The sequence below is a fragment of the Ailuropoda melanoleuca genome, chromosome 11 (assembly GCF_002007445.2).
Source record: "Ailuropoda melanoleuca isolate Jingjing chromosome 11, ASM200744v2, whole genome shotgun sequence".
NCBI lineage: Eukaryota > Metazoa > Chordata > Mammalia > Carnivora > Ursidae > Ailuropoda > Ailuropoda melanoleuca.
The window spans coordinates 28,566,792-28,681,007 of NC_048228.1; the positions used below are offsets into that span (position 1 = coordinate 28,566,792).

The 114,216-nt window shown below is 36.6% G+C and overlaps 1 long non-coding RNA gene across 2 annotated transcripts; it reads right to left on the minus strand.

Annotated features, from left to right (window-relative positions):
- Positions 1-25,784: 25,784 nt before the first annotated feature.
- Positions 25,785-109,068, minus strand: LOC109489194. 2 transcript variants are annotated; one of them, XR_002142151.1, is made up of 3 exons: positions 108,935-109,068; positions 69,492-69,595; positions 25,785-25,809 (listed from the first exon to the last, which is right to left on the minus strand). It is a non-coding gene; the product is annotated as an uncharacterized LOC109489194 (long non-coding RNA). The 2 variants fall into 2 exon arrangements; XR_002142150.1 differs by lacking the exon at positions 108,935-109,068 and adding an exon at positions 104,590-104,644.
- Positions 109,069-114,216: the final 5,148 nt, after the last annotated feature.

The following is a 114,216-nucleotide window of genomic DNA, read 5'->3' on the forward strand; positions in this document are numbered from 1 at the left end:
GGGGGGTAATCAGAAGGGGGAATGAAACATGAGAGACTATGGACTATGAGAAACAAACTGAAGACTTCAGAGGGGAGGGGGTGGGGGAATGGGATAGACTGGTGATGGGTAGTAAGGAGGGCACGTATTGCATGGTGCACTGGGTGTTATACGCAACTAATGAAGCATCGAACTTTGCATCGGAATCCGGGGATGTACTGTATGGTGACTAACATAATATAATAATAAAATAAATAAATAAATGAATAAAATAAAAATAACACATAGGTAAAAGAAGAATCACAAAAGTAATTAGAAAATATTTCATATGGGCACCTGGGTGTTTCAGTCGTTGAGCCAGGTCTGCCTTCAGCTGGGGCGTGATCCTGGCATTATGGGATCGAGTCCCGCATCAGGATCCTCTGCTGGGATCCTGCTTCTTCCTCTCCCACTCCCGCTGCTTGTTCCCTCTCTCACTGGCTGTCTCTCTCTCCGTCAAATAAATAAATAAAATCTTAAAAAAAAAATAGAAATTAACAATGGCTGAAATTCAATAATTCAAGCATCTATTTCAAGAAGCAAGAATAGCAAATTAAATCCAAAGAATATATAAAGCATAAAATAATAATGATAAGAACAGAAATCAATTAAAGCAAAAACCAAAAAGTACAAAAGAAAAACTTCCCAATAGAAACATTAGTTCTTTCAAAAAGTTAATTAAATTGATAAATTCCTGCATAACTGATGAAGAAAAAATTAGTAAACATAATGATCAATTTCAGGAATTTAAAAAAAGTATTATTAGAGATTCTATCAATATTTATATGACAATAAAAATATATTAATGAAAAACACTTCTTGGGGCGCCTGGGTGGCACAGCGGTTAAGCGTCTGCCTTCAGCTCAGGGCGTGATCCCGGCGTCATGGGATCGAGCCCCACATCAGGCTCCTCCACTGGGAGCTTGCTTCTTCCTCTCCCACTCCCCCTGCTTGTGTTCCCTCCCTCGCTGGCTGTCTCTATCTCTGTCAAATAAATAAATAAAATCTTTTAAAAAAAGAAAAAAGAAAAAGAAAAACACTTCTTTGCCAAGAAATATAATCAGGTAGATAAAATGAACGAATTCTTTGGAAAATGTTGGCACATACCCTCAGATACAATACCAGGTGATAGAGTTCAGAACATAAGGGAAGACCACCCACAATAGGAAAAAAAGCTTCTGAGCAAGGAGGAAAAGTAAGAGTAATAAGCAAATCTATAAATAACTTCGCAGGTGAGGGAGTGAAGTTGAGTTTTCCTAATGTCTCCTGTTTCCTCTGTGAGAGGGAAGGCCAGATAATGTTAAAGGAAGTGAGAAGGAGAAACCTTGACATAAGTTACAAACGTTTAGAAAGACAATGGATGGTGACAGACCTAGGGACAAAGCACTAGATGGCTTTCTGGAAAATATGGGAAAATATATATGTACATGCACACACACACAAATGAAACCTTTAACTGAGCATAGCATTTGTCCAAAACTCCCAATTTCAGTAATTACTCTTAGAAAATAAACAGAATTATCTGCAGTATTTTAATACATTTCAAAGATTTTAATACTTATGGAAAAACCCAAATGCCACAATAGATTACTATTTACTGACATAGGAAGGTATTTGGGATTGCCACGGAAAAAGGCATACTAAAAAGAGTTTAAAGTTATATATACTGTCTGATAAGATATGGAGTTATGTATACAACATCACAAAAAGTATGACAGGAAAAAAGACACACATCAAAACTGCTCTCAGGGCTTACGAAAGGCATTCAGAGTTTTCTCGTCTTAGCTTTTCGGTATTTTCCAAATTTTCTGATTTGAGAAAACATTACTTCAGTAATTAAGGATAAATGTTATTTTGATTGAATAATTTAGGTAGAGGTTAAGATCTGCTCAAAGAAAGACATGGCACCAATTTTAAACATAATGGTATTTTTCAAAGGAGCATTTTTTCCTTTTGAAACTTTAGAGGGCTGACTCACCCTCTGATCATATGGAAAAATAAATAAAAAAGGAAATGCATTTGTGAAAAAAAACCTGTATTTTGTTAAGTGTCATTTAGGGCTTCTGCAACATCCCAAATAGTAATTTACCAACGGCTGCATAGTGACCTAAAATAATTAAGGAAACTATTGCTTTTGTATTTGATGTGACTCTGTAAGATGTCTGAATAACTGAATGAATGTGCCCATTTTGAATTTGATGTTTGGGGTTGTAAAGACAGTGTTTTTAAAAAAAGAGCTAACTCATTGGAAATGTCTCAATCAAAATAATGCTTCCTCTGAATTTCGTAGGAGAAATGCAAATGTTTATTATAGCGCTTTCTGAAAAGTTCTGTTCAATAAGCTTTTGAAAAGTAACTACGATTGCGAACAATAGTCAACATTTTTCTACTACCCATATTAGGACTGAAGATTTCTTCATTTTTTGTTGTTGATCTTACTGTTCTTAAAAATTCCAACCACATGGAGCCTGAATGAAAGCTCTGAGACGGTGAGCTGTTGCTTGGTTCAAAGGTGCATCCTGAGTGCCTAGACCCATAGGTTACCAGAAGAAGGGTTAAGTAAATGTTGAATGAATGAAGTAGTCTCAGGCATATAGCGATTAGTATGTGCTAAGTTCTCTCTCTCTCTCAGCATACTTCCCACAACGTTTTACTTTAGTTTTCAGTTTTATGTTTGCTCCAAATTTAATATACCTTCTCCAATGTTACTGAGAAGTCTTGATAAGAAAATAAATTAATAATAATGCTACACAATTGTTGTTTAAAAGTTCTAAGCCATTGAAGAAACTGGTAGATGGTTTGTATTGACAAAATTGGGTAAGATATTTTACATTTTAAGTGCTAGTGAACACAATTTGAATCGAATTTGTATATAATGTCTTGTTAAAATATTTTTACAAGTGCTCAGGGCTTGGATAATCATATTCATTTTCACTGGAAAAGTACACAAACAAGTTAGGGAAATAAATTTTTTAAAATGCTTCATTATCCCTTAATTTAATTCTTATTTCTAGCTCTAAACATGGACCAGCCTCTTATCTTTAAATAAAAATCTTTAACATTAAGAAAAAGCTTCTGTGAAAAGTCAGTGTGAACCATTTAACTGCTGTTAACTCTCAGTATGCAGGACATGCACATATCTGGGAGAATTGTGAATTTCATTGTACTTATTTTCCTTTTGCAGGGTATATGATAACATCTTAATGTATTTTCTATTGAAAACTAACTTCAAATAAAATAAGAGGAATTTTCTGTCTGAATATATAATGCATGAATGACTTTTTAAAAGAGATACATAAATAATAGATCAGCTCTCAGATATTGCTGCCATGTATTATTAATTAAAAATAAAGATCAGATCTACATTGAAAAATACATCATGGTATCTCACTGTAATGTGTCTTAACAGTGGGGATTAAATTTTATGGGCAATGAAGTGGTCTTTTATCCCATTTATGATGGCTCAAGGCCTTTGATTATTCCATTTCTTTCAGTATTACACATACTTCTCTAAAGACTGGTCTCAAAACTTAGGTTTTTTCTGGTAATATTAAACTCACTCTTTCTGGTAATACTCCTGGATTAAATCTCACCCAAATTTTTCTACTACATGCTCGTTAATACAGTTACCTAGTTCCATTTTACTTCTGGAGATAGGCAATGTTTATACTATGATTATTGTTGCCTCCATTACCCCGAGTCTAATAGTATGTGATGCTCCCTTGACATCTTCAGACTAAGCAGAAATAAACTCTTATATTTGGCACATCTGAAAAATTCTGGAATATTCTAAGTAGCTCTATAAACGCTAAGGGGTTACCAAAGGAAAGTAAGCAAAACCAGTAGAAGTCAGACTTACAAAGCACTGATTATAATACTAACAAGTTTTAATGAGCCTCCAAGACTCAAACGCCTTCCCTTATTCTAGTAAGCTCTGACAAGCTCTCTATCCCCAACCTCTTGGTAGGACTTCACAAGACCAAATCTATCTTGCTCATGGTTGTATCCTCAGTTGTTATTGTCTATTTCTTTTTGATGTCTCATGAGGTTAGGCTTAAATTCTGCAGACTGACTTACAATTTATTGCTGCACATTTTAATTGCCTGCAATTTCCCATTTGACATATGGTATGCAAATTTCTCTGGAAAGAAAAACCTGACAATAATCTTATGTCTTATTTGCTTACCAAATTAATGAGAAGCAATAATATTTGGCTTCAGATCAAGATTTATATTTGATATCGCACAAATAACTGGATTGCCAAATCAGACTTATATGGATCAGAGATCCTACTTGGTGTCTATACATCCAAACTAGGGTCTTTTCTTGCCTCCCTTTTCCCCTCATCATATAACATTAGATGCATTAATAGTAGTTAACTTTGTATCACAGTACTGAGTTACAAGATACTGAGAAGAAGGAATATCACCCAAGGACTTTACGTCCTTTTTTGGGGAAAAAGTGTGTTTTTGATTGTATGCAGAATAGTTGTATCATGTTAGGCAGGAATATGATTTTGTTACTCTCTATATTTGAAGATTTTATTGGTTTAAGGATATACGTATGACTGCCAAGTTGACAAGAGGTGGGCTTTGATAGTATTATGTCAATTTAGGTAGGCTATAGAGCGCCCAGTTATTTAATCAAATACTAATATAGATAATGCTGTGTAGGTAGCCTACAGATGTGGTCATCTATGATCAATTGACTTTTTTAAAAATTATGTTTTTTTAAAGATTTTATTTTTATTTATTTGAGAGAGAGCGAGAGCAAGAGATATCACAGAGGGAGAAGAAGAGGGAGAAGCAGACTCCCTGATGAGCAGAGAGCCCAATGAGGGGCTTGATCCCAGGTCCCTGAGATCATGACCAGAGCCAAAGGCAGATGCTTAACCAACTAAGCCATCCAGCCACCACTCAGTTGACCTTAAGTAAAGGAAATTACCCTCAACAATGTGCATGGGCCTCATCCAATTAGTTGAGAGTCTACTCTTTACAGGCAAAAACAGATTTTCCAGAGAAAAAAATTCTACCTCAAGACTGCTGCATCAACCTCTACTCAAGAGTTTTAACTGTGGGTGTGCCCTACAGACTCCAGAGTTGCCAGCTTCCATAATTGTATGAGCCAAGTCCTTGCAATAAATCAGCTTCCCTCTGCGTCTGTCTCTGTCTCTCTCTGCATACATACATATACACATGTGAAATTTACTGAAAACCATAGTTAGTGGTCACAGCACACTTTGTCACTAGAAATGAAAGCCTTCTGCCTACAAGAAGATGCAAAAAAGCAATATCCTTGAACTGTTGTGAACTCCAGGATCACTTACTAGTCCATTTGCATCCATACATGAGCAGGGCCACAGAAACTCTAAAAAAAATGTGTTTCCTCTGCCAGAAGTTTCAGAGAATCTCTCCTTGCACAAACCTGTGTTTGCCACTTGCTCCAATTCTCTTATGTCAGTTACAAACTCAGCTATTCATTTCTCTTCTTGACTCTATGCCTAACTTGGACATGGATTTTTGTTTCAGTTCTCTTTAGTTGCACACGCTGTAGGTACAGATTAATCCCATTATGTCTTAGAATTCAGCCACACGAAATAGGTGCTCCTTCTTCATGGAGGCTTTTCTTTGAAGTGTCCAGAGAATATTCCTTCCCCCCACAAGTCAGTGTCTTCTTCCTATGTCCTTTAGCAAACAACACCACCCAAAATATAATAGGACAATAAATAACATTGTAATTTAGAAAATTTTTACAATAAGCACATTAAATTATATATTTCTTAATTTTGAAAATTTTGAAACCGTTAAGTATGTATTTGAAATAAAGAGTAAAATGGAATACCTGACTAGTGGAGCTAAAAACTGTCTACGATCTCCTTTTGAGAATAAGATTAGAAGTTAAGTACATGAATTGCATTGTATTTTAATGGTGGAGATACCTAAGCAAGTTGTGATACAGTAGCAGAAGACCAATAATGAAGATCTACACCTAGTGATATTACAGCCTAGTGGACTCCACTTCGGGATAGCGGCAAGAAAACTGCAGACATAGGGAATGCCATGTTTGGAAGTATATGCTCATTAGGTGATTGATCAGAGTAAGATGAGGTATGTGGAACAGAACATTAAGTTTAGAATTGGATTGTGAGGAAACTCAACTGCTACAAAAAATTTAGACTTTACCCTGCAGTTAAGATGAAGTCATGGAAAGTTTAAGTGCAGGGATGTGATATAATAAAAATATGTGGTTTAGAAAGATAATATAAGGTTAGAAGAGGGCAAGAACTAATAGGAAGTCATTGCAACAGTTAAGATAAAAGATGGTCAACCAGTATCCACCCAGTTCCCCAAACCAGAAACCTGAGTCATCCTCAACTTCTCCCTTCCTCTCATGGAAACAACCACCAAGTTCTGTCAAATGAACCACTTAAACAGAAATAGAATTCATTCTTTCTTTTTTTATCCCCACTACCACATCACTGAAATATGGTGAAAGTCAGGTTCATTTTTTGTCTGAGAATCCTGAGCATGTTGGAAAACTGAGATGCTGGCTAATTTTGAATCCCCTTTCCCCCTGGGTGGATCCTGGTATTCTCTCATGCCTGTAGACTGAATCCAGAGTGATCTGAAGGCCTTAACCTGTGCTTCAGCAATAGTTGGGAAAGGAGTTGCAGAATGGCAAGAAATAACAATGAGAAGAGAAGGTGTTTGCAGAATCCTGGTGGAATTGATGTGTGACTTTCTAAGCAGTCATGGAGGCAGTGACAAATGGAATATGTGACAAAGAGAAGTCTCAGGCGGTGTCTGGAAAGATAAGGCCAAATTTTGAAAGTAATAGTCTCCAAGCAGGTTATTAAGGTCGAGAATCATGCAAGAGGGGAATAAGTTAGAGAACTTGATCCATACATCAGGGTTATTACTTGAGGGTGTGATCACAGAATTAAGGTAGGCACTCTACTCTATTAAAGTTGAATTGGAGGGTAAAGTCATAACAAGAAACAGTAAAATTGCCCCAGAGAAAAAAAGCAACAGAATTTCCCACATTTAAGAAAACATCTTAATATGAGACCAATTTAATGAACAGCATATGTAGACTTTAGGAAAATAGATACATTTTATATTTTCTAGAAAGCAAGAACTGATAAATGGAAAGTAATTTGCAGTTTTTGTCATCTGATATGCATAAAAACTCACCAAGATTATACTGATTTAATATGTTATCCTCTTAATAAATATAAATAATACTTTGACACTCTCAAAGTTTTTCATTTATGATGCCTAATCCCTACTGTTAATTTTCCCCCATAATTTTTTATATTTCTCAACTATGTATTTTGCTACTATGAGGTATTATCAGGAATCTGGCCTTTCCAGTTGGGAAATATTTCAATATTTCAATATTCAGTAATTTTGACTGGCATCATTGTCACCCAAAGTCTCCAACAGTTTCATTTATCAAAATCAGACAGCTTATTTTTCTGTTATAATTCTTACTTTCAACTCTGCTTTCTCCCATTAAATCTTTTGCTTGCTTTTCTCCAAAAATGTAATTCTTAAGAACAAGTGAATAATGAGAAGAAAAGCATCCAAGAAGGGACACCGGCAAGAAATAGCCAGATCTGTACCTGTAAGTTCAATGACCAAAACAAAAGGAAAGTTTCAGAATTTAAGCAAACATAGACTAGCGCAGAATATACGAAGTCGGAAGCATCCATGTAATCTATAACGTGAGGTCCTAACAGAAAAGGAGAAAGCAAGGAGGAAAATCAGACTTCAGAAAGAACAGTTAGGAAACAGGAAGCAAAAGAAGAGTAAATCCAAGCTGAGGCCACCAGATATCAGGAGGAAGGCACTAAGTCTGAATGGAAAAAAGCAAAAAAATCATGGGGATAAGACTTCAGTGAAGGTCCTGTACTTTCTCTGAGGAGTTAACAACTCAGACTTTATAGATAAGAGTTGATAAGTGGTTACACATGGTTGGAAAAGACAATAATATGATAAGAAAAAGAAAATACTGAAAAAAATGGATAGACTTGGGCTTCATAACATTTATTTGTTTCTGGAAAAAGGTTAGCAAAGAAGAGAGAGAAAGTTGAGACTAAGGCTCTTAAGAATCTAGAAATCTAACATTTCCCAAGTGATTAAAATTAGATAGATATTATTTTGCTTAGTTTTCTCAGACACCTTGATTATCAGTTTTTTGTACATCCTTTTTGTTATCTAGGCTATCTGAAAATGTTATCTGACTGAACCTTGAAAGATGACTCTTAGTGAAGGCATGTGGAATACAAAATTCAATTTTTTTTTCCATTTTTTCTCCAGTGACAATTTTTTGCTTGTTTGTTTCAGGTATAGAATGTAGTGATTCATCACTTACATATAACACCCAGTGTTCATCACAAGTGCCTCCTTAATACCCATCACCCATCTAGCCCATCCCCTGCCCACTTCCCCTCCAGCAATCCTCAGTCTCTTCCCTATAGTTAAGAGTCTCTTATGGTTTGCTTCCCTGTCTTTTTTCCCTTCCCCTCTGTTCATTTGTTATGTTCCTTAAACTCCACATGTGAATGAAATCATATGGTATTTGTCTTTCTCTGGTTGACTTATTTTGCTTAGCATAATACTCTCTAGTGCCATTCATGTCATTCTGAATGGAAAGATTTCATTTTTTTGATGGCTGAGTAATATTCCATTGTGTATATACACCACATCTTCTTTATCCATTCATCAGTCAATGGACACTTGGGCTCTTTCTATAATTTGGTTATTGTAGATAATGCTGCTATAAACATCAGGGTGCACGTGCCCCTCAATTCAGTACTTTTGTATCCTCTGGGTAAATACCTAGTAGTGCAATTGCTGGGTCATAGGGTAGTTCTATTTTTAACTTTTTGAGGAAACTCCATACTGTTTTCCAGAGTGATTGTACAAGTTTGGGATTTATTCCTGGGGTGCAGGGCTGATTCAATATTTGCAAATCAATCAACATGATACACCACATTAATAAAAGAAAGGACAAGAATCATATGATCCTCTCAATAGGCACAGAAAAAGCATTTGACAAAATACAGCATCCATTCTTGATAAAAACCCTCAACAAAGTAGGGATAGACGGAACATACCTCAACATCATAAAGGCCATATATGAAAGACCCACAGCTAATATCATTCTCAATGGGGAAAAACTGTTCCCTACAGTCAGGAACAAGACAAGGATATCCACTCTCACCATTACTATTTAACATAGTACTGGAAGTCGTAGCCTCAGCAGTCAGACAACAAAGAGAAATAAAAGGCATCAAAATTGGCAAGGAAAAAGTCAAACTTTCACTATTTGCAGATGACAGTACTCTGTATAGAAAACCCAAAAAACCCCACCAAAAGATTGTTAGAACTAGTACACAAATTCAGCAAAGTTGCAGGATATAAAGTCAGCATACAGAAATCTGTTGCATTTCTATACACCAATAACGAAGTAGCAGAAAAAGAAATCAAGGAATTGATCCCATTTACAATTGCACCGAAAACTATAAGATACCTAGGAATAAACCTAACCAAAGAGGTAAAAGATCTGTACTCTGAAAACTACAGAAAACTGATGAAAGAAATTAGAGAGGACACAAAGAAATGGAAAAGCATTCCATCCTCATGGATTGGAAGAACAAACATTATTAAGATGTCTATACTACCCAAAGCAATCTACACATTTAATACAAGCCCTATCAAAATACCACCAGCATTTCTCACAGAGCTAGAACAAACAGTCTTAAAATTTAACCAAAATGGAACCATAAGAGACCCTGAATAGCCAAAGCAATCCTGAAAAAGAAAACAAAACTGGAGGCACCATAATTCCGGACTTCAAGCTGTATTACAAAGCTGTAATCATCAAGACAGTATAGTACTGGCACAAAAATAGACACACAGATCAATGGAACATAATAGAAAACCCAGAAATGAACCCACAACTATATGGTCAAATAATCCTCAACAAAGCAAGAAAGAATATCCAATGGGAAAAAGACAGTCTCTTCAACAAATGGTGTTGAGAAAATTGGACAGCCACATGTAGAAGGAAGAAACTGGACAACTTTCTTACACCATACACAAAAATAAATTCAAAATGGATGAAAGACCTAAATGGGTGACAGGAATCCATAGGAATCCTAGAGGAGAACATAGGCAGCAACCTCTGTGACCACAGATGTGTATTAGACACGTCGCTGGATGTAAGGGAAACAAAAGCAAAAATTAACTACTGGGACTTTGTCAAGATAAAAAGGTTTTGCACAGCAAAGGAGACAGTCACAAAAGTAAAAGGCAACCAATGGAATGGTAGCAGATATTTGCAAATGTCATATCTGATAAAGGGTTAAGATCCAAAATCTATAAAGAACTTATCAAACTCAACACCCAAAAAACAAATAATGTAGTTAAGAAATGGGCAGAAGACATGAATAGAAGTTTTCCCAAACAAGATATCCAGATGGCTAATGGACACATGAAAAGATGCTCACATCATTCATCATCAGGGTAATACAAATCAAAACCATCAGGAGAGGGGCGCCTGGGTGGCGCAGTCATTAAGCGTTTGCCTTCAGCTCAGGGTGTGGTCCCAGCATTCTGGGATTGAGCCCCACATCGGGGCTCCTCAGCTGGGAGCCTGCTTCTTCCTTTCTCAATCCCCCTGCTTGTGTTCTCTCTCTCGCTGGCTGTCATTCTCTCTGTCAAATAAATAAATAAAATCTTTAAAAAAAACAAAAACAAAACATGAGGAGATACACCACCTCACACCTGTCAGAATGGCTAATATTAACACCGCAAGAAACAACAGGTGTTGAGGAGGATGTGGAGAAAGGGGAACCCTCTTGCACTGAAAAGTGAAATTTCTTATGCTCAACAAAACATTGAATATAGAATATTTAATAAGGTCAGTTCAGCTTAAGATAAGGAATTATGGTTTTAAAAAACTGCCTTCATTTATTCTACTACTAAATTAATAATCTAGTTATTTGGGAACACTCAATATACTTTCTAAAAGTAAAGTTGTTGATATACCTCTTTTTAGTATGGCAACATGAACTACAAGTTATTGATAAACATAAATCATGGTAGTCCAGAGTTTTCTGGAAAATGAGCAGAAATAAGAAGATATCTTAGTTACTATCCAGAGCCAAAGAGGGTGGGAGAACTAATTGCTTGTGAAGTTAGAATAATTACTTCTTGGGAAATGTAAACATTGGCTCCCAAGAGTTGTCCTTGTCACATTCCCACATCAGGAAGTACATGAGATTTCAAAATTAACAGGCCTCAGTGAAGTGCCCGTTGTTACCTATTCTGCATAGTATACCAGATCAATATTACGTCTCCAACACCCACTTGGGAAATCAGATTATGATTTAAGAACAGGCAACGTAACACCATGTAATCTTTACTAAAGCCATCTCTTCAGCATTTGTATAACTTCTATTAACAGCATTTCAGTATTTTCAATTATTATTTAGTGCTTTCTATGATCTTGAGAACTTAAAAAGCCACATGCCATCTGTATTTTTGAAGAATTGAAAACCAGTACATAATTTCTGTCTCTGAATAGGCCTGTATAAGACAGAGGTACACAGTCTCAGGGTAAAGATACGCTGCTGACTACCCAAAGCTCTGCTAATAGGGAAAGTCAAATGAAGAGAATAAACTATTAATAGTTTTCAAAAAGGTATAATCATGGGCAAAAATGTCAAGTAATCTTTAATATGGGCAACATTTACGATAATTTATTTGAGGAGCATAGAAAAGAACCAAGGTCTCCAGAGCACCTTCTAAGAGCTAAACACTTTGTATATATTGTCATTTGGTCCTTCTAAAGGCCTAGGATAAAGACACTGTTAATGAAATGAAGAGGCAGAGAAGGTCAGGTTCAAAGATGCTACCTCATTCAAGATTATTTGGATAGAAAGTAGTAAAGCTGGACCTTAAGCCCAGGTATATGTAACTCCAATGCCAATGTGGTTCTCATCACATTATTACTTCCCACTAAAGAAAAACGTCACATTATAAAATGAGGTGCTCCTAGCCAATATATTTGAGAAAGGGGATTTGGTAGTCCTTGTCAATTATTTCTAACATTTTCTTAGATATCAGATTAATTCTATGCTTATTTCCATTATAACATTTCCCCTATTTTGTGTTATTTTATCTTTCATTTGTTACCTCCACAAGATTGACCGTTCTTTCAATGTAGAGACCGTGTCTTGTATCTCTCTAACCATAAGATACTGTGCAGTCATTCATTCACAACATCTACAGAGAACCCACTATTTGTCAGGAATTATATCAGCACACGGTCTTTAAGAAAAAGCAAGAAATTACTTTCCTATGGGGCAGTATACATGAAGTACTCTCAGAATATTTCGGGAGGAATGAATCCTCAAGGTGCAATTATTTTCGCATCTATTTATTGGATTTCTAAGTGCTCCATTTCAAGAAAGGAAAGATGAACACCAAAAACTGGCATCAGAAGACCTAGCACCTAGTTATGATTTTGTCATTTGTACCTTGAATACATCAATTAACACCTTCAAACCTTGCTTTCTTGTCTTCTGTAAGTCAAAGATGCAATTAGCAAAGCAAAGATTTTACCATTCCTAAAATACAAAGAACTACTGTAACCAACCAGGGAAATAAATGCTGTCCTGTAGGGGAGCAATTAAAAGTTCTATCTAACCAAATGTTCAGATTTCTTTACAACATTTACTGTTCTCAGGTCCAGACTCATAATGGTGGAGTATGGAGGAGAGAAACACAATGAAGATTAACTGCAGTGGAGGCTGGGAATTATGGCCTAGCTGTGTGTGGAAGAGAAAAGGGAAAAAAGATTCTGGTGTTAAATAGCATCTCTGCTACAATAACCATTAAAGATAAACAAAAAGATGAAAAAAGTGGTGTCTAACTTCCTTGTGTTTCGTTCCTTTTTTGTTTTTTGTTTTGAGCTCACAGTTATTTGTTATCTGTGGAAATCCCTAGAGTTGAAATTGGAGGTACCTCCTCCAAGATGATTTGACTTCTCTTATTGACTGCTGGCCTGGAACTACTTTTCTTTCCAGGCAGATCCCAGCTCAGTGGAGTCTCAGGTGAGTCCCTCACCTTGCTATCTTTTGTGCTTAACCTGATACCCACATTTGCTCTTACTGTCTGTTCCATTAAAGCAAAATGCAAATATCAGGGCTCCCTGGCCCAAGAGCTCCTTAAGTATGCCCTAATGGGACACAAATCCTCATTGTGGAAGTGGATGCAGCTCTCATTGCCTTATACCAGAGCTTCTGAGCCCCAGGAATGTTGACATTTTAGACTAGTTAATTCTTTGTTGTTGAGGGACATCCTATGTATTGTATGCTGTTTAACAGCATTCTAAGCCTCCATGTATTGGATGTTAGTAGAAACACCCTCTTCCAGATGTCACAACCTAAAATGCCTCCAGATGTTGTCAAATGTCCCCTGGGGCAAAAATCTCTTGCAGTTAAGAACCAATCAGGATTGGTTGGTTCTTTTTACCAATCACTAAAGAGGTAAATCAGGTATCTAAACATTTGTTCTGATTTTGTGCTTACTAGGCCATCTACTGAGGCACTCTTGAAGAGTGGGTAACACCAGATTGCCTCAGCTCACAATCCGACTGTACCAGCTATGGCCATAGTCAACTTTCCTGACTTCTCTGTGTTTCAGCTTCCTTATTTCTAAGACAATGAAAATGATACTATCTACTTTACAGGATTGTTGAGAAGATCAGATGACAACTTTTATAAAACATATTAATCAGCACCTGGCACATATTTTATCAATAATTTTAATTAATTATTAATTATTTTTATTATTATTAATTTCACTTATACTCTCTAAATGATCTATTCCACCAAGTCTGCTTGATGATTGTGTTTCTTTTTTATTAATTAATACATTGACATTCAGCTTTCTATTTGAGTCTTCTGTAACTCTGATAGGTGTAAGCCAGAAGCCCTGAATTTAGTCAACTGTCTGACACTTGCATCGTTGAGTTCTCCAAGCTGAGAGAAAACTCTATATTGCCACAAATTAATTAAAGAAAATATACAGAGGGATGTCTCTGAGTAGCCATTCTTTCAAACTTACCTGATGACAACTCTATCTCACTACCTGCCTTCTTGCCTTTTCAACAAGTTGTTGCTTAATTAAATATGTTATACTAATTACAATAAAAATATCCCATTCCCCTCCCCTACCATGTAATCATGTGGGCATGTGCATACCAATTCTCCTTCCTTGTGAAATGAGACTGTGGAGTTAAATTTCCCTTATAGTACTAATTAACCATAAATGTAAATATTCACTAGTGATTTTCTTAACAGGTTACCTAGTCTTCTGTAGAGAACAGGGGGCTCTGGGAATTGGGAAATGACAAAGATCGGCTTTGACTGGGTGGGAAATGAGTCTGCATGAGGCTTTGCAAGGGAAACAATGGAAAACATGGCATTAGGAACATGAGGAAACTGTCCTAGAGATAAACTGGTGATTCACAGCTTTGCACAGGGCTACCTCTGTTCTTAGACATCTCAGCTGTTTCATAACCAGGCAGGTTAGAGAAAGAGAAGAGCCCATGTTACTGACATCATACCTTACTGACTGTTGGAGTTTGAAGAAATCACTTTTCCTGGGAGACAGGTGAGAGCTAAGCTTTCATTTTCTAAAGGAGCGTGTCATGTCTGAGTCACCTCCTGAAATGACAGCTCGGTTTTACAGACAATGCTGCATCAATGCTCCTCCCTCCGTCCTGTGAATAGTGCCTGGACTTTGACAGCCCCACCACTCTGCAGAGGTTCAGAACAAGAAGGGGGGGGTTGATACTTTCCATTCCCATTGTTGTTCTGCCACCACTCAACACACTCCCACCCCATATGCTCTGATGTCTGCAGCCCAGATTGTGTCACTTCACCCACGGCCCCGGTTACTTGGCTGCAGTGTACTCTTTTTTTTTTTTTTTTTTAAATATTTTATTTATTTATTTGACAGAGATAGAGACAGCTAGCGAGAGAGGGAACACAAGCAGGGGGAGTGGGAGAGGAAGAAGCAGGCTCATAGCAGAGGAGCCTGATGGGGCTCGAACCCATAACGCCGGGATCACGCCCTGAGCCGAAGGCAGACGCTTAACCGCTGTGCCACCCAGGCGCCCCACTGCAGTGTACTCTTAATAGCAAGCTGCCTCAAAACTCTTCATGGAACAAGGGAGCAAGTAAACGAACAACATTACTGTGAAGAGAAATTTTCCTCTACAACTGTGATGCATTCTTTCTTTGAGTAACAAGAATTACGCGGGGTGACTCTAGCCTTGGGAGACAAGGGACATTTAAAAATGTGAATAAGAAATACAGAAATTGTTGGAAATGCTGATTAAATCTGGGCATTGTTAAGTTGGGTAAAGTTAGCTTTAAAAATATCTATCTTCTACATATACCCCACCTTCAGCCAAGTATGGAAACAATCATGAGCCTGTTCTGATGGGTGCTGTAAAACTGATTTTAGTTCTTGGACTGGCAGGCCTTGTTTGATCTGGGATTAAAGTGGCACTTAAATGAGCTGATCTTTTCAATTTTTAAACATACATATCTCTTAACTTGTTTCCTACAAACTATTTTAAAATAAAAACTTGGCTTTAAGTTTCTGAAATTCAATGTTAAACTCATTTGTTGAGAATAATAGATTTTGCTTTTATATCTAAATGTAAGTGGGAGGGGGCGCCTGGGTGGCACAGCAGTTAAGCTTCTGCCTTCGGCTCAGGGCGTGATCCTGGCGTTATGGGATCGAGCCCCACATCAGGCTCCTCTGCTATGAGCCTGCCTCTTCCTCTCCCACTCCCCCTGCTTGTGTTCTGTTTCTCGCTGGCTGTCTCTATCTCTGTCGAATAAATAAATAAAATCTTTAAAAAAAAAAATAAAATAAATAAATAAATAAATGTAAGTGGGAGGTATAAATTTCCATGGATGCTTACCACTTTACAAATTCAATGTATTCATTACTACTGTTAGTCTGTATATATGGAAATCTTTCCCCCTTTTGATTCTGAAGGGACCGCAAAAGGAGCTGAAGTGTCCAGAGAGGACTTACTCTCAAATACCTTTAATATGTAGTTATGCTCTCCTGCATTTACAACATATTTAGTCATTGGAGAAAGTAATGTAGTCTACGTTGCTCTCAAATGGAAAAGAGATTGTTTTATAAATCCTTAGCACATTCTGGCACATAGTATATGCTCAATGAATGTCTGATCAATAATTCATTGAACACTTGAAGTTTCTTCCTTATTAAATTCTTCTTCATTTTATTTAGAAAGAAAAGCCATGATTCCAACCTCTGACAAACTAAGTTCAGAACACAGTAGTAAACCCAAATAGAAAAATCTTAGTAATCAACAAATAAATAAAATTTAAGTTACTTATATTACAATTATTATTTATTACCATAAATAAAATTTGTTTTATAATTATGAAAGAGTCTCCTTTGGCTGCCTAATAATGTCAATTCTCTCAATACTGTTTCCTATGATGGTGCCCCTGAACTCTCTATATAATTTGGCTGTGGAAAATAAGTTACAATCTTTATGTCCTGAAAGCACAGTTAAACCAGTGACTTACTTTTCACTAGGGACGAATTCTATCTGTATAACTGAGGATGTCAGGGCAGCAGGTTCAGGGTCCTGATGGAGGAGCTATCCCTGAACTGTAGCAAGATTAGGAAGTAGGACAGTGGAGTTATGGCTTTTGTCTAATACTACATACAACTCTGATTAACTGATGCTGACCTTAACCTCAAGTAAGACTAAAAAAGTCCTAAAATTGATCATAACCCATAAAAAGCCCATATTCACTGATAAACTCTTACAGAGAGAGAAATCCAAGTTTTAACATTAAACATGTCTTGGCAAGATCCAAATACTTCTAGTTTGGGGATTTAATAAAAACTGTCCCTAATACTTTGCTGTCACTAATTTTAAAGAAAAACTAAAAAAATTTTATAATCTCCCTTTCTCTTCTTTGTTCAAAATTATCCTTCTTTCCTGAAAAAACAAAGCTTTCATTTACTGTTTATTATCAGTTCTTTACAGATCCATGAATGCTTCAGTATGCCAGATTCAAAAACTTTTAAGTTTATGAGAATTTTCAAAAAGTATCCAATATCTTGCTTTTTTCAGGCTCTGCATTTCCAATTTCCCTCCAGGAAGTATAAGACATAGAGTTAGTCTGTTGTTTTTGTTATTTAGAATGCAGTTGGCTTCAAATAACAAAAGACCCAATAAATACTTGAACATACAAACATAAACATAACAAGAAATCCACAGGTAAAGCAATTGCAGGATTCATTAATGTAATAACGACACCATATCATCATTTGACCTCTCTGCTCTGCCATCTTGAAATCAATATCTAATTCCTTTATTGCAAAAAGGCTGCAGCAATCTGAGGTATCAGGTCCTTGCACAATAATTTCTCAAGACCAGAAGAAAAGATATGTATTTTCCTTTAGTCCCTTTTTAAAAGCAAAGAATTCCCCCACCCAAGCCTCGCAACAAATTTCTCTTTACATTTCACTGGGCAGAACTGCACTCTGTTCACTTCCCTACTCCTAAAGCATCACCGGAAAGGAGAAAAGGGTTTCGGTGGCATTGTCGTGATCTTTAGACCTAATCTAGATCCACCACCTCGAAGACCGGTCTTTATCCCAGCCTCCTCTCAAGGACACAGGCTTACAATAGATGAACAAACTTGGGATTCTGTGTGCAAACAAGATAGGGTCCAAAGGAACGAGGGTTGAAGTTTTCTGTACAATGCGGGAGTTGGAAAATGAGAAGATACCCATCAGCACATACTTTACATCTAGCAGAGCACTTTCCACAACAATTAAGATGCTTCAATGGAAATGTGACCAATTTTGGTCCTGGAGTTAAGAATCTAAAGTTTGGACTGTTTGAATGAATTGAACATTATAAGCTTGTAAGAAACCTGGGTTTTATACTATGAACTCCCATGTCCCTATCATCTTTTTAAAAATCTGGCTTTCAAGGAGAGTTTTCCTGTTTCTTCCGGCAGTTCAGTGATAGACATATAATACCTTAGTTGAGCTCCAAATGTCACTAAAAATACCAGGGTCTCTTTCCCAAAGCCCTATTTGAAAAGGTTTCTGTCATTTAAAACAAAAACATAAACAAAAACTTGAGTGTGATTCCATTTAAAACAAAAATCAGTAGTAGTTGCTTAAGGCTTTATGAATTTTAAGGTACATTATCATAAATTTCTCTCCCTCTCAAAAGGGAAAAAGCAAAAACAGCTACAATCTTATCATAGGGAGATAGGAGTACAGCCAATTAATTAAGCAATAAAAACAGACTTGGAGTCATAGTAACACAGAGCGTGAATCTGGTGTGTAAAATGGTAGAGTCCAGAGGCCATAGATATTGATAGGCTCAGAACTCCAAGCTCAAAATCAAGGTAATTTTGTAAATTCTTGATTTCCAGTAAGAGTTCCCCAAACTATGCAACTGATACAAGAAAAAAAAATGAATAAACAATGAAGAAAAGCTTTTTTCCCCCTTAGAACTGATTTAGGACCATTTTAAATACTGGAACCTACTGAGTGTTGATGTATGTTAACCTCTGCTTACTGTCAAGGCATGGATCTGCCTGACTGGACCTGAAGTGTAACTGATTACAAATAACCCTTAGTAATGAATGGCCATCTAGGTTCCAATAAGTAATATGTTTCTCAGTGGGAAGATCACATAGAAAAGATCTCCAGAGCAATAAAAATTTCTCACAGGATAAAACAGGGTGTGTTCTGTTCTCTTTTTTAAAAAATTCTTCTTTAATTATCACTTTAAGATGATCCAGGTATATACATAAACCAGGAAAAATTTTAAAAATGTAAGTAGGCAATGATGTCCTATTAGTACTAAATAGGAGCAGCTAGAATATTCACCAACTGGGCATGCTCATTTATTGTAGTTAGCATGAATACCCAGCAATCAATTATTCTAAAAGTAAAACTATTTTTGTAGGTATTCCTACAGATTCCCTGATCCAAAACTTATATAATGCTTACTAAGGGCTACACACAGGTCATGCAGTGTCCATATATTTACTCATTTTATTTTCACAAGTTTCCAAGGTTGGCACTATTATTCTGTATCTCAAATGAAGGACTGGGGTATAGGGTAATTAAATTGGCCAAGGTCAAAATGTTAGTAGATGACAGCCAGGAAAATTCCATAACCATGTTTTCTCATTTAATTATCTTAATGTTTGTTTGTTTCACAAATAGTTTATCTTGATGCATACTCCAAAACATAGTTCAAATCTAGATATAGGAATGTTTTATAGAAATTATTTTTTTCTGGGGCGCCTGGGTGGCACAGCAGTTAGGCATCTGCCTTCTGCTTAGGACATGATCCCGGTGTTATGGGATCGGGCCCCACATCAGGCTCCTCCGCTGGGAGCCTGCTTCTTCCTCTCCCACTCCCTCTGCTTGTGTTCCCTCTCTAGCTGGCTGTTTCTATCTCTGTCAAATAAATAAATAAAATCTTAAAAAAAAAGAAATTATTTTTTTTAGTTGAATGCATCATAATAACGTTTTACCATATTATCAAGCTAAAAACATTTTAGCAACTTTGTTTTCAGAGTAGCCTCGACATTACAAAACTTCTGCCAGTATAAAAATAACTATTTTAAAAGTTTATTGCTGAAGAGCACCTGGGTGGCTCAGTCGGCTAAGCATCTGCCTTCAGCTCAGATCCTCCTGGGATGGAGCCCCACATCAGGTTTCCTGCTTAGCAGGGAGTCAGCTTCCCCAACTCCCTCTCCCCTTGCTCCTCCCTTTGCCCTTTCCCCTGCTTCTCCTTCTCCCTCTGCCCCTCCCCCTTGAGCGCTCGTTCTCTCTCTCACTCTCGCTTTCTCTCAAATAAATAAATAAAATCTTTTAAAAAATTTATTGCTGAATAAGCAAAGAACAAATAGATGTATTCAGAGGCCACAATCAAAGTGAAGATTTCTGTTTCTGCTATGACAGAGATGCTGCACTGGACTGACTCTCTCACAGATAACAGTTACAAACTCTGAAATGTATGATATATATACATAGGTACATACATATATAAATACTTTTCTTGTGTGGGTACATCAGTACGTGTGGTGTGGGGTAGCTAGAACAAAAGCAGAGACCCATAGCTTTACCATCTCAAGAAGTCAGAGGATGGGATTCAATGTTGCATTAGTTAATGGAAAGTGAGAGGAAAGGCTGGAAATGAATAAGGCACAGAAGAGAAAGACCCACCCTTTTCATATATACTTCAGCAAAATCTTTGGTTGACACCTGAAATATACTTAGGGGAGACAGAGAGAATCCAGGAAATAACTGGATACTGAAAGAACAGAGTAGAAATTTCTTCTGCTACCCTCTCCAGGAGAGACACAGTTTGGAATTTTAAGATATTTATCTGCTAGAACAAAATAAATACTCTTCAGAGAAAGGTAGCAAAATCTAGCATCTATATAGCATATCATCCTCAATTTCTAGAATGCAAGTTAAAAAATTGTCAGTAGCGTTGTGAATAAAATAAGAAAATAAGATGCACGATTAAAGTAAAAACAGTCATTAAAAACAACCTATGGATTATCCGGGTGTTGGAATTAGCAGCCATTGTATGTTCAAGGAAATATTCCCATAATAAAAAGAACACATGAAGAATATCAGCAAAAAATAGCAATCATAAAAAAGAGCTAAATGAAAATCAGAGAACTAAAAAATACAACATTGAAATAAGAAATGTAATGGATGACTTATTGGCAGATTGAAGATGGCATAATAGATCATCAGAAGAATGATCAGTAGAAAATATCCAATCTAAATAATTGAGAGAAAAATAATCAAAGCAAACTTAACAGACACTCAGTGCCACACAGGTAATACCAAGTGGTCTAATATATGTTTACCTGGAATCCCATCTAAGGGGATCAATGTTTTAATTGTCATTTGAAGAGATAAGCCACACTACCTGAAAATCACTTCTTAGAATGCCACATGTATAACTTACCTTAAATAAAATAACTGTCATTCTGGAATGGTGCGGATACCTTTTGATAATAATATATGGAAAAGACGAAATAATCATCTCTCTTCTTTGAACCAGATAAAATGGTCTTCCATGCACGTACAGTATTGTCAAGCTGTCTACATGCCCTTAAAAGGATGCTATTGCAGCCTTCAGATTGATTACTTCAAAAGGTTTATAAGAATGAACTGTGACTGACGCTTTGTATCAAATCCATGATGACAGACACAAACACCTGATGTCTGTGGGTTTCTGTGTGTGTGTGGAGACGTATAAATATAGAAATAGATGTAAGTATAGATGGATATGTAGACATGGAGTTAGAGATGTGGGTGTGCACATACGTATGCATATACACGCACAGAGTCTTTAAACTGCCATGTTATGCTGCGTATCTCCAGCATGGTACTTGTCTCATAGTCAGTGCTCAAACGTTTTAAATGAGCAGAACAAGCAACACAGAATAGCTTCTCATTTGTGTTTTCCAAGGATTACAATCAAAACTCCCTGCTCTTTTTATTTGTTTAAAATTTCTTTGCGAGAGAAACAGTGTTCAAGATGACTTTCATGAGGTCACAAGCCCTTCACTCTCTCAGGTGTCCTAAACATATCCCTATGTTAAGTTAGTTAACTAGACTGTAATTGCTTCTTTTGCCCCTGTATTTCTCAGTACCCTTCAGCAAATAAGAAGACTTAACAGCCTTGCCCTCTCCTTTCTAGCCACAGAAGTATGTTTACTGAGCTACTCCTTGGATAAAGCAAGAAACCTAGTTAGAAACAGTTTATAAAGCTGTTGTCACTGCATCTTTTTTAAGGATGTACCATTGAGGATGCTGTTTATTACTTCGAACAATGTACCCTTTTGAAGAAGCTCAGGAGAAGTCTTTGCCAGCTCTCTGTACCAAGAACAGATATTCAGAATGGACCCTTGGCAATGTGTTGTGCAACTAACAAGGTCTTCCTTTGCAGAGTTCCAGAAAGTTAGAGCAAATTCAAGGCCTACATTTAAGTTATGTATAGTGCCTTATACTTTTCATTGTAGTCTTATGTTGGCTTCTTTCTTTCTCCATTTTGTTGTTGCTGTTGTTTTCTAATCTCTTTCACTTCAGTTCCACGGTGTGCTCTTTGTCATATCTTATGCATCAGTAAAGTATAACCTTGTTTTGGAAGAAAGTTGGTAATAAATAAATATTCCCTTATTTTAATTTTATTTTAATTAATGTTGCTGATAGCCACCCAGTTTGTAGGACGGATGATATATACTATCCTATTTTACCCACTAAATTACTGCTCTACGTGTAGGTATAATATATTTTATAGTGAAGAAACTGAGTGTCAGACACGTAAAATAGTTTGCCTTTGGACCAGAAGTGTATCCCTGGTGAACAGACTCTTGAGGTCCAGTGCTCTTGTCACTAAATCCACAGCTGCCTTTGGAATTCAGATTCATTTTCCCTTTGCGTAATAAATCAGGCTTACTACAGGAATACTGTACTTACATTTGGAAGATCTTGTAGATCATGGACAATTTAGCAATCGTTTCTCTGGCACCTTAGGTGCAGTGAACACCCCCTCGTGCTTGACCAAGTAATGTAGCTAAAATAATATTTAATCTACTTTTTAGTTTTCAATATGCCTACTCTTCCATATTTTCTTTACATCGCCTTGAATACAGTCAAGCAGGTGTCATCCCACCAGTAGCCCCTATGTCAAAAGGAGGGTAACTATAAATATCTACGTTTACTCTATATTGACTGTCCCTGTATCACTGGTCTACAAAGTAACAACTCATAAGGAACTCACTAATGTAGTGAATTTGGAACTTAGCCACTCTTTTAATCACTAATCCTGTCATGTCTTTATTCATTTATGCCTCTTCTGCAGATGAGAAGTAGAAAATAGGGACTATCTCTAGTTCCATAAATGATGGCATTACTGAACATGATTCATATTTAACACAAACAGCAAGTGGTCACTGTTACTATTTTAAATCAAATGATTTCCTTTTGTACACTTGCTGATTTGCCCTTGTTACATGTACTTTGTGTAGAGTATTAAATCTTTGTAAATAATGTGAAACTGAAAAACGAACTTAATCTTTAAACAATCTCTGCAAAATCTGGACGTTTTAAGGTGGACATATTGCTTTTTGTTCATGCAAGACCATCAAGTGTGAAGGGAGAATTTATGTCAAATTAAACTAAGGAACAGCCAACTAGGTATTTTAAAGACTCCATTCAAATGCTAAAATAGGTTCTGAAGGAAGTTCCAAAAGAAGAGTTCCCAGAATGCTTTGAGCTGTAGCAGCATCTCAGGAATAAATTTGTAATTTCCTTTGCCTTCAACAGGCACAGTACTCATTGGATCATACCAGTTCTGTATGTGTGTTGGAATCACACTATTTCATTTTTCTGCACTAATTTTCTAAACCCCATTAGATAATAAGCTGCTTTACAGCAAAGACTGCATCATTGGGCACTTTATTCTCTGTGTCTGACACACAGTAGGCATTCATAAAATGTTTATATGTTGAGTAAATGAATGAATGCCCAAACTTCTTTTCAAAGCATACTTCTTTTGGGGACTTTTTTTTTTTTTTAGAGCTGTTTTAAGTACATGGTAATATTAAGAGAAAGGTACAGAGATTTCCTAAAATCACCTGTCCCCATACATGCATAGCCTCCCCCATTATCAACAACCCCCATGAGAGGGGAACATTTGTTACAATTGATGAATGTATATTGACACATCAAAATCACCCCAAGTCCATAGTTAAACATTAGGGTTCAATTTGGGTATCGTACATTCTGTGGGTTTGGACAGATGTAAATGACATGTATCTATCATTATGGTATCATGCAGAGCATTCTCCTGCTGTAAAAGTCCTTTGAGATTTGCCTCTCTAGCCCTCTCCCAACTTCTGGCAATCACTGATCTTTCTACAGTCTTTACTGTTTTGCCTTTTCTGGAATGTCACCTAGTTGGAATCATACAGTATGTAGTCTTTTCAGATCGACTTCCTTCATTTATTAGCATGCATTTAAGTTTCCTCCAGGTCTTTTCCTGACTTAATAGATCACTTCTTGTCAGCAATGAATAACAGTCCATTGCCTGGTTGTACCACAGTTTATTTATCCATTAACCTACTGAAGGACAACTTGGTTACTTCTAAGTTTTGGCAATCATGAGTAAAGCTCCTCTAAACATCCATGTGTAAGTTTTTGTGTGGATATAAGTTTTCAACTCCTTTGGGTAAATGCCAAGAAAGAGCAGTTGTCAGATTATCTGTTAAGGGTATGCTCAGTTTTGTAAGAATTTGCCAAACTGTCTTCCAAAGTGGCTGTACTGTTTTGCATTCCTGCCAACAATGAGAGTTCCTGTGGCTCCACATCCTCTCCAGCATTTTGTGTTGTAAGTGTTTAGGATTTTGGCCCATCTAATAGGTGTGCAGTAGTATCTCATTGTTGTTTTAATTTGCATTTCTCTGATGACATATGATGTGTGGCATCTTTTCATATGCTTATTTGCCTCCTGTATATCTTCTTTGGTGAGGTGTCCATTTGAGCCTTTTGCCTACTTTTTAGTTGGGTTGTCTGTTTTCTTATTGTTGAGTTTTAAATATTCTTAGTATATTTTGGACAATAGTCCTTTATCCGATGTGTGTATTACAAATAATTTTTCCAGCCTGTGGCTTGTCTCATTCTCTTGACATTGTCTTTTGCAGAGCAAAACTTTTTAATTTTAATGAAGTCCAGCTTATCAATTATTTTTTTTCATGGATCATGCCTTGATGTGTGTATCTAAGAAGTCATTGTCACACCTAAAGTCATCTAAATTTTCTCCTATGTTATTATCTAGGAATTTCATAGTTTTATGTTTTACATTTAGGTCTGTGATCCATTTTGAGCTAATTTTTATGAAGGAGGTCAGGTCTATGTCTAGATTCACTTGTTCAGTTGCTCCAGTACATTTGTTAACACCTTATGCTGTTTTAAAACTAAACCCTTGTACCATATAAAAATTAAATTCCAGAGAAATTAAAATCTAAACTAAAAAATGAAACTAAAAATTTTTTGAATAAAATAATTTGTGAGTAGAGGTGACCTTCCTAAACAAAACAGGGATATCCGGATGCCATGAATATTAGGGAAAAAATAAAGAGATTTGATTGTTAATCACATGAAAGTACCTGTGAATAACACAAAGAATGTTAAGGAACAATGGAAAATCTATGGTAATTTTATTTTACAAAAGATGGAAAATGGTTGATGTTTGTACTTTATAGTGTGCTTCTACAAGAAGAAATCAGAAATTCAAGAAGGAGAAGGAGAAAAAATAAGAGTAGGAGCAGAAAAAAAGAATATATGGTCCGCCAGAGTAGTAATCAGAAAAATGCAAATATCAGTAAGAATTAGACATCTTCTATTTATCAGATTGACAAGTGATAAAAAGTTTTATAACATCAAGTTCTGGAAAGGTGTAGGCCTAGTAATATAGGATTTGTGAAAATGCAAATTGATACAATCTTTTGAAATATAATTTAAATTAACATTTAATTAACATTGAAAATTCATGTGTCTCTGACTAAGCAGTTCTACCCTTTATAAATCTATCTTCATCAGTTGTAGATCCATGCTCAAGGGTGTTTATCCAGTTTGTTTTGTGCATCTGTGGGAGAACAATGAAATAAATTATGCTGCAACTGCAATATTGAAATGCTGTGGAGTCATTAAAAAGAATTGAGTAGATATGTTGGTGCTAAGCTAGACAGATGATCATAATAGATAAGCAAATCAACAAGGTAAATAGCAAAGTTGTAGGTTTTCATTTTCATAAATATATTTATATATCAGAGTATACACAATGCATTGGCATATATTTATGCAAATATGGAGAAAATAGAATGTTACACCCAAAACCCTTATAGCAATTACCTACTAGTAATTGACTAGCACTGGACAGTGGGGGATGGAGGAGGTTTCTAGCCTTTTATTTCTTAATTTGTTAAAATATTATAAGATTAAAGGGTGGTTTTCCCATTATGTTTGTGGAGAGATGCCACTAATATTCAAATATAAAAATTTTCTGAAAAGAAAGTACAAAGAGTTTTTGAGATAGACATTTGAATAAAAATGTAACATGCTAGTGGAAAAGAGAAAATGACAGCTTTGGAAGTAGTGGTGATAAAAACAAATGCTGCACAGGTCCAAAACCTATCATCCAGAATCCTCCAGGCCAGATATATTTTAGAACTCAGATTTTTTTCAGATTTATAAAGGTATGGGGCACCTGGGTGGCTCAGTCAGTTAAGCATCTGACCCTTGATTCTGGCTCAGGTCATGATCTCAGGGTTCTGAGATTGAGTGTGTTGGGCTCCATGTTCAGCAGGTTGTCTGCTTAAGATTCTCTCTCTCCCTCTGCTCCCCACCCCAGTCTCTCCCTAAAAAAAAAAAAAAAATAGTAAGTCAATAAATAAAATAAAGGGAATAGGGAGTGTTTACCTATTAGAAAGGGGAACAAAGAGGGGACTGGGGGGAGAAGAGGACAGGAAAGGACAGGAGGAATGAACAGTGAAGAAAAGAAAGTGGAGTGAATGGGGAGGAGGAGAAGGAGGATTTGACACAAAGAAGAACCCTTGTGTGTGATGCCGCCATCACACTTTTTTTACTAAGAAAGTAAATCGTGGCCCTGAACTGTGAGAGTTCTCATAAATGTTGACTAATCTGGTAGAACCTTGCAGCATGAACTAGAAATACCAGTAACTGCGGTTAGGCACAACCACTAGAATGTCTGTAGTGATGGACACAGGCAATTACCAGAAACTAAGGTGGAAGCACTGGAAGTTGAGAGAAAATTGTGACTTTGCAGACTTTCATCATATGCTTCAAGACATTACAGTATCAAAGTGATATTGCCATGTTCCATTACAATTCTGATTTATGATGAAGCTAATAATATTTTCTGGTCTTGCAATGGCTTTATCTCAAAATTACATAGCAGTTTCTCATCTTTATTTAGCCTCTGAGCTGAGGACAGCTTGGCAGAAATTTGCCCAGGAGGCTCCTGTGCAACCCACTCGCACCTACGCATCCCAGCGAATGCCACTCACAGATGGTCAATTTCCCCCACAAATGTGATTATGTCAATCATCAGTGAATTAAGCCCAGAGATTTTTCTTATGAAACCTTTGTCCTGAAGTGACTTGCTCAAGAACACACTGTAAGTGTGAGATCTGTTGACTGAAACTTTTGCTCTTGGCTTGGCAGAGACCTTCCACCAAATAAGGACATTTTTTTTTAAATCCTAAATAAGAATATGAGCAAAGGGAAAAGCTCTCTAACATAGCTCACTGAGTTCCAAAAGTGTTCCATTTTTGGCTTCTATTCCCTTTTTGAATATTTTACTTTGGCCTGGCATGTCATCTTACTGTTAAAGAGGTCTCCTTTGAGTCAACAATAGATAAGTAAGTTGATTCTATGAGGATATTACTCACTGAGAAGTCGCTGGCTACAGACCTGGAAGATTACTGCATATGGAGACAGGTACTCACTGTACATTAGTGAAACAGCTTGAACTAGGAGCTACACACATAAATCCTACACAAACCAAGACAAGAGAGAAAAGAAACAACTGACACTTCATTAAAAAGGGTCCCAACTCAGCTTTTGGCTTAGGATTGCTTTGAGAGGTGAGTTGGTATCTAACAGTGTCTTAGAATAGGATTACAGACAGATTAAACAATTCAAATGGAGGAAGTGGCAATGCAGACAACACTTCATCTATTACTCATTTTTATAGTCTAAGTATTTCCAGATTCCTAGAACATTCTGTGTTTTTTTTAATCTGCATTGCAGAAAAACTGAAAAACCATCACAAGAGTGCAGTTACAAATAAAGTTTGCATTCTACCCTAGTATTATTTGGTAGTTTAAACCAGTATTTAAGAACTGGTTTTACAGTTTGGTACTTTCATTTCATTTCAAGTTATTGAATAAACCAATGTATTGCCGTAAATAAGAGATGACTAGACAGAAGCCATTATGCTTTAGATGTGCCTTGAGACAACTCTCATCATTCAGGCTCCTGCCTTTTTAGTTCCACAGAGGGTCTTATAAACCTACTCCTACTTGACATGCTTGCTTTCAAAATCTTATAAAGGTTGAAGTAGTGAAATAATAACCACTTTGCCAAGAATTTAAATTGTGCTGTAATTTGGACTGAAGGCTCAAGGCCTTCTTTCCCTCTCGTCAAGTTTTCCCTATGTCTTTGTTAGAAAATGTCACCACAATATGCCATATGCAAGGCATCGTAACAAAGGGACCTTGACGGTCTTCATAAGGAGATAATTAGTAACAACTCTGGTTGCAAGTTGCAAAGCCAACTTGAGCTTGCTTTAGTTAAAAAGAAAGCGGAACTTGTAACAATACAGAAAGATCTCATGAAAACTTATTACAGAAATGCCTGGAAATGTGAACAGGAAAGCCATCACACACTGTAGTTTTTGTCTCTGTGGTTCTCTTAATATCTTTGTCCTTTCTTCTCTGTAGATCTTTTTTCTGGCTTCTCATTCCATGTGACAGAGGATTATCAAGTCACAGTTCCCAAGATTATTACATTTCTAAAAGCAATATTGAGCTAGATTCTGTTAGAATAAAATAAAAATATATAGGGTAGAATTTCACCGGTCTAGCTTGAGTCAGGTACTACCCCTCATCCAAGCAGCTATGGTCAGAGAGGCATTACTATCAGAAACCTTCCACTATGGACAGGAAGTGAGGGAGGGGTGGCTTAAGAACATCAAAAAATATAAACTCTGGGGTATGTTTACTAAAGCATCCTCGTTAGATTCTCCACAGGCAAACACATGCTTCTTCCCACACATGCAGTTCCAATGATGCCTTCATATAATGCAGGCAGACTACTAAGATGGTCCCCAATGATTCCTACCTCCTGATATCCGTGTTCTTCTCCTTTAGTCTTGGGTGAATCTGTTGACTGGCTTTTATTATTTTTTTTTTTAAGATTTATTTATTTACTTCAGAGAGAGAGAGAGAGTGAGAGGGGCTCAGTTTCAGGACCCATGATCATGACCTGAGCTGAAACAAAAAGTTAGATGCTTCACTGACTGAGCCACCCAGGTGAACCTAATGACTGGCTTTTAATCAACAGAATATGGCAAAGGGGTGATATGTCACTTCTGTGATTAGATTACAGAAGATTCTGACATCTGTATCGGCAGAAAATTCTCTTTATTGCCTTTTTGATTTGCATGACTTGATGAAGCAAGCTGCCGTATTGCGGAGGCACATGGGGCAAAAAAAAAATGAGGATAACTTTGACCAGTAGCCAGCAAGGAACAGCGGACTTCAGTCCCCTGACCCATGAGAAACTGAATCCTGCCAACATCACGTGGACCTGGAAGCAGATTCTTCTCCAGTCAAGCTTTGAGATGACCGCAGCTCTGGCATGACCTTGATACAACCTGTGAGAGATCCTGAGGCAGAGGACCCAGCTAAGCTGGGCCCAGATTCCTCGTTCACAGAAGTTATGAGATAATGAATGTGTGTTGTTTTAAGTTGCTAAGCTTGCGGGCAACTTGGTATGCAGTGATAACTAATGCATTAACATGATCTGTTTATCCTGTCTACAACTGCAAATGTACTTACTCACCTCCAACCATACAAAATGACCATCAAAAGTCATGACCTGATTCTTAATCCGGAGGCAGTACCTTTGAGCTATTTTGCTCCCAGTTGATACTCTCTGGATGTCATCCATTCTTCCTCTGATTTAATTTTTACTTAGTCCAAGATGACTTCTCTTTAAATGATAAACATAAATTGATTTAACAAACATTTATTGAGAACCTATTACTTGTCAAGCATTGTTTTAAGTACCTGGGGTATATCCGTGAATAAAAACATACAAATATCTTTGCTGTTATAGATTTATACCCTGGCATAGGGAGATGGAGAAAAAAAACCAGACATAATAAATAGGCATTTCATTAAGTCTGAGATGGAAATTTTTTCACATTTTAACATCACATTAGGGTACATCTAACAACTGATAGAATGTCATAGTTCAATTGGCAGATTCTCTTCTTTTTCAGTTGTGCATAAAATAATGCTCCATCTTAAATTGTTGATTCTTAGATTTGCTTAAACACTGTAACATACAGCATTATATATGCAATGTATATTACAGTGTATTAAAAAGTATATTAGAAAATATATACAGTGTGTTATAAAGAATAAATAGTTTGAAAAAAAGTTGAGTAAGGTAAGAGGAAGTCAAGCCTGGGTATGGCAGTTGGTAATATTAAAGAGGTGCCTTCTTAAAGAGGTGTCATTTAAGCAGTCTTGAAGTTGTGAGGGAAGTAGCTAAGCAGATACCTGAGGAATAGCATTGCAGCCAGAGAGAACAGCTAGAGGAGAAGCCCTAAGGCAGAAACATGCCAGGCAATTTCAAGAGTGGCCCATTGGCCTGTGTGGCCTGTACATACCTGGCGAGAGAGAGAGAGAGAGAGAGGGAGGAAGGCAATGAACTAATGGGAGTTTGCTCAGGTGGGGCTTTTGAAATAGATATGAAGCCTGTGGCTTTTACTCTGGATAAATCACCAAAGAATTTCAGATGAGTGAAGATCTGGTTTAAGTTTTAAGAGTCACCCTGGCTACTGTGTTGAGATGAAGTTACACTCAAGCAAAGGTTCCGCTATTATTTTATCATTTGCATTTAACACTAAAAATATTGTAAGATGAGTTCCTCTTCCTTTTGGTTCATCTCACTCCAGTGTTCGTGTGAAATTTAAAAAAAAAAGTTGTTTACTCTTCATGCTTGATATAACCAGACCTGTTTTTACTTTAATTACGTATATTTTGTTGCAAAGGAATGAAAGATATGGAGAGTTTGTCTTTTTATGCTTTCATTGAAGATTTATTGGATGTGAAGATAAAAACCCTGTACACTTTCTTTCCTTAGCATATTTTATCGTGAATAAAAAATTATGTAACATATTTATATAGTATGAATTGTATACTGTTAACAGAATACTCCTTGACGGTGCACCATCCATCTACTGTATTACCTGTCAATATTTCCATAGGAAAGCATAAAATCTAATGAGCTCTTTCTTGTTAGACTCTCATCTTCATCCCTCTTCCCTCACTCCTCTTGATTCTTGCAATTGATCTTATGGTAGCTGTATGCTGAACGCTTGCCGAACAATCTCCTAAATCCAGATTCACATTTCCACTGCCCATCAAAAATCTCCACCAGTAAGTTTCACAGACACTACAAACATACTGTACTCACAACTAAATTTAGCACCTTCCACTCACAAACTTCCCCTACCCTTATCATCTGTTGCGTTAAACTCTTTTCTCTCCCTCATCCCAATTCAGCAGTTCACTTAAAACATCCTAGTAATGATCATTATGAGTTATTTAGCTGCTATTTTATATACATATAAAATATGCCCATAAATATAATGTTATAAATATATTACTATATTTATACTTCTGTCCATAACCATTGTTATTACATAGGTTAGGCCATCAATTTTCCTTAGGTAGACAAATTTAAGAACTCTCCCAAAGAGATCTAAGCTTGATTACAAGCTCTTCTTACTATTTATTTTTAAAAACAGAACAAAGGAATCCTTTGCCTGGTACTCCATCTGCAAAACAGATAAAATATCAACTTTGCAGAGATTTATTGAAAGCAACTTTCACTGTGTTTTGCATCTAGTAAGAGTCAATAATAATTGCTATAGAATTATGTGTATATATATTTAATTTTTGCTATAGTAATATTTTTACTAATTATATTTTAAATAAAAGTAGATTTGAAACCACAGTTTTTGGATGGCAGAAGTAGGAATATTTTATTATTAACTTAATAAAATGAACTTGTATCACTTTTTTAGTAAAAAAAAGTAATCTTTAAAACCAATTAAATCAATCAAAAGTGCTTGCTTCCGCTTTTACTAAATATAAGTTGTTAGTCACAAGAGAAAGAACAGGCCACTAGTAAAATATTTGCTTCTTGAGGTGATCATTACATTAAGCTTTCTCTTTTTAAAATTCACCACATTAATTTTTGTCATCTTCTGAAAATATCACTATCAACAGGTCCAAAATGGTCAGCTACTTGGTAAAATATTAAATAATGTGTAAATTATTAAATAGTGATTTCCTATCATTCAAGATTTTCTCTGGAATTGTACTGGGCACTAAAGCTGTTGTGAGGAATAGTGGCTTCTCAAGATGTTTGTTGTAAATAAGTTAAGGAAACATAGAATGCCCTAGAGAGGACTAGCACAGGGTCATGGCTAAAAGTTCAGATTCCTGGGGTGCCTGTGTGGCTCAGTCAGCCAGGCGTCTACCTTTCAACCCAGGTCATGATTCCAGGGTCCTGGCATCAAGCCCTCATTGGGATCCCTGCTCCACGGGGAGCCTGTTTCTCCCTCTTCCTCCGCCTCCCTCTCCCTGCACCTGCTGTTCCCCCTGCTTGTGCTCTCTCTCTGTCAAATAAATAAATACAATCTTTAAAATATATATATAAAAATAAAAATAAAAGTTCAGATTCCTGACTCTCTAGGTTCAAAATCACAGTTTACCATTACCAGGAGGGTGACTCTAGACGAGTTAATCAATCCCTACTTGTGCATATGTAAAATGGGGATAATGCTACCTGATGATAGGGCTGTTGTGAATATTAAATAAACTGACAATAAATGTTAAATATTTTGTCACATTCGGGAGAAACACAGAGGACACCTGCATGTTAGACTGTGAATTCCTGCAGTAAAAAGAATATGTTCAAAGTGTTCACCTCAGCATCGCCCGAAGTGTTTCATCACTCTCTTTAACAATACCTTTAAACATGCCTAGTAATTCATGTTCCATGGATTAAAATGTAAAAGTTGTTGTGTAAAAAGGATAAGATTTGGAGTCTAGAAAGACTGAACATCCTAGCAGGACTACTTGTACCTTTCAACACGTTGAGCTTTCGTTACATGTTGATTCTTACGGACTACAATAATAACTCACAAAAATGCTGTAAGTTTTCAACAGTGAAATATGTACAACGTTCAGCACAGAGCCTGCTGCGTAGTACCAGCTAACGTTGTTTTCCTTCCATCTTTCTTGTTGCCCTTCACTCCCCAGGAAGTATTCTAAGAGGAACCATAGCAAACTTGCAAGAATGGAGTAAAAAGGATCCAAACATTTCATAAATTAGTCTACCTTCAAAGGTCCCTTCCAACCCTGACCTACTGTGAGCCTATGATTCTAATTTCAGAAGTAAGTAGGTGGGAAAGAGTGGTCCACAGGTCCTCACACCTAAATCTGAGCCTGTGCTACAGTTTTTGTGCAAACCTAAGCATGTCATAGATTTTGATAATCACTAATTCCTATCTTGCTGATCTCATCTTGTACTCTACTAATCTTGAGGGGAGAGAGATCAAGGGTTCTGCTTCTTGTCCTCAGGGTAGTCATGGTTAGGGGTCAAGGGCACTTTGTTGACCATATGCTACTACAGATATAAGCAATCCTATAGAGGAAAAATATTTGTTGCCAACTCTTTGAATGCTCTCCTTCCAGAGCAGTAGAGTCCCACGATCTTGCAAGAAATTAACACTTGAGACAAGTCTTAGCAACTCTTTCCCAGCTCCTTGTACTTCTTCGGGCTTCTCTCTTGCTGCTGATTTCATCTTTCTAGGCCAGCTTTTCCTCACAGTCGGCATGTGAAGAGCCAAGATTGAGAATGAGCTCAAGAGAGATAGAAAGAAGTCCCTTTGAAAAAATTTGGTTTTACCTGAAAAACATCTCTATCAAGCAAAGAGAAGTTTCCATATGGTTGAGCCTAGCCTTTCAGGAAACTAAACTGGGGTTTGGAGTAATGTCCTATCTAGTGATAGAGTATTAAATGTTACTCTTGTCTTGTTTCATCTTGTGCATATATATTTTTTGACTTTGGTACTGCACACTGCTGTGTGTGGTTAGTCAAAGATAGGGACCTGATACTCAGGTCATCTGTGTCTTAGGACCTGCCCGTCTCTCTAGTTTCCAATAGACTTTTACTGAGAAAAAGGAGTTCCAAGAATATGTAACAATGTTTACTAATGACAATGTATGGCTTTATTGAGAAGTGTGCTGTACTGCTTCCTCAGTTCAGGAAATTAAAATCAGAAATACAAAAATGAAGGAAATGATTATCAAATTTCAGAATTCTTTGGTTTAATTCTAGTGCTAGATTTGCATTTTCCTAAAACTGTTTGGATGCCAGCTCTTCAGTAAAGTATCTGAATAACACAAGGCTTTAGAGAACAGATGCAAAAGAGATTAGACTTTGCCTTAAAACAACTTGCCCTTTGCATTTGGGGATTGTAAAGGGTTTAGGATTAATTTGTGGTATTGGCCCATATAATACCCATTTGGTTTCTCCTGAGATTTATTTCCATTTACTCTGCTCTAGTGCAATCCTTACTATTTCAATAAATGGTTAATCTTATCTCTATTAGGGTGAGCCCTGTTTGAAGCACACTGTAGTCCATCTGCCAACAGTAATGCTTAAATAATGCAAAACTGGCTTTTGTCATTACAAAGCCCTCCCATGGACCGATTAATTTCAGAATTGTATTTTATGGGTTCTCTCTATTCTATACTTGTACAGACTCATTTTGATAACTCATGGTCTGGATTCTCATTGCAAATTTAGTGGAATTATTTCAGATATCCAAATTCATATGTACAACAATGGAATACTAAACAAAATAGGCACTACTTGATCATTATTTTATAACCACAGTACCGAAAATTTCAACTAAGGAAAAGGAATAATTAAGGGGGAATAAGTAACTATGCCCCATGAATATCATGTCTTGAAAATAAGCAAAAATGTAGAGTTTCTAGTTGTAATAAAATCACACTACATCTAAGTTAATAGACCACATTTTCATTAATTTGGCTTCTTTGCTCTGCCCCAGGAAGCCAACCTTGAAACTGTGACTTAATGCCACCGATCCTCATATCCTTCCTCTGTAAAACAAGGCATTGACTCAAATGACCCCAAGGTCCCTTTCAGCCTGTAAGTGCAATTCTGAATGCACGTGTTCTGCTATATCATAGTTAGATACAAAGTATAAAGAGTTATTATAAACAGTTATAATTAATATAATTAATATTTCTTTTGTATAACTGCTCTAGATTACAGGTTTTTTCTTTTATGTTTACTTTTCTAGCATCTGCAATTACTGTCAACATCAACATCAATAATACATCATCATTATTACCATCCTCACACTGATATTCTCTTACGGTGAAAAGTGAGATCGTGGCCATAATGAAATATCTCCACCTCCTGCCAGTTTGCCCACTGGTCCCACCTAGGACTGATCCTAGGCCATTGCACTCCTGCTCAGGATCCTCTGACCAAGAACCCGCTTTTTCTGGCTAGCTTTAACTCATGTTCCATGCCTCACTTCAAGTCAGCTCCCACGGCAGTCTGAACCTAGCCCTCTTGTACAACACGCTGTAAATGCCTGTTTAGGTCTCTGTCCCCATTATACTGTCAATTTCATGAGGGTGAAGACAAACTTCTTTTTTTGTCTTTATACCTGCCAGTGCTCAGTGCAGTGCCTGGAGCAAGATTCTAGTGAGTAAGTGCTGCTAGATGCCTGGCAGAGAAAGATGGACAGAAGGGAGTGGGTGCATATCACGGTATAGGGAGGTAAAAAGAGAACAGAAGGGCAAGGCTGGTTAAAGCACTGATAGATTGGATGCTCAGATATATTCTGGGGTATCTATCAGCTCTGGGAAATAGGTCATATACAACCACATCTTGGGGTTATCATTCCCTGAGAAGTGGTGGGGGGTTAAGAGTGGGGAGGGACTTAGAGAACAGTACTAACTTCTGTGTAGCTTTAAAGAAAACTAAAGCAAAAGTAGTTAGAAGCTGTCTTTTCCCACAAACTCCCCAAATATTTAGATCCTCAAATTTCAGAAAAGTGAGGGAGGGAGGGGGAGAACTGTTTATCTGGGTTCTGTTTGCTAGCCTCTGAAAAACATTTCAGAAGTGATAGCTTTTTAAAATGGAGACAAACCATTTTTTCATAATCTCACTGATATGCTAATGGGCTTGAAAGAATCTAATACAGAATCAAGTACAAAGCAGCAGTGGAAATGGAATTTTTCTGAAACTGAAAAGCAAAAGCTTAAATTAAGGCAAATACCCTAGAGTAGTGTGTGAATGGGTGTGAATGTATAACAACCAAAGTGTGAATATTCTTATTTTATTAGGGGGAAAGGTAGGCAGCAGGTGATCTAAAGGGGGTGAATGGATGCGCCACAAATGAGTCAAAACAGGAATAAAATGGACAAACAGCAACTTTTTTGCAGTTTTAACAAGGGCCTGCTGGTTTATCTCAATATGCATCTGTGCAAAAACAAATAAAAGCTGTGAGCAGAAATACCATGCCCCCTCTCCCCGCTGAGCATGCAAACCTATTAACAGGAATGAAAGAGGGTGGGAAGTGTGATGAGAATGCCAGAATGGGACTTCCGCCTTGCAAGTAGCCACCTGCCTGTACTGAACAGCTACTCATGCTTACTGATAACTGAAGAAGTCTGATTTCATTTGATTTTAACCTTATCTGCCTCTGGCTATTTGAGGCAGAAATATTAAAAATCTGGGCTGCTAAAGGCTGAAAATAGTGGTTTGTTTCATAAGAAGGAACGCCAATCAACAAATATCTATTCTTTTCATGTGTGAGATATATCTTCTTAAAATTTCTCAAGTATTCCCCTGAGGAATTTGACAGAAAAAGCATTATCATCTGGTCAGTTAACTGAATTAACTGAAAATCAACATGGTGAATTTTAAATGAATGTGTATAGTATGTAAATATAACGATACAAATGTAAAACTGCATAGCATTTTCATAATTGTATAACATTTCCTGAAATAGAGTAACAACGAGCATGAATTTATGGGGAAGGATAATCTGCTCACATGCAAAAGAATGGACTAGCCTTATGAAGAAAAATGTGGTCAGATAGTCCATGTTGAAAATGAAACTTAAATAATATCTCAAAGGTTAAATCTTTACAGGCTCGCTCAAAAATTCTGTGATAAATCTAGGTCCTCCAGATCGTATTCCAAATATTTCACCAGCAAGCGTCTCAGCCTACCACTGGGTATTTCATAAACTCTGGGTATTCAGAGTTGATGTTCAGGGCAGTTACTGCTTTCCTCAACTTCTTTCTGAAACCGATGCCCAGTTTTCTGACGGAAAAAGATAGGGAGACAAAAAAAAAATCTAGAAGCAATTCTTCAAAATCTAGCCCATAATGGACTCCCTGTGCTAAATAAAACTGAGATACAGTGGAAGTGGTTTCCTTGGCAACAATAGCTACAAAAGTAATTTTCAAACTTGGAAAGCTCTTTGTGCATTTTTTACTGTAAATATTCAAGTGGTGCAAGTAACAAAATCAAGAGTAAATGATAAGGGAAATAAGGGATGATTCAGCCCCTAAATGTGGACAGTTTGGTTAAAACAGAGCAAACTGGGAGTAGGATAACAGGTTATGTGTTATAAAAAGCTGAAATGGAAAAGAAATGAATTATTTAGCTTGGTTCAAGGGAATAAAGGTACATATGAAATTCAGAAAAGAAAATTTCATCTGTCAGGAGAAATATCCCAAAGAAAAAAAGAAATGAGTTAGTACTTTGGTTACATATTCCAGAATAGCCTCTGAAAAGAAGTCAGCCAAAACTCTGTCCTCCAGGATATTGGACAAGTGAATCACTACAAAACATTAAAGGCAATATTAGAGCAAGCCATACTATTCCCAAAAGAGTGTGAAGATTTACTCTCTTCTAGACTCTAACTGGTATGACTATTTGGCTCATGTGATCTGTGATAATTTTTTTTTTAACAGAAAAGACAAAAAATGTAACTGTAACCTAATCCATAGGATTTCTCTAAAGAGAAAGCCAATAATAATGAGCTGGTTTTTAATTTTAAAAAACAAAATGAGCAGGCTTCTGAAAACCCTTCAAACAGGGCACATTTTCTGAGCTTGCAAAAGTGGTGAAGAGTCTAACTACTGTCCCAGGAGTGTTCTCTGTTAGAGCCTACAGAGCTCTAGTAGCCTATTAGAAAACATGACGAAGGCAGATGTGCTTTAAGGCTGACAATTGCAAGTTAAGCATTTTGACAAATCTTCAGCATCTCTGAGAACATATTAAGAACAGGAACACTTGTTCCATTGGGAGGGTCTCCATTTACACTAATGCTTGGCTCAGCAGTAAAGCCAGGGGTCCCAAGGCAGAGTCTCTATATGCTCTCAGGGGAGGAGGATGAGTCTGTTCTTATGCACCTTTAGCTCAATTGTCTCTCACTTTCCACTAAATACAAAAATACAATTTCTGATAACAGAAGAACCATCAACTATAGATTAAATTACAGTAATAGCTTACATGTGTCAAGTGTTTTCAGTGTATTATTGTCAATCTTCTCAACGATGTTATTTGCCCAGTTTTACCAATCAGGAAACTGACTGCAGCTCAAGAAATTTTGTTTCTCTCTCTCTCTCTGTTGTCTCTCTCTCTCTTTCTCTCTAAATGGTGGGGTTTGCTTGCCTCAATAGTAAAGGCCTAAACCAGGATTCAAACTCAACTAGGCATACCTCCAGTGCTCTATTTTACTCGGCTACTCTTTCTAAAGTTATTTCCAGGTATTCAAGGCCTTACACAATTTGATGGATATTTATACTCTTTTTTTGTTTGTTTGCTTAAAGATTAATTTATTTATTTGTGAGAGAGCGTGAGTGGGGGGAGGTGCAGAGGGGGGTAGAGAAAGAGAGAGAGAGAAACAGACTTTCTGTGGAGCATAGAGTCCAAGCGTGCTGGAACCCAGGACCCTGAGATCATGACCAGAGCCGAAATCAGGAGTCGGATGCTTAACACACTGAGCCACCCAGGTGCCCCATTACTCTTTTCTTATCACTCTCTATTATATGCCCTACCTTAAAGATGAAATGACCTCTTACGGCTCTACATATATTTTTTGTACTTTCCTATATTTATCTTTGCACATACTAACCATCCCCAACCCATTTCCCTATGTCAAATCTTAATTGGTTTTTAAAATCTCATTCAAGTAGTTCTAATCCATATTGTCATTCCTCATTTCTTATCAAGAAACATCCTTTAAAAAAGAAAAGAAACATATTTTCCTTTGCTGTCCTTTCAAAGGACATAATATTCATAATATTTCTTCTTGTTTAAATAACATTTATCCCTCTTAATCTGGTTTAAGCTATCCGTAGCTCTCTTATCTCCGTTATCAGTGTCTATTTTGTGGTGGTCTCCATGTCTGATTTAATTTACTTTCCTATCAAGTATCTCATACATAGGTACTGATGAAAATACTTCTGTTGAATGGGTTAATGAATCAATAAGCCCCAAACGATCCACTGAGAAGTCATTCTCAGGTCCTCCTCCTCAGCATCATTCAGAGGTGGCATGTATGATACGAACTCCTTGAGGAGTATATGAAAAATACACCCCATTGATGGTTACATATGGTTTTAGGGAACATTTACTAAGAATTCCAAAGTACTAATTTTTTTCTCCCCCATTTTTCACACACTCCTTTCCTTTGAAATAGCACAGCATCTTAGGATGGTCAAGAAGTTGGAAACTGTCAGAAACAGTGACATCTTGTGGTCCAGTGAAGGGGTTGATCTGGAAGGCAGATGGAAAGATATTCCAGATGGCAGAGGACCCTCTCATCTTGAAATTCCCCTAACTGAAAGTTAAGTAAACATGAAAGGAATTAAAGTAATAATAGGTTAATTATATAATAATAGATAATATTTACTGACTTCATGCTCTATACTAGACACTGTTTAAATAACTTTGCACGTCTCAATGCATTAATTTTCACAAAATGCTCTAAGTTAGTTACTATTGCTATTATAATTTGCAGGTGAGAAAACTGAGATCCCAAAATGAGTGAGTAATTGGAGGAGTGGTGATTTGTGTCCAGGCAGTCTGACTCCCAATCACTCTTTTATTCTACATTTGCTGTAACTTTAAGTGAAGACACAGCATTGTAATATTGGTTCAGCATTAAATCACTAATTGTATAAAACCAGGACGCAAAAGTACACATTGCTCTGGTTATTCTAGAATGATCTAGATCCCCATCTAGAATGTACTTCACTGATCTTTAGTTGTAAGCACTCTAAAATACCTAGAATTAGACAATTGTCCTACATTCAGGATCTAGAAAGATAGTATTTGTTGACTCAGCCAAAAGGAAACCATTCTTCTAGATTATTGTTTAATAGGTTTCTTTGATGGTATTATTTGGAATTTCTCACTGGGAAATCTTCAGAAGATAATACTATGTTAGAGCTGAAAAGAGCTTAAGAATATACATAAATAAATAAATATATATATTTATTTATTTTTCATTCAGCCTCTTTATTCTACAGATTAGGCAACTGAGAAACGGAGTAACTTGCAACAATATATACTTTTAATTAGGCTGTGTTTCCTCTGGGGGTGCGTTGTTAGATAATACATCTAAATTTTAAATGGGATTTTATTGTCCATTTTTATTCGTTTGACAAACATTCCCTAAAAACTTACTATATGCTGGATGCTGTACTAGTTTCTAGAGATGCAATAATAAAATACAATCTCTGCACTAAAGAGTGCTTACAGGCTAGTGGGAGAGACAGACTACTATCTTAGTAATCACAATACAGTATGGTGAGGGGGCAACAGGCACTCTAGATGCTATAATAACAGAACGACATCATTCAGAGTTTGAGTGAAGCAGGAAAGGCTTTCTAGAGAAAATAATATCTGAGCTAAAACCTGAAGGATAAGAAGGAATCAACCAAATGAAAGATACAATAGGGAAAGGAAATGGCATTCCAGGGAGAGGAAAAAAGGATGTACAAAGCTCTGAGCTCAACTGAGAATGGGACACCTTGAGGGAGCTTCAGGTAGTTTAGTGGAGTCAGACTGTAGTAATCAAGCAGAAAGTGGTAGGAGATGGATATGGAGTCAAACTGTGAAAAACTCACTGTGACAATAGATTAAAAGGCTCTTTACTGGAGCAAAGGAGACCAATTAGGAGACTATGATATCCTGAAATGTCAGTGACCCAGAGGTTGAAGCAAAGTAGACAGATTCCAGAAATATTTAGAAGATAGAATTGCAGTCCAATTATTGACTAATTATGGAGTAGAGTCAATGGATGCCCAGTTTTTGGCGTGGGTAACTGGCAGGCATTGACATTCACTGAGCTAGGGAAAACAGAAGTCGTGATTAGTAGTGATTGCATTCAAGTTCTGAAGATCAGTAAGATCCTGACCTAGAATGAGTCGAGAAGAACCAATAAGTAGACCAATAAGTAGAGAAGATATTGCTTATCACCTATCACTCAGGAAGAGCCCCAAAGAATACGAATTTTTCAAGGAATGGTAATAGGAGAGGAGCTATAGGGGAGACAGAGTATCCAAAAAGGAATGAAAACCCTCCTTAAGCTTGTACCAGAAACCAAGAATGACAGCATTTCTAGAAGGGAAAAGACAACAATGGGGCACCCAGGTGGCTCAGTTGGTTGAGAATCTGATTCCTGGTTTCAGCTCAGGTCATGAGCTCAGGGTCCTGGGATCAAGCCTTGCATTGGGCATGGAGCCTGCTTAAGATTCTCTCACTCCCTCTCCTTCTGCCCTTCCCCCACCCCCACTCACATGTGCAGGTACTCTCTCTCAAACTAGTAATAATAATAAAGACAACAAAAACAACAACATAATAATACCAATAGCAAATGTCAGGTGAAAACTAACTGCATATTTGCAGCTCATACTAGCTCTACGAAATCAGTATGAAATCATTATTATTTCCATGATACAGATGAGGGTAATAATGGTACCTAAATCATAGAATTGTGAGTTTATATTGCAAATGCTTCAATTCCTATAAGAATAGTTCCAGTAGAATGATTAGAGATAGAAGACAAATTGCAGCGGATTGAGAAGTGTAAGGGAGATGAGCAGTCAGTTAAAGCAGGAGATGGGAGATGCATTCAGTGAAGTTTAGGATATGGGAACAGAGGTTTACCTGAAAGGGAAATTCAGGAAGGGATACTGAAGCTTAATCAACTTTACCGATACTCGTCCCATCTACTCTCCTATACAACTTAACTTTCTATACCTAATGCTATTCCTCTTAAATCTCTAGCCTGAGACTGTCTTAACACTTTGACATTCAACAGACTAGTTGACTGGACCAGTTCTCAATTCTCAAAAAGATAAGTTAATTTTGGTTGGCCTATGGAGGAAACAAACAATGTTGTTTCAGTTAAAGTGCCAGAGTGAAAAACCCTGAAGGTCCAAAGTACACCTAAATGTATTCCAGGGTAGATAAACTAAAAAGAGACTGGTCATAAACTGTATCAGTCCTTCAGAGCTCTTGTGATTGACCTTGTCCTCTACCAAATACATATAATACCAGGTTCTGTGAAAATTAAATAAAAATAAGAAATAGAGAAAATGCAAAGTGGGTAGTAAATTGCTCATTGGGCTTGCCTTTTCAATTCTTTTGGAACAGTATCCTAATCAAACAATAAAATAATTGGGTCTTTTGCTATTTTCAGTTTATCCTAGCAACATAGGCCAATTCTTATTTTCATAACAACAAAAAATGAACATTTATGTAGTAATTTCTAACTTCTAAAGTTCTGACATATATTATTTTACTTAAAATAATTGTATGACTTCTAAATATATAAAGAAAGAAAATAAAGTTCAGAAAGGGCTAAATTAAACAGCTTCTGACTCCAACCCTCTTTTCCATTTGCTATTAATTGCAAAAGAATAGCTGATTAAAATGAGGTGTCCTTTTTCAGGGAGAATATGTCTTTTCACTGCCATATGTATTTGTCAACCAGGACGAGGTTTAAATGAATATAAGGTTAAAAGTGGTACAGAAGTACAGATAATGTCTTTGAATATTAGCCCTTGAAAGCCATGGAAATGAATCATAGAAAACAGTGCAAAAAAAAAAAAAGTGGGAGGATAAAAAAATAATATCCAAAATAGCAAAACCTTATTCCATGGAAATTGAGACTGAGTGAGTCTATTTTTAAACAATGAGCCTCCTACTTATGAGCCTTAGGAACTTCATAATCAGTGTGAAAGTCTGGAAATTTATTCCATGGTGAATTTATCAAAAATTTTGAAAAAAAATGAATACCCATGTTGGTAAATTACATATATGAACAATCAATATGATATTAATAACTAAAATAAAGAAGTCAATAAGTTAGTTGCATACTTAATATGCATATAACCCCCATTTTGAATTTGATCCCTGTGACACCCACAGGGTGAAGATCGTTAGTCCCCTTCTGCAGATAAGGTAACTGAGGTTCCTAACAGATGCCCTCCAGCAACTGCTGTTATCGTATGAGTAAGATTTTTAAAACAGGTCTTCTCACTACCCATTCTACCGCCCAAAACTGTCTCCAAACATACAAAATGAAATGAAAAATTCAACATGCATATGGAGAACATTAATAAACTTCAAAACACCAGGTAAAGTTTGTTAACAGGTAAAGGATTTGGCTATGTACACTGAAAACTCAGCAGCCTCTTCTTCACTGGGAAACCACCGTCTGCACACTCTGAGTCAATTACAGGCTTGCTGATTTGTATCATGGACGTTTATTATGGTTAATAGGTTGACAGAAAATATTTAAGATGATTGACAAAAAAAGTCACATTATAACTACTATATATTCACTACTTCAATTTAGAAAAAAACAAACAAAATGAAAAGCTGCTATTGAAATGTGAACCGGAGATACTGATATGCAACTGAAGCAATATATATAGATACATGAAATAAAGCAAACTGAAAGTAAACGCTAGAATTTCCAACAGAAGAAGAGAGGGAGACCAAGAACAAGCATGGCTCATGTGTGTAGCCTGCATAACTTGGGCATTTATGCATGCCTCAGAGTGAGTGAAGAGCTGATGGATAAAACTGATGTTAGCTTAATCACCATATAATCCAGGAGAGATGCAGAAGGATCCTTGACTCTCTCACTAGGGAAAGGACCAGCCAGGTGTGCTCCTGTGCTAGTGATTTCATAGCTGCCTTTTCTCCTCTTGATAGGATGAGATCAGAGAAAAAGAAAGCCCACCATTGCAGAAAGAAGCGACAACAACTTTACTGGGATTAAAGTAGGACACCTGTTTTTACCTGCCCTAGGACTGACTGTGAGTCTGTTTTGGGCATGTGAGCTCAAGCCCTCCCAGTGAGCATGTGTACAGAGTATGTCCTGGGTGAATACATGTGGCATATTCTGTGGACTTCCATGCAGTTCCAGATATCTTGCTTCTGGACCTTCCTAGCTGTTGTTTCTTTTACCTGGAACAAACTTTCATCTTCCTTCTTTCCCTCTCCTCATACCCAGTGTCTTCACCTGGTTGATTTACCACTTCGATCTCAGTTTGCACATCATTGAACACCCAAGGCTGGGTTAGATCATTCACTTTTTGAGCCCACAGTGCTCTGTACTTGTAGCATGCATCACACTATATCACTGCACTTTGATTGTCTATTGCCTTCATTCTCTGAGAAAATGTTATTTGAGCACCTGTGACATAAAAGGGATTGTTTTCTTACATAGGGAGGATATCAGGATGAGCAAAGGGGAAACATGGTGAGGAACAGAAAATAATCCACATATATACAATTCAAGAATGTGTGAAATGCTATTAATGGAATGTATAGGGCATAATGAACCATTAGAAATGGTTTCCCTTGGTGCTTAGATTTGATGGACGAAAGGGAGTTTATTAGATACAAGAATAAAAGAGGTGTAAAGAAAGCCTCACAGGTCTAGATGTAAAAGTATCAGTGGTATGTAGAGATAGCACAAAGAGAAAGAGAAGCACCTCAAAAGGCTCTGAGATAGGACAGAATATAGTATCTGGAACCTGAAAGAACCCATACATTTCTGCATGCCTATTTTGTTCATTTTTTACTCTCAGTAAAATGATGTTTAGCAGATATTTAACAGTTATTTAATGAACACATGAATAAATGAGTGAACTAGAAGTGTGTGCCTGAAAAAAGAAGCAGCCTTTATAGCCAAAGTTTCCTATGACTGCTAAATAATGAGATATTACTTTATTGGTCCTATTGCCATTGCATAATAAAAGTGTCCAACAACTGAAGATGTCTCTGCATGTGACATATCTATGATCATCCTGTCACTTTATGTTGTAGATCTCTATTTATGTTCTGTTTCTTCTTCCAAACTCTATGTTCTTTGAGAGATTATATCTTTTAATACTTATTTTTGTACCTCCACTAACTAGTACCTAGAACACACAGGGCTCAAACACTTACTGAGTTGAATAATATACTCTTAGAGGGCAGAGATCACTCCTCTTTTGATTACCTATAGCATTTAGAACAGAGTCTTCTGTTTAGTAGGAAATCAACAAATACTTGATGAATTAAATTGAAGCTCTAGATTTTACTGTATTTAAAAAATTTCCTACTTCTCTTCTCTCTTCACACTGTGGAACCAAAACTCAAGTTAAAGTGCCAATAAATTCTACCCTTTCAACATTATCTCTCTAGGGACCATGTTCTTCACTGATCTGTAGTATGAGCTTTTACAAAGAGACTGATAACTGATCTAAAACTTCTGTTCCCAAGAAAGTCTTGGGGTCCCTCCTACTGATAGCTGTCTTTGTAGAGATTTAGATGAAGTCAAAGATCATTTTCTCACTGTAAACGCTGATGACATAAGAATGATCTCACCATAGTATGCTAACCTTGAAGTTACTTGATGCAATGTCCCCCCCCATAAACAAACATGCACACACACAGAATTTTTCTTCAAGTTACCACATACTCTCCTTCACCCACATTATATTATTATATATTATTATATATCTTTTATATTGTTATATATTATATATCATATACATAATATTCCATTATAATATGACATCCCAGTGTCCCAACAGATCATTATAATATATGGCAAAATAAATGATTAAATAATGGAAACATAATAATGTGTGTGAAATCAGATACATCTAAGAGCCAAAGCTCTATGTGTTCTGCCCCAACGTTAAAAAAACTCTCAGTATTTTGTTAATATAGAAACTAAAAGAGATTCTGAGTGCTTCTTAGTTTAAAAAGACAGAAACTGACTATAAGACAACTTTCTAGAATCATTTGCATGGCTAGAGAATCAGGCTTAAAAAAAATATATGGCAAATGAAGGGTAGGCAATAAGAGTGGGGGAACAACAGCCAACTTTCTACCATAGGAACAGTATGGGGAGAGCCCTGTTGTCCCACAGCTGGTCCCTGGAATCTATGGCCAGCCCTGGGCTACATCTGCAAATAAGCCTCTTTCAGAAAGACACCAACACAGACACATGCCAAGAAGCCAAACAAGCAAATTTTATAAAACAAAACAAAATGAAAATAAAGGTCTACTCTACCTATAATTATGAAATCATATTGGTTCCCATCACACCCCCTCTAAAATTTCAACTGAAGTTTGTTACAGTGCTAATCCAAGGCTTGGAAGAATAAGATATAGAGAAACAGACCAGAATAATTAAATTCAATAAGTAATTATTGTGCTTAGCACAGAATACTGGCATACAAAAATATTTAATTCATACTCATGGACCTTACATCAAAATAAAATATTACAGTATACAAAAGTAAATTTAAACTCAAAAAGTTGAGAAAACGGAGTGAAGTAGATTTGAACTTGTTTTTATAAGCACTCTAAAAACATTAGTTTTACCTGAAATCTTGGCGTATTTTAAAACATGGGCAATGCTTTGTCATATGAAACACTTCACCTCAATTGTTCTCATGCAAGAGCCTGATTTTGTTAAGTATTCCCTTTGTATTTGTTTAAAGTCCTTCATATTTTACCACCTGTATTAGACTGAGTAGGTTAAGCTGTGTTGCAGTTACAAACAACTCCTATCTCAGTGCTATTATACAATGAAATTGTAGTTTTTCATACACACGCACGTCTACAGATCTGGGCAACTCCCAAAGGCAGTTGTGCCACCTTGTTTCAGATTTCTGGGCTACATCAGAAAAGTAACTGCATATGTAGGCTTCGATGGACACCAGAACAGGGGAGAAGCTCAGAGACCACAGCACCAGCCATTAAATATTTCTGCCTGGAAATGACACATATCCCCCCCCCCCCGTTCACATTTCACTGGCCAAAGCAAGTCATCCTGCCTTGCATAAATTTAAGAGGGTTGGGAAGTGAAGTCTTCTATAGCCAGGAAATAGAAGAGAGAAAAACATTGGTGATAGAAGAGAGAAAAACATTGGTGAATGCCTGCCACACCATCAAATACTGAGTAGTCAATGTACTAGATTTCTAAAAAAATGGCAAAATGCAGATTTTTTAAAAAATGAGATGCCGATAAACTTGCCTGCACTGAAAATACTTAATATTTTTTTAAATTCCTTGATAGCCCTTGATCATATACATTCAAAAAAAAACCTTTTTATGAATTTTTAGGAATAGAAAGTTTCTGCTCATTCACAATTATATTTCCATGAAAATTGTACTGATTTCTGGGGTGCTTGGGTGGCTCAGTCAAACGTCTGCCTTTGGCTCAGGTCATGATCCCAAGGTCCTGGGATCAAGCCCCATGTGGGGCTCCCTGCTCAGCGGGGAGCCTGTTTCTCCCTCTCCCTCTGCTGCTTCCCCTGCTTGTGCTTTCAACCCCCCCCCCCGTCAAATAAATAAATAAAATCTTTAAAAAAAAATTGTACTGATTTCTTCTACTTTAATCAGAGTTAACTCATTTCCTTCCTACATGTCGTTGTTTTGTGCTGTTGCTTCTATAGCAAATACCCACAGAACTCTTTCCACACACATTAAATTCTATAAACACCAAACCAATCAAAACAAACAAAAAAAATACACAAGATATTATATACCTATTTTAAGCCATCTACTTAATTTATTTAACTTGTTGGAGTCTTATGAGTTTTCCAAATCCATTGTTTTTACTGTGTTCAACACACTAAATGTTTTTAGTTCAACAGTTTGACACATTTAAGTGAGTACTTAGTACTTAATGTTTTTCAATAAGTATTTAATTTTGCACTAGAGATCTTAGGATATGAAAACTGCACTATTGTGCAATAAAGATGCAAGTCGAAAAGCTGACTCTATGCAGTTCCAGGAGTAGCAGTACCTTCATTCAAAGAAAAAAACAAATAAATATGCCTCTGTGTGTGTATGGCAGAAAAGACACAATCACTTAAATACATGGGGAGTTCCGAGAATCTGCTTCTCCGTCTCCCTCTGCCCTGTATCCCCGCTAGTGCTCTCTCTCTCTGTCTCTCAAATAAAAAGGTGGGGGGTGGGGGCTTGGGTAGCTCAGTTGGTTAAGCATCTGCCTTTGGCTCGGGTCATGATCCTGGGGTCCTGGGATCAAACCCCTGCATCCGGCTCCCTGCTCAACAGGGAGTCTTCTCCATCTGCCCCTCATCCCCAATAGTGCTCTCCCTCTCTCACGCTCTCAAATAAAACAAACAAAAAACAAATACATGGGGAGTTAATAAAAAGAACTAATGAAAAATGACCTCAAAACTATTGTTACAAAGGGAATGACTCAGGTTAAATGCCTCCTCTACAGATTTTTTTTATTTTTTAATGTGAGGAAATACACAATAAAACATTAAATTGTCAAGGAACTTTCTTTTCAAGTTAAGTATGTAGATATGCATCTAAAAACAGCTCACTACCAAGTATCTAAAATTGGGATAGAAAATATTTAAAAACTATTTTAGTACATATACGAACTACATATGTGAAAGAAAATGAGGAAAATTCTTTCAAAGGTTAAAAATGAAGCAGCCCTATGAATCTAGAGAGGAACTCAAAGAGGCCCTATAGTCAGCAGCTTTGGTGGGGTATCTACCAATCTTCAGCAACATGGAGTTGTAATTTCAAAAACCAAGTAGGAGATAAAAGGCAGGACATTTGGATAAATGTTGTATTGGAGACCCATCCATAAATCTAGGAGCCATAATGTGCTACATCCTCCATGAAATGACGAACTACAAACACACTGCTTCCCAAAAGAACTCAGCAAGAAAACTTTTCGGGAGTAATCTTGCCTCTGGGGGTGTGAGGTGGAGAGATGGGGTTGGAATAGTTAAAATATTCTCTGAAAATTTGTAAGTAGAAGTCAGTCATTATGTAGTGATTGCAGGTCTGAAATTACAATAACTGCATGATGCAAAATACACCAAGGAAGAAATCAAGGTGGTCCAATTATAGAAAGGATTCTGTGTGGTTGGCAGAAATTAAAGCAAATCATCTCTGAGGGAACATACCCTCAATCTGAGCCTCACAGTTCCTCACAAATAAAGTCTCAATAAACATAGGCTTGCAATGAGAATTAAAAAAAAAAAGTCACAAGATGATAAAAATACATGAGCAAGGACAAATAGAATAAATAAATAGAATTAGATGCATAAGTATTTCAGATTTTCAGGATGATTAAATACAGAAAACAAAATAAGCATGTTTATGATGTCTAACAAAACAACAGAGGCAGTAAAAAAAATATAATGGGCACTGAGCAGGAAGATTTGGAAAAGGACCAAATAAAAATTCCAGAAATTAAAAAAAAAATAAAATGAAATGAAAAATTTACTTGATGGAGAGAGCTGCAGTCTTCTGATTTCTGGACCATCATGTAACAAGCTTGGAACTCCTACCCTAACAACAAGTAAAAAGCTGAATATATTGAAAAATGAGTAACTCTTCTAGATCCACTGGAAAAGTGATGTCACAAGACAAATTACTACACCCCAAATTAGACAGACTGACAAGCAAATACCTAAGCAGAAACTCCCACGGGAACCTTGAATTATAACTGATGAATTGCTGGAGTCTCAGTTTAGACAAATCTAAGAAATAAAAACTCCAGGGGGACCCAGACATAGGGAGTCCTCAGCACTTTTGTGTTTTGTCTCCAGAGAGCTTAACCAGATTCTCTTAGTGAATATCAGAGAAAAACCTCATCTTGATTCTGGCAGGGAGAGAGGAACAGGAACTATTTTGCAATACACCAGAGCATTTTGTTTTTCTGAACAAGGACTGCCCTCAAGAAAAATAATCTTATCAGAGACTATATTACTGGGATTTTATGAAGACCTAACTGACCTGGGGAAAAGGAAATACCTAACTCCAGTCCAATCTGGCCATCCTGGCCCACCAAAGGGGAAGAAGAACTGAGATACACTTGTGAAGTTCATAATTCAGAAGAACAGACTTACTAAAAAACTGAAACCTAATCATTTACTATAGAATGTCTACCTTCCTCCCACACCTTACCACCACATTGCTAAGGGGCTATTTATCACAGTTTCTTTTACACAGTATATCATGTCTAGCTATCAGGTGTATATATATTAAAAAAAAATACACGGCATACTAAAGGACAAGAAACATAGTTTGAAGAGACAAAGCAAACATCAAAATCAGACTACAGTATGACAGGGATGTGGGAATTATCAGATGAGGAATTAAAAAAAACTAATTAATATGCTAAGGGTTCTAATGAATAAAATAGACAGCATGCAAGAACAGGTGGGCAATGCCAGCAAAGAGATTGAAATTCTAAGAAAGAAGTAAAAAGAAAAGCAAGAGATAAAAAACACTGTACAGAAATAAAGAATGCCTTAGATGGGTCATCAGACGGGGACAAGGATATGGAAAGAATCTCTGAGCTTCATGTTAATATCAATAGAAAGTTTTACAACAAAAGAGGAAAGAGGAAAAAATACTGAAAAAATAAACACAACAAAATATCTAAAGACTTTGGCACAATTACAAATGATAAAACATACATGTAAAGGTAATAACAGAAGAAGATGAAAGAAAGGAAGAGAAGAAAAATCTGAAGCAATTATGACTGAGAATGTCCCAAAATTAATGCCAGACATCAAACCAAATATTCAGGACTCAGAGAATACCAATCAGGATAAATTTTTAAAAAATCTAGGCCTATTATATTTGAACTTTAGTAAAAAAATATAAAGAAAAAATATTGAAAAAAGCCATAAGGGGAAAAAGTTACCTATAGAGAAGCAAAGGATTACATCTATTTTTCCTCAGAAACCATGCAAACAAGATGATAGGGGAATGAAATATTTAAAGTGTAAAAGAAATAAACCACCAATCCAACATTATGTACCCTACACATTATTCTTCAAAAAGTGAAGGAGAAATAAAGACTTTCTCAGGAAAATTAGGACAAAAATTAAGATAATTTGTATCAGTAGACCTGCTATGAAAAGGAGATTTTAAAAGAAATTCTTTAGTGAGAAGGAAAATAACATAGGTGAGAAACTCTGATCTACATAAAAAGGAGAAAAACATCAAGGAGGAATAAATAAGGGTAAAATAAAAAACTTTTGTTTTTCTTATTCTTAATTGATCTAAGGGATAACAGTTTGTTCAAAATAATAACAGCAAAAATGTATTCAATTATATATTTTATATATATATATCTCATGTATATATAAGTTATATATGTTTATATATAAGAGAAATGAATGACAGTAATGATACAATAGATGGGAGGAAAGAATTAGGATTATTTTATTATGAGGTACTAACACCACCTGTGAAGTGGTATAGTGTTTTTTGAATATGGATTTGTATTAGCTGTAAATGTATATTGCAAACTCTAGGGAAACCACAAAACACAAATAATAATAATAATAATAATTAATAATAATAATGAGGAGGAAGAGAAGTATAACCAATATGCAAAGAAAGGAGAGAAATGGGAAACATAGAAAATGCTCAATTAAAACCACAGATAGCAGAAAGAGAGCAGAAGATAAAAATAGGAACAACAAACAAGGGCAACAAAGAGAAAACTGTAACAAATATGGTAAATACTAACCCAACTATATTAACAATCACTTTGAATGTCAGTGGTCTAAATGCACAAATTAAAAGAGAGAGAGATTATCAGCATAGATCAAAAAACAAAAGCCAACTATATTTTGTCTACAAGAAACTTACTATAAATATAAAGACACAGATTAAAAATAAATGGATGGAGGAAAATATACCATACTAACATAAATCAAAAGAAAGCAGGAGTAGGGGCGCCTGGGTGGCACAGCAGTTAAGCGTATGCCTTCGGCTCAGGGCGTGATCCCGGCGTTATGGGATCGAGCCCCACATCAGGCTCCTCTGCTATGAGCCTGCTTCTTCCTCTCCCACTCCCCCTGCTTGTGTTCACTCTCTCGCTGGCTGTCTCTATCTCTATCGAATAAATAAATAAAATCTTTAAAAAAAAAAAAAGAAAGCAGGAGTAGCCATATTAATTTCAGGCAAAGCAGACTTCAAAACAAGGAAAAGTATTCAGGGGTAAAAAAAGACATTACATTATGATAAAATAGTAAATTCTCCAGGAAGACATAACAATCCTTAATATGTATGCATCTAAAAACGAGCATCAAACCATGTCAGGCAAAAACTAATAGACTTGCATGGAGAGATAGATAAATCCTTTATCATAGTTGGAGATTTCAACACCTTTCTCTCAGAAATGGAGAGATCCAGCAGGCAGAATATCAGTAAGGATATAATTAGACTCAAAACATTATTAATCAACTGGATATAATTATCATCTATAGATTACTTCATCCAACAGCAGCAAAACACACATTTTGCTGCAGATCACAAGGAATATTCATCAAGACAGATCACATTATGAAACATAAAACAAACCTTGACACTTTTAAAAAATAGCCATTGAACAATGTCTGTTCTCAGACTGCAAGAGAATTAAACTAGAAACCAATATCAGAAAGATTGCTTGAAAATCCCAAGATATGTGGAAATTAAATAGTACACAGCTAAATAATACATAGGTCAAAGAAGAAATCACAAGAGAAATGCTAAAATATTTTGAACCAACTGAAAATGAAAACACAACTTATCAAAATGTGTGTGATGCAGCTATAATAGTGCTTAGAGGAAAATGTATAGCATTGAGTGCATATATTAGAAAAGAAGAAAGATAAGTGTTAACAATTTAAGTTTCCACCTTATAAAACAAGAAAAAGAAGAGCAATAAAATTCAGAGTAAGCAGATGAAAAGAAATTATAAAAATTAGAGCAGAAATAAATGAAACTGAAAACAGGAAGTCAATAGAAAAAATCAATTGAACCAAATCTGGTTCTTTGAAAACATTAATAAAATTGATAAGCCTCTAGCTAGGCTAAGAAACAAGAGAGAAGATACAGATCAAAAATGAAAGAGAGAACATCACTACAGATCCTATGAACATTAAAAGGATAATAAAGGACTACTGTAAACAAGTTTGATACACAAGTTGAAATGGACTAATTCCTTGAAAGACACAAAATGCCAAAACTCACAAGAAAAAAATGGACCATTTGAATAGGCCTATATATATTTAAGAAATCTAACTAAGAATTAATGATATTTCCAAACAGAAAGCACCAGGTTCAGGGTTCACTGGTGAAATATACCAAAATTTTAAGGAAGAAATTATACCAATTGTTACTATCTGTTCCTGAAGATAAAAGATAGGGAATACTTCTAAATCATTTTATGAGGCCAGCATTACTCTCATATTAAAACCAGACAAAATATTACAAGAAGAGAAAACTGCAGATCAATATCTCTCGGATATAAATGCAAAAATCCTCAACCAATATTACCAAATTCAATCCAGCAATGTATAAAAAGAATTACACAGCATGACCTTATATACCATGACCAAGAGAGATTTATTTCAGGTATGCAAGGCTGATTCATCATTGGAAAATCAGTTAACATATACATCATAACAACAAGCTAAAGAAGAAAAATCATATAATTCTATCAATAGATGCAGAAAAAAAGTTTGTCAGAATCCAACACTCATTCATGATAAAAACTCTCAGCAAACTAGGAATAGATAACTTGATAAGCAACACCTACAAAAAGTCATAGCTAACAGCTAAAATCAATATATAATGGTGAGAAATTTGAGTCTTTCCCACTAAGATCAGGGACAAGGAAAAGATGTTCCCTCTCATACTCCTTTTATACATCACATTGGAAGTTCTAGCTAATGCAATAAGATGCACAAAAAAGAAAAGAAAAGAAAAAAAAGAAAAGAAAAAAGAAAAGAGAAGAAAGAAGGAAGGAGGAAGAAAGAAAAGAAAAGAAAAAAGAAAGAAAAGAAAAAAGAAAAGGAAGAACACAGGTTGGGAAAGGACAAATAAAACTGTCTTTGTTCACAGAAGACATGATCATCTATGTGGAAAATCCAAAATAATCATCAAAAACTTCCTGGAAATAAGTGATTATAGCAAGGTTACAGGATATGAAGTTAATATAGGAAACTCAATTGCTTTCCTACATACCATAATTAGCAAGTAGAATTTAAAATTAGAAACAATATCATTTATATTGGCACCCCCCAAAAAATATTTAGGTATAACTGTAACAAAATATGAACAAGAGCTATAAATGGAAAACTACAAAACTCAGATGAAAGAAATCAAAGAAGTAAATAAATGGAGAGATAGATCATGTTCATGGATAGGAAGTCTCAATACTTTCAAAATGTCAGTTTGTTCCAACTTGATCTATATATTCAATGCAATCCCAGGCAAAATCCCAGCAAGTTATTTCATGGATATTCACAAACTTATTCTAACATTTATATCTAGAAGGGAAAGACCCAGATAGCCAAAACAGTATTGAAGGAGAAAAACAAAGTCAGAAGACTGACATTACCCATCTTCAAAACTTACTTTAAAACAACAGTGATAAAGAGAGTGTAGTATTGATAAAAGAATAGGCAAACAGATCAACAGACTAGAATAGAGAACCTAGAAACAGACACACATAAATATAGACAACTGATATTTGACAAAGGAGCAAAGGCAATACAGCGGAGTAAATATTATCTTTTCAACAAATGATGCTGGAACAAGTAAACATCCACATGCAAAAAGTGAAACTAGATACAGACCTTATGCCTCTCACAAATTCAAAATATATCATAGACATAAAAGTAAAATGCAAAACTATAAAACTCTAGAAGACAATAATACATGAAAATAGAGGTGACTTTGGTTATGGCAATGACTTTCTAAAATATAACACAAAAGGCAGGACTTATGAAAGTAATAATTGGTAAGTTGAACTACATTAAAATTTAAAATTTCTGCTCTATAAAATACAATGTCAATAGAATGAGAAGACATACCATACTGGGAGAAAATATTTGCAAAAAACATATTTGGTAGAGGACTATTATTCAAAATATAAAAAAGCACTCTTAAAAGTCAACAATAAGAAAATGAACAAACCAATTAAAAAATGGGCAAAAGACCTGAACAGGCACTTCATCAAAGAAGACATACAGATGGTAAATACACATATGAAAAGATGCTTCACATCATATATCATCAGGAAAATGCAAATTAAAACAACAATATACCACCACACAGCTATTAGAATGGCCCAAATCCCAAACAGTGACAACACCAAATGCTGATGAGGACATGGAGCAGCAGGAATTCTCATTCATTATTGGTGGGATGCAGAACAGTAAGCTATTTTGGAAGACAATTTAGTGTTTTCCATAAAACTAAACATACTCTTACCATATGATTCAGCAATCATGCTCTTTGGTATTTACCCAAATAAGTTTAAAACAATGTAAACGACAACAAAAAATCTGTATACAAATACTTACAGCAGCTCTATCCATTATTGCCTAAACTTGGAAGCAACCAAGATACCCTTTAGTAGGTAAATGGGTAAATAAACTGCAGCACATTCAGACAATGGAAAATTACTCAGTGCTAAGAAGAAATGAGCTATTAAGTCATGAAAAGACATGGGGAAAACTAAAATGCATACTGATCAGTGAAAAAAGCCAATATGAAATGCAATATATACCCTGTATGATTCCAACCGTATGACATTCTGGAAAAGAAAAAACTACAGAGACAGTTAAAAGATCAGTAGTTGGCAGGGGTCAGAGAGAAGGAAGGGAGGAATAGGTGGAGGACACAGGATTTTTAGGGTAGTGAAAATGCATTGTATGATACTATCGCATGGGATACATAGCATCATATATTTGTCCAAACCCAGAGAAGGTACAACACCAAGAGTAAACCCTAACATAAACCATGGACTTTAGGTGATTATGATGTGTCAATGTAGATTCACAGGCAGTAACAAATACACCATTGTGGTGCAGAACATCAATCGTTATACGTGTGTGTGGATAGGGCATATAAGGGAAATCTTTGTACCGTCAATTGCTCTAAAAGATAAAGTCTATTTTTTAAGAAAAAAAATTACTGGATAGGATACTTTATTGAAATGAATATGCATAATCAGTACATTTCCTTGAATATGTGTTTTATATCAATAAGACTCTTAAATATCAGGTTTAGTATACCTGAAAGTAATAAGTAAACAGGAGATTTGACCTGAAGAAATAACCCAGAATTTAAAACAGAGAAACAAAACAATACTGAATATGAAGGAGGAGTTAGGCAATGTGCAGAAAGTATAGTAAATGGTATAATAAATCTCTGCCTAGGGTTCTGGAAAACGGTAAGGCAGAAAATTGGGTAATGATAACATTTGAGAAGAGACTATCTGATAATTTTCCATAATTGATTAAATAATATGTTTTTAAATTTAGAAAGCCCAACAAATCCCTAGCAAGATAAATACATTTTAAAGATATTTTCTTTTAGACATAATGTAGCAGCACTACAGAACACAAATGCAAAGAGAAGGTTTTATATCCAGGTAAAGAGAAGAGAAAGATTACTTAAAACTAAATCACAGTTCTAGTGGTAGCTGATTTATTAACTTGATGAAAACCAGAAAACAATCAAAAAATTTCTTTAAAGTGCTGAGAAAAAACTGTCAACCTAGTATACTATATTCAACAGAAGACATTTGTAAACAATACAAAATCTGAGAGTTTATCACCAAAAGCTTTTCTAAGGTAACTTCTAAAATATATTTCAGAAGGAAGGAATATGATCGCAGGGCATAGGTTTATAATTCACATTAGAATGGAGAATTAAGAATAGTATATGGCTAAATCTAATGGAAAGCTCATAGTATAAAACATTATAATAATTATAATGTAAAATGTGTGGGTATTAAAATAGACAGGATTGAATTATTATAAATTTAAAGTTTATAAATCTGGGTAAGTTTTGTATAGCTAACACACTGTCAAGAAAAAGGGTAAACATACTGATTAAATTTGGACATCACATTGATTAAAGTTAAACATGAGCATCATAATTCCTATAACCCATAAAAATTAAGATACTGCATAACTTTCAAACAAATAGAAAAGGAAAAATGTAACAATGGAGGAAAATATCAGTTAATACAAAATAGGCTTTGTAAGAAAAAAGTGGAGAAAAAATAGGGCAAGCAATAAAAATAGAAAGTATAAAATCAGATGACAGAAATAAGTCCAAACATATCAGAGATCACAATTATATGTGAATGGCCTGGATATTTCAGGTAAGGAACTAAGATTCTGAGACATTTATAACAACTGTAAATATCAGCTAAATGATATTTACAGTAGACATATATGAAACAACTCCTGGGGGATATTAATGAGATAGAAAACAAATATAAAATACATGAAATAAATTACAAAATCAAATAACTCAAAATTTGTTTGGGGGGAAGCTGTTTTGGGGGGACATTAAAGTTGCTAAAAACAAAATTTAGTGAATAAATTGAGGATACACTTGCAAATGTAGCAGATATTTAAAAAATACTTCAAGCCAATTGATTTGAAAATCAGCATGATATGGGCAGATGTCTAAACAACATGATTTAATAAAAATTAAACAGAAAACCCAAGTAACACTAAAATCTTTAAAGATATTGAATCAATATTTTAAAATATTTCCATAAAAGAAACAGCAGGTTCAAATGACTTTTGCAAATGTATTCTACCACACATTCAAGAAACAAATAATTCTGATTTTATACCAATTATTCTTGGAACTAGAAAGACAGAAAACACCCCAGTTATTTGGTTAGGCTAACATAACTGTGATTCAGAAACTAGAGGACAATATAAGGAAGAAAAAGATAAACTAATATTGTGAACAAGACAGAAACAAAATAAATTCAACCATATATACATAATATATACAGCTAAAATATAGCTAAAATCAATTATACAAAATTCAATTACATTTCTATACAATAGCTATAAATACAGCTAAAATAGCTACTCTATCTATCTACCTACCTACCTATCTATCATCTATCTATCTATCGACAGAGAAACTATGTCATGACCAAACTAAATTTATTCCAGGAATGAAAGGTTGAGTTAATATTTAAAAAAAATCTATTCATGTAATTCACCTTATTAAGAAATTAAAGGAGAAAAACTATGTCATCACCTCAATAGGTTCAGAAAAAGCATTTAATAAATTCATCAACCATGTTGGGAGGCTTGTAGAAGGGAAATTCCTCAATGTGATGGAAATACAAAAATGAAAAACTTACAGCAAACATACTAAATAGTGAAAGATTAAAATTATTTCCTTTAAATTCATAAGTAAGGAAGAGGTCCACTCTTACTGCTGTTCAACATTGCACTGGAGTTCCTCATGAGGGAAATAAGGCAGAACACAGAAAAAAGAAATAAGCATTATCAATATTGGAAAAGGATAAAAAAATCTAATCATTAATCTCAGATGATCTGATTTTCTACCTAGATAATTCAAAATATTATATAGATCAATTATTAGCAATAATCATGGATTTAAACATGGTTGTTGGATTAAAAAATCAATTATGCAGAGTTCAACTGCATTTCTATACAACAGCTACAAATATTTTTAAAATATAGCTTTTAAATCATGCCTTGTAAATAGCGACAAAACATAAAGTAACAAAGAATAATTCTTTTTTAAACAATGTGCAAGATCTGATGAAGTAAATTATGAACATTGCTAAGAGGCAGTAAATAAAATACATGTAAACAAAGAAATTTCTGGAGGATGAAACACAATGTAGGAAAATTATCCACTATTTCCAAATTCGTCTATAGATACATTATGAATCTGGCTTTTCAAGGAATTTAGCAAGATGATTATAAAATGCATGTGATAAGCAAGGGATGAAATACAGCTAAAATTTCCTTAAATAATAAGGGAGGACTTATCCTACCAGATAGCAAGACATACAAAAAACTACAGGAATTAAGACAGTGATATTGGCACAGTTATACACTAACACTCTCTGGAAACAAGGTAGAACTGTGTATCAGTGGGGAATGGATACACAAATTGTGTGGAGGCAATTGTGGCATTCATGTGGAAAAAGTAAATTTGTGCCCTATTCCACACATATGCAGAATCAGCTTCCTGTTATTAATAGGCTTAAAGTTCTATGTAATTGATTATCTTGATAACCTTGGGACAGGAAAGATGTTTATGAATATGTTTATGCGAAGAACATGTTTATGACTTCGGAGGAAACTAGATTTAAACAAGACATAAAACGTGCAAATTCTAAAGGAAAAAAATGATAAATTCAACCATATTAATTGAAGGACATCTGCCCATTAGTTCTGACTTAGTTGTTGTTGCAATTATATGGGGAACGAATCCTGTCAAACCAAATGTCTTATAACCACAAACACTGCTTTTCTTGCTCATGGGTCTGCAGGTCAGCTACAAGTCAGTTGGGTTTGGTTCCCAGACTTGAGAGCGGGTTGCTGCTGCTCCAGGTGTCTTCCTTGGATCAGTGGCTAAACGAGGCATGATCTTCTAATTGAGAATAGCAGGAGCACAAGATAGGAAGCTGAACCGTGCAAGCACATTGATGCTTGCATCACATCTCCTCCTATCCCATTGGCCAAAGCAAGGTACTTGGCCAAGCCCAACACTAACATGGCAGGGTGTCATACTCACACTAATCTGGAGGTAGGGTACAATGGCTATATGGCATATGGTAGGAACATTATCACTCTATTACAGAGGAGTAAAGAATGGGCACCAGTATGCCTATCAAACACAGATACCTTAAGCCATGTAAAAAGCCAAAATCTGGGTGACGATAATACCACATGTATGACCGTAAATTGATGAGCTTCCTAAATATAAAAACATATCTTATAAACCAATGAGAAGACAAATGATATGATTTAAAGGGGCCAAAAGATAGGAAGAAGCATCTTACGGAAAAGAAAGCATGAAAGTAAATTAAAAAGAAATGCTTGAATTTATTGCAAAGAAACCAAACTAGAATAGCATGTCACACCTTCATATGTGTAAAACTTGAAAAGTCTCACTTTTCTAAGGGTTGGTAAGAATGTAGGCATTTGAAACTTTTATATACCACTAGTGGGAATATAAATTAGTATATTACCTTTGGAAAACAACTGACATCTTAGAGCCACAAAGATACTTAAATTCTTTCACCCAGCAATTCCACTGCAAAAACCCTTCCCAAATGCTACAAAAGACATGTACATCATGGCATATTTGTGAAGACAAATAGCTAGAAACAACCCAAATGTCCATAGAATGGTGAGCAGATAAATAGGAAATGGGAGAGGGCTACCTGGATGGCTCAGTTGGTTAAGCATCCTACTCTTGGTTTTGGCTCATGTCACGATCTCAGGGTCATGAGATTGAGCCCGGCAACCAGCTCCGCACTCAGCGTGGAGTCTGCTTGAGATTTTCTCCCTCTCTTTCTGTCCCTCCCCTACTCACATGTCTCTCTAAAATCTGTCTCTGTCTCTCTCTCTAAAATCAATCAATCAATAAAATCTTTTTAAAAATAGGAAATAGAATAGTCATACAATATTTTACAGCAATGGTAATAAATGAACTACATCTCTACATACCCACATGGATGAATGTCAAAAACATAATGCTGATTTTTAATCAAAAGCAAGTCTCTGAAAGATATAGAGAGCAGATACTAGCATATGAAGTTCAAATAAAAGTACAAGCAACCAGGTCACTTAGAGATTATTAACATATTATAAATTTATAAAGAAAAGCAATAGAATTATAAACACAAAATTCAGTGACAGGCATACAGGGGTCTTAAACAGTAATATATGCTTTATTTTCTCAAACTGTATCATGAGTACATGGTGCTTGTTTTATTAGCCTTCACATTTTATATATATATGTATTATATACACATATATTCTTTTACATACACAAACTCTTTTAGAGTTGGACAGCATCAAAAATCCAATTATCGAAATAATTCACAGAATTTCTTTTTTCTTCTTAAGCTTCTATTACTTCCTCACAAATGGGTATTTAGTCATCTGAGTGTCCCAAAATCTAATCACTGTCAATTCTCTAACTTTTCAGTGTTTCCCAAGTAGCCATTTTCACTGCAGTCTTGCTTTTTTACTGTTCTGAATTAGGATGGGGAGCAGTAAGCATGTGTTCAGGTAGTGGGCAATGCTGACACCTTACGTGGGTTAAATGTGGTTTAATCTAAGTATGTAACAGATCAGCTGGGTAGAAAGCGAAACAAATTTTAAAAACAGCAACAACGGTTAAACATTTTCTCTAGGCCAGCCTGTGTGGTAAGTAATTTACCCTGAAATAACTTGGAAAATGCCCACACCAGCCCCAAGGACTAGCAGCCTCATTTTTCAGGACTCGAGGCATAGAGTTGTTATGTAATTTCCCTAGATCACATAGCTATTAAGCGATGATGGTACTGCTTTACACTCCTGCTCTTACCCACTGTGCCGTACAGAACTGAACGTTAGAACAAAATCACAGAGCAATCAACTGAAGTGTCAATGCACCAAACACGTAGCAAATAATCATTTGGAAATATAAACACAACATTTTAAAAATCTGCAAATTAACTGAATAAATTATATGCAGGATGGTATCCCTGCTACTTTGCTCTGTATCAGTCCATATGTCTTCTCTCATTCTTTCCAACTATTCATTTTTTTGTGTATGCCTCATTTCCTTTTCACCTTTTTTTCCTCCTCTAGGGATATCTTTTCTTATTTCTATTCCCAAAATGTCTCTCAAATTGTCCACAATTTTGTGCAGTTTAAATTGCTTTCTGGTATTGAAATGAGAGATAACATGCAATAAAGGAAGGAGAGGTCCTAAGTGGTCAGAAATACTTAGGGTTGAAGTGCATTCTCTCTAAATAACTAGCTTATTTTAGCTATTCAATTTATTTAATATGGTTACTACCTTCGTGCTCAAGAAATTAAACTTTTAAACTCTACCAGTGTGTTTCAAAGCAAGCACTTCAGGTCATGTCCTGATTTTGGAGGACCATTTTTAAAGTTCCTTAGTTCAGTTATGCCTCTCCCAGAGCACTTAAATTGTTTTCTAGGAGAATTCATCAAGGACTAAACTCTTTAAGAGTTAAGCAGGCCAAATTAGATTACATTATAACAACGCATTTTACATCCCACGCAGAGGTATACTTTTCCCACTGAAATCAAGATTTCAGCTTCTGCCTTTCCCCCCACTGACCCCTGCGTCAGCACCTTCTCTGACCCTGATCACTACCTGGAAGATTTCTGCACACCCAAGGAGGCACATAGGTCACCTTATATGCAGCCAAAGAAAGCTGCATATCTGTGACTAGAAAGCCCCACACATTAGGTAGAAGCCTTCAGGAGGTACACGAGGCAAACTCTGCCTCGAGCCACTCATGTACAACCCACTCCAGCATATGATCAGGGTCACAGATCCAGGTCAAGCCTAAAGCCATCACAAGAGAGCCAACCCGTCAACAGTTTCCCTCTCTTGTGTCTATGTACTACATCAGTGCATCTCGTAAGAGGTGACTTTGCTCCCTCCTCCTACTGCCCAAGGATACAACACAGGTGTCACAATGTGGAGGCATCCACTGAGTAGAGGCCACGGAAATGGCAAAACATCCTACAGTTCATGGAACAGCCCCCACGGTAAAGAATATCTGGCCCAAAACACCAATAATGCCAAAATGGCGGCACCCTGCACTATGTCTCTCCACTTCTCTTTGTTAAGCTGAGTAGAATGGAAATTGAACTTATTGCCTGCCACCTGTCATTCTACACAACAGCCATTCACTCCTTCTTGACAAAAGAACCCCCGCTCTGAAGTATCCAATGAGCTTCAGTGGGTTCTGGGCCCTTTGACTGGTCTAAGCCAATTAGACTCATTCTTTTTCTCTTGCTCTAGTTTAGGACAAGAGGAAAAGTACCATTTTGTCAGATGAGATAGGGAGATTGTAAATGCTGACAGGCTTCTGGGAAAACCCTCCTCCCACTTACAAAAAAGGATTCAGTGTCTTCTCATCTGGCCTGTGGATATGGTTGTGCAGGATGTGAGCCTGCACATGTGGGCTGGTGCAACTGCCTTGAAAGCATGAAGAAAATGGATGAAATGTAAAAAGAGCAGGAAACTGGGGGAAAAACCTGGATCTTTAATACTGTCACTAAGCTGCTGAATTAACCATTAGAAATGCCCTACCCCAAAGTTTCCATGTCATAGATTTTCCTCATTGTTTCCTTATTGTTTCATGGATTTCCTGTTACTTGCAGCCAAAAGTATCCTAATATATGCACTATGGCATACTCTGTCTCTCATGGAAAGAAAATTGGAGCATTTACTATTAATAGTTTTCTTGGGATTGTTGCATTCAAGTGAAATATTTGATTGAGAGGCAGCTGTGGGTTGAAACTCAACTAGGATCCCAAGCATCATGAAGCAGAGCCCCAGCCCCACACGGAAAAACCTAGGAAACCTGTCCTTTCCTGGATTGCATGGGGTGTGGTGTGGTCTACCTTAGCCAGTCTCCTTCAGAGCCCCAACTGTATGAATGGCATTAAGGCCACATAAATGGAACCCTGGAGGAAATGATAAAGTTTCATAGAAATAGCTCCAGGAATTTTCTTGAGTCTGTTCTCCTCTCCCATCGCTGTCATCATATTGCTGAAGCTGTCATGGCGTGCTTCAACTCATGCCTAGGAACGATGGTGAAACTGTGCTACAAACTTCCTTCCAATCGGATTCACCTCTGATTTCCTAACCATCATCTTCTCCATAGTCATTCAACAAACCCCATAATGACACAATTATAAAATCTTCAAAACTTCAGTGACATTCTCATCCCAGGACTGGTACGAAATCACAGACCAATGTCTTACTGTATTCGGAAACAGCAGAAATCCTGTCAGATTCAAATCTTCAATGCTAAACTCATTGATAGGTCTCCTTCACTTTGATTTTTTAAGCAATTATCTTTATAAACAAGCAGTACCACTAGAATCAACTGGAGATATTTACTAGAAAAAATAATTCCTTTGGTTTCAGAGAAAACTTTGTTCAAAAGAGAAGCCTAAGGAAACTAGATTTCTACATTCCCAGAGAAGAAGAATTTGATTAACATGGCCATCTTTGCAAATACTGTGCTCTACTGTCTCAGACACAATTTTATTTCATTTGTAACCTATGAATTATAGAACAGATTCCTGGCATTGTTATCTACATGACCCAATAAACACAAATATTTCCATTTTTCTGCTCTTCAGGGAAGATCATAACAGACTTATCACTGAGCCTGGCTGTCTGAACCCATCTTCTTAATCCCAGTTTACTAATATATCTAGGATCTGATTAAAGGTCCCAATGGGAAAAACAAAAGTTGAGAAATCTAACTATAATGGATTAATTTCTGATGAAATTAAAGCTGATAACTCCTCCTCCCACTCATTAATAACATCAGAATTTTCCTTCTGCTTTCAAGGGTGTGTTTCCTGGAAAAATTCCATAATTATCTGACCCTGCTTTAAAGAGACACCATTAACCAAGCAAACATTTCCACTTTGCTGAACAATTAAATCTGTCACTTTGCAACTGACATTCTCAAACATGCTGGAAAATGCTGCTCGATAGAAATTCATTCAGTGAACTCTTGGCACACATCTCCTGAGCGTACCCTTTGAAAAGCAGAATATAAATACGTGCAGTGCTAACGGGTCTATTAAAGCAGTCATTTCAAGGAAAGGGCAGAGCAGCATTACATTACTTGAAACAGTTTTCAGCTACAGCATCCCTAGAGATTAGTAGGAATGAAAAAGAAACTACTGCTATTGCAAACGCAAATTTTTTCAGTATCTGTGCTAGTCATTTGCCCACGTACCATGTGTACTGTAGTTAGAACATTGTGGTAATTGATATTATTTTTACCATGTAGAATTCACATTTTGAGGACATCATAAATTTGTGCAAGCGTATTGATAGAATATAATCACTATGTCTAGAAGCAAACATTCAGATAAAATACATTTTTATTAAGGGTCATTAAATCTACTCCAGTTTTATCCCATTTGGATGGGCAAGCATAGGTAAATTTTATCCCTGAGAGGTGTTCAGATATAAAGCCAGCCTTTACAACTATTGAGACATTTTTTATCATTGCTGCTGGAATCAGAGGGTGAGAGTGGAAGATTCTTTTATTATATTCTTATTATGTCTCCAAATGGACAGTAACTTGAAAGGGAAATAGACACTGAAGGCAGACCTTGTGGCTTTTCTTTCTTCGCTCTAAACATTAAATAGTAGCTCAATCAATATTCTGATTTGTAAGTGGAGATGGACTGATTCAGTCCAAACGTTTTGTGGAATTTGGAGAAAAATTAGAAAACCCCTTACAGTATTTTTTGTGCCTAAAATGTCAAAAGATATTTTAAAGAGAAACTTGTGTATAGAATTTGAGTGTCTTTTTGCATTTTTAAAAAGGATATAACTTTCAGGTCTCGATGGAAATGCCATTCTTTCTAGATGAATGTTCTCATTAAGAACCCACAGCCCTACATTTAGACATCCAGACGTGAATACAATTCTCAAAGTTAAGAACTATTTATCAGAAGTTTGTGTCAAGAAGCAAGGCTCACCATATATTTAGAGCTGGTTCACTTTCAAGAGTTTAGGGTACCCCAAAGTCAGACAGTCTCTGGAAAATCATGGCAGAGGGAAAAACAAAAGCACAGGACCTACAGGGGTGAGGAAGGAAGGGCAAGGAGGCCTGCATGACTGCAATAGAGGAGGCAAAGGGAGCTGCAGGAGGGATTTGTAGGCTGTCGTTAAAGCACACGTTTTATTCTGTGTGGAATGGGACGTCAGCTGAGGATTCTGAAGATAAGAGTGAGGTGATCTGCCTATAGAAAAATATTTTTAAAAAATTATCAAATGTTCAAAGCAATCACCAATTATTAGCTACTGGAGTAAAAAGTTCATAAGCTTGCCTCTCACTTAAGTCACTTACACATCCAAAATTTTGATTAGTTGGAGAATTAACAAAATTCAAATAAAGAGAGGATTTCCAATGACAGAAAACAAACTAGAAGCAGAGCTACAAAAGTCTGGGCCTTGGGCTCCCTGGGCTCCTCTGGCTGATGAGCTCCTGAAGCATGGGAGGTTTCCTGTGACATTCTTGGAGGCTTTATTTATTTTTATTTTTAAAGATTTTTTATTTATTTATTCGACAGAGAGACAGCTAGCGAGAGAGGGAACACAAGCAGGGGGAGTGGGAGAGGAAGAAGCAGGCTCCCAGCAGAGGAGCCTGATGTGGGGCTCGATCCCAGAACGCCAGGATCACGCCCTGAGCCGAAGGCAGACGCTTAACTACTGAGCTACCCAGGCGCCCCATCTCTTGGAGGCTTTAAAAACATAACTGATTTTGGCTTTAGCTTTTTTATGTTTATCTTCACAGCTATCTTGACATGAGAATCTAAAGCTGTTACTCTCTTCCACATAAATGAAACAAAGGCAAAGTGAAGGTTAGGGATAACAAACATTCCCAAAAAGATCCAAGGAAGGACCAACACGACTGTCTCTGAGAAACACTCTCATCTTCACGCTCAACTTCTTTTTCATTTAAAAGGAAAACTACATAGATACCATGATAAGCAAGGTTAGAATACAGTAGAAGGTTTTGCTTATATCCTTGTCCTAATTCTCTCTTTGTGTGAAGGTAGACCTTTTATCTCTGTTTCATACTCCCGCCTGGAAAAGAGGATAATAGTTCCCATCTGTCTCACTGAGGTCTTATGGAAATAAATAAACTCATATGGGTGAAGTAGTTTGAAGATGAAATGTACTGAGTACACGCTATCCATTGACTGGTGACTACATATTTAAAAGAATTATTGTAACAAATAATAAAAAGCTGTAACATGACCTTTCACTGCCAATTACTTCCTTTTGTAAGGCTTCACATGCTATATTTAAAGTAATAATGCATGATTATTCAAAATAAAAAGAAGTTGTTAGGTACTTGTAATTATATGAGTTGTCAACTGCTGGAAAGGTCTTTTTCTTGTCAAATAAACTGGGTACAATGTTAAAAGTGTTATACCGCCAATAAACCTGAGTAGTTTAAGTACATTACTACGTATAAAATAAAAGAATATTTAAGTACCAGTGTCAGAAATAATAGAGCAATAATCATATGTTTATTTTTGTTTTTTGCTTATAACTTTGTATTTTTGCATTTCACTTAGGAATGAAGAAAATTTGTTCCATAATATAAGAAGGATTGCAGTGGATTTCAGCATACTAGGGAATACTGTAGCTCATATGAGAAGAAAGGCCTTTTGTTTAGGAAAATACTTTGGTGGCTGCTGTGGGTATGAAAGAAGTCTTCCATGCATTGACTTCAGAGAGAACAACAATGCAAGGAGGATGAGCGCTGGGTGGGGCATGGGGGAGAGGAGGAGATGGAGAGTCAAGAAGAACTTAAGAACAATAACAATAAATAAGATAGAAATGAGGGTGATCAACAATCAGTTGGAAAGAAAAGAGGCCCAACAAAAGGGTAGGAGGTTGCTCTCAGAGGATCCCTTCAGGGTAGGAAGCCATACAGAATCTTTTAAGAAAATTCTTAAGTTTTAAATTGTTTTCTCTATCATGTGATAGCTAGCAACCTTCCATTAGCATCTGTCGCCTGCACCCATAAATAACATCCAGAGTGATACATGCTGCATACTGTGTCTCCTGCATGCTTTGGGGTAATCACAGACAAAGGCTTATGGTCCATGTTTGTGGTGATCTTGGATGGACAGATCAACCCAGACCCAGACAGACATGCTAATCAGATTGAGGTGGGAATTAGGAATTGGAATGGTGTGCATAAATCCTTGAAAATTACCAGAAATCACAGGAAAGATAGTGGCTTTCCAGTGAGGTATGGAATGGGACCATATATAATTTATTTTACAAATGTTAAAGGAAAATTTGACCCCATGATGGTAGACTCAATGTGGTCACAGAATTCTTGGTCACGTACATGTTGTAGAAATTATTGTGATGTCATTATTTCTTATAAAAACTACATTTAAAAACATACTATGTATTTAAGTGAATACTGCACTTACAAAAAATTCACTAGAAATAACTAGTTGGTTACTTATTATTTAATAAATGTACTTCTTCAGGCATAAACTATTTATAGTCCTTTTTCTCTTCAAAATTTTGAAATTTAGTAGTTACCTTATTTGAATTTTTTTCAGCCTCAATTTGTTTCTTCAATTTTCAACTTCCACTTCCAGGATCAAACACATCAATGAAAAGAACTGGGGCAGCCTAATTGTCTGCAACAGCCCTCCAGGTGCATCACTGTGTTACCAACATTCTGTAGGGGCCTGTCCTCTGCTACTAAGGCTATTAGATGAGCAGAGAGGGCAGACATCCCAAGTAATTAAACAACTAAAATGTTTTATCTACCCCAGTGTACTCAGGCATTTTTCAGATGACCAGAAAGGGTGACAGTGTCACAGAGCAGCTGAAATTCTGGACTTCTGGCCTAGGGCTCTTTCACAGTGTAACAGCCTTACAGGGGCTTTGCTGTAAACCTACACTTATCCAGCTCCATGTTTCCCATAAAGTAGTCCCAATCTCAGGGGTTAGGACAGAGCTCCCTCTCTGCTCACACACACAGTCCAACCCAGGTTTTACTTCATAGTTGGCATTTCTGCATAGAGATAGCATTGTGTCACTGTTCTGGAAATTAGTATTTTAAGAGAGTATGTGTCTCAGTGTAACTAAAAAATGCCAGATAGACAGGCACATGACTTTTTTAAAGACTCCATGTCATCATGTTGAATACATACGGTTATTAAATTCATCTTTATAATGATCTATCTGTAATATGGCTTGGGAACTTACCTGATTACCTGTGACGGACTCCAGGACGCCTCCCAACGATCCTTGCCTCCTGGTAGTCGAGCTCTTGTGTAGTCCCCTCCTATGTTATACCGGGTCTCTGTGACCTACAGAATAAGGTAAGGTGATGATATTTCAATGTTGAGATTAAGTTATAAAAGACACTGTGGCTTCTGTCTTGGTAGCTTTCTCTTCCACTTTTTCTCTCACTCTTGGATCACTTGCTCTGGGGGAAGTCATGTTGTGAGCAGCCCTATGGAGAGGTTCACACAGCAAGAAACTGAAGCTGCTGCCAATGGCCACATGAATGAGCTTGGAAGCAAATCCACCAGCCTTAGTTACAAGTCTTAAGAGATGGCAGTCAATACCAGCAGCTTAGGAGACCTGACCCACCATCACCCAGCTAAGGCACTTTCAGGTTCCTGATCCCCAGAAATTGGTGACATAATAAGTAATTGTTGTTTCAAGCTGCTAAGCCTTGGGGTGATTTTTTACATAGCAAAAAATACCAAATGTCCTTTCTTATCTCCCTCCTTTGGCAAGTACATGCTAGGACAAAATGAGGCTTTGGCTGATACAACGTATGGTATAGTTCTGTGGGGAGGTGTGGGAGCATGACATTGCTAATATTGCTGACCATTGCCCATTGCCCCAAATTGGTTTTGAGAAACTCTATCTTGAATAAGTTACAGATGAGAACAAAGCAAACAATTTGAAATCAAGATGCTACTAGATAGAACAAAGGATGCAATTCAAAAGGAACGCAGGCATGGAACCTGGAATACCTCTTCTGAGATTCTAGGATTGCCTTATCTGACTTCTGGGCCCCTAAAAATGGTGTGCTAGAAGGACTTACAGAGGTCACTCTTTAGCAGATATTAATATGACATTCAAGGACTTCCATAATTGGGGCCAATCTCACTGTTTGTCTTTACTATTAATTCTATGTCTCAGCTTCAAATAAATATAGTGCTTTCTTATCTTTATGTCACTCATTACATCTGACAGGAATTCCCTGTCTCCTATTCACATGACCCCTCGGACTGGACCTATCTTTTAGAACCAGCCTGATTTATTTTCCTCTTTGCAATCTCCTCTGAAAAACTCAACTCTTAGGGATTACTCCCTCCTCTTACAAAGAAATCAGTATCTGTGTTACTCACATACTGCCTCCATTCTTCGTGCCTATTTCGACAATATGTAAACAATTTCTAGGTGGCAGAAGCCCTCTCTAATACGTTATCGTATCTTCTACAAAGATCCTGATACAACAATATTTATTTCACAGCTAAGTGATAAATAGTGGCTAATTGTCTTCTATAAGTTTTCTTATTGCAAAATGGAGGCCTGTTTATTGTGGGCAGTTTTTTTTTAATAATTTTTTTATTATATTATGTTAGTCACCATACAGTACATCCCTAGTTTTTTATGTAAAGTTCCATGATTCATTACTTTGCATATAACACCCAGTGCACCATGCAATACGTGCCCTCCTTACTACCCATCACCAGCCTATCCCATTCCCCCACCCCCCCTCCCCTCTGAAGCCCTCAGTTTGTTTCCCAGAGGCCATAGTCTGTCATGTTTCATTCCCCCTTCTGATTACCCCCCCTTTCTTTATCCCTTTCTTCCCCTACCGATCTTCCTAGTTCTTATATTCCATAGATGAGAGAAATCATATGATAATTGTCTTTCTCTGCTTGACTTATTTCACTTAGCATTATCTCTTCCAGTGCCGTCCATGTTGGCAGTTTTTAAAAGTCAGTCAAAAAGAGAAAAAAATATCAACTCACCACTCAGAAACAACCACTCTATTTTTCGTGGTTTAGGCTTTTTCGTAGAGGTGTGTGTGTGTGTGTGTGTGTGTGTTGTAAATGAAATGAAATCAATTGATTATGTGCTTATTTTTTTGACAATGAATAGCACAACTTCGCTGAATGCCCCATTTGGACATGGACCAAAGGCTTGGGTGGTGACTGTTTTGATGTAGCTCTACATTAATGCAAAGTGCTCTTTGCCTGTGAAAGCAATATGTCACTTATTTCTGACCCTTTACAGGCTATTTCTACTTAAAATATCGTCATGACTATAAGCAACATTCTCAGTTTCAATGGATCTCAATGTCATGCCATAAACAATATCATCTACTTCAAAAGAAATAACTACCAAACTGTTTCAATGAGATTTAAATAAAATAGATAAGGAAGTCAACTCGCAATTCAAAATCCAGGTATATAGCTCAACTAATTTTCCAATATTGACCATGGCAAGGAAGGGTTACTATTTCCAGAAAATCTGTCATCTTTCATTTTGTCATGCTTAAAAACAGCTCTGGAAGGACAGGAAATGACAGAATTGCTACTCCCTTTCCCTTCTAATTTCCTCTGTTTTAATCACTCCTTTTCTATTGTTTAAAAAAAACACATCCTCATATGAGTTAACATTCAGTTTCATGATCCACAAAATGGGAAAGATAATGGTACTTACCTCATGGTGTAATTCTGAGAATTTAATGAGTAAAGTACTTGAAACAACATCTCGCACATGAAAAGCATTTAAAAATGTTACTACATATTATATCTGTCTTGTTTTCTTGCCCTAATAGCCACACTTATGCATGCATATGGGTGTATATGTGCATACACACACACACGCACACACACACACACATATTCTGTCACTTTATTTAATACAACTCTTACAGGCTCCTTAATGTGTGAGTTCTGGGTCTCATTCCTGGTTACTTCAAACAAGGGTCAGTTACATAATTAAATAAACAGGCAAGTATGAATTTCTCACAAGTAAAGCCAACAGATTGTTTCTGTTTAAAGTAAAATGTTCATCATTTAAAAGAAAGTACAGATTAATGATTACTAAAAGAAAACAATTCAGATTAGTTGGAGGCTGGGTATTAATACACAGTCAAAAACTTGTAACTAACATCAAAAGATGTTTATTTTGTTATTGAAAGTGAATTGTTGAAATCTGTGGATTCATAATCTATAACAGAAAACTGTATTAAAAGCTCTGACATTTGATCTTAGTATTATCCTAGTACTCTCTTAATAACTGTTATATGTGCCATGATCCTGACTTTGTATTATGACTACAAATCCCATCTGAAAATGTAATGTTCTAATCCCTAAATAGACTCACTACTGGTTCAGGAAACCCTCAGCCCAAAGGTAGCTTGGACATGACTGTCTTCACTGTTAAACCATAAATGCCAGCCACTTTCTCAACAACTGAACATGGCAGCAGCAACTTCCACAGCCCCAGCTGAAACACGGTCACGAAGCTTCCTCTTGGACAGCAGGGCAAGGTTTGGGAAGAACCTGGGAAGGAGTCATTTGGTTTCTGTTTTCTTTGCCACTTTCTCCCTTCAACATGCTCTGTCCCAAATGCACTTCCCTCTCCAGAATCCCCTGCTCTTTTCCTCTCCCTTACCCAAACTACGTATGGTGATGTACAAATGACCAAGGATTCTTCAAGTATTATTTCTTAAGGTATTTGCTACATTTGAGGCCAAACGATAGAATACACCTATAAAAGTTAAAATTCAAGCCCCAGTGTTAAATTACTGCTTTGAAAACACATCACGTAGTCCCTAATTATGCCATCTTACTGGCCAGTGTTGAATTTGAGAATGCAATAACATATACCTAGTATTCGGTCTTGCATCAGCTGAATAATCCCTATATTTATAGTACTTGGATCTGCTTTTATATCACCAGAGACTGATCAGAGGGATGGAAACGGTTCAGTGGCGGAGGGTGGGGGTATGTGGGGGGCACGGAGGAGGGTTATAAGGAAGATAGAGGGTTTTAAAAACAATTTCATATAACAAATTGATTTTTTAAAAGACTATTTGAGAGAAAGAGCGCATGCACATGAGCAGAGGGAGAGGCAGAGAATCTCATGCAGACACTGTCCTGAGCACAGAGCCTGACTTCGGTGACTTGGGGCTTGATCTCACAACCCTGAGATCATGACCTGAGCTAAAACAAAAAGTCAGATACTTAACCAACTGCACCACCCAAGGCCCCATAACCAATTGATCTTTTAAAACTTACTTACTGAATAAACATAAAATTCAAAAGAAAACTGAGTAATTTTATCAAGTATTCCATTACTCTAATCCAATGTTTTTTTGTCATGTGAATTAATAGTTCACTCACCAATGTTTATTGAAAACCTCTTTCACAGGTGACTTGCCATCCTTTTTCTAATCCTTGTCATCCTCATTTATGCAGAATTTTAAATAACCATGGCATAGACAATTTATTTTTTCTTCTATTTACTATATCATAAGCATTTTTATGTACTGCTATTTGGAGATATGAATTAAATTAGATACATTTTTTCAGAAACAAAGTGTTCCTTGAGATTAGCCAATTGAGAGGTAGAATGGAAATGCCTTTCCTGGAATTAATGGGAGGCATTATTAATGCCATGAAAGCCATTCCCATAATTCCAAAAGAGTTTACCTGGAAAATTTCCAAGGAACCTCATGATTTGTGCCCAGTGCAAGAAGGAGACAGCTTTTATTCGATTTGAGAAAAGCTAATAGCCCTCTAAAAACTTATTACGTATAATTTATTTACATACTAGACATTAGTATGTGTTCACAAGGTGTCTTTCAGACTTCTTTTCACAAAAGAAGGCTCTGGTGGGGAGCTGTGTTTTTTTCCAGTAAAGCTTCCAGGGGCTTGTAGTCTCCCTGTCAAGGTTCCGGTGAGTTTAGAAACCAAACATGAGTGATGGAGTTTGCAGGCCAAAGGCCTTCTCTGTGTACAGTCGTGACTTACTAAAGCCTGAGCTGCAGTGTCTATTTTGCTTTCAAATGAAAGCAAGTTGCACAGAAACACAGGGCTTGGCAAGACTGTGAAATGAAAAGAGCAGGAGTAAGCACAGAGAAATAGGGAATATTGAACTCCTCCTAGGCCACCTTTCTATCTGTCTAAAATATGACTCCAAGAGTAAGGTTGCAAAATGGTATTAAAGTTCCTTTTCCTCCATCCTTAAAAACATGGGTGAAAATAAGCCAAATTTTCCTAAATCAGGTCCTGGAAAGAAGACGAAAGTGGTGTGCTGGAGCAAGGTGAGGGAGCAAGCAGTTCTGTCTACAGGCAAATGTTCCCCATTAACATGCTGTTAAAGCACAGAAATCTTAGTTGCCATGAACTTTGGCAGGAAATTGAAGGACTGAAAGTCAAGAATCTGTGGATTCTGGGAGCATGATGAGGTGAAGGTATAAGTAAGGTAAGTGTAGTTAAGACAAAAAATTTTTCCTTCCCTCCCCTCCCCTCCCCTCCTCCTCCCCTCCCNCCTCCTCCTCCTCCCCTCCCCTCTCCTCCCTTCCTTCTTTCCTCCCTCTCTCCCTCACTCCTTTCTTTCTTTCTTTTATTCTTCCTACTTTTCTTCCTTTTCTTTTGACAGGGAGGTCTTGTTGTAATAAAAGTCTGTTAATAATAAATTCTGCTTGCTTCTTTACTTTGCCTAACACTGATTTGAGCACCTACCACCTTTCTCTTCCCACAGTTCTAGCTAATGTATTGCCTGTCCCTCTTATAGTGAGTACACCAGCTCCTGATATGTCATGAACAGCAACAGAGGGGCACTCAGGCAACTAAGTGTACAACTCCCACTTCTGACTCCTTCTCTTGGCTCCACTCCTACTATATGAGTACTGACCTTAGAATAGGGGCCTCCAAAAACTGTTAAAAATTATCAGTAATAGTTATTTATTGAAAGCCTGTTATGGTCTCAGGTCCCTCTAACTCCGAATGCCCTGCTCATGCATCACGTATACTAATTTTGGTCCGTATTTCTTACAGGCTATATAGATTTGAAAAAAAATAATAAAGTGAGACAATGCCATAGCCGTATTTATCTATCCAAGAGAAAAGTTGGGAGAAGGATACTCCAAATTCCTGAACTAGGCTGCTTCTCCATTCTCTTCATCCCTCCCCTCCCCCTCCCTTTCCCTTCCTCTCTCTCTCTCTCTTTTTGTCCCAAGGTCTTACAGTACTACTAACATAGATAGCATGCCCAATATATTTGGAAGGTAAAAGTGATCTACATAAATCTATTATATACAAAAGCCAATAAAACTATATGAAAAGTTCTCAAGGCCTATATTTTATGTTCTTTCAATGAGTTGAAACAAATAATTTTGTTTTAAGGTTCATACAGAACAAAAAAGTGTGTGTGTGCATGCACGTGTGTGTGTGTATACATATAATATATGTATATATATATAGAGAGAGAAAAATGACCAATCATTTCCTCATGTAATAAAACTGGTTAATGACTACCACTAGAATAAAGCAATAATTGATTAAGGAAAGAAAAAGACATCTACCTTGGCATATTACAAATTCGTATTATTTAATTTCAGCTGAGCTTTCACTGCTGCTTGGCAAATGTTCTCTCCTTGCTGACTTCATCACACAATCTCCAGAGTGGTCTTGCTCCCTTCTGCTTCCCTTGACCCCCACCCACTTCCCCTAGTGCACCTCTGCCCCCCCCATTCCAGTTTGCAGGTGATTTGTCTCCCACTTCACCAAAGAGGGGGGCACACCAAGCATAAATTCCCTCACTTGCTCTCCTCTAATTCTTACTTGACCTCCCTACTTTGGGACAGTCTCTGCCCTCATTTTATTCCTCCCCATCAGCATCTCCATCCTTCTTTATCCATGTGCTTCTTGCCTTCCTCTCTGCCTTTAATAGAGTCGCATTTTTTGCCCACATCTCCCACTCTTTTTTTTTTAGTTATTTTTTTACTTTTGGTAAAAAATATCAAAGGCTAAATTATAACTTAAGAAATTTTTGCCAAAAGCATCCACCCAGTTTTGTTGTTTGTTTATTTTTAATAGTGATTGGTTTGGTCTTGTAAGTAATGGATGTGAACAGCTGGGAAAAAGAAATGCCCTATTTTCATATTTATTAGCTCTGAGGGTTAATGAAGAAGTAGTATTATAAATGTATTACAAGCCTCAATTCAAAAGCTGAATTGGACAAGAAATTCAATGTCTACTTCAACAAAAGTCCCTGACATTCATTCCCAACCCCATGCAATTCCCTTTGCAGCAATGTTGCTTCTGTGTTCTGGGGAGTGAAGGAAATCAGAATATTAGATATCACTTTCTGAGATGCCCACCATCCTGTATGGACCTTAGTGGTTGACCCACCTGGGTCACAGATGCCTTCTTTCTCAGCCCCATGCAAAGGACCCAGTAAGGCTCATTAATGCTCATCAGGGCTCTCCTCATTTTCTCATTCTCTTTCCTTCTCTCTCTTTCTCTCTTTCCTTCTCTCTCTTTCTCTCTTTCCTTCTCATTTTTCATTTTGTCAGTCCCTTTGGGACTCTCCAACTCATTCTGCTCCTGCCCCATGCTGTAATACAGACAATTAATGACTATGTCACACACACATCTGCCTAGACAAACCACTCTGCTCTTTCCTCTAAGGAGTTTTAGCATCCCACTGGGCTTTACCCTACAAAAGAGGGGCAAATCCCTTCTGCTATCACATGCCCCCACATTTCTCTAGGGTTTGGTCATCCCTGTTGAATACCATTTCCTTGTGTGAAGGAGAGAACTGGTATCCCCTTTCTCAGACACACAGTGACTACCTTCTGCTTCGCCTTTGCCTCTTTTCACCACCAAACCTAAAGCATAAGAGAGAAGCAAGACGTGTTCTGACTCATAGATCACTCTCTCTACCCTGAGTTCTCTTGGGAAAATAAGACTTTTGAAATTTCACTGAGCTTCTGCTGCAACATTCCTTCCCTAAGGCAATTGATGCTGCAAATCCCAGATGCCTAAGTTACTTGTTAATATTACAAAAGATCATCCTGCCACAATGTCTGTTCCCATTTACTCTAAAACCAACCAAATTGATACACCCAAACATGGAACTACTCTAGGCCTCACCTCTGGTACGAGGGCCACTGGTGTACAGCCTAAAGCCTCAGCCACACTTGTGGCCTTGTGTTCCCTATGGCTGTGCCCCCTACCCTCCTGCTGAATGATGCACAATACCATGGAAGCTGTACAGTGCTACTGCCTCCTGCAGCTACCGCTGCTCTGCTCCCTAAATCTGACTGGGACAGGGGCTGTTCAGCACTGGAGCCACTGCTATCACTGTTGCTCAGTGTGGCCCTCTAGGACTCTGGACAGGATGGCTGCAGTGTTTCCTACATGTTGCAACTCTCTTGCTCAAGAATATTAGGTCTCCTCCTAACACGGAATGGTACTACCATAAAGACCATCAAGATAGCTTGGCTAATACAGTGGACAATTTCCTCAATAGAAGGAATAATGCCTCCCTAAGAGAGCTCCTAACTATTGCTCCTAATCCCACTCTGTACCCTTCCCTCACCCCTAAGGTTTATTCTCATCCAGGAATTACTGCAAGACTTAAAAAAAAAGTCAAAACATGACACTCATCTGCTCAAAGTCCTCCAATGTCTCCTCACATAATAAGGAGTAAAAGCCAAATCCTTATCAAGGTCTACAGTCCTATGTGATCTGGTTTCCTATTATTTTTCACTATACTCTTCCTTTTTGCCTACCCTACTGTGGTCTTGGTCTTCAACCCTGGTTCTGGAACACCCTAGCATGCTCTCACCTCAGAGTCTCTGAACTAAGACTTTCTCCTTTCCTTATGATACTCTTCATTCTGATTATCCGCCTGGCTCATTCTTGTATTTCTTTCAAATGTTTTCTCAGAGGAGACATAAAGCCTACCCTGGCTTACTCCATTTAAAGCTGCAACCTCGGGAATTCCTTACCCTCTTCTCAGTTTTTTTCTCCCACTAGCACTCATTGAACCTTCTATTTTAACCTCATGCATTATTTACTGACCATACTTATTGTCTTTCTCTCTTTACTATGATGGAAGTTCCAGGACGGCAGTGATTTTTTATCAGTTGCCTTTTCACTTTTCTATTTTCAGCACTCAAAACAATGCCTGCTGCACAGTACTCATACAATATTTGTGGAATGAATGAATGATGCATATTTCTCAGGAACTCACCATGAGGTAAGAATGTGGAACTCTTCTGTTTGGCATTAACAGAGCTCCTTCACTCAATCTTCCAAAGGGAAGAACATATCTGCATCTTCTTAGCAGGAGTTTTCCTGTTTAGTAATTTAGTCTCCTTGAATTCCTTTGAATATGGGAAAGGGTTCATCCCCCTTTCATTTTGTGAGCGATTTGGGCCAGTCACAGTCCTTTCTGCCCCCCTGATTTTTCATAATCTGACTCAGTAAACCCTAAGACTTCCAAACAAATCAAACCATGATGCTCTTTTCTAAATTCCTAGTGTTTCTAGATGTAAATGGTCCTTCTAAGAACATTAGTAATGGGATAAATGCTTTTTGTCGAGCATCCTCTCTGTCAGTTACTATACTGGGTGCTTCACATACGTTGATTTAATCCTCAGAACACCTTGTAATATAGGTGTTATCTCCATTTCAAACATAGACAAGAGGCTCAGAGAAGGAAAAATAATATTCCATAGTTTACAAGGCTATAGATCCCATAGCTCAAAAATATTTCAGAGATTTTGTGAACCCCTGTAACCTCCATGAAAACATCTATGGTGAAGACATAAAAGCCTTTGTCCTCATCATTTCTATACTTTAGTAAGTTCACTAGGTCTACTAGGACCTAGGTAGTATCTTTGGCATCTGGCAAATATCTTTCATGTATTTACTACTAAATAAATACTTATTAAATTCAATAAAATTAAACCTCATACTATGAAGAAACATTATGTTTGATTGGATATAATCCACAGAGGTAATTTACTAAAGGCCTTAATATGTCTTGGAATGACAGGTGATTATAGAAAATTTAGACACATGGTAGTCCCCAAGAAAATCATAAGAAAAAGAAAAATTTAGAGGAACTATTGTAATATATGTGCCATTCTCTTACCACTGATTTTTAGCAAATATCAAGAACCACAAAAATCCATATTTTTTATCACCCCTGGAGCAAAAGTCCACAGCAAGAGATTAGGAAGTAATATCCCCATGGTAATAGTCAATATTTTAATCTTTCTTTTTTTAACATTGTTAACTAATATTCTCTGAAAAAATGAATCCATTCCAGGGGGGATAAAGAAGAAATTATTAATTTTCCAAAGAACCCATGTGAATTATGGGTGACCAAGTGTTGACAAGACTGATGTCTTTTATACACACGTCACTTGACAATGTGTGTTGCATAAAATTGTTTTTGCCATAGCATGGTTATATTATGCCTATTTACTATATCTCTGCACCATATCCAGACATATTAAAGGCCCTACAATATTCTGAATTTCTAGAATACAACAAAATCCTAGTAAATTCCCAGCTATAAATTTTAGTTTTACCGCCACAGTAAGTTGAGTGATTTCCATGCTGGCCATCTGGAACTATGGCTAGGCTTAAATGGTTTTTAAGTAAAACACCACACTAGCTAAAATAATATTTCTAAGACCCATTTTCAATTTGCTTAGAAAGCAAATGTACTTGACCTAAAAGCAAAGAGATTATTTGAGTTGCCATTTAATCCCTAACAATTTTATTGTATTATTTACTCTTTCTCATGTCCAACTGGAGATAGTGCTTCTCTCTGGGGAATTGTTTCCACTAGTTGTGGGACTTGGGAAGCCAGGATTCTAGGACTACTCGGCTACCCTAGCATCATTAGTGTTTGTGCTTGTCTCCCATTTTGTATTCTAAGCCTCTTTATTTCTTTTGGAGGCACCGAATCATACTCTCGAAGAGAATCTTCTCCCTCAAAGCTACTTTCATGCAGATAGAATTTTCAGATATCTAAATGGCAATAACCTTGTTCTTTACCAGAAAGCTCTACTGAGGCAGTAATAATATACATTATTAAAGAAACAGAAATGAATTGCCATACTCAGATAAACATTCAAAAAAGTAAGACAAAGTACCTCATGAATCAATTTCAAAGGAACTGAACATGGAGCTTGTTATCCTTATCATGCCAGCATAAGAAACAAAATGATTGAAACAAAAATGAGCAAAACAATTCTAGATTAATATAGTTAAATGTGATATCCCCAGATGTAATTATTTCATTTTCTAATATTTTTTAAAATTGATTAATTTTAGAATTAGTTTCAGAATTCTGAATTTGCAGACCAAGATAAACTAGGAAAAGAGGTAATTACTATCTTGGCTCAAAATATCTTGGGAAGTTCAAAACCAAGAGAGTGAATCCAAAATATAATAAATACTCTTTAAGATGCAAAGGTAGTGTTTAATCTCTTTATTTGTACTTCTCTATTTTAAATAAGTCAGAGTCAATATGGACAAATTCCAGATCGGGTCTCTTCTGCCTGACAGTGATAGGGATGCTAGCATGTTCAGATCTCATTTCAGCGAGACACTTGCAGGGAGAACACAGTCCCTCTCTAAGAGAAGCTGTCTCTTCAGGTTTAGAATATGAATGTAGTCCTTTCTGCTACTAGGCTTTTGGAACTAGAGCATGCCACAAAACATATTGGCATTCTAACCTAGAAGCCAACTTTCAAACAGCGTTTCTTTCTTACAGGTGTTGAAATGTGCTACTCCCCAAGCAGTAAACAGCAGTGATTCATTAGCATAATGGCGTAGAAAAACAGATGACCAAGAACTGTGTGAATGGATTATTCTACTGCTGGCAGTTGCAGTAATGAATCATCATGTCCATTCAATACTCCTCCCTTCTTCTCATTTCAAACAGCTTCCCTTCTTGAAGGAAGACATTATGAGGAAGAGACTTTATAAAACAGAATTGGGAAATGATGCCCTTTAGCTTTGATTCAGAAAGTTGGCTGAGGTAACTCAACTACCCATACCAATATTTCAAAGTTGAGTTCAATATATTCATTAACTTTGAGCAATCTTTTTTTCTAATTCATTTTTACACAGGATATAAAGAAATAAAATCACACACACATACATACACATACACACACGCATGTGTGCATGCACAAGTTAAAGCTAGGATGACCAGAGGTCCCTTTCATAAAATATTTTCCCCTAAAAACTGCATTTTGATACAAAACCCAAAGATACATATTTTTTTGAATATCAAACCTTCCCTACTTTCTAAATATATGGGCAGGAATTTCTCTTAATTAACTGAACTAGGCTGGGAGAAGTTTTCATCAATGATTTAAAAGTTTCTTGCAGCAAACAAAGGGAAGGAAGAAAAGGAAAAGAACCAAGACTCTAAGAGATCTCATCAGATATAAAGAACTTAATCCACCCAGCAACGTTCGCAGAGCCATAGCATGTACCTACACTGCATTCCTAAAATCTCTTATTTACAGGTTTTGGAAGGGCAGCTATTAGCTCAAGCTTCAGGACCTACATTTCTACTGATGTTCTTTATCAAATAAGCAATGGTATAGAGAGGGAAGGGGTCGGAAAAATACTTTCAGTCAATAAAGCAGGGTTTTTATTTTTGTTTTTGGCTTGTTTTGTTTTAACAGAAAAATCTGTACCTAAGCCAAATCTGAGTAGGGTGACTGCTGGGAAGCCAGCCAAGAGGCATCTGGGAATTAGCTGGAACTGCCCCGGACAGAATCAGGAGGGTTGTGTCTTAGCTCAGCTCTTCCCCTACCTGATGACGTGATCTTGATAAAGCCCCTCAGACTCCTACTCCTTCATTCCGATTCTTACACTGATGGAATTTGGACAAATGAGCCGGTTCCAGTGAGTTTCACCAGTGTATTCAAATTTCTAGCTAAAGAAGACCAAGCCAAGGGGAGAACACAGTACAGTCTCTCACTTATCTTCCAATAAGTAAAGGAGCCAAGAAATCTGTGTTGGAGGAAATGGTGCTGGGGTTTGACCCTTTTAGTAGCATCACTATATTCCACCATGAGCCTTCTTATTCACTGAGAAAGAAAAAAAGGAAAGCTGTGAAGTTGATTCAAATGAAAATATTTACTGTCTGGTACAAATACTCAAATACAGACACATAGTATGGTTAACAAAAGTAAATTCTAATCAATGATTATAAATAAGAATGGTTATCATGGTAAATTGGTAAAAGGTAATGATTACATTGAGAGATATCCAATTTTTCCAGTTTTCTTTAAAAGCTTGGTTAATCATAACAGTGGTTTTTCTTGTATTTGTTTTGGTTTTAAGAGAGAGAGAGAGCACACACTAGTAGCTGTGCAAGGGGGAGGGGGAAGGGCAGAGGGAGAGGAAGACTCTTAAGCAGGCTCCACATTTAGCTTGGAGCCAACACGGGGCTCAATCTCAATGACCCTGAGATCATGATCTAAGGTGAAATCAAGAGTCAAAGACTCAACAGACTGAGGCACCCAGGTACCAAAAACCATAATATAGTTTTAAATGTAATGTTGAATAATAGAGCCATAGCCACTATTATAATATCCAACTTGCTTTGAGTCATTACAATGTATCTGAGATTTTAAAAGGACTGTTTAATGCATTCTTGGTAATAACTGTATAGATATCAAGTAAGTAGTATCATTGTTTTCATTTTATAGATGGGAACAAGATCCCTAGAACAGAAGGACTTTGTCTGAGGTTGCTGTCATTAAAGAGAGAGAAGACACCTGACCTGACACATGGCCTGTCCTCTCAGAAACTATCCTCCTCTGCCTCCCTACTTATGTTCAACTCATCTGGTTCAAAATGCAGTTCTATTTTTCAAGAAAAGGAACCATTCTTTCCCATTTCATGAAAAAACAGGCCAAATGAAATAAGCCTCTTTCTTCAGCTGTTCAAGACTATCTCACCCAGGGACAGCTATCTGAGTAATAACAAAAGTTACAATTTGCAAGAGAAGAGCAAATTTTATCATATGATAAATCTATCAGATTTTGCCTTGGCAAATTTCTCAAAATATCTCACCAAACCTAGAGAGTTACCTTTCATTTATTCTCTGTAAAGCAGTAGAAATGGAGTAGAAATGACAGTGTTTTGAAAAGATAAAATGACTAAATATTATTTTTATTTATTACTTCTTACATGAAGTTTACATTTGGGGTTCAGAATAATGTTGTGTTTCATCTATACACTCCTTTTGAGAAACTGCCGCCATGCATGTGAGCAACCTCAGACCTAGGTTCATTACAAATCTCATTTGTGGACCATGAGTTTTTACCCTTCATTTGATAATTCTCTTAAAAAATAATTTCTATCTTGCATACCTGTCCCACCTTATTGAGCACCAGTTGCAGCCATTATGACTTAAAACAGTCTTCTGCTCTTAGTCATGCTGCTAACTGCATGAATGACACTAGCAGGTTTAAATAAAGTATATGTTGAAAGTATGAAGGGTTTAAAATTCTTTTGATCCTCAAATTTGGTGTGCTCAGCATTGCTGTCTATGCAAAGCAAAGTTGTTAGCTGAAGAAATGAAGGTTTTTGAGCACCCTGTTCTTATTCCTTGATGTTAAAATTAGAAATGGAATTGCAATAACCCTGTAGGTATTATCAGGTTAAAGCAAACAAATGTCAGTAATATGAAAACCAAGTCAATAATTTACAAGGATCTACAATAAAGTAAAAGTAGAACAGCACCCGAATTCACAGAATATTAGTCTGAAAGAGGGAGTACGACAGAATAGAAAGAACATGAGTTTTGAAACAACACAACTCTGCTGTGAGGTGACAAATCTTAACTTAAAAACCCACCTGTTATCTTAATGAAGTTACTTAATTTTTCCAAGTCCTAGCTTCCACATCTGTGAACTGGGACCCATGCCACTTAACTTCTGTCATATTTATAGAAATTAGAGATATTGAATATAAAACAATAGTTGGTTAAGTCACTTAACATCAATTTTCTTACCCTTCTTGTGCCCATTTAAAATAAATACGGTTAATACAAAAAAACACAATCATTACGAAACAACTCTGTAAATTCGAAAATGCTGGCAAGTATAGTAGCAGCAGATTTTCCTGGTGGGGAGCTTCCGGCTGCTATGATGTGAGACATGTGATTGGGTATAAATTGCTTTCCCTTGGGAGAAACACTGACATTGGGATACTTCACTGTCTTAGGTTTCTCTCTCACTTGTAACTTTTAAAAATTTTCCCAATTTCTAAAATATGTGAATCTTTGATAACTAACCACTGGTTATTTGCCTCCCTTAGGAGGGTGAATACTTCTAAGAGGAAAAAAAATTGTGAGAAAAAATAAAAAGTGTGGTTTAAATGTGTGGGTAAGTGGGCTACGTACAATGGACATCCAGAGTCAGATAGGCATGTCCAGCCAGTACCCTAGCACTGCTCCTGACTAGACCTCCCCACCTGCAGGGCTACCCATAGGGCGTACATACAGCATGGATGAAGAAGGCAAATGCATAATCCTTGTATCCAGCTCATTTCCCAGGGAGAATAAATGGGGGAGATCAGCATGAGCAATTCCTGCTCTCAGATTCACCCATCAAATGAAGTCATCCATCCTCCATGGAGCAAAGTGTGCAAAAAGTGGAAAGAGGCCAGGAGAATATCATTATTAAAGATTTCTCCACATAAAAAGAGATTACCAAGAGTAGGGAAGAGGCATTCTTTCTTCTAAATTGACAGACTTACTAACTCCTTGTTGGCATGCACATTTTAACTGAACACAGACCAGTTTCAAAAAAAAAAAAAAATTGCTTATTCAGCTCCAAACTTTGAAATAGAAGTGTATGCGATATGGTAGATGACTGACCCGGTGTTAGAATTAACCGTAACAATAATAGTCAACACGACAATTGCCACTACCATATATTGAGCCAGCCAATGAGCTCTATCCTCTATCTGTACTAAGTAGTAAAATATATCTCTAAGCAGGTATTATTTTTCTATTTAATCTCTCACAGAGTTTAAATAATGTCACATAAAACTGCACAACTTGACAGTACCTAGTAGAACCAGAACTTAAATCATAATTTGTCAAAGCAAAGCTTGCGGGTGATCGTATATATATATATGAGCTTTTTGTCATAATAGGACAAACTCCTATATCTTTTCCCACTTCTCCATGATGGGGTACAAAATCAGGTCAGAAGTCTTCTGTGGTAAATATATAAAAACTCAGCTTCTATGTGTCCAAACTGGCAGGTAGAACACTCTTTCACTGAGTTTTCCTTTCCAAGGATTAATAAAGATTCCCCCCAAATTAATCATTTGAACAGATTCTTCTAGGGCTTACATACTGCACTAAATCAAATGTACCCGTTGTGGCTGGTCTCTGTATGACCTGATATTTAAGCAGCACCCCCTGCTGGCCTACCTCGGTTTCTCACAACATAGCTCCAACACCTGTAAAGAGCAAGGCTGCTGTCATTGCTGACACGGGCACAGTCCAACAGCTCGGTGCAAGGCCCTCTCAGTGCGACTGCTAGTCCTGCGGTATCTCCTCAGGTGCTAGGGAGGACACGCCCATCTTCAACTGTCCCATAGTCTAGCCCCAATGTGACAGGTCTTTATAACTTGGGTGTTTATGTACTCATTTGCATGACTCCCCCTTAGGACACAAGGTTGTCAGTAGGACAGTTGAGGCAGAGCAGGTTCCAGTGGAAGCCACCAAGGGAGCTTCAACCTTCCAACTTTTAGGTCAGGCACTGGCCCATTGTTCCTCTTTCTGTCTCTTACTTCAGCAGCCTTGTTACTTTCTCTACCATACAACCTTGTTAAAAGATCCCTGATCTATTCTAAAGTTTTTGATAACTTTTTCCTTCACAACAAAGTACTTCAGGTCTTGACTCCTTCATGCCCAAAAGATCTCTGTGCTCATAAAACAAATCTTTGTAGCTTTTCACCAAGAACTCCCAGCTCCCCATAGCAATGAGTAGGAAGAAAGGGCATTGGGTCACTTCTCCATGCTGATTTACTAAATATGCCCAGATACACTCTTGCTAAAAAAAAACTCTTTTCTTTCCCACCTCCTTTCATCTCTCAAACATTGCATCACTCCAAAATAAGTGTGCGTTCTATTTTACCTAAAGGAATCTACATAATTTTTCTGTTATCGTATGTATGATATATATATCACCAATATGTAAATTTATATTGATCCTCTTATCTTTCCATCTAGTTTGAAAAATATCTTTTCTCCAAAATTAATCCTACTATCTAGATCCTACTCTTTTTTAACTGCTGAGGGAACTTGGTCCTTCTTTCACTAATTTAATGCATTCCTTCAAGCATCTTTTCCTTGGTTTGTGTTATTAGCAATACGCTTACATTTAACATCATTTTCTATATGCACAGCTGTGCACTAACTATCATTACTTCCTGTCCGGTTTCTTGAAATGCACTGATCCTGGCTATATTTGTTGCTTTTATTTTCTTACCTTTCCATTTCTTCTTAACGTATTTGCAGTCTCCTTTCCCTAAATGAAACCTCGATCGCTAAGGCCAAGAATGGCTTTCTTCTTACCAAATTAATAGTCTTTCCTTTTTATAAAACTGATATCTGTTTTTGATTCTGTATCTTATGGTCTTGAACTTTGCCATTTGCTCTTAATTTTCTGTACCATTTCCATGAGAAACATCACCCAATTTCACAGGTTGAATGATGCCTGATTCATAAATCTCTACCTTAAGCTCTGATTTCTTCGTCGACTTTGAGCCTTTTGCTCTAGCATCCTTCTCACAATGGAATGCTGCAGACCATGAACTTGGCATGTCAAATTGGATTCACAATCCTGTCTCCATTCCACCTCCACATCCCTAACTCCTCATTTCACAGATGAACATTAAAAATCGTAGATTTATCTTTGCTTTATATCTTCTTTTCATTTCTTGTATTCCAATCAGTCACCGAGTTCTATAAACATATCTATCAAAATGCCTAAACTCTGTCCTTTCATTTTAATCCACACTCTCCTAGCTTCTTGTCTGAGTTATTGCCATGGCTTCTCAACTGGTCAATCTAATTTCAGTCTTTTCTACATCCTGAACACTGTGTTCAGTTTAGTTTTCTAATATATGACAACCTTATTTTCAACACCTAAAAATCAAATCAAATTTCTCATTCTGGCTTTTTAGTTTATGAAAAAGTGGTTTCATTTACTTCTCCAAACTTCTACTATTTTGAAACATAAAGTTCTCTCCAGTTACGTTTTCTCACCACTTCCTTCAATTTTTGCTTAATATTTCCCTCCCACTACCATTATACACAAACATTCCATGCTGAATGTTGTCTCCAAGTTTTTTGTAATTATTTTCTTCAGACTAAAATCATATATCAAAATCATATCCAAGACAAAGCTCTCCTTCCTCCAGCCATGTTTATCTCTAGGCTTCGCTTTCTTCCTAATTTGATTAACAGTTGTTTGTCATACCATATACTTTGTACCCTTTCCAGGGGTGGTTACCCCCTGAAAAAAAAAAAAAAAACCCAAAACTATGAGTGTGTTTTCTCAATTTCAAATATTTAGATCATTGTCCACTTAATTTGCAGTCTTCCTTATTTAAAACTGTATTTTTGTTATTCAGATGACATTATGAAAATTGCCTTATTTAAGTACCATTAGCATTCATTCATCTCTCTTTAACTTGTTTATGCTAAAGCATTCTGATTATAATAGCTGTAATAGCAGTGGCTGGGAAGAGGGAAAGCAAGGCATGAAATGAGACAGTATATAGTAAATACCTCGAATCACAAACCTCAGAATCAACGGGGCTACATTTAAAAGCATAAGACCATAAATTTTGGAGGTTGAGGGAAAGGCAACTCAGCAGAGATTTTTTGAACATGTACTATGTACAACAGTCTAAAATTTTTAATGAACAGAGCCCTTGGTTTTGTGGAGTGGATAGTTAAATGAGGGAATTTATGTATTATGCAATGACACATCATTAATATTCTAAAATTTTTCTAAGACTTGCAGTAACGCAAGTCGAGGGTGGCATACTCTCTTAATACCCTTCTAATACATATTGGAACATTTTTTTAAAGGCCCAACCAAGAATTGTTAATCATTTAGGTTAATATATCTTTGTTTAACTTGTTATTTATATGTGAATAAAAATTCAGTTGTTGGGAAGTTACATGATTTCTGCCCAGTAGAAAAGATAACCTCAAACATTACAGTTTTATTGCTCTGTAGGACATTAGCAATTTTTTATAGCTAACCTAGCAATCTTTTAGTCCAATGAACAAATAAATATATATTCATCCTGTAACTGCATGACAGTGAGAACTAAAACCAACGTAACTTCCTGTCCTTTTGTTAAACACGTACAAGGATGAGGCATATTTTTCTGTTCCTATGTTAAACACCACTGGGACCAAGTTAAAAAATGTTCTGCTGCTCACTGAAATACATTTGCTCCTAAAACATAAGACTGTAAACCAATGAAAAGAGTATATGTATTAAGACTAATAGCTTGCTTATCAAGATTTGCTTCAAAACTCTTGTTTTGCTGTCCTCACCAATCCAAAACTATTATGTATAAACTATGCCCAGTCCCAGGTAGTTCCCTGATCCTGCTCAGGACTAATACTTAAAAAATATCTTCACTTAATTTATCCTATTTGAGACCCTACTATTGAATTCTCTAAAATATCATCAAACAATAAATTAATAAAGCTGAGTTTATGAAAACTATAGTAAAGCAGAATACCATGTTAGCAGTGCCTTAGGAGAGGGGAGTTAGAGGGACAGAGTTATAGACTTTGACATCTGAGTTCAAGTAGTGTAAGGTGGGTCTTTCAAAGTTTTCTAGGGAGAGGAATATCCTGGGAATGGGTAAAGTTTGCGAAAATGTGGTGTTGATAGATGCAGTGAAAAGAAGGATTTGACGTGAATTTTCCTAAGTAATTTGTATTTGAAAAGTGAGCTGTTTACCCAGATGAGAAGATTGTTATCTCAGAAAAATTGATTTACATGAATTTCCAGAAGCAAACAGTGAAAGCATTTATTGGTTTACAGTCTTATCTTTCCTGAGCAAAGATTTCTTGGGAAAAAGCCAGATTGGCATAGGTCATCTCAGTTCTTGGTACTAACAGCTATGGCTTGATGTAGATGGTTTCCTTTCTCATGAAGACTGTCAAGTTGGCATTCTCCCTAACTGCAATAAGTCTAATAAACCTAGTTTTGCTAGCTTAGTACGTTTTTCTTCTGGTCTTGGACTAATTGACAGTGAACAAGTTATATTTTTAACTCGGTAAAACATACTCTGATATCTAGGTCAAGTTTAAGTAGTCTACTTTTAAATAGATGAACAACAAACAGTTGCTGAAAGAAAAGACATCTTATGACATAAAATAAAATTAAAATATTCAATTGAAAATGAGCAAGATATATATTGTTTACTTAGTTATCTAAAAATGTCATAATTGAGATACTTCTACCACTTTATTTTTTTATTTAAATTCAATTAGCCAACATATAGTACCTCATTAGTTTCAGGTGTAGTGTTCAATAATTTAATGGCAAAGTTTAGGTCTTTTACCACATTCAAGGCTATGACGATTAACTTCCACGTCAGCATGACTGGGCTAACAGATGCCCAGATAGCTGGTAAAGCATTATTTCTGGGTGTGTCTCTGAGGGTGTTTCCTGAGGAGATTAGCATTTGAATCAGTAGAATGAGTAAAAAAGAACTCCCTCACCAGTGCCAGAGGGCATCATCCAAACCACAGGACCTGAATAGAACAAAAGTGTAGAGAAAGGGCAAATGTGCCCTCTGAGCTGAAACATCCACCTTTTCTTGACCTCAGATGTTGGTACTTCTGGTTCTCAAGCCTTCTGTACTTATCCCATAAGATGCCTGGTTCTTGGACCCTGGGATACTCGGCAATTATTTTTAATGATTCCTACCATTGGCTCCCCTGGTACTCAGGTCTTTGGGTTTGGGCTGGAATTACACCATCAGCCCTTCCCGGCCTTCAGCTTGCAAATGGCAGATCATCGGACTTCTCAGCCTTCATTATCATGTAAGCCAATTCCTTATAATAAATCCCTTATATATCTCCTGTTGGTTCTGTTTCTCTGGAGAACCCTAATGCAATTGTCTAACAGATTTGATAAATAATTTCTGTTGTAGCCCCACAGTTCACATTAACCCATAAATAGAACAAGAAGCTTTATATTAAAGGACCAGTTTGAATTTTACACATTTCCAAGGTTTTTATTTGACCATAGAACTCTATTTTTATAACCTTTAACAGCCCACAGGATTGGCTTCAGTAAACATTCTGGGAAAAATAAATGATGATACTGAACTTGTCCATATTTCTGTCATAACATAAGCTCAGGGGCATAGATACAAAATTTCTATTACAAGTCATACAAATGCTACCTACTTACATACTTGATGATAATTATGATTGTTTTAGTAAGTAATTGACTCAGAACTAAGGATATCCCCTAAAACATGCAAGAACAAAATTAACCTAAATATTTTATTTGTTATGACTTTTATCACTATTGGTTTACCGTTACTCACTTTTTTTCCTTATATAAAGTTCTGCCTACATCTTATGTTTATAAGATTCAAGGGAAAACATTTTAGGGTCAATCACTTTTGAAAGTAAATAATTTACCTGGAAATGTTATTAAATGGCCTATATTTACTATTTGCTGTTGAATTATATCTTGCTAAAACTTTAAAACTAAAAACCATAAAGTGCATTAAAAATAAAACACAAGACATTTCATTACAAATTGTTGCATTGAAAATAATCAAGATGTTTTATAGTTTTTTGATAATCAACACTCCACAATTATTTCTAATGATTCCCAGTAATTTTAAAATAAAATCCGGATTGTTGCTGTCATTTGTTACTCCACAGAATACCAAGCCAGTACGAACATTTCAACTTTTTTGAAATTATTCCAGATTTTAGAGATCTGAGGCATTGATATCTTTACTTCATAATATGCCTCTGAATTGGGTTCTAAAGAATAAACATAGGGGCGCCTGGATGGCTCAGTTGGTTGAATGAACTCTTGATCTCAGCTCAGATAATGATCTCAACGTTGTGAGTTCAAGTCCTGTGTCAGGCTCCACACTCAGTGCAAAGCCTACTTAAAAAAAAAAAAGAATAAACACATAAACAAGGCACTTGGAATTATCTATAGAAAAGCACAGTGAGTTTTGTTTATTGAAATAATTTCTTAAGGATAATGGCAAGTAGGGTTTCCTGGCATTTTGAATTTGAGAATTATTTTTTATAGGTTCAGGTGTCTTTCTGTCTTTAGAGAGGGTTAGTATGCTAATGCTCTAAAGAAGTATTGTGAATTATCCAGTAGAAAAGGGTGAAAATAGCCAACCGAAGGAGCTAAAATTTTAGCAAAGCTTGAGGCAATCCCTTAGACCTTGACAGTCAGCAGCACTCTCAGCACAAAGTCAGATTTTTAGTTGCGGTTACCAATGTCCTTGCAGAAGCTTTAGCATAAATGCCAGTAACATTGCTACCCATTTTTCAAATGGACCTGTGGCTTATATTTCCAAGAAAACAGTTGCACACAACAGAGGCAGCAAAGGAAGGTAGTTTACTTCCACAGACCATCAGGAAACTACATGTAAAAAGAGAGAACACACACACACAGAACGTCCCAGTATTTTTTGTGCCTTAAGAACTCTGAATACAAATTGAATATTCAAAGGAAGAAGACTCAACATTTTTAATTGTTCTGTTTTTTCTTGTGTGTTATACACATGGATAGGGTGTGGATCTATTTCCAGCTTATCTCAAAATGTCAAGAAACCCACTGTATTTTTTGTTTTTTCTAGTTGGTTTGGTTTTGCTTTTTCCTTTTCCCACTTGAACTCGTCTGGGTGGTCATTAATAGAGAAGGAGATTTAGTTGTGGAATTTGGAATGTGAATGAGGTTTTTCAAAATGGCACACAGACGCTCTGAGTTTATAAAAGCCAGAACAGGGGCAATTTCCCTCCAGGCCTAACAGTAACTCACAATTAGTCAGCTGTTAATCAGGAAGGCCTCATTCTCTCAATCCCCTAAGTGAGCTTTACACTTAGGCTCTATTTTCGTGCCTGTAACAAAATGTGAAGGCAAGGTCCAGAAAGGCAGCAAAGGATTTAGCATTTTCTTATTAGGGCATGAATCAATTTGGTATGTCCTTTAAAACAGTGGACTTAAAGCGTTTTAAGACCACTATACTAAGTTAAGGCAAAAGCTATTAGAAATTAAATTGAGTAGAAAAAAGACAGGGAGGTACATAAATGTGAAGTTGGTGGAAAGCAATATGGCTTAAAAAGGAAACAGGATATCTGTAAATATAGGTAGTGATACAGCAAAATTTCCACCTTTCACTGGCTTCTCCCTGCACTTCCAATTCGAAATGGACTTTTACAACAGGAAGTATGCAATGCCAATGGTCACTTGGCATGAAACTGCAGCACCTCCAAGTCCAGGACCTCATAATCATAGACTCTTCTTAAACTCCGAGAGGTGACCTATCTTATGTTCAGCCAATGTGAGAAGATGTGTGCTAGCAAGATTAAGTCTGAATTTGTAGTATCTAAAAGTCATTTAAGCTAGAAGAATGAGATAGGTTACTAATGAACAGTTTTGGGGATTGTTAGAACAATTAAATATTATATAGTTAAAAACTCACTTATCTTGCATAGTTGGAGACAAGATTTTCTGTAAAAGCAAATTTCACAAGTAGTTTTTGAGTCAAGCTTTTAATTTTTCCTTCACAATTTTAGTTGGAAATACTGCTAAAATGATTACATATTTCCTGTCTTACTAAAAAACAAAAACAAAAAACAAAAAAAAAAACCCAAATAACCCTAACAACCTTTTGTGGGTGGCTCAAATTGATTATTAAAAGCAGCAATTATAATACAGTGCTGGAAAAATAATCCTACCCTTGGGTACTACTGAGGTAGGCAAGATCGTTGCACCTCTAAACTACACGGGTCAAGATTAATTTCATTTTATTTACTGTAACTATTGTAACCATGTTCTCTCCGTCTTGCCTGTCTATTTGCTCTGACTTGCTTCTCACTCAAACTGTGCCCTTCCCTTTTCTTCTCCCTAGGTTTGGCCCTTAGAACCTGCAGCTAATCCAAACTGTCATTAATGTTGTCTGCATAAAAAAATATATCGATGGGGGTGCCTGGGTGACTCAGTAGTTTAAGCATCAGACTCTTGATTTTGGCTCAGGCCATGATCTCAGGGTTGTGAGATGGGACCCCGCCTTTGGCTCTGTGCTCAGTGAGGAGTCTGCTTGAGATTTTTCTCTCCCCCCAGCTGGCATGTCCTCTCTCTCAAATAAATAAATAAATCTTTAAAAAAAAAAATATATATATATATAGATGTATGTTATCAATTAAAGGCTGAGGAGTTCCTCTATGAATAAAGTAGAAAGGCACATGAGCTTAAACCCAAATTTGTTATCTTTTATCCCACACAGGTCTTTTTTTTTTATCAATTCAATTTGGTTTTTCATCTGTGTTCACTAGTTAAGTAATGTTACAGATAAGTTATTTTCAGACTCATGAATTACTATGTCTATTAAAAAAAGCAGAATCTTATATACTCATTTCATTTTAAATAAAAATAAATCAGTATAGATATGTATTAAACTATTATTAATATATATTAATGATATTGTTTAATAAGCTTAATTAATAGTGATTAACAATAGGTTTAATATATGTATTATATAACAATACATTTAACATTAAGTTTAATAAATGTTTTATATATATATAAAACTTGTTTTTTTCTGATCTCTTACTAGAGAAGATTGGGTGTCTCTTATTAGAAAAAACTAGCTTATCGAGCATATAGTAGGTTCTCTTAAATATCATAAATATTTATCAAATGAACGAGTGCTCTGCTGATATTATATACACATATACACACATATATGTATCTTTTGCTTGTCATGGGTGGGCAGTTTTAACTAGAAAATAATCATAGGGATTCCTTATTACTTTTATTATGGCATTCATACTAAGTATAATACATAAACCAGACTTAATTCAATTCCTTTTTGGCAAAAATCAGAGATATCTTTTCCTCTGTCTTACTTTTTCTAAATTCTCTACTTTCTTTCTAAGCAAGCCTCTTCATCCCAACCTTCAATTCCTACCATCCCTTCATCAAATGTTCTTTGCAGTTAAAACACATACACACACACACACGCACCTTAAAATGGGACCGCTGTTTTAATGCAGGCCACAAACATTCCATGTGGTAACTCAAGGAAATGCAACAGCTCCTTCCTTATGCCCAAGGGCCCTCATCTACAAATACCCAGGAGGCTGACTGTAATAACACGTCTGTGTAGGTGGTGGCGTTTATTAAGACATCACATGGAAAACAGATGGTTACAACCCAATCTCCCATGACTGCTCAGCATGGCCTTGTCATCACCAACTACATGGTGTCATTAATCTTACTTTGTGAGCCAAGTGCACAGCACCCCATTTCTGGGACATTCACTTACTCAGTGAATTTCTCAGAGTTTCTCAGAAGAAAATCACAACCGTATTTAATCAATAGTGATCCTTGAAAAAACCTGAGGCTTAGGAATTCCTGTATTGCCTCTGAGTCAAACATTTACAAAAAATTGTCCTGACTTTATTATTTAATTGGTCAGGCATCAATGGACATATAAAAAAATGTCCAATCATAGATTTTCCACAGAATGAGAGAGAAGAATGTGTGCCCCATATTTAGAGATATATTGATCTCATTTATTTTTTTCCTGATTCTTTATTAGAGAATACTAGTTTGTCTGACATATAGGAAGTACCCACAAATATTTATTGAATGAGTAAATGATATGCTGATTTTTGATCAAAATTTTAAGAAGTTATGTTTTCACTTGAGCAGTACCACAAAATTCCTAACAACCAGAGACTGAGACCTCAATGCTATTATCTAAAAGGCAACGATGTGGGGCTCTGATACTGTCATGCTAGGGCTTACTCCATTATGAAACAAACAACCATCAGCATCATTGACAGAGCAAGTCCATTTTACCTTAATTGACTTTCATCTGTCAACTCTTTCACTCTCCGGTTAAGCAGTCTTAAATGTGTTCTTTCTAAATTCTGGTGATGCTAGGACGCCGCAATAAGAAGGGACTGTCTCTCTCTCTCAAGTGAGCAAGACCTCCACGCTCTGTGACTTTGACTCAGCTGCTGTTCCAACGAGTGGAAATGAAAAGGAACCCAGGTTAGTGCTGAGCTCAGCATCTCTTCCCCCAAAATACATGCAGACTTTTCACATGGCACAAATTAAAGCAAAGTTAATTGATTCCATTTCTGTCATTATTTATTAACCCTTAAATATTTGTGAGGTGTTCCATCAGCTATTCAGTCTGAATTGCCTGAAGATAGTCTCTCTCCTAGCACACACTCCTTTCATCTTTGAAGCTGGCTTTTGACCACTATGACTTACTTGTTCCATGTTTTTTGCCTAACAACATTTTAGACAAGAGGAAGGAAACAGAAGAACTGAATCCACCTCCTTTTCTTCTAACCTAAGTATTCTGTTTTTCCTTAGACTCCTGCTTCAAAATGTCTCTTGACTCTTTTTTTTTTTTTTTTTTACAGATTTTATTTTTTTATTTTGACAGAGAGAGAGACAGCCAGCGAGAGAGGGAACACACGCAGGGGGAGTGGGAGAGGAAGAAGCAGGCTCATAGCAGAGGAGCCTGATGTGGGGTTCGATCCCAGAACGCCAGGATCATGCCCTGAGCTGAAGGCAGATGCTTAAAAACTGAGCCACCCAGGCGCCCCAAAATGTCTCTTGACTCTTAAGCTTTGACTTCCTTCTAGAAAGAAATAGCTCCTGTTTATTTTGTTAAACAATTGGAGCAGATTTTACATTCTGTATATAGACTAACCAGATTTCAGATGGAAAATATTTTGATTTTGCATACATAAAGTTACAATTAAAATTATTTATTTAATAAAGAAGAATGCTCTGTGTTTAAAGTATGGGTTTAGGAAAGTTATTCTTTTCTCTAAAATAATCTAAGACAACCTCTTTGGCTCTATCTTCTGGGTTAGATTATCCTCTGATGGTAAAGAAGAGAGATCATAGGACTTAAAAATGGTAAATAGTCAAATAACTTTAATCCAGATCAGAAATGTCTTTCCTCTTCACTCAGCTCTGAAGGAGTGAAACTTCAAGGTCTATTCAGATAAATATATAAAAATCATACTTTCAGATACTGTCACATTTATAGTAAGGCCCACAGAGAAAGGGCATTTCTCTTTGAGAAAAAGCAAAATGAAGTGATCAATAATCAGTGATTCATGCTTAAGTAAACATCATAGCCATCAGTTTAGACAGATTTGCAACAGCTCATATTCTGCTCATTTAGTCATTATTTTTTATTCTTTATCTCAAAAGAATCATATAATCATAGGTGTGATGATGCTAACAGTGAGTTTAAAACATTCAGCAATCCTAATACTGTAAAAAGAACACCCACACACTTTCAAGCCATGATCAATACTAAACCATAAAATAAGTACTATTAGTGGGGCACCTGGGTGGCTCAGTTGGTTAAGCATCTGACTCTTGGTCAAGTCCTGATCTCATGGTGAGATCAAGCCCTGTGTCAGACTCCCCACTCAGTGTGAATCTGCGTCAGATTCTGTCCCCCTCTGCTCCTCCCTACTCATGCTCATGCGTGCTCTCTCTCTCTCACTTTCTCTCTAAAATAAATAAAATCTTAAAAAAATAAGTACTATTAGAAATTGTAATAATTTTCTAATTTTTTCCATAGTGACTTTGATTTTTTAAACAAAAATATATATATATAATTATTTTTAACAAAATGTTGTGTTCTTGTTTGCTGTTACTTATGCATAGCCTTGACCTGCCCCTTGGGTGTTCCAGAAAGACAATGTTTCAAACATGACACAGCAGTAGCACCAGACTTTAACATTTAATCTCTGTTTCTGCTCCCCTTATTTTCTTGAACGTTTTGATCAGCAATCATTTTAGTAGAAACCGTTGAATTACCTAACATAAGCATACTTTCTGATTCATAAGAAATGGAATTGTATTTCACCGTATAATGACTCTGTCAAACACACCACAGGCATGGTTTTGCTCAGCCCTTTCTGTTGGTTCACTGCTGCTCTGGAAACTAGTACACGGGAGAGACAAGTGAGCCTCACTCAGGTGGCACTAAAGTCACGACAGGGTAGCAAGTCCTTCAATACCAGCAATCCTCCTGATAGCAGCAGCACAGACAATGGTGACACTCCCTGAATAGGTATATTCCTGGAATCTTTTGAGATAAATGGGGCAGGGGTGGATGGGTGGTTACTGTCCACCCTCCTATAGCCAAACCTCCCTGCTACTGTAGTTATCTGGTATGTGCGATAACAGAATAGAGTTCATCTACTCTAACCCATTTATTTATTTTTGCATGCAATTTATTTTCTTATTCAAGTAATATGTTTACTATAGAAAGATTAGAAATGTCATCAAGCAAAGATAAGAAATGTGAGGTCACCCTCAGTTCTACTTCTTTTTTTTTTTAATGTTACATTTTTATTTATTTATTTATTTATTTATTTATTTTTAATGATTTTTTTTATTATATTATGTTAGTCACCATACAGTACATCCCTGGATTCCGATATAAAGTTCGATGCTTCATTAGTTGCATATAACACCCAGTGCACCATGCAATACGTGCCCTCCTTACTACCCACCACCGGTCTATCCCATTCCCCCACCTGCCTCCCCTCTGAACCCCTCAGTTTGTTTCTCACAGTCCATAGTCTCTCATGCTTCATTCCTCCTTCTGATTACCCCCCCCTTTCTTTATCCCTTTCTTCCCATACCAATCTTCCTAGTTCTCATGTTCCATAGATGAGAGAAATCATATGATAATTGTCTTTCTCTGTTTGACTTATTTCACTTAACATTATCTCCTCCAGTGCCGTCCATGTTGCAGCAAATGTTGAGAATTCGTTCTTTCTGATAGCTGAGTAATATTCCATTGTATATATGGACCACAGCTTCTCAATCCAGTCATCTGTTGAAGGGCATCTCAGCTCCTTCCACGATTTAGCTATTGTGGACAATGCAGCTATGAACATCGGGGTGCGTATGGCCCTTCTCTTCACTACGTCTGTATCTTTGGGGTAAACCCCCAGTAATGCGATGGCTGGGTCATAGGGTAGCTCAATTTTTAACTCTTTAAGGGACCTCCACACTGTTTTCCAGAGTGGCTGTACCAACTTGCATTCCCACCAACAATGTAGGAGTCAGTTCTACTTCTTAGATATATTTCCTTTCAACATCTTGGAGAATATCCCCCAGTGACAGCAACTAAACGACCATCTGTTCTAGTGACTATGTCAACAGTAGTACCTGAGAGTAACAATATACTATTTGGGGGGAATTATTAAAATAAATTAAATGGAGACCGGACTTAAGATCCCTTGAGCAGACAAAACTGGCTAAGCCACATAAACAAAACTTAATCTAGTTTATTCCATGAACTTAAGTGAAATTTAACTTATGTTATTCCTTGTAAATGCCTCTGAAAAATGAAACCTAAAGCTGTCTTCCAAAAATGGTATAATATAATCACTTTTAACCAATCCACTGCTGTCTGGAAATCCCCATTGTAATAATCGATCACTGTAAAGGTTAAATAATTTCCTCATTCTCTCTTTATAAGCCATCCTATAATATCATGCTTCTGAGCTTCATCCCACTCTCAGGTTTGAAGTCTCCCTATTCACCAAAGATTTGTTTCTTGCTCAAATAAAATATTCATCTCTATTAAAGGTCTCTGAATTTTCTTTTGTACAGTGTATGTGTGCGTGTGCATGTGGGTATGTGTATGTGTATGTGTCTGTATAACAGTTTATATATGCAGCTGACCCTATGCAGTTAGTGGCAGTGACCCCTGTACAGTCAAAAATCTGTGTATAATTTGTGACTCCCCTCAAACTTAATAGCTTGCTGTTGACCTTACCAATTGGCCTTAGTAATAACATAAACGGTCAATGAAGACAAATTTTCTATGTTATATATATTAGGTACTGTATTCTTACCATACCTAATATATACTGTATTCTTACAGTACCTAATACATATAGAGAAAAGAATATCCTACTGAGAAAATCATAAGAGATAATACATTTACAGTACCCTTCTACATTTATCAAAAATAATCTACATGTAGGTGGACCTGCAAAGTTAAAATCCATGTTGTTCAAGAGTCACCTATATATAAAATGCAGTTTATATATATATATATATATATAATAGTTTCATTTCCAAAAAATGGGATATTATATATTCTGCTTTTTAACACAGTCACAGCTCTGTCACTCCCTCGATGTGCATCAAGTTACCTAATCTCTCTGTCTTAATTTCTTCAACTATAAAATGGATAATAAAAAGTAATTCTTGTCTCATAGGGTTGTTGCGAGGAGTAAATGAGTTGGTGTGTGTGAAGCACTTAAAACAGTAACCCCTAAACAAATTAACAAATACATTTTAGTTATTATACTATAATTCATTAAACAGTTCCTTATTATTGTTCATATAAGCTATAGCTAGTTAATTCTGCCATTATGCCAGGTGAGAACTCTAAACTCAAAGATTGCCTCAACAGCTTGCCAGCATGTGGCAGAACCAGGATACCAGACTTAACCAGTACTGGCCTCTTCCTACATCCCAAAGGACACGTAGTGGCAAGACTTAACACACAGACTGCCTCCTAGATGCAAGGTCCTATGCTGGGAATTTCTCATCCATTAATTCTTGAAATCCTTACAAATAACCTTAAAAGGCAACTGTTGTTACCACTCTAATCTTACCAAGAAGAAACTGGGACCCAAACAAATTACACACTACCAAATCTGCCCCAAGGTCCTAACTAGCAAGTTATGGAGCCACACATGAACTCGGGCCTTCCGACTCCAAAGTTCTTGCCTTTAAACACTATGCCATGTTGTATCGCAGGAGAATTTCTTCATACGAATGGTGATGTGCCTGCAAATCTCTAAAGGTCATTAAGATCACAAAGGTCATTAAGATAGCATATTTCCCTAGCGATCTAATTCATTATAAAGGACTTAAGCGCAATAAAAAATCCAGTGGCCCCACACTCAAAGACATAACTCAATTCACCAAGCATACTTACGTTCCTATTCTTTGCCTCACAGTTTCTCAGGCACATTTACAGCCTCAAAATCCCCCTCTGTGCTCCTATCTCACTCAGTGCACCTTTTTTCCTTATAAAACACCCAGTTGCTTTCAACTTGGTTTTGGAAACTGTTTCAATAAAAAGATTAGAACTCTGGAATCGCAGGTTCTTCTCAAACGGTTGGGGAGGAATTAATATTTGTTAAGCTTGAACTCTCGGTGTTCTTCCAAGGCTATGGGATATATCCAGCAATGCAGGAAAGAGTAGGCATGCTGGAAAATGTTGAATAGATTTGTTTATGAGCCAGCACAGAAGGTCATATTTCCCCTTTTGAAAAGGAAAAAATCCTAGGCAATTTTTTTGTGTGTGTAGAAATATGAAATTATTCCATCCTTTCAATTCTCTGCTGCTTTTATATATCGCTCACTTGTATTTTATAGTGAGTCATGCCTGCAGCAATCTAAGGCTTTTTTGCTTCTTTGTAACCACCTGCTTTCTCATCAGCTCAATTGATGAAAAATTCAGATCAAACTACAATATATGTTTTTACTGATTTTTGTGTCCAGACAAAAGCCTTCAAATGAATGTTGGAAAACTACAGCCACATATTTCAAGTAAACAAAGGAAACCCAAGTACTAAATACTCAAAGGGAAAACTGGCCACTTATGTATAGAATTCTACGTGTTCATTTCATAGGCCAGTTACAAAAACTGTATAGAATATTTTATTTTTATATTCAGAAAGATTTTTCCTTTCTTCAGTTTTTGCCAAGGGGAGCTCCTAATAGAAGATGCCAACATTCTATAGAACTTTGTGGGTAAATGATGATACATCCAAGGAAGCAAACTGAATGATAAAGATTTGTAAAGTAAGTAAAATAGCTATGTACCATCTTGCACATTGATTCACCTAATTAACTCTAGAATCCACTAGTGATGGCCCTGAGGTTTAAGAGGTCAAGAATATGCTGGAGCAGGTCGGGCAGGCGGGTCCAACAGCTCAGAGCCAGGAACTTATTTCTTCAAACGGTTAAGACTGAATAAATGCAATCGTGTATTTAAATGCAGTATAGAGTGCTGTACATAACAGACACCAAAAAAAAAAAAAAATTAATTCGCTTTTCCCTTACTTTCATCTTTGGGGGATTCACAGAATTCTTTGTAAGTTAGTGAATGACGTTGAATATTCTTCACAGAACACACCTAGAAGTATTTGCATCTCAAAACTTAACTACAGAGGGGCAGGAGGCATTGACCTCCCAAACTCATCCAAGTAGCAGTGAGGAGAAATTCCACGGTCCACAAATAAGGAGGAGGAACGAAATACTCCTGTCAGGAAGTCTTCCCCCAACTACCGCTATGCTTTCCATACCTCTATTACTGGAATCAACCTTCTCCTTTCACACTGCAAGGACTCCCCATCAGCTGTAAGACACTTAGAAACACTGGAATTTGCTAACAAAGTTGCTATATTAAGTTCTAGACTGTCTTCTGCGGTCAATTAATTCAACAAATGCCAATCTGTAAATCAGTAATAAAGATATACTAAGGGTGTCTTCAAAATTCTTTTAGCACTATGAGTCCAAGACTCTGAGGATATTTTGTATATGTTTTGTTTTTGTGTTTATAAATATTTACAAATGGTCCTTCTGGTCTTAGATTTTATATCATTATATCTTTGACACCGTTTGTTTAAGCATCAAGATGTTTCACAGCTCTCTTTTATCGCTAGGTCCAATAAATCATATGAGTTTAAAAATAACTAAATTCAGAGCATATATGAAGCAGCACTGCAATTTTCACCTGAATGTACATTAGGCACTTATAGAAAACTAACTTGGACTCTTTAATTCTCAAAATGCTTTAAGTTGCTAATGAAAGAAACTACAAAAATAGCTCTACAGGCTTGTTTAGGATTTGCCATAATGAATAGCATGAATATAGGTTTCGACCCGGCTTTGGCTGGGACCCTAAGGTCAAGTTGAGTATACACAACTGTAGAGGTTCTTTGCAAATCTGAATAATTAGAGAATTGTTTTCTCACCAGGTTGCTAAGAATCAAGAGGCTGATTCTAGTCTAAGCCCTGTGAACTGAGAAAATCAATTAACATCCTTCTATCATCTGCAAGTAAGAAAGTTTAAAAGTGATTTCCATTACATTTTACCTCTAAGTTATGGTTACTCTGTACCGGCAGCTCAGTGATAACCCAGTTGGAGGACATAAACAGAGGATAACTGCCACAGTGTATCATTTGCCTTCTTGTTGACTATATCAGTGACAGCCTGACAAAATAACCCTCCACCTGGAGGGTTCGGTAAAGACAAGCTCTGTTTTGTGGCATTTGCTAATTTCCATGGTGTAAAGATTCTCACTTTTGCCAATTTCAAGCTGCCTATGTGATGTCACTGAACACGAAGTTGGGAAGAGATGGACAAATTCAGCTCTTCAAGAACTGGTACAGCCAGTTCCAGCGCCCATCAACTCCATTTTCCAGATGTGAAGCTTACTCTCAAGCTGTAGATAGCAAACATCCATTATCACTTTAAAATGTTACCTTAATAACAAACCAAACCAAAGCTTTCCTCAGGAACATTTTCCCCGTTTGGATGAAAAGATACACAGTATCCTTTTGTTTTAGCCTTGGGGAAATAAAAGTGCAAACTAATATCCCTAAATGAAATGCACAAAACACATCTCATTTCATTTGGCATTAAAGTAGGTTGCAAGTTTGCAAATTCTCCCTCAACACAGAAGCTCAAGTGAATCCTTGCACTAGGATAGGCTGGAAATATATCTCTTAACATCATGCTACATTTACATAAAATAAAGTTGTGAAACAACTTAAAGTTGGAGAAGTTTCCAATGAATAATTCAATTGAACACATGCAGGAATCTACAGAAGATAATTCTTCCTTCCCTGAAGGCGTCAACTCAAAAATATCTTCTGTGTTGAAAAATCCTAACAGAACTCTTCCACCTTTGGCATCAGCCATATTTACAGTATGGAGACATTTTGAAGAAAAGGTATGTATCTTTCCTTGAGTACTCAGCAGAAAGCAGACTCTGAAAGACAGGCTAGGTAGTCTGTTTCCAGAACTGATCCCAGGTATAGAAGTAGGTGATGGGAAAGAATATAACAGGGAAAGAAAGAAAACCAATATTCGATATGTTATCAAGTTGGCCCATGCTTTGTGCAACTAGACCTCAAAACTCTCAATACACGGAATATGTCTGATCAAAATATATCTATAGAATTTTTAAATTTTCACTACTTTGTTGAGATAATTTATATACAGTATCCCACACAGATTTAAAGTATATAATTTGATATATACCCATGAAACTCTTAATAAAATGAAGATCATTGCTTTAGTTATTTCCATTGTCCCAAAAGTTTCCTCAGCTCTTTTTTCAGTCCATCTATCCCTCTGTGTATGTCACCAGGCAACCCATTTAGTAAATACGGTTTGTTTGCTTCTTCTAGAATTTTACAAAAATGAAATCATAGAGCATATACTGCTTTTGTCTAGCTTCTGTCACTCAACATTATCATTTTCAGACATATCATCTTTGTTGCACGTCATGAAGCTTTTTTTCATTTTAATTGTTAGTGATATTAACTTTAGATATCCTACATTTTGTTTATTCATTTGCCTATCAACATTTTAATTGTTTCCAGTTTGGTGCTATTACAAATAAAGCTGCTATGAATATTCAAGCACAAGTCATTGCAAAGACTCTTGGGTTGTAAAGTAGATATATGTTTAACTTTTTAAGAAGATGTCAAATTGTTTTCCAAAGCGATTGTACCACTTTCCATTCCCACCAGTGGTATACAAGAGTTCCAGTTGTTCCATATACTTGCTAACACTTGGTATTGTCAGTCTTATTAATTTTAGCCATTCCAATGGGTGTGTAGTGCTATTTCATATGATTTTAAATTTCATATCCCAAATGATGAATGATATTGACAAACCTTTCATGTGCTTATTGGCCATCCTACTTTCGTTCATCCATTCAGATGCTTTGCCAGTATTTTAATCAAGTTGCTTGTCTTTCCTGTAATTAAGTATAGGGCTTTATCATATATTTTGAATATAAGCACTTTGCCCGATATAGATTTTGTGAGTGTTTTCTCCCAACCTGTAGTTTATCTTCTGTTTTGTAATGATGTCTTAAGAAAAGCAAATGTTTTACTTTTGAATAAACATAAAATTTTTTTTTTCTTCTTGTTTTCTGTATGCTATTTATGAAGACATTGCACAGACCAGAGTTCAAAGATTTTTTCCCAGGTTTTCCTCTAGAAGTTGTATAGTTTTAGGTTTTCATTGAAATCTCTGACCTACTTCAAGTTAATTTTTGTGTGTGGTGTGAAGTCAGGGTGTACAGACAGTTTTGTTCATATTGATGTCCAGTTGTTCAAGTACCGCTTATTAAAAAGACTTTCTTTCTCCCATTGAATGATCTCATCACCTTAAAGTTGAAATACTTATGTATAATTAATGCTTTCCTACTTTTCTCTAGTTTTTCTCTAACTTGATAGATAACTTGGTTCAGTTTAGTTTTTCATAGCATTCAGTTTCTGATTCTGATGCCTATATACTCAATGCCTTATTATTTTTCCTCCTATTCTTACATACCTTCTTGTACTCCAATTCTCCCAATATACTAACTTTAAATCTTGAACTCAAGACATCCTACTTATTAATGCTTTTAATACTCTATCACATTAATCAAGGATACCTTTACATTAAGGCTTCTTGACAACAGCACTGTTGGCATTTGGGACTGGATAATTCTTTGTTGTAGGGAGTTGTGCATTTTAAGATATTAAAAAGCATCCTTGGCCTCTCTCCAATGGATGCCCGGAACACACCCTAAGTCATGACAATCAAAAATGTCTCCTGAGGGGCAAAATTAATCCTGATTGAGAACCACTATTGTACATGCATGTTTGTTTCCTTGGATTATTATTGCCAAAAATGTACATGGTTTGCCTAAAATTTGGGGGCAAAATAGTCATTAAAGCATGTCATTTTTATTTTTATTTTTAAAGATTTTACTTATTTATTTGACAGAGAGAGAGACAGGCAGCGAGAGAGGGAACTGAAACAGGGGGAGTGGGAGAGGAAGAAGCAGGCTCCCTGTGGAGCAGGGAGCCTGATGCGGGGCTCCATCCCAGGACCCTGGGATCACTCCCTGAGCTGAAGACAGACGCTTAATGCCTGAGCCACCCAGGCGCCCCTTAAAGCATGTCATTTTTAAAGCTGGTATATTTAATCCTCACTTTTATTTTTTTTTTTATTTTTTATTTTTTTTTTTTTTAAAGATTTTATTTATTTATTTGACAGAGACAGAGACAGCCAGCGAGAGAGGGAACACAAGCAGGGGGAGTGGGAGAGGAAGAAGCAGGCTCATAGCAGAGGAGCCTGATGTGGCTCGATCCCACAACGCCAGGATCACGCCCTGAGCCGAAGGCAGACGCTTAACCGCTGTGCCACCCAGGCGCCCCTAATCCTCACTTTTAGTAAGTAAGTTTTCTATGGCTGTGGATTAGCACATTACAGAATATGGGCTATGTTATCTACATAACGCTTTACCTCTTTTCACCCAATAAAGTTTGTTGGCCTCCAGCAATAAAAACATAGCTTAAATGTGACTCTTACCTTAAAGACTGGTATTTTAAGGACAGTTTTACAGTCTGCTATTCAAATTTATTTCACTTTGTATTTTACTTGCACTTTGAGGCAGTTTGCCTAAGTGATTCAACAGTCAAAAATAAATTTGTTCAGTTGATTAAAGTTCATTTAGATCATTCTGAAAGCATTTTTAAGAGAACATAGCTAAAAGGAACACCTTTTCTGAGGTATTAGCGGAAAACCTGACATAGGCAAATATTTGAATATTTTTGAGAGTTCTTTAAAGGGGGGTATTCTGTACATGTAGTTATAGTGATAATAACCCTGTTAAATATTGAAAAGTATAATTAAAAGGTATCAAGTAAAAGCTGTTCTCTCTTAGGCTAAAGATTTACATTGAGAATGAATCAATGTTTATAACCTTTGTTCATATGTATTTGTGAATTAAACAAGTAAAGTATACATTAACTAATTTAGTTCTTCCTATATCTTAACTGTTCTTACAACTAAGAAAAACTTCTCACACTGGTAATAATAACACCAAAATTATTTATGAATATTTATCACTCACTGTGCATACACTTACAGGTACTAGGCATATATAACACTCTAAACCGAATGTCTTTCCACTACAAGCTTGCCTCTCTCTACATCAAGGCAAATCACAGCCAAGTATTTAGAAATTAAGGTTAACCAGAAGTAAAAAAGTGGGAGTATTGGGGGCTAGGAGGAAAACAAGAACGAAAAGACCTTAAAGATAATTCATAATTTAACCTGTTGAGGTTATGTCAGCGTATCCTCTCTCTTCTAATTAAAGATCCGGGGGTTTGTAACAGAATTTTTGAAAATTAAGTATACTTCAGGCAACACTAAAAACTATTTTTAAAATATTTACAATTTGTGCCATCTAAAAAACTATGACTTTATCATAATAGAGAAATGCCTCATAATCATACTTAGACAATATTCTAGAGTGTATAAATAATTTCGTGTGCAGGTTGGCTTTCTTGGTGTATTTTCTTGGAACATTTCCACAAGGATAAACAGTGAGAAGCAACAAAAGCCAATACAGTTCACAAGTTTAACGTTCATTCTCTTATTACTGATAGACAATTCAGAATGCCAAGTATAAAATGGAAACTATAAACCAGTTGAATATATCATTGTAGAGTGATTAAAAATTCAGCTTTGAAAAGTGGTAGATCTGGGTTTGAATCCTAGTTCTATCCCTTCCAACCTATACAACTGGCAAGATAATAATACCTTCCTTACAAGTTTGCTGTGATATTGAGTGAGGTGACTGGGGTCTGGCACAAAAGAGCAACATATTGACCTGATATTATTGCTCTTGCTTTGCTCTTATTTTTGTTGTTTTCATTATTATTCATGGCAGTCCTGGAACTCTTCCACTTGAGGTGGGAGAATCAATTTATCATGAAAAACATGTTTAAATTAAATTCTCCAAGGGACTTTTTAATCTTGGCTAATATATGAAAAATACATGGCAGGATCCAGAATTTTGGTGATACTTAAGATGGTCTATCTCTGGCACCCTGAGACAGCTGAGCCAACTCCTCCCACACTATGTCTTCCCTTATCTCTGCCTGAATGTTCCTGATACTTGCTGACATCCATCCATATGCCATCCTTCATCATAACCTTCCTACTCACTGCTAGGATTACACCCTTTTCTTTATTCATAAGCTTTCAAAATTCATGAAAACCCCAAAATCACTGTCAAGAGATATAGGAAAATCTATCTTTTTGTCTGTTCATGGCAGAAGAGATTGGTTTTCTTGCAATAAATAATGTTGGAACTTACATGTGAATATGTACTTCTACGAAGAAATAAGTTAATTTACTTCGTCAGCACCTTAATGAGGTGGATAAATATTTTAATTCCATTATCCAGAAGACTAAAATAGTGAAGAATGTAAGTATTTTACCAGAGTAAGCACCTCCCAGCTTGTTGACTGTCCAGCACAAGCTTATCATTAGGGATTCTGGAGGCAGGCAATCACCACGTGTAGGTATTTCATCAAGGTGAACTTAGTATTGAGGTAGCACGATGGAAACGTAAAGGAGGAAAAAAAATAATTACGCTAAGGCCAAACGCAGTCTTATTTTCTCAATATTTCTTCTTTGGCTTATTTTATTCATGAGTTCTTTCCAATATTTTCTCCAAAGGCTCCTCCCCTCTGTCCTTACTGTGTCAATAATATCACTCATATATGGGCTTTCTCTAACAACAAAAATAGTAATAGTAGTATTTATTGAGGGTCTCCTAGGAGCCAGGCAATGTGCTGGGTACATGGCTCATGTTAACCCCATTACGAGGTCAAGAAACGGAAGCAATGCAACTTTAAACCACTTGGTCAAGCTTACGAAGTAGCAAGGAACGAAGAAAGATTGAAGATAATCAGGAATTCTTAGGTTCTAGTCAGTCTCGTTCAATAAAAAGTCTTTTCTAAGTAAGAGGTTTAGACAAAACGTTCTTTAGTATAACCTTCTTTACAATACATAGACGATGAAAGCAGGCATCACTCTGCAGAAGAGACTGGAAAGGGTGAAATTCCGTTGGCTCGCAAACTAGCCCCCCCCACAGAGTACAGGGAGAGGTGGAAGAGAGAAGCAGGTCCCCCCAGAATGGTAGGCAGCGGTTTTAATAAACAAGGAACTTACCTACAAGGCTTGTCCTCAGGGCCGCAAGATGAGTAGATGTCCGCATCTGCCCGGAGAATCTGAGAAGTGTATGTAGCAGCCCTCGGCTGGGGTGGCTCGGTCGCTGAAGGGTCAGGCTCCCGGGGTGACATGGAGCTTCCGCGCGCGGGCTCAGCGCCCAGGGCGCGGGCTCAGCTGGAGATTCTTTTCCCCTCCCTTCCCCCCTCCCACCGCTCGCACTTGCTTTCTCTCTCTCTCTCTCTCTCAAATGATTAAATAAGTAAATAAGTAAAAATTAAATCTTAAAAAAAAAAAAAAGTTTATGCGTCGGCCTTAAAGGACTTCAGCCAGTGCACGGTCCCCAACACTACGCTCTCAAGGGCGCGCGCTCCAAATAACTGCCTGCACAGGGGTGGGCGGAGTGGAGTTCCAAGGTGCAAGCGAGGAGTGAGGAGCCCCTAATTGCCCATGAGGCTGGGGTCAAGCAGGGGTCACGGTCTCTTTAGGACCTCCGCCAACAAGTGACTTGTTCCAGTTGGTTTTGAACCCAGGTTTGTTTAAATTATGAATTTATGCCTTCCTACTGTATTCATATGTGAAAATTAGGATCGTTCGTTAGTCCCTCGTGTTTCCGATTGAGATAGTAATGGTCTCAAATATTGCCCCTAAGAATTTCTTTCTCCAAATCAAGGGGGTGAAGGACTTTCGAAGCATCTTCCCGGCAATGCAGAAATATTTCCCGCACCATAGACACGGATGCCTGAGATCAGTGCTAGCTTTAGGTCTGAGACTTCTGGTAAAATGTGGGAAGCTGCAAACTAAGTAAGTGTGATCTCTTTTCCTATCTAGGCTGAGTATTTCCATGTGCCCCTCTTATCAGATACCATAATGTACCAGAGGGAGAGATGCATTCAAAGAAAGGGATAAGGTAAGTAGTACATTCATTAAAAGATCCGAAATTGTGAGGAAATTGAGAGCTTTGTTTGTTTTTTCTGAAAAAAAGATGAATCATTTTTAAGACGTATTTCCTCAGAAATACCATTCTGGGACTTGAAAGACAAGATGGAAAAAAATCATTGTGAAACTATTTATTAAATAGATACATGTTCCAAAATAATCTCTAAGGATATAATTTTTAAAAAAGATTTTACCTATTCATTTGAGAGAGAGAGAGCAGGAGCGGGGTGTGGGGCTGAGGGACAAGCACACTCCCTGGTGAGCAGGGAGTCTGATGGGGAGTTCTGTCCCCGGATTCTGGGATCATGACCTGAGCCGAAGGCAGCCGCTTAGATTGAGCCACGCAGGCTCCCAGGATATAATTTTTTTTTTTAATTTAAAAGGTGACATCTCGTTACACTTTGAACTTTTTCTTATACTCTAAACAACTAGCCACAATGGATATGAAGGAATAGCTAAACATTAAAATGTGCAGATCTAAAACAAAACAAAGAGATATATTAGTTAAGATCCGACAAGGAAACAGATGTCATTCTCCAAAGGGTTTAAACTGTAAAGAATTAAATGAGGGGACCATATGTGCAGGTGTAGTCAGGATTAAGAGAATCAATAAGGGATGTTGTGTCACCCAGGGGCAGGCAACAGGGGGAGGAATGATGAAGGAAGGAAATAATGGTACTAGTTGTGAGTGAGAACCAAAACTTTCCTAAGATAAACTCATTAAAAAAGGGCTTTGTCAAAATTAAATACATTTTATTGTTCATTTTAAACTCACTATTGCGGGTACTATAAACTAAGACAAATCAGGTTCACTTCACCCCAGATATTCTTAATTTTACTATAGTGCCTCAATATGTCTTTGTTGATGCTCTTTCATATTCTACTGTAACCAACCATTTTACTTATTTACCCTCTTTTTTCCTTCATAGACAAAATCAAACCCATTTTTCTCCATAAACATTTATATTTCTTTGCAGTTTTGGAATTTATTAGTCTCAGTCACTACTATTAGTTTCAACTCAAACAAAGTTACTGACTTCTCTCACAGACCAAAAAGTGCTAGGGAATAAACTTAAACTATCTGTCACATACAAGCCTGTTGGCAGAGGAGCAAAGCTCCAGAAACCGCACACCATTATATATGTCTAATTATGATAGACTACATAATAGGTCCTAATCCTTCCCTGCTCTGTTGTAATATTTTACTTTCACATACTTGCCATGGCCTCGTGGTGGATGAAGTGTATTTCTTTGCCCCTTGATTTGGGATTGGCCATCTTCCTGGTTTTGGCCATCAAGATGTTAGTGAATATGAGGTGAGCAGAGGCTTGAAATGTTCTTTCATGATAGGACATGTCCTTTTATGCTCCAGTGATCTGCCTTTAGAGAAATACGACCCAGGTAGTCGACGCCCTTCCGTCTATACCCTAGAACAAATACATTTGCATCATGGAGTCTGGAGCCAGAATCCCAGCGCTGGGAGTCCAGCCTAGGCCAGCTAATGTGTAGACTAGCTACAGATATGTGAGGAAGGAAATAAATATTTATTCTTTTAATCCATGGAGTTGAGGTAGTTATATATGAATATTATTTTGGACTGAATCACGACACAGTCATAAGTGTGCTTTTCCCTTTGTGAATGTTAATAAGAAACATGTGCACTGATACAAAATATTTTATGTCCTTTTTAACCTACTAGCTAATAGCCACTTGTTACTATATAAAATTTTTAGCCAATTTTTTAGCAAATTTTAGTGTATTTGAAATAATTAGTTCTATTGATTTGTAGCATAATAAGTTTAAATAGGAAGCTATTTTAGAAAATGTTATTATAATTTATTTTAGTTGTGTATTTAAATACTCCCTAAACATTTTGTGGAAACAATGATTAATTAGTTGACTCATAAAATCAGTTTAGGAAATTAGAAATTTCAGAAGAATTAAGCCTTTTTATGAGGAAGTAAACATGTCCTACTAAACATTACCAAATAAAGTAAAATAAAATATGTTAGCATTTTTTCACACTGTAATAAGATCAAGGAGATGGCATATATTATTTAAATCAAAATTCTTAAACTGGTATAAGTTATTCTGGATAAGGAATATTGTCTTAACTATTTTCAACATTTATATATTAAATACGTATTTTTAATTCTTGCATTTTGTTTTGTTTTTCCCTAGTGTGATTTACTTCTTTTAATACTTTATTGTGATAAATTTTAAACTTACAGAAATGCTGAGTGGATTGGCTGGTAAATATCCATATAAACCTGTCTCCTAGATATACCAATTGTTAACATTTTGCCACATTTATTTTATCTCTTTCTAAATATATATATTTTTAAATAAACTATTTATTTTGGAATAGTTTTAGATTTAGAGAAAAGTTGCATCCTGCTGTACAGAGAGTTCCTGTACACCTTCACTCAGTTCCCCTTTGCGTTCACATTTTACATGGCTTTGGTTCAGTTGTCAAAACTCAGGAGTAGATACATTACTATTAATTAAAGTATAGATTTTGATCAGATTTCACTTTTTTTTTTAAGATTTTATTTATTTATTTGAGAGAGAGGAGTGGGAGGAGCACAAGCAGGGGGAGAAGCAGAGGGAGAGGGACAAGCAGACTCCATGCTGAGTGCAGAGCCCTACACAGGGCTCTACAAAGTGACCCCGAGATCACGAACTGAGCTGAAACCAAGAGTTGGAAGCTCAGCTGACTGAGCCACCCAGGCGTCCCGAGATTTCACCTCTAGAGTGTTTTTAGAAATACTGAAGTTCTTGGTTGTTTTTTTTCCTTTGCTGTTTGTCTGATATCGATCACATTTCTATGCTTCTTATCTTGTAACACATCAATCAAGGTCATTATTTTAAAGTTCTCTCTCTCTCTCTTTTTTTTCTCTTGAGTTATATTGCCCAGCAAGTATTCAAAGTTTCTTTTTCTTGTTCCTGGAAATTTATGAATTTTCCAATTTTAAATTTATGTAGACTTTACTTATCTCAATAACCCAATAAAAACAAGAACTCTAGTCATTTTAAGTGAATTTGTAATCTAACCCATCAGTTTGTCTTTAGAAACAGGGAGTTATGTATCATTCTGTTTGTTTACGAAATATTTCAAATCACATAATGGAATATCATTATAAAGTGGTGGTCATGCTAAGAGTACAATTTAAAGTTTATTAACCTTTTTTTTTTTTTTTTGGCATGTGAAGCTTTCCCTCACAACTTGACCCAAGTCATTTGTATATTTTAATGGAACTGCCTTATTTTTTTAAATTTAAAAAAAATTTATTATGTTCAATTGGCTAGCGTATAGTACATCATTAGTTTTTGATGTACTGTTCTGTGATTCATTAGTTGCATATAACACCCACATGTGCTCTCCTTAATACCCATCACCCGGTTATCCCATCCTCCCAACCCCCTCCCTTCTGTAAGCCTCAGCTTGGTTCCCAGAGTCCAGAGTCTCTCATGGTTTGTCTCCCTCTCTGATTTCTTCCCATTCAGTTTTACCCCCCTTCCCTTGTGGTCCTCCATGCTATTCCTTATGTTCCACATGTGAGTGAAACCATACGAGAATTGTCTTTCTCTGCTTGGCTTATTTCACTTAGCATAATCTCCTCCGTCCATGTCGATGCAAATGCTAGGTATTCATCCTTTCTGATGGCTGAGTAATATTCCATTGTATATATGAACCACGTCTTCTTTATCCATTCATCCGTTGAAGGACATCTCAACTCCTTCCACAGTTTGGCTATTGTGGACGTTGTTGTGATGAACATTGGGGTACATGTGCCCCTTCTTTTCACTATGTCTGTATCTTTGGGGTAAATACAAAACTTCTTTGTTTTTAAGAGAGGAGTGAAAAAATTTTTATACTCAGCAATCTGTATATTTTTTAAAAAGTAATGAAGACAAGCTAGAAGCCATCTTTTTTTTTTTTTTAAGATTTTATTTATTTATTTGACAGAGATAGAGACAGCCAGTGAGAGAGGGAGGAACACAAGCAGGGAGAGTGGGAGAGGAAGAAGCAGGCTCATAGCAGAGGAGCCTGACGTGGAGCTCAATCCCATAAGGCCGGGATCACGCCCTGAGCCGAAGGCAGACGCTTAACCGCTGTGCCACCCAGGCGCCCCAATATTCCATATCTTATCACAGTGTACACATTTTCTTTCTTGGTCGAAGTTCTCACTGTGTTCATCCTTTCTTCTCCAAAGTTTGGTGAACATCTTTACAACCATTACTTTGAATTGTTTTTTTTTTTAAGATTTTATTTATTTGGGGCACCTGGGTGGCACAGCGGTTAAGCGTCTGCCTTCGGCTCAGGGCGTGATCCCGGTGTTACG